The 144,179-nt window shown below is 39.3% G+C and overlaps 1 protein-coding gene across 2 annotated transcripts; it reads left to right on the forward strand.

Moving 5' to 3' along the window:
* The first annotated feature begins 25,257 nt into the window (after positions 1-25,257).
* Positions 25,258-117,909, forward strand: nlgn4xa (neuroligin 4 X-linked a). Of its 2 annotated transcripts, XM_053615218.1 has the most exons (7): positions 25,258-25,842; positions 32,399-33,171; positions 43,756-43,818; positions 51,587-51,739; positions 100,779-100,964; positions 104,487-105,276; positions 116,942-117,909. In XM_053615218.1, the coding sequence occupies exons 2-7, from the start codon at positions 32,706-32,708 to the stop codon at positions 117,813-117,815; spliced, it is 2,532 nt and encodes an 843-aa protein (XP_053471193.1). In that variant the 5' UTR covers positions 25,258-25,842; positions 32,399-32,705; the 3' UTR covers positions 117,816-117,909. The 2 variants fall into 2 exon arrangements, with proteins under 2 accessions (XP_053471193.1, XP_053471192.1); XM_053615217.1 differs by lacking the exon at positions 43,756-43,818.
* The last annotated feature ends 26,270 nt before the right edge of the window (positions 117,910-144,179 follow it).

The following is a 144,179-nucleotide window of genomic DNA, read 5'->3' on the forward strand; positions in this document are numbered from 1 at the left end:
CATTTCCTCTGCTCAACATAACGACCCTTTCCCAATCATCATCAAACCTGAAACACGAAGTAGTATGACACACATTGAACCAACCAGTGCAGCACAGAGATCGGATAACTCCTGCCGAATGATTTGGTGGAAGAGAGTCCCAGACCAATGTTTTCAATTGGACAAAGCTTTCTTTGGAGTGTATCAGGGCTGGGAAACAGGTTTCGTGCTCATGTTACTGATCTGTTGCCAATTAACCTCCAGCTGTTTCTTTTTAGTAACACTTACTTTTCCAGCCTTTTGTTGTCCCCGTCCCAAATTTTTGAGACGTGTTGCGGCCATCACATTCAAAATGACCTCATTTTTTTCTTAAAATGGTACATTTACTCAGTTTAAACTTTTTACTATGTTTTCTATGTTCTATTGTCAATAACATATGAGTTTATGAGATTTGCAAATCATTGCGTTTTTGTTTTTATTTACATTTATTTACATTTTACACAGCGTCCCAACTTTTTTTTTGGAATTGGGATTGTACCAAACTCTTATGGATAACTTGGTGTGTGGAAAAGTCTTTGACTAAAGAAAAAGTCATTGACATTAGAGGCAAGACCGTAGAGCAACAGCTATGTGTTAGGCAAAAGTGGACTGTAATTTTGATGGTAATTTCACAGACTTGTGGCAATTATGAGTTTAGGAGACTCCTTCACCTTGAATAAGTGGTGAAAAGAGTCTAAAGCACTGTGTAAATGGACCTACTTTCCAACTAAAGTACATCACCTCTTTTTGGGAGTCAAGAAACTCAAGAGTTACTTCAGACTGCCCTACAAAAAAAAAAGTGAGCTCTTGTTTTACTTTAATGCTAGACTCCCCTCACAGCCTAAGAAAAATACGATATTAGCCTGGGGTTGTCCTATGACTTATTTAAAATGGCTTAAATTAGTTATAGACTATACAATTTCATTTCTGAAAAAATAACACCTCATTAAAGAATTCTATGGTTGTGATTGAGATTAGCAGTCTCAGAATGCATACTCTATCTGCTCACCAGCAGCCAATTTAGTGCCATTGACAGCTGATGATAAAGTTATGACAATGTCAGAAAATGGTGAGGCATATGAGCAGGAAAAATATCTTTCTTACCGAAAGCTCACATTGAACAATGTTTCTATTTACAGTATGTGACCAATATTAATTATCATACAGGGAGGGACTGCAGAACATACCATGCATTCGCTCACACTAATGCTACTGGCAAGCAAGGAATAACACATAATCCAGAACAATTAGAGTATTTTTTCAGATGAGAAAATAACGCATGGTGCCAAATAAAGCAGTTCAAGTCCCTATATATTATCATTCTCAATCACTTTGGTAAACAACATTGGTAGAAAAAAACCCTCAGATGTAGTAATGACAGCACTGACTCTGACACTTCCTCAACAGCAGTTACATCACTCGAGGTCACAAATGGCCTCAGCTAAAAATGGGTCTGGGTTGGTTCTATCTATCTATCTATCTATCTGTCTATCTGTCTGTATGTATGTCTGTCTATCTATCTATCTATCTATCTATCTATCTATCTATCTATCTACCTGTCTGTCTGTATGTATGTCTGTCTGTCTATCTATCTATCTATCTGTCTGTCTATCTATCTATCTGTCTATCTATCTATCTATCTATCTATCTATCTGTCTGTCTGTCTGTCTATCTATTTACCTGTCTATCTATTTACCTGTCTGTCTATCTATCTATCTATCTATCTATCTATCTATCTGTCTATCTATCTACCTGTCTGTCTGTCTATCTATCTACCTGTCTGTCTGTCTGTATGTCTGTCTGTCTGTCTGTCTGTCTATCTACCTATCTGTCTGTCCGTCTATCTATCTATCTATCTATCTATTTATCTGTCTATCTATCTACCTGTCTGTCTGTATGTCTGTCTGTCTATCTATCTATCTGTCTGTCCGTCTATCTATCTATCTATCTATCTATCTATCTATCTATCTATGTGTCTGTCTGTCTGTCTGTCTGTCTATCTTTCTATCTATCTAATGCTTTTAGTTGGTTCTGTTTCCCAAAATGTACTAAATGCACAAATATGCATGAACCTTAGAGGAAAACAGGAAAATGATGTGCATGATTTGGGCCAGATTTTGATCTTGATGAGGTCACTTCTACACAGGTGGATGTTGAAGTGCCTGAGTGCAAGGGAAAACAAGTGGGGGAAGCAGGATGCTCCAGCAGCTTCTGCCAACTAGCAGGTGGGTAATGAGTCTGTGGGGAAAGTAGGAGCTGCTGGGGGTTTGCAATTGCAGCGTTTGTGATAAAAATTCTAGTGCATAGCGCTGTACGCTGGCTAAACACTACTGATTCTGAAAGAAGCAATATCGCTAACATGTACTGTACTGCTTGAAGCCTTAAGAATGTTTGTCTCAGCACATGGACGGAGAGGTTGTTTTCTCCAACCGAAGCAAAACGGCAACAGTCTGGTATTGACCGTCCTGCCATGGCAGAAGCAATGATTACCACCATCAAAGTGTCTATATACCTGACATTCATTTAGATATAATTAAATAGCACTGGCGGTATGTCCCAATTTCAAGGCTTGACCTCCCACTTGGCTCTGCAATTGCTAGACAATCATTCCCGCCATGCAGCACTCGTAGACGCGTACAGAGAAGAACTTGTATTACCACTGAGTGGAGCCACGTCTGGTACAAAAGAAAGAAAAGAAACTGCCATTATGAGATACATGAATGCTTTGTTGCACTACAAAAAGGAGTAAGAGAGAAAGCCAGCCTCAGTGGCTACAGCTAAGCAATTTGGGAGTGCTGATACCAAATTGATAGCAGAGTCTGGGGGTAGCTTTTGATTAATATCCCTGCTTTTCTCTCTCTCTCTCTCTCTCTCTTAGCTCCTTTTTCCTCCCTTTCTTTCTTTTCATCCCCCACTTTTGTTGGCCTTGTGATGAGAGTCACCACATTGGCCATGACATGAGCAAATGCAACATACAGATGGGCTGCAGGTGATGTATCGATCCAAACCTGAGGACTCATCAAGCCATTTCAAGAAATTGTTCCTTATACTCAGCAGCATGGACATCACTCTGCTTCAACTCCCTCCCTCCCAACATCACACACACACACACACACACACACACACACACACACACACATAGTCTTTACTCCAGTTCCTCCAACTGATGAATATATCCCAGTTCATCATACGGAGGCCACAGAGCTAATCGAACCTTGGCCAGAGATGCCGTTACAGGTTATTTATTCGTACCAAGAATTCCGGTCATTTAGAAGAAGTTATAGATTGAGTTTACATAACTTTGCTTCAACACCATCAACCTGGACCTTTTACTTGTGATAGCTGAACTTCACAATTTCAGGGCAGAGAGAACAGAAAGGGACGTCTGATTGTATATAACGGTAGCAAGAATGAAACAATTAGCAATTGTTTTTGCTAATGAAGGAATACCGTGATGATAATCAACGACTGGATGGCGTGATGCGGCCTGACACAAAGCAAAGTTACTACTCACAGTGAAGTTGAACATTTTCCACCTACAGCAAAGTGTTTTATTCCTCTTATACATCAGCAGTTTGCCAGTGATTTGAGTTATTATTAATTAAAGAATAACACAACATACTTTTAGATACATCTGGACCCAGACCTCTACTGAGAAATCTTAGGGCAAGAGTAGCAAGACAAGTCTTCCCATGATGGTACGAGGAAGTAATCTTGAGTGCAACTAGGACTCAATTCGGGACTCCTCTGCATCGAATAGCAGAGAGTTATTGTATACCTAGCCTGCTCAGTCTACACCTGGCCTTCACTGCAGCACTGAACAAATCCAGAATGATGTTGGAAATGTGAGCGATATAATGCTATTTTGTCCTTGATTGTCTTTTACTCATTAAACCTCCAAGACGAAGAGATCTGCCCAGTACCCGACATCAGACAAATTATTGTCTCAGCTGTCAAAGCTTGCAGAATTTCGAATTTCGACAAACACGATTTCAATGAAAATGTATGTGGGATTATCTCATACAGTGTAGCAAGTAATAATCTGGAAAGACCTTTGTAATATCACAGTCTAAAACTGGATTTAAAGAGAAGCAAATTAGTAAATGAATCACATGTAAATGAATCACACGTAAATGAATCACATGAAAATGTATCACTTGAACATGAATCTCATGAATATGAATCTCATGAAAATGAATCACATGTAAATGAATCATACGTAAATGAATCACATGAAAATGTATCACTTGAATATGAATCTCATGAATATGAATCACATGTAAATGAATCCCATGTAAATGAATCACATGTAAATGAACCATATGAAAATGAATAAATAAAGACAGAAAAAAAAATAGAAAATGTATGTTTAGATGTTCGATGACAGGTTACACATCGCAACGTGTTTTATTCTTCTTATACTCTCAACGATGACCTTTTTAAATGATGTATTAAAGGTTGACGCATTGTACATTTAACCATTTATAGTTGCATGTCATGTTAGTTCTGGTATCACTTTATTTATAGCAGCCACAAACAGATTCCTCACTAGACTCTCCTTGTCTCTCGAAGTTGATGTTAATGTTTTATATGAAAACATATTAGAATAAATACATTGATAGAAACCTGTGATTTGCCTTGCAGCTGGAACTGTTGTCAGAGTCGCTGTTATAGAAAATGAATCAACACCTGCTGAGCAATCAGATTCTATAAATCAGCAGTTCTGTGGTGGAACAAGCTCCGGTGGCTGGTGGTCAGATGGTCGAATCAAAATGTCAGATTTTTTTTTTTTTTTTTTAAATCCTTTATATGTCCTAAAACTATTTATCTTTTAAAAATTACTAGACTTCACCATTCCCGACTAACACCTTGAGAAATTGACTATAAAGTGCAGCTGCATTCTAACGGCCATGTTTGTGACTTCTACCATAAATATTGACTGCTTTCATTCAGCTCATTGATCATCAAGCTTTACACAACATCAATAGTGTGTGTGTGTGTGTGTGTGTGTGTGTGTTATGAGGGTGTTCCCTACATATTGCAGAATGTCCTAGATATTGTCAAACATTAGTACTAATTCTGCTGATTTAACAGCAAATCAAGCTGTTTTCAGGTTATTAAAATATTACTCTCAAATCTAGGCACATTTAATCAAACATATACAGCCAAAGATGAAATTGATGAATGAGAAAATATGGAAATTGTGTACACTCCTTTTACGAAAAGACTCACGTAACTTTGATGGCCTGTATCTTCATGGATGGTTCAGCTTTCTTTATCCTTATGGACTTTAACTATTATATTTGACTCATGTTCCTGTATAATCCCTGCTGAGAAAAAAGAAAGAAAGCCTAATAGAATGTGTAATGGTTTTATTGGGAATTGTATTGGTTTTAATGGAAACAGTAATGTTCCCTGTGGGTCTATACGGGTAATTTGTTGCCTTCTTGTGGTGGCATGTTATGTCTAATGGATACTATTAAGAACCAATAATGGTAATGGTTTTAATGGTTAGCTGATGGTTTGTAATGGTATCTGTAATGGAAACCATTAGAATGTCTGTGATGGTTTCAATTGGGTTTTTTTTTTCAGCGTGGATGGAAGGAATAAAGCAAGGTTTCATTTATGAAGCACAAATAAACTCATTTATGCTCATAGTTTATATACGCTGCATGATGATGATGATGATGATGATGATGATGATCCATTAAGTGACATTCATGCAATTAACAAAGACCAGCATACTCACAGCTTATGAAATTTCACTACTCATATATTTATCTATTCATTGATCTGGTTACCTCTGTGAAATTACAATATATGGTATTTAAAAAAAAAAAAAAAAAAACACCTCTGCAACCACTATTGAAAATACTTTATTACTCTATTTTGCATTCATTTTTTATATAGCACAACAATTTTCATTAGAAATTATATTACCGACAACAACTTGAGTGAAAAGTATAATCTTTTAAATATTTACATGAATTTCAGAGTTTCTTAGTAGTTGGTCCATGCCTTTTTTGGCTTTACTGACAGTGTGCACTCGAGCTGGCATGGCCGCCGCACGTTTGTGCAAAACCTCACGATCCTTACGTTTTAGATCAAATCGATCAGAGTGTCATCTGAACACATGCTTTAACAGAAGCGATTAGACATGAGGAAAAATCTGATCAGTTAACGTGATCAACATAACAAAATAGGGACCTACAGTAGAAATAGTGCAGAATCTTGAATATTAAACATTTACTTTCTTTCAATTAAATATTTACAAATTCTGAAAACCTTCTATTACCTTCTCAAATGTTCAATTGTTGTCTCAGACTTTGGACCCCATTGTATATCTGAATAAAATCAAAAACAGACGTCTGAAAGGGTCGTGCTTAGTTTGCTTTTAGAAAGTTAAACAGGATGCTAAATACCTTATTGACGTCCTCAACGATCTTATTTAATCCTGCTCTTAGCACGAAAATATTTGTCATGAAGGCCCGTAAATGACTGAACTGTCGCTGCTGTAGAAGCGGGCTTTCATAGAGCTTCTGTATCACACGCTACTCCAGATAGATCTGTAATATGCGGCACACATTTGGAGGCGTTTCCCAACTAAATGAAAGCCTTCCCCTTTAACGCCTGGTTAGGAACAGAGAAAATTGGGCTGCCCTGCTTAATTAAACCTGAGATTGCTTCTCTCAAGCTCAGTCAAATCTGATTAGGATATGAGATAATGCTGTTTAGTATAAATTATACTAAAGTAATATTTTACTGAACCAGAAGATGAGATCAGATTTGGACTTCAGGTTACCTTACCTACATCCAAGTCCTTACCTACATACGGTGGACATGTGCCCAGGTGATTCTCATAGCCTATGGCTGTTATCCAGGGTTCATATACTCACATGAAGTTTGGGTAACACTTTCTATCACGTTCACAAATTTTTATAAGTGTAATATATTATAAAATCATGTGAAAAAATAAGGACATTCCATGGAAATCCGTGTCGGCTGTTTTGACATATTTGGACAAACAGTGCCTATTGATGACGTTGATTAGCATGCTCGCTTCACACCTCCAGGGTTGGGGGGTCGATTCCCACCGTGGCCCTGTGTGTGTGGAGTTTGCATGTTCTCCCCGTGCTGCGGGGGTTTCCTCCGGGTACTCCGGTTTCCTCCCCCAGTCCAAAGACATGCATGGTAGGCTGATTGGCATGTCCAAAGTGTCTGTAGTGTATGAATGAGTGTGTATGTGATTGTCCCCTGCGGTGGATTGACACCCTGTCCAGGGTGTACCCCGCCTTGTGCCCCATGCTCCCTGGGATAGGCTCCAGGTTTCCCCGTGACCCTGAAAAGGATAAAGCGGTATAGAAGATGGATGGATGGATGGACGTAAGTACACCATTGGCCTCAGAAGCTAGTATTGCTGTCTTTAGCAGAAATAACTTACATCTACAAGAAGTTTTTACTGGATTAGAAATCAAAAAGGCTTGAAATATTTCATTATATACAGTGAGGGAAAAAAGTATTTGATCCCCTGCTGATTTTGTATGTTTACCCACTGACAAAGAAATGATCAGTCTATAACTTTAATGGTAGATTTATTTGAACAGTGAGAGACAGAATAACAACAAAAAAATCCAGAAAAACGCACATCAAAAATGTTATAAATTGATTTGCATTTTAATGAGGGAAATAAGTATTTGACCCCTCTGCAAAACATGACTTAGTACTTGGTTTAAAAACCCTTGTTGGCAATCACAGAGGTCAGACGTTTCTTGTAGTTGGCCACCAGGTTTGCACACATCTCAGGAGGGATTTTGTCCCACTCCTCTTTGCAGATCTTCTCCAAATCATTAAGGTTTCGAGGCTGACGTTTGGCAACTCGAACCTTCAGCTCTCTCCACAGATTTTCTATGGGATTAAGGTCTGGAGACTGCCTAGGTCACTCCAGGACCTTAATGTGCTTCTTCTTGAGCCACTCCTTTGTTGCCTTGGCCATGTGTTTTGGGTCATTGTCATGCTGGAATATCCATCCATGACCCATTTTCAATGCCCTGTCCGAGGGAAGGAGGTTTTCACCCAAGATTTGACGGTACATGGCCACGTCCATCGTCCCTTTGATGCGGTGAAGTTGTCCTGTCCCCTTAGCAGAAAAAAACCCCCAAAGCATAATGTTTCCACCTCCATGTTTGACGGTGGGGATGGTGTTCCAGGGGTCATAGGCAGCATTCCTCCTCCTCCAAACACGGCGAGTTGAGTTGATGCCAAAGAGCTCCATTTTGGTCTCATCTGACCTCAACGCTTTCACCCAGTTGTCCTCAGAATCATTCAGATGTTCATTGGCAAACTTCAGACGGGCATGTATATGTGCTTTCTTGAGCAGCGGACCTTGCGCGCGCTGCAGGATTTCAGTCCTTCACGGCGTAGTGTGTTACCAATTGTTTTCTTGGTGACTATGGTCCCAGCTGCCTTGAGATCATTGACAAGATCCTCCCGTGTAGTTCTGGGCTGATTCCTCACTGTTCTCATGATCAATGCAACTCCACGAGGTGAGATCTTGCATGGAGCCCCAGGCCGAGGGAGATTGACAGTTCTTTTGTGCTTCTTCCATTTGCGAATAATCGCACCAACTGTTGTCCCCTTCTCACCAAGCTGCTTGGCAATGGTCTTGTAGCTCATTCCAGACTTGTGTAGGTCTACAATCTTGTCCCTGACATCCTTGGAGAGCTCTTTGGTCTTGGCCATGGTGGAGAGTTTGGAATATGACTGATTGATTGCTTCTGTGGACAGGTGTCTTTTATACAGGTAACAAACTGATATTAGGAGCACTCCCTTTAAGAGTGTGCTCCTAATCTCAGCTCGTTACCTGTATAAAAGACACCTGGGAGCCAGAAATCTTTCTGATTGAGAGGGGGTCAAATACTTTTTTCCCTCATTAAAATGCAAATTAATTTATAAAATTTTTGACATGCGTTTTTCTGGATTTTTTTGTTGTTATTCTGTCTCTCACTGTTCAAATACAACTACCATTAAAATTATAGACTGATCATTTCTTTGTCAGTGGGCAAACGTACAAAATCAGCAGGGGATCAAATACTTTTTTCCCTCACTGTATATATATATATATATATATATATATATATATATATATATATATATATATATATATATAGCATGTATGCTCTTAAATTTGACACTCAAGTATTGAATATGAATGTACTAATTCCTAAATTATAAATCTGCTATAAAAAATGTAGAGGGGCCAAATCTTGCAGTTGCAGATAATTCATAATCCATTTGAGGTCATTAGCCCAAAAAGTTTGGGAACCCCTATTATAAGTTTTTATAAGGAATTATTTGTAGCATATCATTAGAGCTTTATGAGGCATTATTAGAGTTTATAAACATGCTCACAAGGAATCATTACCAACTTACAAAGAATTATAAGCACAGTTATAATGATTCAGGAATATGGGCTTTATCAAAGGTTCTTAGTATAATTGTTAGACTTGTTTATGGAAGTGCTATAAAATGTTGAAAATCGGACTATAAAATGCAAGCAAACTATATTACATGCAGCTGTATTTTACAAACTCTTGCAGCTCTTGCCTCGGTAAAACAGAACACAGAGAGACTTGTGAGAGCTGTTGGAGATTGATTCAATTTCATTTCATTTTTATTTTTATACCAAACGCCCGAGGAGTAGAAATGTATTGTTAGAAATGAGAGAATGTTCATTAATTATCGCTTTCGCAACCCACCCACACTTTAGCTTTTACTGCTCTCAGGGGAGCTCATGTTTCTTTTGGTGGAGCTGAGCTCAATGACCTGTCGTTTCAGTCTTACGTGTTTTACAGGAATTATTACTGACCACAAAATAAATAAATAAATAAATAAATAAATAAATAAATAAATGAAAAACACATGTGTACAAAGTTTCATGCTGCTATGTTCTTTCCAATTTTGGTTGTAACTGCTCATTGTCACCAATATGGCAACTGCTTAGGGAAAATCTTTTCTTCAGTTAACCCTCTACCAATGAGAATGTAGCAGAATAGTCAAACCCTTTAAGTGTCACGATCTCCCTCTTTCAGCATTTCTTTCATATCATTTTGCTTTAAGTTCACCTCACATGCTTTAGTTTACATTGCCATGCTGTAGTCCTCTCTCCTCCCCATCCTGACATTAGCGTGTTACCTGACTGTGTTCACCTGTTCTGTGTCTCACTCTGGATTACTTTGGTCTATTTATTCCTTGCTGTTACTTTGTCTCTTTACAAAGTCTTAAAGTCTTGCATTTATTTTAAAGTGTTGTTTTTAAAGTCCAAAGTTTTGTATATCATTGTTCTTCCTGGTTTTGACCCTCACTACGTTTCTCTGTCCTTTGTTTATGGATTATCCTGGTTTACTCTTGCCTGTCAGTGTTTTGACCCGTGCAAACCTTTACACTTGTACTCAGCCTCATCGAACCGTTACTTTGTGTCATTGTGACTGGTTGAGAATGTCTTTTTGTTTTTTTTTGTTGTTTTTTTGTATTTTGCAGTGTTGTTGCTTTATACAATCCAGGCGTGAGTAGAAAGCACAAAAGCGTACAAAAGAATGTGAGCATTTCGTTCATACTGCACGGAACATTGTGAATATTCACATAACAATCTCATGCACGTGGAAAGTAAATCCATGCAGATTACAGCTGAGGAGTCTGGACAGATGTATAATTTTTATGAGAGCCAAACAAATTTGTCTGAGAGGAAAATGAATCGTTTCAGCGCAGTACAGCAGCTACAACAGCGTTCCAGGAAAAAACAAACAATCCTGAAGACGAATAATTCAGTGTCTTCCTGTGTGCTGGAATTCATTCTGTAATGTTTGGACGTCTCCGTGAACAGAAGTGAGCAGTCTGTTCTCAGATGTAATGACAACACACTTGGTGACAGGTGTAACGGCAAATTGTTGACTTCAGCACATCAGTCTACAGAGAAAATCCACCCTGAAACACAAATCAGAGAAAATCCACCCTGAAACGCATATATATATATATATATATATATATATAGTATTTTTTACATTTTTTTGTCCCAAAAGTCTCTATACACAGGGTACTACATTTACCAGCACCACGTCGGGTGTGTCTTCGTCGGTGGATGTTCATGGACGTCCACTTCACGGTATGTCCGCAACACTTCCAGTACTTTTGACTCTGTTAATAAGTTTGGCAACAGTCTTCTGTGTGTGACGTGTTTGCCATGTTTCAGGTTAAAGTTCATCGCGACCTTGAGACAACTTCCCGATCCAGCCATGAGAATGATTTCAACATGTTCTTCTTTGGTCAAAGGTATTCTAAAAGGCCCTCTGACGTCTCTCCGACGTCACATGGTTCCATTACTAGCTTTTCAACAATCTCAAACTAAAGGGATAATGGTCAGGTGTTGATCATTGGGGGTCTTTTTTGCCTCCATCATAGACATTTACACCACACGCTGCTTGCTCAAAGCTACCAGAATTGTGGATGACCCCACACACCCCTCACACAAACTCTTCACCCTCCTGCCGTCTGGAAAAAGGTAACGAAGCATTCGGAACCTCACGGCCAGACTGTGTAACCGCTTCTTCCCCCAAGCCATCAGAGACTGGACCGACACACACACACACACACTCATACTAAACTACTTCCGCAATAACCGCTTTGTCCACATATGGTATAAGCTAATCTGCTGAATACTATGTCATAGTATGTTATCTTTATATTCACAGCATTTTATTTATTTAATTATATCGTTATTGTTATATTTTTGCACAACCTGTTATATCAGACACTTACTGTGCCCATTGTCCCGTTTTAACATTCAACATCGTATTAATAAGAAATCCAACGTAGACATAATGGAGACAGCGAAGGTTCCAGGATGCAACGCAAATATGCGACGCGGTTGCACTGAGTTACAGCAGAGTCTCTGCTTGGCGAGTCAGCGAGCTACGAGATAGTATTAGCAAGAAAGCTTTGGAAGGTGAGCTCTTTGAGCAGAGCGTACAAACGAAGAGGCGAGAGTGCTGAGCAGACTAAAGCGCTGCCGCATCGATCTCTTTCCCACTGCACCACTATCCGCCGGTAGTCGAACAGCATTGTGGGTAATGTAGGAGACGGCTAACCGATGTGAAAACAGACCACCATGTTGATGAAAGGAATTTAATCATTAAAAAAAAAAAAAAAACTTTGCACAAATAAATATTGATATGCAATGAGACTAATGTATGCATTTCAATAGTGTATGCTGAGAACGTAGCCCTATCTCTGATGGCCCCAGTTACGAACTCAAGCGATGCTGAGGTTGAGGCCCTTCTCAGCTTACGCCACTTCCACTTTAGATATTCATGTGAAGGAAAGTACATATACAAATATTTGAAGCACTAAAGATTTAGATACACATGGTCCCATTGCATTGTACTCCTAGTATGCATATATATCTTTTCATGATGAGGATGTTCTCATGATGGAATGGAGATAATCCTATAGACAGTCCCATCATCACCTTATCTGTTTTGGATTCAGGGTGAAAAGACTCATCTAATATCTCACATCCGTGTCTCCTGAAAGCAGTTACTCTGAGATATTGTCACCGCATAATACATTGAAAGCAGTAGTTTATGCGAAACAATGTTTGGTTCGGGATGAATATACCACTGGGTCATTTGCCTACTCAACAAATATAAAAAAGAGTAGAAACACTGGAGGACTATAATAAATCAGTGTTATTTTTCTGCGTCTAAAAAGGGAGGAAATTTTTACGCCGGATCCACTGTGTGAGGCACAGAATGCAAAATCTGCTTCTTTTGTTAGGACGTTCTTAAAAGAAAGGTTCCTCGTGGATGTGCTACGTGTGAGCATCCTTCACGGCGTGCTTTTATGGTAAAAAAAAAAAAAAATCATTAACAGGGTGGCGTAATGCAGAGTTACTGAATTAATGTTTTTATTTATTATTATTATTATTATTATTATTATTATTATTATTGTTGTTGTTGTTGATGATGTCATCAAACTCTAAATATGTCATATGTATTGCAGTGCATCATAAACACTGCATAATATTTCTACTCAACCCCTATTATAGACTCTTGATATGAGAGAAGTCATTACTGCCTCTGAGGCTGAGCACATGAGCTGTTTTACTGCATAATTTGAACAGCGCTAATGTCTGTGTTTAATGTGTGTATTTTCCTACAGTAGACCTGACACCGTGTCATTATTTATACGGCTGCATTTAACCTTGCAAAAAAAAGATGTATTTGTGTGCATGTGCCTGCATATGTGTGTGTGTGTGTGCGTGTGTGTGTGTGTCTCCTGTATGCTTGTGTGAGTGTGTCCGTGTGTGCCAGCAGCTGCATTTACAGGCAGCTCAGCCCTTCGCTGCTCATGTGAATAAAGCTGAAGGATGTTTGCGCTGACAGGAGCTATCCAACGCCATAGAGCCGCGACGGCTTCTCACACGCCTGACCTTTAAAAACATTGGGCAAATAGAAACTCCAACTACACAGGCATCCAATATCTAGCCATCAGCTTCAGTACTACACGAGTTCACGCTTCAAAATGTTACAATGAAACTGACATCGTCTGCATAGATACAATGTAGCCGTTAAGTCGTTATCTCTCTCGATCTTCTTTACCGAGCATGCTCCTCTCGTCGTTTTTATTCGCCGTTCCTGTCCAAGTCGATATGTGATACGCAGAAAATGAGCGTATCAATAAGAGCAATGGTTTCCAACTGAACAAAGAATGAAATCATCACCGTCAGTATGTTGCGTTTTCTATTCGGCACAAGAATGCTAATAATGAATACATTATACCATGGAATAGTGCTTGTATTAAACATGATACGCGTGCACAGTATGAATAATGATTTGTTCATTCATCATCTATTTCACACCGCAGGCCAGGCAAGAAAGCCGAAGTGCAGACGAATACAGTGTTAGACGTCTTAAGACAAAGATGATTAGCGGATTAATACGACCTGGATTATCATCATCAAATAGGAACATATGCTCCTGTCCCAAATGGCTTTGTGATCCAACTTCAAGTGCGCACTTTGTCGAGGTGCAAACATATGGTGGTTTAAAAGCATACATTTTGGACAAGCTTCAAAATTTCGCCACGTTGGATGTTGCCTGTGCGGTACCTTTGGTGAAACAAATAAAGTTAACAGCCATTTTGTCCGATCCTTCATTAACATCTTATACCACATTCCTTATTCCTTCATTCCTTTTATACCAATGATTTGGCTAATTATTTATTTACTAAATAATGACAAATCATGCCTTTTTTTCATGTTGTGGAATGTCCTTAAATGAAGTTAGTTCCTGTTACCAGCTATAAACTCTATTTTCACTGCCTTTTATTGTTAATAAGACCAAATATCGCGGCTTGTCATGCTACCAAGAAACCAAAGGCCCTCAGTCCTGAAGACTTTCCTGTGGTCGAAAACTAAATGTTATAAAGTTACAAAACTCTGACACTGGAGACTCCTTCCAAAAATGATAAGTACGCATCTCCTTACAGAAAACTTCGCCATAGCAACAATAGCGAACTTTAAAAAAAAAGAATCTGTTTAAGTGGAGCGTCCGTCAGACGAGTCCCTGTAATTTGTTATTGTAGAAACGATAAGATATCGGCTTGCAGTCAAAACAGTTGTGAAAACTAATGCTGTAGAAATCCATCCATCCATGCATTTTCCATACCGCTTATCCTACACTGGATCGCGGAGAGCCCGGAGCCTATCCCAGGGATCTCAGGGCATCGCAGGGCTGATAATACTGATAACACTGATATATATCATTGGGTACTTTTACACAGTAGCGCAGTATCAAATGAGGCTTATATAGCTCTAGAGGAAATTAAGTTGCTTTCCATTAACATAAGTTGATGATCAGTGACACGACAATATAAAACTTTGGCTTTGACGTCAACGTCTTGTTGTTCCTGGTCTCAACATACCGCCAGTGATTGGGACAGGCCGTAACTTTCCTTGACCCTTCTTAGCTCATCTCCATCCTCCGGCCTGGATCAGCCACTTTAGCCTTAGCTGCACTGAAAACACAGTGAGACGGCTCCTGAGTGGCAAGTGTCACAAATGATTTAGATCTAAACCAAGTACCTCTTCAACAAGCTGAACCCAGGAACCAACATACGTCACATGGACTGGAGTGTGTGACATGGGGTGACTTTTAGGTGATGAGGTTTGGTGAATGCTCTGATGGTCCAAAATAAAACCAAGAAAGGCACACACTCTGGGGTGTGATCTATAGATGGTTTCACTCACAGCTGCTGCAGTTCAATTCTTTACTCTCATACATTACCAGCAATGTAACCTTGGAATACAATCGATGATGGGAGATTTCTTGTGCAGAGACTTAAATCATAAGCTACTCGAGCTATTGAGAACCTTGTCAGTCTCAACATTAATCTCATGACTTATTAATATTTAATTGTGTCTTGTCTTGCCACTGTACTCTGTCTTACTGCCTCACCCAGGAAGGAGTCATAATTCTTCTTTGACTATTAAAAAACGAAACGCTACTGAGAACTTAAAGGAGATCAGCTGAGTGGGTATAATGCAGAGGTCCTACTTAGCAAAAATATGTCAGTGGACCGAACCTAGTACTTACTGTAGCAGAGCCATTAAACAACTCAAGTTCAGCAACTCAAGTTTTCTAAACATGAACCATCATGGCTTCTGCAGCAGATCCTCTGTTGTGTTTTATCCAATCACATGCATTTTTGTAAATGATTTAGCTGAAGGCAGCTCATCAGACCACCGACGACTGTAGCTACAGGGCTAGAGACATTAGCTCATCAAGGGAAGCATTTTCACAGACTTTCATGTATTTTTTATTTTATTTGCTTTCTCTCTCTCACTCTCTCTCTCTCTCTCTCTCTCTCTCTCTCTCTATCTGATGAGTGACTTGTTTAAAATAAAAGTCAACAATGAAAACAAAATGTTTAAAGATGATTGGATAGAGAAGGATGCAGATGTGTCACGTTTTGAACTAATTCAAATTGGTCTTCAAATCCCAAACAGGATTGGTCTAAACCTGCTGGATTCTTCAATCCATCCATCCATTTTCTATACCGCTTTATCCTTTTCAGGGTCACGGGGAAACCTGGAGCCTATCCCAGGGAGCATCGGGCACAAGGCGGGGTACACCCTGGACAGGGTGCCAATCCATCACAGGGCACAATCGCATACACACTCACACACCCATTCATACACTATGGACACTTTTGGACATGCCAATCAGCCTACCATTCATGTCTTTGGACTGGGGGAGGAAACCGGAGTACCCGGAGGAAACCGCAGCACGGGGAGAACATGCAAACTCCGCACACACAGGGCCACGGTGGGAATCGAACCCCCGACCCTGGAGGTCTGAAGCGAATGTGCTAATCACTAAGCCACCATGCGCCCTGGATTCTTCAAATTGACCTTTAATTGGATGGGGGTTTTTTTTGGTCATTTTTGTCTTGAATGACAGTCCTGAGAATCTACACTTACCAAATGATAGTCGACTAATCATGAGGTGTAGGGATGTACCTGATTCATATGTATTATAAATGAACTATGCTCCCTCATTCATCCTTAGTAACTGCCTGGTCGGGGTTGCAGTGGTTTAAAATAGGTGGCTAGTTTGTTTACATTTTGGAAAATAGCACCAATTTAATTCGTTAGAAAACGTCACAGGCAGGGATAAATAAAAATAACAACCGCTCAAGCTGCACACTGTACACATATACACATCCCTAGATGAGATCAGTGATGAACTTGAGTCATGTAGCTGAGGCTGAGGAATTGTCAGAGCCAGATTTCACAGACTGTGCTGACACTGCTGGTATTTCTACCTTTGGGGTTTTTCTTTATTTTATTTTTAAAATATATTTTCAGTGTTTCCAGGAACATATTAGTAGGACTAACAGATATATTTATATATAGAAAAACCCTCCTGGTTGAAGATTTGTTTAAGGATCGAACAGATGCTCTCCAGCCAACTTTTCTTTACCACCTTCACTCTCACCATCTAAAAATAGGAGTGCTTACATCATAGATGAGATTAGCATAAGGAAATTTATGTTACAGGAGATAGTACTCATATTAGGCTGTAAGGTTTAGATATTTGAGGTTCCATGTAAAGGCTATATTCGTCCATTATTCAGAAACATTATTTTCCATTCCATAGTCTTTAAGTTGTGCTCATATTTTGTGCCATTGTCTCTTACATAGAAATGAAACATTAATTTTAAGCGGAGAAGTCAGTCGTTGAATTGGAAAGGACATTTATGCATGACTTTGACATTCATCCAATATAGATTCTGTTCCCCCTCTTATTGGATTTGAAAACGAGATTTACAAGGCACAGAGGATCATTAGAAGACTTGGGGGGGGCATTTTTCTACCAATAGCATGTAATTAAAACCATAAAGTTATGTTTGGCAGGATTAATATTCTGAAAAATTCTGTCGTAATTTATTAGAGCGCTGGAAAAGTTAATAAGAGATTATTTATTCATGCTCATATAAATATTTAACTTATGTATTAATATTCATTGGCACCAAGCTTCCATATTTATCATGAAAAGTAGATTTATTGTGAGGTCGGGGGTAATTTTGGTAATTTCAGCATTCCCTCACACTGAGAGTCCAACACAAAGCTGAATACAATTTCCATATAGCATAAAAATGTTGCTTTCTGGAGTCCTCATGTTGGCAAGAGAAAATGATTTCCCATAATCCCTTTATTAATGAAGAAAGGTTACAAAACCTAGGTGTTTTTCTTTGAGACACATTCATGAAAGAATGCTTAAAGTGAACAGAATCACAAGCATGAAGGAATTGCAAGGGTTTCAAACACTCTGTTGTCGGGTCTAGCATGAAATTTTCAAGGGCTTCCTCAGTGGGACAAGATGAAAAATTCTTAGGGGGTTCTAGACAGAGGTGGGTAGCAACATGCTACATTTACTTCAGTAGAGTTTTGAAAAAAAAAAAAAGTACTTTTAAGAATAGGTTTAACTGGCCATACTTATACCATTACTCAAATCCATTTTTAATCACAGAAATATACTTTTACTACGCTACATTCGGTGGCGTTCCTCCGTTACTGTTAAATGCTAATGTATGTATCAGTACGTTTACATGGACAACAAATAATCCGATATTAACCCGATTAAGACGATACTCTGATTAAGAAACTAGCATGTAAACAGCGATTTTTTATTACCTTAATCCGATTAAATTCATACTCGAAGTAAACACAAATGGAATTAAGACGTGTGGAGTATTCCTGTTTTAGTCGCATTATCGACGTGTATTACAGACATGTACACACCTTAATCACACTATTAACATCGTGTATGAGTTTTCACCGCATTTTGTGACAGGACACGTACACACACGGCAGTGCTCAACCGTTTTACGGCAAATAAGAGAGCAAGGCTGCATCCGAAACCACGTACTTACATACTGTAGGCCTGTAGTAGGAGAAATACATGTATCTCGGCTACTATATAGACGGTAAGTACACGGTTTGGGACGCAGCCCACGGCTTCAAGCAGTCGTCTATTTGCACGTACAGCATGACAAATAATTAACCGCACTTGAAGCTTTCGTAAAATAAAAAATAAAAACACCCAAAACCATATACGGTACCATAACGAAGACGAACTGTACGTCGATACGTGAAATTCTGGAGGGACGTCGGACGGCGTGGCGCGGTGACGTAATGACGCGTGCTGTTAATCGATCTATGTTCTATAACATGTAAAACAGGAACATGAAAGGAGTATTCTAAAAGTGATTCATGTAAACACCTTAATCACAATATTGTCTTATTCAGAATAAGTTCAGTAATTAGATTATTACATGTAAACGTAGTCAGTGTAGTTTTAATAATTAGTTTATATCACGTATAATGAAGTCGCGAGTCTCACAATATGCTGAAGTGGTCTGAATGTGAACGCATCAACCGCTCACTTTTTCAGCGTACACATACATGCTAACACAAGCATACTAACCCACCCCACACACACACACACACACACACACACACACACCACACACACTCGCTCTCTCTCCACACACACATTCTCTTCTGTTCTGCTCCATAGTCTGTTCTTTTGTTCTCCGTTGTCTTGTTTAAATGCAGATGCTGACAAGTTTGTGTTGTTAACATGTTGTGAAAATAAAGACAGTCAGCTGTTGGGAAAATGTTTTTGGGAAGTGTATGTGTGAGATTTTGTGTTGGAAATGACAGGTTGTGTGTTATTGTATTGGACTGGGATATGCTGCTTCATCTTGAACCCAGGTTTTCTATTATATAAACAGAACAGACTTTCAAGGCGAGGTGAGACTTACAGTTTCTCCATGTAGTCTGAGACTCAGGATTTTCCCTTCATTTTAATCCGATTCGTAGTAGCTAGTAACTTGCTACTCTAGTCGTCTTCTCATTGGATACTTTATTACTCAAGTCATTATTAACATTATTACTTTTACTGTTACTTGAGTAATTATATTTATAAGTAGTTTTAGAAAATTTTAGTACATGTTTTGTCTACACTACCCACCTCTGGTTCTAGTTCTGGCTCCTAACAAATCTAAATGGGTTAACGGAATGAATTGGTAATAAAAACGTTTGAAACGTTTGCTGTAGGTTTCACCATAGTGGGTGCACGGTGGCTTAGTGGTTAGCACGTTCGCCTCACACCTCCAGGGTCGGGGATTCGATTCCCGCCGGGGTCCTGTGTGTGTGGAGTTTGCATGTTCTCCCCGTGCTGCGGGGGTTTCCTCCGGGTACTCCGGTTTCCTCCCCCAGTCCAAAGACATGCATGGTAGGCTGATTGGCGTGTCTAAAGTGTCCGTAGTGTATGAACGGGTGTGTGAGTGTGTATGTGATTGTGCATGGATGGATTGGCACCCTATCCAGAGTGTACCCCGCCTTGTGCCTGATGCTCCCTGGGATAGGCTCCAGGTTCCCCGTGACCCTGAAAAGGAAAAGCAGTATAGAAGATGGATGGATGGATGGATGGTTTCACCATAGTATCATTAAGAGCTTTACAGTGCATGTGTTTTAAACTTTTGTATCCTAAAACTTATATTAGGCCAAATGTGGGCCAAATGTTTACATACAAATACACTCATTAAAATGATCTACAACCGCTACTCATTCTTTGACCTGTCTCTCTAGTGGAACCTTTAAATAGCTCATGTCTAACCCAAGAAGAGTGTTTTAAACCTTTGCTAATGTTTATACATGTATGCCATTTTAAAAACCTTAAATATGTAAGTTTCTTGGATGATAAACATGAATAAATTGCAAAGGTTTAAAGCACTGTTTAAGGGTCTGACATGGAATCCTTGAGACTGAGATTCCCCTAATGTGGTTTGTAGACAATTACATTTATGGTATTTGGCAGGCATTCTTATCAAGATCAACAGATATCTCATTTATACAGCTGAGTGTTAAGAACCTTGCTCAAGGGCCCAACCGTGGCAGCTTGGCATTGCTGGGGTTTGAGCTCATGACCTTCCGATTAGTAATCCCACCTCTTAACCTCTAATCTACCACTACCAGACCTTAAGGGGTTAGGCTCCTGAGTGGTGCAACAGAAAAAAAGTTCACCCTATGGCTCTGGCATCATCAGGTTTGTAACTCGTTACGTCTTGACGATTCCACAGCAATTCGTAGCTGGAAGCCAAGGGAGGAAATTTGTTCGTGGTCTCAGGATGGAAGGAATGACACCTACTCTGTACACTACACTACACGTGTTTGCCTCACCCTCCCTACTCGGTAGCTGTTGTATGACAGAGGACAGCTGGCTGTAAATGACCAAAACATGACGATAAACATGTAATTCCCTACAAACTTTGAAAAGTGTATTATAACTGAATTCGCTTCGATTCGTTTTTAATTGTTTAGCGTTCTTAACAACAGACAACGTTATCAGCAACAACAATTGTAACAGCTTTTCAGATGTAAATTTACATATCTTATGAGCAAGTCGGAGCAACAGTGCCAAGGAAAGAAACTCAGTGAGACGACATGAGGAAGAAACTGTCAGAGTAACCAGACTCAAACAGAAACCCATCCTTTTCTAAGTCAAACCTTTTAACTTTAGCAGTCTTCATTCACCCATTCACACACACCAGCATGCCATTGGGAGCAACTCGGGGTTCAGTGTCTTGACCATGGACCCTTCATCATGTTGAGGCACGTGGGCCGGGGATTGCAATTGGTGGTCAACCTGCTCTACCATCTGAGCCACAGCTGCACCCAATTGTGGGATTATACATCATTACACGTTTACAACCATATACTATAAAGGCAAACAGTACTAAATGTTTTAAATGGATGTTCAGTATGATTGTATTGTGAATAAGAAATCTTGGACAGTGTTTATGATTACAGCAGCAGTTCCTGGGTCTACAGTATGCAGGTGAGATTATCCACTGAAACAAAGGCACAAGTTGTTTTGGGGAAGTGCAAATCTTTAGGGTACCCATATGCAACCATTTTCAGCAGCAAAAAGTGAATTCTTTTCTTCTATTGTAGGGTTCAACATATAACCTTTAACAGTTCCTAGAGGAACAAATTGGGGGGGGGGTCAAGTTTATGTACCTGTAGCTTGATATGTCCATCTGAGTAGTAAATCCGATGACTCGAAACTCAGATAGTCCAATTTACTTCAACACGCGGTTTGAACTTTTGCTGCCCTTTAATGGAACGGTCCTATTCGTTCACCGCAATTCCAAAAGGTCCAGAAGATAAAAAATAGATTGAAGTAGGTTCCTTTGTTTAGTGTTAAAGACTTTTTTGCTTGTGATCAACTTTCTCTGTCACTGCTGCCATCAGAAACCAGTCACTTTACCTGCCAAGCTTCATTGCCCCACCAGGGCCTTTTGAGAATCTGTTCAGTATCTCAAATTACTCTAGTAATGCGTTTTATTTCACATCTAACAGAAAGAATTGGTGAAAACATTAGAAGCTCTTGGGGGAAATTGTGTCGTCCTTGATTTGTTTGTTGTGAATAGATTTCCGAAGAGTCATTATTTATCCATGAGTTGATTTTATCCGGAGAGTTAGTTGTACTCGGTAGATTGGGAAGCTGATATTTCTCAGGTTATACAGTATGTACTGGAAATCAACAGAGAAATCAAACCGCAGTACGGATATGCAGCAATGACATGAAGGCTTTGCGTCATGAAAAGTCTTTTGGTCTTATAAAACCTCACTATGCTGTATACTCATGTGTGGCTGCATGAAAAATGTTCAACGTTACAATTCATTTTGCCAACAGTCACGACCGAGCAAGTTTCTCCGAGGCCGCTAGATAGTAATGCCGAAATCACGGCTGTGTCACTTGTACATAGAAATCGAATCCCTTTGTCTCTTGCTAGCGTGAACCCAGGGCTGTGAGCGATGTGTGTTTCGCGAACTATTCGGAAAATGTGAATCATTTCGTGCATCCATCGACTGACAATCCAGCATGTACAGTGACAGATATACTGGTTCACACAATCCTCACAAATTTCACAAAATGTTTCATACACTATATGAGCAAAAGTATATGGACACCTGAGCATGACACCAATACGTGGTTCTTCCCCAAACTGTTGCCACAAAAGTAGGAAGCACACAATTTTATAGGATGTCTTTATATGCTGTAGCATTACAATTTCCCTTCACTGGAACTAAAAGGCATAAACCTGTTACAGCATGACGACGCCCCTGTGTAGAAAGTGAGCTCCATGAAGACATGGTTCGAGTGAAGAACTCGAGTGCCCTGCACTGACCACCTTCGGGATCAACTGGAACTCCGACTTCACTCCAGGCCTTCTCAACCAGCATCAATACCTGACCTCGCTAACAGTCTTGAGAAAATCCTCATAGCGATGCTCCAAAATCTAGTAGAAAGCCTTCCCAGAAGAGTGGAGGTTATTATAACAGCAAAGGGGGAATGGGATAAATCTGGTATGGGATGTTCGACAAGCACATGTGGGTGTGGTGGTTAGGTTTCCTCAAACTTTTTGCCCACATAGTGCATTTTTCAATCTGAGAGAAGTGTGAAAACAAAGAAGCAATCCAATACACCACTGTGCTCCAGGCGAGGCGATGTGAGAGGCCAGGAACTGCAGGAGAAATTGAGATGGGAAGGAGAGAAAGCGAAAATCCAGGATCTTTGACTTGCTGCAGTGGTCGAGGTGAGGGAACATGATGATGTGGGTCTGCTGTAAGCAATACTTCAGCTCGGTTCCCTTCAAAAGGTGAACAGGGTATTAGAGACTGCAATAAGGAAAATGCTGCGCATTAGCTTACCTGACTACTGTAATCTATCACCATTTCATCCTTTATAAATGTTAAATCTAGAAACAATCATCTTTGTTGGTTTGACCTGCTGGGAGAAGCCTTGATTTTCCAACGAATCCTTGAAAAACATTTGTGTTCTTCCAAGAGTGAAGTGTTCCTTGGTTTGAGTTTTAGGGGACATCTTAAAGGTTCTAGGTGGAACCAAACATCAGAGTGTTTTCCAATCGGGATACTTCCAGTTTCTTAAATTTCTATTGTTCAGTGCTGATAAATGAATACTGTAAATTTACTACTACTAATAAAATACTGTAAATTATATTCAAACTGCTAATCATTTACAGTTATAATTAATCAGTATTTAACATTATATATATATATATATATATATATATATATATATATATATATATATATATATATATATATATATATATATATATATATGCTGAACTGATGCAAACCTCCGGGGGTCATAGAAAATACACCCCACTAGAAACACGCTCCTCCTGTGGTCATTTTTATTGCTGTCAAGAGTTTTAACTCAGAGGAGATGTGTTTAAAAAAATCATCACCGATGCCCTCTTTATAAACTAATCCAATCTGAATAAGGGCTTTTGTTTCATGTAAAGTGTTATCATGCTTTAGGACATTAAGACTGAGCCTTAGCTTTCTTGTCCCGTTTGTACAAAGCAGGTAGGACTTAGAAATAGTGCATAATCCATGCATTTTACATACCACTTATACTACACATGGTCGCAGGGAGCCTGGAGCTTATCCCACGGGGCTCAGGGCACAGGACGGGGGACACCCTCATCGCAGGGGACACTCACACACACTACGGACAATTTAGAGATTCTAATTGGCCTACAATGCATGTCTTTGCGCTGGGGCACAAAGCACAGGGAGAACATGCAAGCTCTGTGCACACAGGGCGGAGGCAAGATTCGAACCCCCAACCCTAGAGATGCAAGGCAAACGGGTTAAGCACTCAGCCATCGTGCCTCTCAAATTATAAAACCTTCTACTTATTTCCAATTTTAAATGGAACCCCCCCCCCCCCCCCCCAGATTTTCAATGTGGTCTCAGACTTCGCATGTAAGACGTCCACTACATGTGAAAAATGTGTGAAGTTCATGTGACTTTTCCTTTATATCTTATTTTGCTTTATTCCATCTAAAGTGCCACTCTTCTTCCATAACTGTACTTTTGCACGTGACTGTTCTCAAGATACAGGCCACGTTAAAAAACAAAAAAACAAAAAAACAAAGTCAGATCAGAACAGTAATTCAGACTCGATCAAGTATGTCTAGCAGTCTGAAGTGCAGAGTCTGTAACACACTACAGCACGTTTCAGTGTCTAATAATGACTGATGACATCCAGTGCACTTCATGATAGTCTTTTTTTTTTTCTTTCTCGAAGCAGTGGAACGCACGAGCAGGGAATGATGGATACACATATAAATGATGGATACATTTTCTTTCTCCCTTACTCCCTCATACACACACCTCATCTCACACAGGTCACCCTTGGCCACTGCTGTATCCTGAATCCATTTCCAAGGCCCTGAGGGTTTAGTGCGCGCGCCTCGGTGCGTGCTTTTTGATCTCTCTCTCTCTCTCTCTCTCTCTCTCTCTCTCTCTCTTTTCCCGCGCTCTCCGACGTCACAGCAACACGTTAAACGTCTTCGTCAGCATCGACCCAAACTTTCGCGTTCCACGTTAATAAAGTGCGCGCCGCGCGCCAATGTTATCCCACTCTCTTGATCATTAAAATAACTTCCGGAAATCAGCAGTGCTCTGATCAGAGACGTGATGCATGTAATGGGAGAGTCAAAGAATGACAAGAACAAATGCATGACCCTTCACCACGACTCATGCATATACATCAGGACTGTGAAAGGAAAAAAAAAAAAAAAAAACAACAACAACAAAAAAAACACATTGGCACGCGCAACATGAACATTTCAGTGCAATCGGAGTCGCGCGCTCTGGGTGAAGTTTAAAAGGATTTCGCAGCTGGTTAACGGTGATGGAGTGAATGCGGCAATCTATTGGCTGTGGGCTTTGTAAATTTCACTCGGCGCAGTCCAATGGCAACTGAGAGAGCGAGAGAGTGAGAGAGAGAGTGTGAGAGAGAGTGTGAGAGAGAGAGAGTGAGAGAGAGAGAGAGGTCCAGCTTTGGTGTCTCTCCCTTTAATCTCTCCGTCTTTCTCTGTAGAGGCAACCTGAATCTCTGCATTTTAACGCTCGAGCGCATTGCATTAATCCATCTGGATCAACCACAGTGTCGCTTATTTTCTTCTTTTCATCGCACTGTTTGGATTGGATGATTTTTCTTTTTTTTTTTTTGTAACCAGGGACCGAAGGATTTTTTTGGGGGGGACTTTGCTTTCTGTTCTCGCGCTCTCGTTTGTTGCATGTTCATGTTTGGTCATATCCCATGAAGTCAGTGCGCAGCTTGGGGAGAGTCCTATGATGCAGATATTGCACAGGTAAGAGACACCACAGTGACTGTGTGTGTGTGTGTGTGTGTGTGTGTGTGTATTTTTGCTCTATACTGTTTTGTTTTGTGCTCGTGCAGATTCGCGTTCTGCCTTTAATATGCACATTGAAAGGAGCTGCGCGCGGACATTTTTGTTTGTTTGTTGTTTTTTTTTTTTTTTGCGGTGAACATTTGCATACCTGTTTTGTAAAGATTGAGGACTGTGACAGCCGTGCATGCTGTAATGACACTCTGTGATGCGGATTTGACTTTTAAATCTATTTCGCAGTCCTATAAGACGAGTTCGTGTGTACTGGAAGTATTTAACCCGCGCCCGCGCGCGCGCGACTGATAATGTGATGCACGGGTTTTGGTTTCATCCAAACTGCATTTTATTCTCTCCAGCAAAAAAAAAAAAGTGCTATATAAATATCTATAAAAGCCACAGGTTTAATTTACCAGCATGACTTACCTGTGGCACTTTTTATTTATTTTTATTTTGTAGTGTGACGTTATAATGTTGTGATATAGCTCAATAGGTTATTGCATGGGGTTACAGGCAGTGGGGTAAACTGAAGATCAGGATGGGGTAATAAAGCCATGAAGCAATGGCATCTTTAATTAAAACTCAATGGAAAACTCCATGCACCGTCTTGCTTATTTGAAAAAACGCAGAAACACGCACGCTTCCGGTTCGAGACAGGAGTGTCTCGAGCGCAACAAAACACAGGTCGCCTCTCTTCTTTAGATGCAGTGTGTCCGGTCGGGTCTGGTCTAACCCTCACCACTTTCTCCACACATACACACACACACACACACACACACACACACACATATTCCCGCACTGAGCCGCAAGGTGGTACTGTGGACATCTGCATAAGCAGCAAGGTGCGAATAGGGCACCCGTCTAGAACCGCGCATGCGCGTTAACCTTGTACGCCTTCCAGCGCTTCTTCCATGTCGTCTGACTCATGATTATGCATAAAGCGTCATTTAAATGACATTCCTCGAAATCTAGGCTAGTGATGTTGCTATGCCATATCACTGAATGGGTGAAACTTAATGACATGACCTCCGACCTCCGACATTTTAGTAATGTGTTATTCTGGTGTGTTGATTAGATTCCATGAGTGACTCCCTGGCTTGTCATTTTGCCCCTAGATAAAGTCTTATCTGCACATAGATGAGAGTCCTTTCTCTCTCTCTCTCTCTCTCTCTCTCTCTCTCTCTCTCTCTCACACACACACACACACACACACACACACACACACACACACATATATATATATATATATATATATATATATATATATGGATCCTAAAAACGGCTCATGCCTGAAGAAATCTATCTTTACAAGCAGGCGATTGAGACCTATTGATTTCCAATCAGATTGGACTACAGCTGTGCAATTTCTTTAAACAACCACACAGGGACCTGTCTCCTAGTGTGTGACTCTTAAATGTAAAGGCAGCCGATCCGATTCTTTCTCACCGCAGCCTTCTGTCTATAAGGGTGGGTTGTTATTTATTTCTGATCCATATCTCAGCAGTTGAAACGTGCTAGTGCGCCATCTCTCTCTCTTTCTCTCTCTCTCTCTCATTCTCTCGGTCTGGATCGCCCTCAACACCACACAACACAACACAGCCGTCACCTTTGAATAAGTCCTCCTCTCTATTCACTTGCATCTCTCTGGGGTCCTTGTCCTCATTCTCTCAGCCGCTAGAAAGATGTGGCTGGAGCTCTGCTCAGGAAGAAAAATATCGAGCTGGCCATGTTGAATAGGTGATAGCGGGTTCGTTTAGAGCAGTGGAACTGTCACTTCTCTTCTTGAAAGTTCACCCAAAGGTCAACGGCAGATTTTTTTACCCTGCTTTGTTTCCTTCTTTCTTCTTCTTCTGGTCCAGCTGGAAAATAGCTTCACCCCTAGCATCTGGTTGTCTCACTTGACACTTGATCGGATCCCTGGCCCTCAGCCTTCTACCAGATCCTTTAGAATAATTAAAATGCAAATGAAAAGCCCAATACCTTCATTGAAATTCGTATGAGTTATCACACACACACACACACACACACAGTGAATTGTACCTTCTAGCTATTCTCACTTAGGCCTTTGGATGTGAGGTTTAAATGAGCGTAAAAGGGTGTCACATCTGAGGCTTCTCTCATATCACAGGCTCGTTTCATTTGAGGATAAATGAGGCACTGAAGCAGGCCTTCAAGGCTGCCAGTGACACTGTCCAGATATCCAGAACCCAGAACGCACACATACACTCATAGCTTTTAGTAGATATCTACAACCCCAATTCCGAAAAAGTCGGGACAGTATGGAAAATGCTAATAAAAACAAAGAGTGAATTGTAAATGTACTTTGACTTGTGTTTAAACAAGAAACGTATAAAGCTGAGGTATTTGATGTTTTATCTAATCAGCTGCATAGATTTTTGAAGATAAATGTTTATTTTGAAATTGATGCATGCAACACGTTCCAAAAAAGTTGGGACAGGAGCAATTTAGGACTAATAGTGATGTGATCAGTTGAAATAAGAAGGTGATGTGAAACAGGTGAGGCAATCATAGTATACAAGGAGTCTCCAAAAAGGCCTAGTCCTTCAAGTGTCGAGGCTCGACAATCTGCCAACAGATGCATCAGCGAATAATAAACGCTTTGAGAACAACATTCCCCAAAGAGAAAGCAGTAGGATTCTGGGCATTTCACCTTCTACAGTGCACAATATAATTAAAAAATTCAAGGAATCTGGTGAAATCTTGATGTGTAAAGGTCGAGGCCGAAAACCACGTCTGAATGCGTGTGATCTCCGATCCCTCAGACGTCACTGTCTTAAAAACCGTCATGAGTCTGTAATGGATATCCCGACATGGGCTCGGGAATACTTTGGTAAACCTTTGGACAAAACATGCACTGCCATCCAGAGCAGGACAACGCCAAACCACATTCTGTCTGGATTACAAGTGTACGGTTGCGTAAGCAGAGAGTGCGGGTGCTAGCATGGCCTGTCTGCAGTCCTGACCTGTCTCCGATTGAGAATATGTGGCGCATTATGAAGCGCAAAATAAGGCAACAAAGTCCCTGTACAGTTGCGCAGCTGAAGAAATGGATAACGGATGAATGGGGGAAAATTCCGCTTGCTAAACTTAACCAACTGGTGTCTTCACTCAGCGTTCAAAAGGTGATGTTCCACAGTGATAAACAGTCGACTGTCCCAACTTTGTTTCGAGTGTGTCAACAATGTGTTTTGAATATAGTACAGGGTAAATTAAATTTGCAAATGACTCTCTTTGGTTGTTTTTTTTGTTTGTTTGTTTTTTTGCGCATTTTCCATACTGTCCCAACTTTTTCGGAATTACATCTGCTGACATTTTTAATTGCTAAGGCTTTTGTAATTTTGCAATTAAACATCAGCTAAGGAGTATCTATTATCATTTTGTTAATTATTTTAATGATCCAACATGAGGGTTTCCATCCAGTTCTTTTATGGAAATTTAAAACACATGAATAAATAAATAAATAAATAAAACCCAAAAGGCCAAAATAAAATATACGAAAAAATGTGTTTTTGCTTGGCTGAGGTGGAATCGATGGCCTAGCTATAAAGAAGAAATGTGTCAAAGGTTTTTTCTTTAATGAAAATAATGGAAGCACAGCTTCAATGGCATTTTTTTTTTCTTTTGCTGACCTTTGCTGATAAATTTGTTTGAAAATTGCACTGTTTGAATGGAAACCCAGCTTTTGTCATGTCTATTATAACATTTGGTTGATGCATAATGTTCAAAAAAAAAAAAAAAAAACCTCTCAAACATTATTAGCCATCTTAGTTTCTCATTTTCTTCTTGAACCAGCTTCTCTAATAATGATAATGAGTGTATATTGGTCATTATAGCACAGTGAAATTCTTTTCTTGCCAGCATACTAGGAAGTTGGGGTCAGAGTGCAGGGTCAGCCATGATGCAGCACCCTTGGAGCAGAGGGGGTTAAGGGCCTTGTTCAAGGGTCCAACAGTGGCAGCCTGGTTGCACCAGGGTTTGAACCCCTGACCTTCCAATTAGTAACCCAGAGCCTTAACCATCAAGCCACCACCTCCGCTACAGCGCAGTAATTAAGATCTATGATCTTCTTCCATGAATTTTTAACTCGCTGTGCCAGACAGGTGCAAATAAACCAGTCTGTACTTGGAATACACCTTCCAATGCTAGTTCAGAGCTTGTTGATTCCTCTATAGATGCTGGATGCCCCTAGACTTGCTGAAAAACGTGGTGTAAATATTTTTATACTGTCCCCACTCCTGTGTCCTTACTGCAATGGAAACAAAATTACAGGCGGAATACTGTGGCCCATCTGCCTGGATAGAAGCAGAGCTTGAGAAGGGTCCTTAAATTTCAACCTATGGTAATATTCATAGTATTCATGAGGACAGAAAGACCGAACGGATACCAGAATAATTATAACAGAGTTTCTGGAACCAGTTTAGACTCTAAATAAGAATATTTAAGACAAAATATACAAAACAGTGGTATCTGGTAAATACATATTGTTTAAAAGTGGTCAAGCTCCATGTAAAACACTGTCATAAATATCTAATCTTTGGAGAATGGAGTAAATATTGTCCAAGCAGATGCTTCCTGTAGTTGTGTGTGTGTGTTTTTTGTTTTTTTTTTACACTCATCAGGTAGCAGTGTCTATGGTTCCTCTAGTAACCATTGGTATTATGTACTATAGTAAAACATTTTGAGATGGTACGTCCCACGACAAGTTTAATTTAATGTGAGGATCTCAGTTAGTGTATTATAGCTGCTTTGCTTTGCTTGAGCACTCAACTTCTCACGAGAACCATTATCCTCCATCTGTTCAGATTGCTCTGCAAGATGCATAACTGCCATTAACTTCGTTCCACACTTTCGCTTTCTTGGAAAATCAGCATGTGCTTTAGACGTGCTGCAGCAGATCATTCTGAATGCACTGATCTGTGGTCACCTTTGTGGTTTCCAATGTTATAACTAAGTCTAGTATTCAGGCATTGGAATCTGGTCTTAGATCAGACATCCAGGTCACCTCAGACCCTCGTTAGGAAAATGGCTTCCTTTTTTGTTTTATTGTAGGACTAAATCTTTAAGGCTGCTGAACAAAAGTCCTGTAACTAAAACAGACAAGCAGCAGTTGTTCCCCAAGAACCTGGTGGTTACTGTAAATATCAGAGAGTTCAAAATTATGTACAAAGTAAAAATACAGAGTTCCTACCAAAAAAATGCGTAAAGGTTGGTAGGTCTGAATCCATTCTGAAAGCTGAAAGATTTTGCATTTTATATACACTATATGGAAAAAAGGTTGGTGACACCTGACCATCACAATCATATGTGGTTTTTCCCCAAACTATTGCCACAACGTGGAAAGCACACAATTGTATAGAATGTCTTTTTATGCTGTAGCATTACAATTTCCCTTCACTGGAACTAAGGGGCCCAAACCTGTTCCAGCATGACAATGCCCCTGTGCACAATGCATGAAGAAATGGTTCGACATGTCTGTATAAGCTCTGTGCAGGCCACTCAATTTCAACATCAACCTTGGCAAACCATGTCTTTATGGACCTCGATTTGTGTACAGGGGGACTGTCATTGATCAAACCTGTTGAACACCTTAAGATGAATTGGATTGTTGATTGCACCCCAGGCCTCCTCATCTGACATTGGTGCCTCTTGGACCTCTTGTGGCTTAATGGACAAATCACCATAGCCATGCTCCAAAATCTAATGAAAAGCCTTCTCAGAAGAGTGGAGGTTATTGTAAGAGTAAAGGGGGATTAAAGCTGGAACGGGATGTTCAGATGTTAAACAAGCTATATATATATATATATATATATATATATATATATATATATATATATATATATATATATATATATATATATAAACATCTCCTGATGAGCTGATCTAGAGTTCAGGCAGTGCCTAAGCAGTGTGGCAAACTAATAGCCTTTCATCATGAAACCAAGATGGAAGCATCCTTAGTAATAAATCTGTAATTAGTGATCTTGATGAACTTGTAATTAAAGTGATGACTAATGGATATTAATGTGAGGATGTTCAAATTACTGCAGAAGTGAAAGAAAGAAAGGAAAAAAAACTTTGGACATCTTAATTTCCCATCCAAATGTTCAACCATAGAGAGTAAATTAGTCACAGTAAGACTTTTCGGAGTAGATGAGTAACCTTTTTGATTGCCCGGTTGTAGTGACTGGGAAACAGATCGATTGTGTTTTATGGTTGCGTTGCAACTATTCCACATCTAACGTGGATATTTGATGCTCAGTTTTCTAGACTGTTTACAAACTGTGGGTATCTGCAATGAGAATCATATTTCAAAATGGTAGATCCCAGTTTCAACTGCGATCATGTGAGCTGACTTGGAACGGCTGTGCTGAGTGTGCATAAGCATTGCAGGCTTACTGTCTGGTTTGACTTGAAGTTTGACTTAAGGTATTTCCACTATGCTGTGTTTGTCAGTGTCAGTAAGCATGAATTTTAATAGATTTTACTGTTTGTCCTGCAGGCAAACCACGGATGGAGTGAAGATGGAGTGAAGAGTGGAAAGTAGTTGCACTGGAAGACTGGAAGCCAAGAAGACAGAGCTACATTTTTTTGTTTCTATCAAGGGGTAGCTGTTTGACAGAATTAAAGCTACCACACCAAACAAGACCCGTTTCCTTGGGATGGGGGGTTCTAGTGTTGGTGATGTGATTGGAGGGTGTCTTGCCTATAAGTTGCCCATCATAGCCTGAGACAGGGGTTTCACCTCATCTGTTCAGGTGGGATTATAGGACCGTAGATATCTTCGTCTCCCCAACCTCAGCTGGACCATGTCACGGCAAGGAGGAACCACATGGATACCTACAACCATGGTCCCGCCATTTACCAATCTACACCGAATCTGTTGGATTGTAGTAGTGGTAGCTTCTTGCTTAGCAGTGGCCCAGGGACAACAGTATCCAGTTGTCACTACAAACTACGGCAAGTTGAGAGGCTTAAAAACATCACTGCCCAATGAGATTTTGGGACCTGTGGAACAGTACTTGGGGATTCCCTACGCTCTGCCGCCCATAGGCGAGAGGAGGTTTCAGCCTCCAGAGCCGCCAATGTCTTGGCCGGGGATCCGAAATGCCACTCAGTTCGCCCCAGTGTGTCCCCAGTTTCTGGAAGATCGCTTTTTACTCAATGATATGTTACCTGTATGGTTCACTGCCAACTTGGATACAGTGGTAACCTACGTGCAGGACCAAAGTGAAGACTGTCTATACCTGAACATCTATGTGCCCACTGAGGATGGTATGTTACTTTTGTTGTTTCAACTATTTGAAGAGGATTTCTTGTTAGATTTATCCTCGCAATTACTTGATTTCTGAAAAATCGCAATTTGGTACACTCCTTTCAAACCATCATGGCAATGAACCCTGCAGAAGTCTCAGAATGTACTGAAAGTTGATATAGTTACCAGAATACTGAAGGGAAAAAAAAATAAGAATCAGACCTCAGAACCCCAGAAAGCATTTGGCTCAATGGCAAGGGAGCTGCTGAGGCTCTCAAAAGAGATCTTAACAGTATTGATTTTCTTCAGCTGTGAAGCTCAAGCAGAGTGAGACCTCATAAACACCAACTATCACAACACAGCTTTTCAAAGGTGGATACATGCTTGGTGCTTATCTGGGTGTGGCCTACGCCACAAAATGATTCTCGTTGGTTTAAATGTAAAAGAAAATGCCGGCGTAAACATTTTCTCCGATTCAGTGTGGTGTTTTTTTAAACTCATTATATTTAGTGCTAAACCTTGACTGGAAACATACAGCGTAGATGTCCGCTGAACTTGCTTAAATAAATAATAATCAGAGATATTAACAAGAGACATGGGATATATGAATGAATAGCACACATTAATACAAGGACAACAGATTCTGCACTCATTTCCACCTTGATGCTGTACTGTTACTGGCATGTTTTGTCAGGGGCTCGATTCTTGAACCATGTGGAAGGCCTGCGTGACTCAGCAGGCATGAAATAATCTCTGCATATCTTCCTGCGAGGGGTCTGCGGCTTACTAACAAAGATGGTGCAGATAGCTGAGTTGTTAGGACTGCTGACTAGCAACTGGAGGGCTGCCACTTTGATTCTGGCTCGGCAAATAAGTATGCACCATATACCAGTGCAGTGGAGCTGCAGGAAATAAAGTTATTGCCGTCACAGTGCTGAATATTATTATGCCCTTTGCAGCCACTGAGGCTTTAAGTGAGGTTCTTAAAATTGCAATAGTGTTACAGTTGCTTCTTTCCAGCAAGAATCAGCTATAACTTTGAAATAATGCGGAAAGTTTGAACACATGTAATTCTAAGAAGTACCGGAGTACTAGAGAGTCTATGTACATCTTGATTCGATGGTAACCTGAAAGGTTCTATACAGTGTTAAAATATATTCAAGTAACTAGTCAAACCCTATTATTATAAATCAACACTTACAATTATATTATTCAGCACGAACAGATAATTTGTTCTAAAGAGATACAGATACAGATATGAATAGGAGGAGCACTATTTGGTTTTATGTTAGAATTCATGCCAGAAGTGTTAACATGGCATCAGGTTGAGACGAGAGCAGGAAGTTTTTCCATTCATGCGGGCGTTTGTGGTCAAACAAAGACCACGTTCATTAACATTTACGGCATTTACTTACTCATCCTTAGTAACTGTCTAGTCAGGGCTGTGGTGGTTCAAATTAATCCACTAGTTTGTTCATATTTTGCGAAGTAGAACCAATTAAATTGATTAGAAATGATTGCAGGCAGGGATAGACAAAAATGTTTTCCGTTGTTGGTGTATTGGTGGGATGGTTTAAAGCCACACCGACTTTGGGTTTAAATCCAAATACAGATACAGACATGGATATTTGGAGCATGAAACAGATATAGATAGTGGCATTGCGTTACGCCGCTAATATTTACTGAATATGTAGAGATATGTTAATTTGTGGGCTCTGGTCTTGTTAAAGGTGCATGATAACTTGTTTAAAGTCTGGTCCTCTTACAGGAAACATGGCAGGCGAGTCTATTTATGCTTTAAAAAAAGACTTAGAGCTAAAAAACTCAGAGGCGGCCCGCCGATCATGCTTTGGTTCACACAATTGCCCTTTTGAAATCTCAAGTAATGTCAAAACATCTTGCTCCTTCTAGATGAAATTAAGCTTTATGCAGATTCAAAATGGCCTGTTGATGCAACATCTGCTTTAAGAAAGAAGCCGGAGTACAGGGCTAGCATGGTAAACCGGGTTCAGCTGCAATTCTTTCCAGAGCCCAATACTTAAACCCTGATTAGTGTGCAATGGGATAAACTGCATGCACAAGTGCCCATACTGTGTGTGATTTACAAAGAATAAATTGGTGAATTATATCACATGCAAACTAGGAGGCGGGGGGAAACAATATGTAAATTCTGTTTTTGTAATTATAGATAAATGGTGTCGGTAGTGATACGGTACAAAAAATTGCTTAATACAATATGAATAAATGAATAAAGTAGTTCAGATATTAGCAAGTTTTATGCTAATATGGTACATAAGAATGCCACCTGCTCTATTTAATTGCTGATGTCATAATTGTGCGAACATATGGACAATATTTTAATATGAAACCAAATTTACTTTGCTAATATTAAGTCATAATTTGACTTCCTGGCTAATTTAATTATCATTAAAACCGTGTGTGAATATCGTGATTTGTAAAACTCATGATAAATGCTGTCCACACACACCCAGCATGAGTCTGACGCAGGTGCAGTTGTTTTCTGAGCATGAAAATGTTACAATTAAAAAATGAATGCGTATGCTCAATTCACCGTGAGCCGAATGAGTCAGACTCGCAGCACAGATCAGCAGGAGTCAGATTTCATTCCTGACAGGAAGAGTGAGGTGAGCAGAATGACAGGAAGAGTGAGGTGAGCTGACTGACAGGAAGAGTGAGGTGAGCAGAATGACAGGAAGAGTGAGGTGAGCAGAATGACAGGAAGAGTGAGGTGAGCTGACTGACAGGAAGAGTGAGGTGAGCTGACTGACAGGAAGAGTGAGGTGAGCAGAATGACAGGAAGAGTGAGGTGAGCTGACTGACAGGAAGAGTGAGGCGAGCAGAATGACAGGAAGAGTGAGGCGAGCAGAATGACAGGAAGAGTGAGGTGAGCAGAATGACAGGAAGAGTGAGGTGAGCTGACTGACAGGAAGAGTGAGGTGAGCTGACTGACAGGAAGAGTGAGGTGAGCAGAATGACAGGAAGAGTGAGGTGAGCTGACTGACAGGAAGAGTGAGGTGAGCAGAATGACAGGAAGAGTGAGGTGAGCAGAATGACAGGAAGAGTGAGGTGAGCAGAATGACAGGAAGAGTGAGGTGAGCAGAATTACAGGAAGAGTGAGGTGAGCTGACTGACAGGAAGAGTGAGGTGAGCAGAATGACAGGAAGAGTGAGGCGAGCAGAATCACAGGAAGAGTGAGGCTAGCTGACTGACAGGAAGAGTGAGGCGAGCAGAATGACAGGAAGAGTGAGGCGAGGTAACTGACAGGAAGAGTGAGGCGAGCAGAATGACAGGAAGAGTGAGGCGAGCAGAATGACAGGAAGAGTGAGGCGAGCTGACTGACAGGAAGAGTGAGGCGAGCAGAATGACAGGAATAGTGAGGTGAGCTGACTGACAGGAAGAGTGAGGCGAGCTGACTGACAGGAAGAGTGAGGTGAGCAGAATGACAGGAAGAGTGAGGTGAGCTGACTGACAGGAAGAGTGAGGTGAGCAGAATGACAGGAAGAGTGAGGTGAGCAGAATGACAGGAAGAGTGAGGTGAGCAGAATGACAGGAAGAGTGAGGTGAGCTGACTGACAGGAAGAGTGAGGTGAGCAGAATGACAGGAAGAGTGAGGTGAGCTGACTGACAGGAAGAGTGAGGCGAGCAGAATGACAGGAAGAGTGAGGCGAGCAGAATCACAGGAAGAGTGAGGCTAGCTGACTGACAGGAAGAGTGAGGCGAGCAGAATGACAGGAAGAGTGAGGCGAGGTAACTGACAGGAAGAGTGAGGCGAGCAGAATGACAGGAAGAGTGAGGCGAGCAGAATGACAGGAAGAGTGAGGCGAGCAGAATGACAGGAAGAGTGAGGCGAGGTAACTGACAGGAAGAGTGAGGCGAGCAGAATGACAGGAAGAGTGAGGCGAGCAGAATGACAGGAAGAGTGAGGCGAGCTGACTGACAGGAAGAGTGAGGTGAGCAGAATGACAGGAAGAGTGGGAGAGCAGAATGACAGGAAGAGTGAGGCAAGCCGAATGACAGGAAGAGTGAGGTGAGCCGACTGACAGGAAGAGTGAGGTGAGCAGACTGACAGGAAAAGTGAAGCGAGCCGACCAACAGGAAGAGTGAAGCGAGCCGACCGATAGGAAGAGTGAGGCAAGCCGACCGATAGGAAGAGTGAGGCGAGCCGACTGACAAGACGATGGTGGAAGATTTGGTTTAATATAAGTGAGTTTGTCATTGTACTGTTTTGTTGTTGTTGTGTTTTTCATCAATAATATGGAACCCACCATCCCCGAATTGCCTCTAATTCGAAACCGAAAGTGAAATGCGCCCGCGCGGCCACACGGGTATTCATAAGCGATTTAAAAGCGAGGGATAAAGAGGGAAAAGCGCCAACGAAGTGCCAAAGCCCCCTTTCGCAGCAGCTTTCTTCTAGCAAGCTCTGCAGTCAGGGTTACCATCTTCTATTAAGTTTCCCTCAGTATTTTTATAAAATCCAAAATATGACCACACTTCGGATTTGGTCCTCTTGGCAGGTTAGAAATTCTCCCGAGTGCTGTCACTACCTTCCGCCATGTTCTCTAACTGAACTAAACAATCGCAGCAAGCCTAGTGACAACCATCTATCACTTTATAGTCAAATCTAAAACCTGTTGAAATGATTTCAGTGTGTGTATCAGTATTTTTGCACATTTTCAGCACATTTTCAGCACAATGCCGTGATAATACTGATAACCGTGATGGTTTTGGTCATGATAATCGTGATATAAAACTTTCATACCGTCACATCGCTATTGCATATTGCCCATTAGGGCAATCAGACGAGACGAGACACAATCGTCTTTAGACCATGTTAGTAGATCAGCATGCACGGTATCAAGTTTGCACAATGTTTTCGTACACCTGTACTGAATCATGGCCTTATTGTCTTGCAGATGGATGATGCTCTCTAGGCTATTTTGCAATTTGCTTGTTCATTTGTGCATCTTCCCTTGTCTACAGTACATTAGAAATGGCACTGAAGAGAAGCGAAGGACCCCTTTACGCAACGAGCAATGTGAATGCAGAGGGACATTTTATTTCATCAGGAATTAATCAGAATGAAAGCCTGAGCGTGGGCGGGGCGTGTTCTGGGTGAGCAGACAATGCCGCAGCGGGCTTCTCTCCACTCTTTAATTGCGAGCATTTGCTGCGTCCGCTCTCCATCGGGCAGTCGTTCAAAACAAGCCATTCACAGAGGCAGAGAGGGAAATAGGAAAAGAGCAGTTCTGATAAATCACTGCTTGTTACCTCCAGCAAGCTCCGACAACCCCTCCCTCCCCCCTTCCCCCCACCCCCCCACCCCACAAAGCGGCATAATAGCCGCTTTGTGTAAATGCTGAAACAGAGCTTGTATGAAGAATCTCCATGGGATGGAAATGCTAGATGTCATGCAACAGTATGTGGTTCCCTATGGAACAGACCCTCAGATAGCTATCTCTATTATGTGTAATTATTACAACCCCCTTACAGTGCAGTGGCCATGTGGTTATCAGTGCCGTGATACTGAAGCCAAACTGCATGTTTTGTCTAGTATTCGCTAATGATGAGCAAAATAGTTTGAAACATTCGATCTGTTAGTGAAGTACTGTTTGAAAAGTGGCTTGAAATGAAATGAAAACATCACCTTCGATCTTACATTAAAATGTGAATCACTGACATGGTAGCGTCACTTGTCAATGACTTTTATTGAGCATTAGACACAGATAGGTTGTTGGCCTGCAGATCCGTACGAAGGCAGGGGTGCCAATATTTTAATCTTCATGAAAATAAAAATAATGCTGAGTGTAGGAGAGGGCATGGCAGTTTGGCAATATTTAATAGTAATCTCTTGCATAGGTTTCACCAGGATGTTACGTTATACCTAGGCTATTTATTTTAGTTTTTAGCATAGTAGAAAATAGTATAGTAATAATAATAATAATAATAATAATAATAATAATAATAATAATAATAAATGCATGATAGTTAATAACATCATAAATGCGTAGGTTTCTTTTTTCAATATCACAATACCCCTATTTATGTGTTCAAGTACACAACTTCGAGCTGTATTTTTTTTTTATACCTCAGCACTATTGAATTCTCACTTCTGATTAATTTTCCGTAACAGCAGCTCTGACAGTAGTTCCAGCTGCAAGGTTTATATTAATGCGCTTGTTCGAATCCATTATCATTTCCATAGTAACAGCTTACAGTGGGACTTGCATGCCAGATACGTCACGTAACCTAATATAATAATAAATAGATTTTAAAAACGTGTTGTTATTTATCAGCGAAAAATGTAGACTCGATATGGTGAAGCCGTCTTAAATAAGATAGTAATTGAACATTTATGGAAGGACTCTCCTGTGTCAGTTTTACATAAAAGAACTTCAGTGCAGAGAACTTTGCTGTTTCTTTTTCGTGTGGGTGGTGTTGTTTTTTTTTGTGTTATTAACTAACAGGAACTTGTATCACTGATGTTCAACAACATAAAATGTAACTATAAAAGGATAAAAAGTATGACTTTTAAATAAATGTAACAAACAATATGTAATCACTGTGGGCGACTGTCGCTCAGGGGGTAGAGCGGGTTGTCCACTAAGCGTAGGGTTGGAGGTTCGATTCCCGGCCCGCGTGACTCCACATGCTTAAGTGTCCTTGGGCGAGACACTGAACCCCAAGTTGCTCCAGATGGCAAGTTAGCATCTTGCATGGCAGCTCTGCTACCATTGGTGTGTGAGTGTGTGAATGAGACACAGTGTAAAGTGCTTTGGAACCGCTAAGGTTAAAAACGCTCTATATAAGTGCAGACCATTTACCATTTTAATCGGTGGCAATTTGCTGTGGTATAAGAGGACTAAAACGAGAGATTAAAAAAAATCAGTCAGTATATAATTAATAGAAAATTATATTTTCTCTGAATCTCTGATTTGTTTGGAGTTCAAATCTTAATCTTAATATAAAGACATTCTAGACACTTGTTGTGCTTCCAACTTTGTGTCAACAGTTTAGGGATGAATCACATATGGGTGTGATGGTCAGGTGTCCGCATACTTTTGGCCATATCATTTATATTTGAATTCTTGGTCAGCAAAGACATGGTTATGGGTTAATTTTGTAGTGAAAGCAGATAGAATGAATTTTCTAGATTGTTTAGAGCCTTACTGAGTTTGATGAGTCAATCCAGTTAGGTGTTAAATATATCCAAGTACGCTTAGATGGACTGGAAACACAGCTGTATCGCCTGAAGCAGGGGAATGTGTTGCAGTGATAAGATGACCGAGGGAAAATAGAAACAGGCCTGCCTCTGACAGCAAACTAGTGGCGTGTGAGCTGTGGCAATGAAATGTCCATGAGCCAGGACAGGAAATGAGGGCAACCATGCATGCACGCAAGCATACAAACACACACACACACACACAGGCTCACACAGTTTGTGTATTTACTTAGCAGTTCCTCTAACTCCTGTGTGTTTTCATGATTGCTATTCATTTAGTGCGAGTACTGCTAATAAATTTTTTCCATTTCCAGTAATCCTCTCTCTCAGACGCCATTGAGGCAGCATTTTAAACTCCTGACCGATGCTTCCCTCTAGCACGCCGTCATGCTGCTTTAATTATCAGCATAAATAAATAGTGACCTCCAATCAATTCGTCCTAGATCAATACATTCGTAGCACAAAGTAAGCTGCACCTCTCTGACGCATATCGACATAACCGATAATGGTGCAGACGTCGTTACTGAGTCATCTCTCTCCCCATCTGATGATGTCACGGTCTGTAGTCACATTCTGGCATGATACGCTAATTTCACTTGTCTCAGAGGTGCCAATAGCGCTGGTCATGTTTTAGACCAAATGCACCCCCGGACGAAGTCTATCAGAAAAGCCATCAGAGTTTAGAGAACATTGAAAGAGACATCAGTAATGTTGTTCTCAGTGACTCATATGCTGTAATCCTCCTACCACATCCTAACAGCAGAGACTGATGGAAAAGCATTATTATAGAGTGACCGCTTCCTCTCTCATTCTTTTGTTCATGCAGATGTTGACTGGGTCAGTGCAAGACTATGATTACGAAATTAATTACAGAATGATTATTTCTGAGCGTCGCAGATGCATGTTGGAGCCGTCCAATTCCTCTGTTTTTGTTCTAGTATTTAAAGGCATTGAAATAATAACCAGTAATAAAATAAAATTCTATAATCAGACACGTGCTTGCGTCATGTAAAAGAAGAAAAGGAAGACAAATATTGTGTCACTTCCTTATGCAAAGTAAATATAATTTCACATGCAAGTTTAATAGTTTCAAATAATTTTTATTTTCCTGCACTGTTGTGTTGAAGACGTCACCATATTTTACAATTGTACACCTTAAAAAAAACAAAAACAACAACAAAAAAAAAACCCCAGTCTATGTGTATTGTCTATTTGTGTAAAGTTTTTTGTGCTTTTTTTTTTTTTGGCGGAAAACCGCTCGAATTGGCGAAATCTCATTTGCACAAAATAGTTTTGCACGGTCTTTCACAGTGATGCTCGTCGGAAAATGAGACCTTTTAGCCGTACTCATGTTCGACGCACATGAATCGAAGAGGGATTTGGGTGAATGCGCGTTGTGATGGCGTCACACGACGCGTCTTGGCCCAAATCTGTGGTCATTTTGAAAAAATTGCAAGCTCCTCTGAATATTGCGGACGTTTGTTTGATTTTGCGTTCATTTCTGCGATCGCGAAATCCTGCTATAGAAATGATAACGTATTAGAATTAGTCCCTTTGCAGCTGGCACCACTGACATGGTGTAATAGAAACACCAATTAGAATCAAGAATTCAGCAATACTGTGACACAGATAATTGTTAAAGTCAAGCCCAAAATCGTAGACCTTTTGCAACCATTGAAACCTCAAATTCCAATAGTTGTTACAGTATACGGATTCCTGATGGTCATAGTGTGTATGGTGGATGTGTAGTCCATACGTAATACCGTTACATCCAGCTATCCTGCTGAGAGCTGAGTACTTCGTCATGTGTACCGTTTTTAAAACCGTATGCGACGGCATTAGTTTAAATATGGCTATCTGCACTCGTTTCAGCTTTTATTATTTCCCTCCCCAAGTTATTGAACAGTAGTCACTCATCTAGGGTAACACTTGTTACTCGCAAATATGGCTGCTAGTTTTAATCGTATACAATGCAATAACCAGCTTACTACATTATGTAATATAGTAATTAGCCTACTTTTTTTTCTGATGTAGATTGACTAAAAGCTATTTAGACTAAAATTGGCTTGTTAATAGACTTGGGTAGCTACTAAAGTCAAACAGTTTCTGAAGAAATAACATGGGCTAACCTAGCCGCTTAGCTGGCTGATGTTAGCGCAGTGCTGAATTTAGGTAGCTTAGTTAATGTTGCAAAATAGTTTAAACTTTAATAGTTTAAATATTTTTACTGTGAGGGCAAAAATACACACCGGTTAAAAAACTAAGAATTGTTAACATGGCTAAAATGAATGCTGTAATTTGGTATTAGCAGGACTATAGGGGGCTGGTTGGGCACTGTTGGGATATTTGAATTTAACATGAACCCTTACTGAGATCTAGGATCTGCCCTTTTTGCTATTAATGTCTTATAGTTTTTGTTTTTGGTATCAGCTGGCAGGCAGATATAATTATTCTGGATAAGGTCATGGACAGAACACAGAGTTTTGCTCAGTTAACCTTTATCTCAGTAAGGGCCTAGCAAAGATGCTAATCAAGTAATTGGCTGCCGTGTTGTTGTCCACATTTGGAATGACTTGATGATCAAAAGATGATTCACTGGTTGAACGTTTGAACGAATATTTATAGCATTACGTTACTGTCCATCTCTAGCTTGTTTTCAAGACTGGAAAAAAAAAAATGTCTTCACATATGAAGGAGATTCTTTTGTTTAAGACCATGATTAATAAAGGTAAGGACTTTAGTGCTTCTGTACTAACCCAAATTTGAAGTCAATGTCTATATTCTCAGAGACTAGTTTTAATAGTAGTATTAATACATATCTCAGTTCAATCTCATTTTATCTCTGTAGCGTATTTAATAGACATTGTTGCAAAGCAGCTTTCGAGAAATCCAGATGTTGATTTACATTGTTAATAGGCAAGCCAGAGAGATTCCCTGAGATGTCATGAGGTAGAAACCTTGAGAGGAAAAGGGAACTCGTGCTCTTCTGGGTGACATCGGAGAATCAGATTATGGATCATTACTCTTCTACGATTGTATACTATAAAGACAAGCAGTACTAGATGTGTTGAAAGGGTGTGAATAAGAGTCTGGGGATGAGCTTTATGATTACACCAGCAGGAACAAATCTACAGTATCCAGGTGAGATTATCCACTGAAGCTTAGGATATCGATGTGGGACCATTCATTTGATTTGTTAGCAGATGCAACCAAAAGGTTAAACAATTTTTGTATTGTATTTTGGGCAATTTTTTTTATTTTTATTTTTTTTTATAAAAACACAACGAAAAAAAAAAACACCAGCTGTTCTTAAAAGTCTGTTCCCCCTTTATCCCCTGTGTTATTTTTCTCCTGTTGTCGACAGTAGGAGCCAACACTTACAATCAACGTGCCGATTTCACCAATAATGAGGGTGGCGAAGACAAAGGTATTTTTTTCCGTCTTTTTCCCCTATTAAAAAATAAACAAATAAATAAATAAATAAAAATAAAAGTCGACTCCATGAAGCCTGATACGCATGCATGAGAACGAAACTTTGTATTTTTTGATTTGGCTTTCCCTGATTTCCCACTACGGAGGTGCGTATATGCATCTTTCAGCTTTTCCTTGTTTTTCTTTTTTTCCGTTTTTGATCCTCTTTCCTTTTTTGGACATACTTAGCACAGAGTCGGAGGACTGTGTAACAGTATGAAACATCTATATATATATATATATATATTTTATATACATTTATATAAAATATAAGGCCAGGTTCGCCTGTGAGAACAAAATGAACAATATAAATTTATATGCTTATATATAGCTTTAGCAGTCTAAAAGACAGTCCCTTCCCCTGGTGCTGCAAAGTAACAAGTTGTTCCACTCAAAAGTCTGCATGCCTCTTCTCTTTACCGCCTCAGAGAAATTCTGTTGTATTGTTTCCCCCTTTCTTTCATTGCTCGTCAAAGCATGAACACTAACCTGTGTGATTTTGACGATTGGAATCTGTTCATTCGTAACTCCTGCCTCAATCCGTGTCCTATAAATGTGTTTTCTGGTTGTAATATTAACAGCTCGCTCCTTTTGCATGGCTCAACTCTTGGACAGTCAGCTTTCAGACAACAGTATTAGATATGGTAGTAGTAGCCAAAATGTACTGTTCTATAGAAAGCTTGTGAGTTCAAGTCTCAGAACTAGCACAGGAGAGCCAACTTTGTATTTTTGAATAAAGCTGGTTCCCTGGGATAAAAAGCCTCCACCAAATGTAAACATTCAGTGGGCACAGTCTAGTTTTTCTATCCAACCCTCTACAATAGAGGCTGTTTGCTAATTATAACCGCCAATATGGTGACTGAAGACGTGGCATACAATCATTTGTGTACATATTTACCTTTGCATATAGGCTGGTTGCTAATGGAGGTCATGATGGTGTATATATTTTGTCTGACTTGTATAATACACATATGAGTAAGCCAAGCGATATGAGGCCTTTGCTGTGTTTGCACACACACACACACACACACAAAAAAAAGCTACTCTTGAACTTCTTCCCAAGGTTATTTTTGTACACAGTTTGTGAGTTATTTTGCAGCAGAACTAATATATTTTGTCTATGGTAGAGGCAAACGAAGGCTACTTGTACTTTGTGAGTGTTTTACTGTATGTCAGTAAACATGCTGAAGCATTTGCTATTCTATATTTATGAAAAATAGAAGAAGTAAGTAAGGAATAAAACATGACAGGGCATGCTGTAACAGGAAAACACTCAACGGGTAATGAAACGGGAGCAAGGAGTAGCACACTTCCTGAACTCTCTCGGACTCATACTTTTCTTTTTTAGTTTTAAAGGGATAGAAACTAAAGATATATATATATATATATATATATATATATATATATATATATATATATATATATATATATTTTAAAATAGGGAGGAAATGAGTCTTTTTTTTGGTGAGCGTTCACCACACAAATGACGTCTTTCGCTGAAGATAATAAGACTGATGACGTGGTTCACAGGTACCGTTTTTTTATAGTCACGTAACACGCGAAATTGCCATGTCACCTGACCACGGCAGTGATTTCACGCAGACTTCAGATACCGGTCACTCGTGAGGTCACTTCCCACAGTGTGAAGCTCACGCAATGTTGAGTTCCCTTTGAAAGCGAACTACGATTGCTTTTTATTAAGCCAAAGTGATATTTAAAATGCTGCGTTCGATTTGGTACGTTATAAATATCTTTATTTTATGCCTACAACATTCGAAAAACCTCCTGGTTTGAATAGTATCATATATGTACAGTATATATAGCATGTTGTATATCCCAGAATTACATATCAGATCATATGCAAGGATGACAAAACCAGTTATTGTGCTAGGCTGGAAAATATACCGACACTTTTAAAGGATAATCACAGCAAGAGAAACGTTTTAACCTGCTAATCTTGCTAATGAAAATCAGCCAGTCAGGCAATTTACCGCACTGTAGAGTAGATTCATTTATTAACCAGAGCCACATCCCCGACAGAACCAAATGTCTGGGTGAACCCTGGTTTTCAAAATGAATTTAAACCCCAGCAGTTTGCAGGATGGCATAATTCATGTTCTCTGACTACATGTGCATCTGCAGTGGCACTGAATTACTCTGGTTCCCTCAAGGCTCTAGCTTTGCCATATAGAACTCCAATACTGGAGTTAATTAATTAATGCACTCGAGTTCCTTCTAGGTTTAGTTATGAAAGAGTACCTAAAAGCCTTCATTTTTTAATTCGCTTTGTTTCTTTTTTTTTCCCCATCATTTTATCCCTGTATCGCCTTTGAGAACGTTATGCCGCAAAGAAGACCTTGTTTGAAAATTAATGGCTACGAGAGGGCTCATTTGAGAATTAACGAACGAAAGGAACCTGCCTGGAAGTGGCGTCTTAATTGGTTTACATGCAGATTGAACGGGAGGCCTGAAGTGTTCGCTTAATGGCTTTATTACAAAGTGACATCAAACTCTAAAACTCAAAGATAGAGGCCCGGTGAGATGATATCAAAAGTAGTGCCAGCTTTTGTCCATAGGCTATGCTTGACTTGTTTGATGATGAGATAGTGAAATCCAACTGGCAATCATTTATTTATGATGGCTAAAATTGCTGTAACCGCTAAAGACCTATGAAGGGAATTACATCTTAGAAAATGTCATATTAGTGTTACAACTGTTGCATTTCCTCAGTATGGCAGTTACTGCTGAACAGGTGGACTGGAAAGCTAGCTATTGCACAACTGGAACATCAGCAACCTCTGCATGGCCACTAACAGCCATTTCCATCCGTCCTCTACTAACACTTTGTGAAATGCTAAAATGGATGGAAAATTCAGATGACCCTACTCTGTCTCTCTCCCTCGCTCTGTCCTGTTCTGGCCATATAAAGATGAGTAATGTGTGTGGCGCCATACAGCCCATGGGGGAATATATTATCCCCCTCAGGCTGTCCTGGCAATGATGAATGTCCATGGCGCAAGCACTGCAGAGTCACCCCCCTGCTCACTCCTTCATTATGACTCCTCTTTCTTGCCTTCTCTCTCACATAATGCCATCAGAGCGAGTATGGGAACTGATGACAGCGGGACACAGCGAGCTTCTTCAACCATACCTTCGAATCTTCCACCCTAGAGGATGCCTGTTTGCGTTATGTGAAAGTCCTTGGTTTAAAAAAAAAAATGTTGCTTGTTGTCTTCACCATCCACCATCTTGCAGTGGAGACACACTATATGGCCAAAAGTATGTGGACACCTGACCATCAAACCCATACATACCTGTTGAACATCCAGTTCCAGATTTAGTCCAGATTTTGCTGTTATAATAACCTCCACTCATCTGGGAAGGCTTTCCACTCTTCTGGGAAGGTTTTTTTGGAGCGTGGCTGTGGGGATTTGAGTTCACTCAGCCGCCAGAGCTGTAGTGAGGTTGGGCACTGATGTTGGGTGAGGAGGCCAGGGGTGTAGTCGGCGTTCCAGTTCATACCAAAGGTGGTCAGTGGGGTGGAATTCAGGGCTCTGTGCAGGACACTCGAGTTCTTCCGCTCCAACCTTGGCAAAGCTTTTCTTTGTGCACAGCGATATTGTCACGCTGGAACATGTTTGGGCCTCTTAATGTTATAGCATACAAAGGAATTCTAGCGACTTCCAACTTTGTGGCAACAGTTTTGGAGAAGGCTCGAATCTGGGTATGATGCTCAGGTGTCCACATACATTTGGCCATATAATGTATTCACTGCATCCTCACAAGGGATGGAAATTGTAGGCCAGTGCACTAATAGTCAGCCGAAACCGCATCCACTTCTGGGATCTGAGAAGCTTATCCAAAATAGTACTTTGACAACTTTATGGATGCACTCCATACTCTTAATGAGTTTCAAAGGTTCAAAGCCCTGTGGCATGTTTAAATTCCTAGTAGTTAATAAAGTGCTGACTGAATTATCACTCAAATAATAAAACAGGAGAGACTTGGTGTAATCATCGATGCGCCACTTTTGCTCTTCTCATAACAAAGGTTAAGGATTTGGGTAAAAGGATTCTTCCATCAACATAATAAAACACTCTCCTTTACCGATCCCTGAACAACATCTTCACTAAAGGAGACAGAGCCATTATCTCGGTTGAATAAGAGAGTGTGTTGCGACGCTGAAAGTTGTACACTAGCGCAGAGCTGCAAAATAGATGCCCTCGCATTAGCGTGCCCGCCTGGCTCCTGCTCAGATCCTGACCAAGATTAATCACCTGTTAACATGGGTTGTTTTGTAGTCCCTCTTTCTCTCTCTAACTCACTTCCTTTCTTGCATCCTTTACCTCTATTTTCTTTCTTCCTAACTCATAAGTTCCTCCTGCTATTTGTCACCCTTCCTCCTTTTTTCTTTCTGTGCCATCTTCTCTCTGGCTCATGTTTTGTGGATTGCTCCGAAGCACTCCACTTGCCCAGAGGCAATCTCTGCACAGAATAAAGGAATAAAGTGTGTGTATGTGTGTATTAATCACTCAGGAATAGAAAAATCATCTAGAACCGAATGTTGTGAATGAATTCTGATTTTGCAGGGTCATAGATAAAGCCCTAAAGTGTAAGGGTGCGCAATATGGCAAAACAAAATCTTCAATATTATATTAGATGTTTGAAATATATTAGATGTAATGCGCGGCAGGCTGGGAAACCTCGTAAGATTTGCTCACTTTGGCTGAATTCTGTCAAACAAGAAAAATATTCTACCTATAACATTCTCTCCTAGGTTATATTTTTGAAGTAAAGGAGCCATTTTAATAAACACAGTGGTAAAAAACAAAACAAAAACAGTCAGATTATTTAAACCTGTCTTTCTAAGTGTGATTTCCTCACACGGTGAATGTCACGGATTGATCAAGTTATTGAAGAACTATGTGCAGTAGAAAAATAAATTAAAAAAAAAAACAATCAATTCAGTTAGTAATCACATAGCAGCTGTCAAAATGCCTGAGATGCTCCTGCATCACAATCGGAATAAAATCTTTAAATGCAATTTTCTCCCTTTAACATGGAGGGAGATTTTTTAACACCTAATTATCTCTTTGAGGAACAATGCCAGCAATTATGGAAATGTCACTTAAACACTTTAAAAAAAACAACAGCATATATATATATATATATATATATATATATATATATATATATATATATATATATATATATATGTCTCTGTCCTAGTATAAATTGAACTAACAAGTTGCCAGAACTTACAGAATTCCTTAGTTTTTTTGTTGTTTTTTTTTATGGTCAGTTTTGGCATTAAATCTATATCAAACTACCTTCTGATTCTTTTGGCAAAGATACATGATATGGTAACACCTTTAAACTAGCAAAATCTAGCGTGTTTTTAATCTACACATTTAGCTGTCTAGATTGATAAGCTAGGTTAATATTATTGTGCATTGAGCAACAGACTGTTAACAAAACAGTACCCATCATAACTGTATAAATTGTGTATGAAAGATTATACAAATCCTGCACATAAGTGCTAGTGTATGAACGCATGTTTGATTTATCTAGCAAGCTCAGTGGGGGATATTTCATCTGGCTAATAAATTGCGCTAACATGTTTAAACTACATGGCTAGCTAGCTAGCGAGATGGACATGCTAGGTTAGTACTGTTGCTCTTAGAGTGCATTTACCTACAACCTGTTAGCAAAACAACAGCCATCATAATTGCACAAGTTACAGACATGCTTTATTTATGAAGCAAACTCATCGGGGACTATTTTATCTGGTTAGCTACATATCTAGGTGATAATGTGACAGTATTGCAAGAAATGCAACAGCAATCATATAGCAGCTAATAGCTAGTAGCTGTCGAATTATTTCGGTTCTGTTAGATTGAATTGATTTCACACATTGGAAATGATGTACATTTTTATTATAGTGATATGTGTGCTCATTTTAATGAACGTTAGTTTCAAATATATCGTCAAATGACCTCCTTTGCTAGGATTAATGTACTCCCATTAATGTATCCCCTGCTAGACTACATGTACATGTTAGCAAAACCCAGAATGACTAGCAGGCTAACTGCTACTGGTTAGTTCATAGTAATGTTACAAACACAAAAAGTGCATGCTGAGGGCAGGAGCAATAACAACACACACTCTCAGACCCACAAGCTACACGTCGCTATAAGCTAGCCACGGTCATAACCCTCTCCTGATGGCATTTGCTCTCATTCGATCTGACATTTAGCACAGGCCTGAGGAGGCCTTATAGTGGGTGCATACATAAGCCTCAATAATCAGGAGAAGGCTCCACAGGCACATAGCCTGTTCATCATCTGACAAACATATTTCATCATCTAGTTCTATCCCTGACACCTGCTTCCCATGGATTTTCTTCTGTTGTTGGAGTTTTTAGTTTCTCATAATGCACAGCTGTAGGCATTCATTTGGAGAGCAGCTGATAATGATCTGTGAAGCTTGCTGGCTATTTGTGGAATGATACCTGTGCCTAGTATTCCGCCAACCCATTCATTTATAATCAGCTGCTTCTTCAAGTTTGCTAATCAGCCGCTATAATCAGGGCAGGAGAGAGTCGCAAACGGTCGACTCATCTGAACAAACTATAACTATGACCTTTTGGTGCTATTGCTGATTGGTTCAGAGGAGCTCTGTCTCAACTAATGGTGGAATCAAAACACTAATGAGATGTTGCTATTTGAGGTAAAGCTCTCTTGTTTCATTAGTCCATTGGTATCAAACTACAGAGAATGAGAAATGGAACAAAAATACTATTGGTTGACTCCACGGGTAATCGTTAAAATACCTCAGAAACGTCATACCAGTAAATGTCATACACATGTACCCCTATGAAATATATGGAATATTCCACACGTCACCTGTTCAACATGAAGGTGCAAATTTTTCCAAACCATCAGCAAAGAAACCTCGTAAAAATATGAGATTGTTGCCTGAGATGGTTTTGAATGGCATGTTTTCTTAGATTCAGTGTATTTTGTTGTTTTTTTTTTTTTAAAGTTTAATATTTAATTTAAGGGCTACATGACATCGCAATCATGGTATCACCCAATTATGTTAAGGATCTCAGCCAAACCAGAATACACCCACTCAAAAATTAGACATAGATAGAGATAGACAGTTGCCATCATGCACTGTGTACTGTTCAGTATTAAGCCGTTTCATGATTTTTAATAAAGAATAATTAGATAACGATGGCTTATTCTGTATCCAGTAGGTAAAATTCAATTTGAACAGCCTTTAAACTCCTAATTTCCACTTGGACTTCTTGGAGTTGTAACTTTTGAGTGCTATGATATCACAAATTACAGCCATTTAGTTGGATAATTAAAAATGTTTTGCTCTTTCCTGTTTTTTTTTTTTCTAACCAAGCTACTGGTAATTTTATAATCCACACAGAAGCATAACCAGCGCTGGCTTACTGTGAACATCAAGTCGTTCTGACCTTAAATAGTCCAAGTTGTGTAAATGCTCTGACATGGGACGTAGAAAGATTCAAGTTGGAGAACACCACGTTCTTAGTTATCATGACCTCAACGTTACACTCTGCCGATTGGATTACACTCATGGATTATTAACCACCACTCATAACCATGACTGACCCCAGACGTGGCCCAGAAAGTCTTTCTCTTTAATGTCCCAAGCACTTGTATTCATAGTTTGTTTTTTGGCTTTTCCAGACATCCACGATGAGAACGGTCTTAGGCCCGTCATGGTATACATTCATGGCGGATCTTACATGGAAGGCACAGGGAACATGATCGATGGCAGCATCCTGGCCAGCTATGGAAACGTCATCGTGGTTACGCTTAACTACAGACTGGGAGTGTTGGGTAAGTCTGGCTGTTTGGTTGTATTGGGTATGATTTAGCTTCTAGACTAACACTCATTCTGCTGGTTTAACAACAGGTCACTCTTCTCAAGAACTGCTATTACTAGCTTTTGTAGAAGTAAGTCAGAGTGAAGGTGCTTGACTGCTTCACTCAACAGCCAATAGTGTTCAAGATAAACCACACCCTTGCTAAAGCTAAACAAACTTAACAGCAGCATAGTGAACTAGCTGAATATGGAAGACAGTGAACTGACCACAACATGGCGAGAGCCGTTTTTCAACAGTGGAGGATTTCTCACCACCACTTTCACTGACTCCTGTCCACTGTCACAAAGACGATTTTCGGTGTGTTTTTGGAGCTAATTGTGTAGATGTTGATCGTCAGAAACACTAATGGGTAACTGAGAGCCACAGGGTCTTCACTGGGTGCCATTTAATTGGACAATTGTAAGACTGGCACATATCAAAAAATTGTAGTGTTGTGTTTTTTTGGTTGTTTTTTTTCCCCCAGAAGTGCTAAACTATAAAAGTATAATGAGAATATCTTGAAAACTATTTCTACAAGACGTCCACCGATCCTTAAAAAGTTTTAAAATAAGGCCTTAATTAGCATTGTCATAAATTTACATTTCAGAGGTCTTAAAAATGCAACCGAACCGGCACTGTAAAGAAGATTTTGATTTTATTTTGGCTCGTTGCTGTTTGAAATGATAATGAGTCTTTATTGATCACATATGCACAGTGAAATTCTTTTCTTCGCATACCCCAGCATGTTAAGAAGTCAGAGCGCAAGGTCAGCCATGATACAGCGCCCCCTGGAGCAAAGAGGGTTAAAAGCCTTGCTCAAGGGCCCAACAGTAGCAGCTTGGCAGTGCTTGGGCTTGAACCCCCGACCTTCCGATCAGTAATCCAGAGCCTTAACCACCAACCACCACTGCCTCAATGGTAAACCCTTGTGAGTGTGTTGCACTCAGAGTGTGTGCGGCTCATCAGTGTTTTAGAGCGGCTTGGTTCACAGTAAACGCCGCTCCACACAAACTGTGCTGTGAGTTTGAGTCGCTTATAACGTGCGTTTAGACACGACACACACCAGATTCACTTTGGTTTTACGTTAGCGTAATCTCAAACATTTTTGTGGGTAGAGGTTTACAACATTTCACCTGATTGGTAATGAAGTGAATTAAAAAAAAAAAACCTGTTGCCAACTAAACGGGGGTCTTCCTTTATTATTATTATTATTATTATTATTATTATTATTATTATTATTATTATTATTATTATTATTATTATTATTATTATTCAGTGCTATATTAATATTACAAGATAGCTATTTTTGACAGATATTTTCTTCTTCACGAACATGTAAGTACATTTATAACATTACTTGTTACATTTCCCTGGCATTAAATAAATAAATAAATAAATAAATAAATTAGTAAACACTGCTGCGAGGGGTTTTTTAATTCAGCTGCTGAGGGAGTGATGGTAAATTTGACATCTTTTTCTCTTCTTCCTGCCGTAATTCAGCCGTAACACTCTAGGAAACTCATGGGAAGGCAATGCAACATTTTTTTTTTCTCTCACTTTTGGAGCAGATGGTAATACAAAAAGGATATTTGCTGTGGACTCACATATACCTCTGTAGAAGTTTACCTTGCTATATGTTTACTTAAACCCAGAAATGGATGTATATGCATGAACACAATCCATTATAGCTGATGTATAGTGTAGCATGATTGAAGTGATTTTAAGTGCAGGTCTTAACATTTTTTTTTTTTGGAAATGACTTGAATATGGTATTAAAAAGTATTAAATTTGAAGTGCTGATACCTGCAGAGACCCTGTTCTAGATACAGTTATACTATCATATTGGTGTAGCTTTGAAACACAGTTTGTGATTTCAGGTGCACTTTAAGTCTTAGCGTAGCTTATTGTATGTGAGATGTTTTACACTTGCGAGCCTATTGCATTCTAAATATACTGCATATTAAAGTTCCGTGATTATAGACATTTAGTTTATTAGATATACAACTGATAAATTGTTCAACTTTTTTTAAAGGGTCATACATGGTTCATTTGTGTTCTGTTTTGTCTGATATTGGAAGGAAAGTAAAGGGAAAATATGCGTGTTCCATGAACAATTCTCACATTGAGTAGATAGAGGGGAAATATTAAAATAGCAGCACATATATATATATTTTTTTCCGCTTCTGTCATGCTTCGAAGGAGCTGCTCTGCTTACCATTTGTTATCGGCTTGAGCTGTCGGCAGAGCTCCCTATATTTAGTTGCGCTGGAGCCAAGGGGAAAGGTGTTCTGGAAAAAGTGTGCACTGCAGGGAAATGGAGGAGGGGGAGAGAGCTGAAGTCCTTGTTAACAGCGTACATCTTCTGACTTCCTGACAACACCAAGTGTTGGAGTAGATCAAGGCCATGTCTCAAATACACATCATCCTCACTCTTCTCCAAAGGCCTATCAGGGATTTTAGGAAATGTTTGGCTTTGTGGTTTTTTGTGGGGTTTTTTTCCGATGTGTGTCATTTTAGTGTGGAGAAACTACACCTCTCTAAAGATGAACTGGATAATGTATATCCCCAAATTTGATCTTCATTCAGTGTAATTCAGTTCAGCTCATCACAGAATGATTAGGTCGCACTACATAGGGTTAGGTTTGGGCTAGGGTTACTATTGTGCTAGTGTTAGGGTTGGGCTAGGGTTACTATAATGCGAGTGTTAGGGTTGGGCTAGGGTAACTATAATGCGAGTGTTAGGGTTTGGCTAGGGTTACTATAATGCGAGTGTTAGGGTTGGGCTAGGGTTACTATAATGCGAGTGTTAGGGTTTGGCTAGGGTTACTATTGTGCTAGTGTTAGGGTTGGGCTAGGGTTACTATAATGCGAGTGTTAGGGTTGGGCTAGGGTTAATATATTGCGAGTGTTAGGGTTGGGCTAGGGTAACTATAATGCGAGTGTTAGGGTTGGGCTAGGGTTACTATAATGCGAGTGTTAGGGTTTGGCTAGGGTTACTATAATGCGAGTGTTAGGGTTGGGCTAGGGTTACTATAATGCGAGTGTTAGGGTTTGGCTAGGGTTACTATAATGCGAGTGTTAGGGTTGGGCTAGGGTTACTATAATGCGAGTGTTAGGGTTTGGCTAGGGTAACTATAATGCGAGTGTTAGGGTTGGGCTAGGGTTACTATAATGCGAGTGTTAGGGTTTGGCTAGGGTTACTATAATGCGAGTGTTAGGGTTGGGCTAGGGTTACTATAATGCGAGTGTTAGGGTTTGGCTAGGGTAACTATAATGCGAGTGTTAGGGTTGGGCTAGGGTTACTATAATGCGAGTGTTAGGGTTGGGCTAGGGTAACTATAATGCGAGTGTTAGGGTTTGGCTAGGGTTACTATAATGCGAGTGTTAGGGTTGGGCTAGGGTTACTATAATGCGAGTGTTAGGGTTGGGCTAGGGTTACTATAATGCGAGTGTTAGGGTTGGGCTAGGGTAACTATAATGCGAGTGTTAGGGTTGGGCTAGGGTTACTATAATGCGAGTGTTAGGGTTGGGCTAGGGTTACTATAATGCGAGTGTTAGGGTTGGGCTAGGGTTACTATAATGCGAGTGTTAGGGTTGGGCTAGGGTTACTATAATGCGAGTGTTAGGGTTTGGCTAGGGTAACTATAATGCGAGTGTTAGGGTTGGGCTAGGGTTACTATAATGCGAGTGTTAGGGTTTGGCTAGGGTTACTATAATGCGAGTGTTAGGGTTTGGCTAGGGTTACTATAATGCGAGTGTTAGGGTTGGGCTAGGGTTACTATAATGCGAGTGTTAGGGTTTGGCTAGGGTAACTATAATGCGAGTGTTAGGGTTGGGCTAGGGTTACTATAATGCGAGTGTTAGGGTTGGGCTAGGGTAACTATAATGCGAGTGTTAGGGTTTGGCTAGGGTTACTATAATGCGAGTGTTAGGGTTGGGCTAGGGTTACTATAATGCGAGTGTTAGGGTTGGGCTAGGGTTACTATAATGCGAGTGTTAGGGTTGGGCTAGGGTTACTATAATGCGAGTGTTAGGGTTGGGCTAGGGTTACTATAATGCGAGTGTTAGGGTTTGGCTAGGGTAACTATAATGCGAGTGTTAGGGTTGGGCTAGGGTTACTATAATGCGAGTGTTAGGGTTGGGCTAGGGTAACTATAATGCGAGTGTTAGGGTTGGGCTAGGGTTACTATAATGCGAGTGTTAGGGTTTGGCTAGGGTTACTATAATGCGAGTGTTAGGGTTGGGCTAGGGTTACTATAATGCGAGTGTTAGGGTTGGGCTAGGGTTACTATAATGCGAGTGTTAGGGTTGGGCTAGGGTAACTATAATGCGAGTGTTAGGGTTGGGCTAGGGTTACTATAATGCGAGTGTTAGGGTTGGGCTAGGGTTACTATAATGCGAGTGTTAGGGTTGGGCTAGGGTAACTATAATGCGAGTGTTAGGGTTGGGCTAGGGTTACTATAATGCGAGTGTTAGGGTTGGGCTAGGGTTACTATAATGCGAGTGTTAGGGTTGGGCTAGGGTAACTATAATGCGAGTGTTAGGGTTGGGCTAGGGTTACTATAATGCGAGTGTTAGGGTTGGGCTAGGGTAACTATAATGCGAGTGTTAGGGTTGGGCTAGGGTTACTATAATGCGAGTGTTAGGGTTTGGCTAGGGTTACTATAATGCGAGTGTTAGGGTTTGGCTAGGGTTACTATAATGCGAGTGTTAGGGTTTGGCTAGGGTAACTATAATGCGAGTGTTAGGGTTGGGCTAGGGTAACTATAATGCGAGTGTTAGGGTTGGGCTAGGGTTACTATAATGCGAGTGTTAGGGTTGGGCTAGGGTAACTATAATGCGAGTGTTAGGGTTGGGCTAGGGTTACTATAATGCGAGTGTTAGGGTTGGGCTAGGGTTACTATAATGCGAGTGTTAGGGTTGGGCTAGGGTTACTATAATGCGAGTGTTAGGGTTGGGCTAGGGTTACTATAATGCGAGTGTTAGGGTTTGGCTAGGGTTACTATAATGCGAGTGTTAGGGTTGGGCTAGGGTTACTATAATGCGAGTGTTAGGGTTGGGCTAAGGTTACTATAATGCGAGTGTTAGGGTTGGGCTAGGGTTACTATAATGCGAGTGTTAGGGTTGGGCTAGGGTTACTATAATGCGAGTGTTAGGGTTGGGCTAGGGTTACTATAATGCGAGTGTTAGGGTTGGGCTAGGGTTACTATAATGCGAGTGTTAGGGTTGGGCTAGGGTAACTATAATGCGAGTGTTAGGGTTGGGCTAGGGTTACTATAATGCGAGTGTTAGGGTTGGGCTAGGGTTACTATAATGCGAGTGTTAGGGTTGGGCTAGGGTTACTATAATGCGAGTGTTAGGGTTGGGCTAGGGTTACTATAATGCGAGTGTTAGGGTTGGGCTAGGGTTACTATAATGCGAGTGTTAGGGTTGGGCTAGGGTTACTATAATGCGAGTGTTAGGGTTGGGCTAGGGTTACTATAATGCGAGTGTTAGGGTTGGGCTAGGGTTGTTACTGTATTAACGATGACAGATTAGATTGAGAGAGACCTGCGATTTGCTTCAAAACACTTCACAAGTTATTAAACTTGGCTCTGCTGCTTTACATTCACATGCATCGTGTCACAGCAGCAAGGTCAAAGCTCTCGCCAATTCCCACCATCCTTCATAAGTCACTACTAGCCAAATGCTGCAAAGTTATACAGCTTTGCCCTCCAAAATGCTTTATTTTTCAATTTTTGCGAGGCTTCAGAAGTTTGCATAAGCCTTCTATTAATGTGTGGAAATCACTAGACCATCTAGTGCCTATGAGAATATTCACCTAATTCATCTTGATTATTTTTCTTGTGATGTCATGCTCATGGTGAGAAGAGGACATGAAGAGATAGATTTTTTTCTAGATTGTTCTACAGATGGGTGACCAATTAAACAGGGAAACTGGTGGTTCTCTAATAGGGGGGTTTTGCTGTCGTGGGTTGACTTCTTCTACTTGATCTATCCTACGATCCTATGATGAAACATTTTTGGTCACCCCATGATGTGGTCATTTTCGGGATGGCCACGCCCCCTATCCAATCGCTGAATGGTTTGACAAGGATGACAGTGATGTATTCGATGGCCTTCACAGTAACTAGATCTCAATCATATTAAACACCTGTAGGAGTGACGTGTTAGACAGCACTCTTTATTACCAACCTCAACTCAGGGAATATCTTTTACAAGAACGTTGTTCTTCGCTCCAGTAAACTTCCAGCGAATCAATGCCAAGGTGCATTGAAGCTGTTCTGGTGGCGCAACACCTTACTAACTCAATTTATAGTAATAGTACTGGAGGTTAAATCCCAGGATAGTGGTTAAACTGGTTAAACTGAGTTAAGTGGTTAAACTGAGCCATTTTGTGTGCGATGAGAGCCTGCTGTCCTTCTTCAGTCCTGTACTGGCAATGAGAACCCATTTTACATTTTGAAGGTGAATCCTTAGCACTGCGAAAGAATTTGGGTGACAGGACATGTTGTGCGTGCATATGTGTGTGTGTGTGTGTGGAGGGGACCCTGTATACAATCTGCTGTGTGTTTGGCCAAGGTCCAGATGTACCAGTGAGATGTACATAAGGCTTCAGCTGTTTCTAAACCCTGAACATTTTAATTATTCTGTCCTCACACACTTACACACTTATGTCTAGGAAGCATCAGGTACAGACCAGCGTCACATTTTCCACCAATGGAATTATTAAACTGTATAATATGGGCACATTGTGATTGTATAGATTTAGATAAATGGGAGCTGGTGGCTGTAATATTTCAAATATAACAGGGCATCCGTGTTTTTGTTCGAGTATTTTGTGTGTGTGTGTGTGTGTGTGTGTGTGTGTGTGTGTTCTCGTTCTCGTTGCTTTCTATAAGACAACACCATCTGTGCAGCAGAGTGTTTAGGACTGAGATGTGTCACTAGCACATGTGTGTGTGTGTATCTCACTCTCTCTCTCTCTCTCTCTCTCTCGCTCTCTTTCACCACGTACTTCAGTGTACTACAGTGCAGAAAGATGAAAACTGCTAGTTACAACCGGTCATTTAATGTTCTTTTTTTGTTTTTTTTAATTATTATTTTATTTTACATATACGCCAAGCTCCTGAGGCATCTTCGGCTCTGATTTCGCCATTTATCACTCTTCTTTAAGTGCTGCTTTACTGTGTTCCTCTTCTTAAACAAACAATATTCTATGTAAAAATATGTGTAAAAAAGCACTGCAGCTTGTTTTTATTATTTATCATTTAAAAAAAAAAAAAAAAAAAACCTAAACACAAATACTATAGAAAGCACATTCCATTGCAACATTATAGGTCTATAGCAAACTTTATTGTATTACGAAGACTGAAACTATTACACAGTAATTAGGCAACAATAATGTTTATTTTTAATTTTTTTTTTTTAAGAATGTCATACGTTTTATATATATTACTAGAAAAAACTAAATTCATTCATTAAATTATTCGAATAATCTGAAAATCTTAATGCAGAATTGTAATATAGTATTGATAAGAAGGAAAAGAGGAGCAAACCGTTGTTGTTTTGCAAACCGAATCTTATTTAATGGCAGTTAAGCGCAGGTAGATGTAGAATTGTTTTGATTTGTCGTTTGGTGTGTCTTTTGTAATTCATTTGCATAAAATGCACTTATAGGAAGTAAGCATTGCCTGTAGGGCGCTAGTGTGCATGAAGCGTAAGATCCACTACTCTTACTCCTTCGCCACTGCTGAGTCTAGAAGTGTGTCATTGGGTCTGTTGGGCTTCTGATTCCCCCGAGAGGAAAAGGTTGAGTAGAGAAGGACAGACAGAGCTCAGGGGATTTTAGTCCTGTCAGATGGAGAGAGAAAGAGAGAGAGAGGTGAGAATGAGATGGGATTTTAGTATCATTCAGTGCGTGGCCAAGTGATTGGCACCTGGCACCTTTCTTCTCCTCTTGTCGCTCTTTTTTAAGTTAGTGTCAAACAGTGTGTGCAGGTGGTGTGGGTGTGATGAGCTAGAAGGCAGAGTGGTAGTTTCATGGTTGCTTTAATGACCCTGCTGTCTCTCAAAAATGAGAGTGAGGGGTGATGTGAGACAGGACGATCTGAAACAGAGCACGAGAAGGAGGAGGACAGAAGTAGCGAGGGCAGGAGATGAAAAAAAGAAAGAAAGAAGGGTGACAACCAGAGGTAGAGCAGCAGAGATGAGAAAGTGGTAGATAAGGAGGAGTGAATGGGTTTTCATTCACAGGAAAAATATAGAAGACAGGTGATGAGTGTTGATATGAAAGGAGATGTTTGGGACAAAGTCAGAACGAGTAAAGAAACAGAAAGTAAAATGACGAAATCTCAGATATTTAGACTGTTAATTTTATGCTGTACAGGTATAGATAATTAATTTGCGGGGGGGGGGGGGGAACAAGAATTAATTACCTCTTGAACCGTGCTTAAGTTTCTACAACAGTTCGGGCACTGGAAAATGAGAAGAAGGAATAAAATGCTAGAAAAATTAGTATGATTATGGGCTATAATTCCCCTGAGACTGCACATTTTAGCACATTTTGTCACATGGCATACAGTTAAAATTCTGACCAGATTTAAACGTTTTCATGGACTATTGAATTGGTCATATGTTGTTTTTATAGAATCCTTGGAAATGAATGAAACACTTGGGGGTGTGCTGTTATAGGAAAAGAATCAACAATGGGGTGGTGTAACGTGCCCGAAATGAAGCAAAGTTAGTGTTACTACCTTGAAGTTGATCATTTTCTTTATTTCCTTATCATTCTTATACGTTATACTATGCACTTATCGTTTATGTTGTGGGACATCCTCAAAATGTCTTACTTCCTGTTGTCACTTATGTTGTAGCAGCTATAAACCGTCATTCTCCCACTTTCTCTTGTGCTCTTTTTCTGCTGTGACAGATTTGGCTACTAATGATGGTGAAAATTGCGACTTGTGTACTAAAATCCAACTAGCATTCACCTTGAAAACATGTGAGCTTGTGTACTAGCATTACCAGGCAGATATCTAGCAGGCTAGCTAACGTAACCAACACATCTGATGAATGAAATAGTCGAATTTCAAAATGAGGCTCATACTGAATTCCCTCTGATGGCTGGCTACCTGTGGAACAATTTGAGCTAGTTTTTTAGCAGTGATGTCGGTGTTAGCAACGAACAAAATTTCATGTGGCATGGGTGGAGAATGTGTAGAAATGTTTCTAGGCCAATTGTAATTGTGTTTTGAGCATTAAAAAGGTATTTCCGAGTTTATAACGACACGTTAATGAGTATGATAACCTTTGTTTTAAACATAACCAGCATATATACTCTTATTTCTACTCTACCATTTGGAGGAATGTTTTGTGTAAATTGTGTATTATAATGTTTGCTGAGTTACTGAAGGATAAAAGGGGCAATTCTGTAAAAACCAGCTATTTACATGACCAAATAAAGTGATCCCTGCACTGCATGCTGCAGTTGTGAGCAGACACTGTGCTATTTCGTTCTACAGTTATCATGTCATATATATATATTTTTTTTATCCCCTTCTAGCATTCCACTCCTAATTTAGTGACTAGCTCTAAGGAGAGTTCATGGCTCTTGGAAAGCAGGTCAGCATATTTTAGTTTCAAACCCCACATGGCAACCGAGCAAGCTGCACTTCCTCTAGGCTCCTACAGGTTCGTCCGTGGTGTGGGGAAAAGCGAATTCCCCGCACAGATAAAAAACAAAGCTGAAAAAAAGCCTTCATTAACAAGACAAATGGAGCATCGTCTTCTCTCTCAGTGCTTTTGACAACACGTGCCTCTCTTGTGATTTCAGTAATAAAGCAAATCAACAAAGCCCCAGCCTCTAAAAGCTCTGCCGCAGCAAAAGGGTCTGACAACACTGGCAACCTGAATGATCATCAATCAAATTCTGATTTTGTAAATGCATTTCAATCGGTGTTCTGTTTATTTTGTAGCCACACTGTGAATTAATACTTAGTAGCCGGTGGTATCAGAGTCTGGTGTTTATAATATAATAAATGCAAAACTTCACGTGGGCGAACGCTCGAGCGAATAGCACAGTTTGTCATTTGATTTGAACAGCGTGCTTACATGTTTTTGTAAGATGCAGTTTTTTGTATTGTGAAGCATTAGACATGACATAGAAATGTACATAATGTAGACATAACAAGAACAAGATGAGCCACACTTTCTAGTTCAAGATGCTTATTTGATCAGTGATGCTAGCAAGAGACTGTGGGGTTTTTAATGTATTTGTGATCAGCCTAATTTCAAATGTAAGCTTGTCTACCCTATGGTTTGCCATCAAAATATATCACTTAATACCCTTTTTTTTTTTTTTTTTTGACATTTATAGACCCAGTTAAATGGTAAAAATGCTTTAAACGGTTTAGTTGGCTTGGAGAACAAGAGACAGGTGATAACAATAAGGAAACAAACCGATATACAGAATTCGTGACTATAAATCATGTCAACATGGACCTAAAGTGTTCTGTTAATGGACATTTCAGGAACAAAAAATCTCTATGGTTTCAATAAATAAGCAGGATGGTATATGTTATATATAGATTATGTAACAAGTCACCATATCCACAATTATATATATATATATATTATGTAATGAAATGATAATGTATTAGGACAAGTTTATTATTGTAACCCTGTGATTTGTCTTCTACCCAGAAGCACTGTTAGAGCTGTTATTCTAGAAAATTAGTCAACACCAGAAGATGACCAATCGGAAATGAGAATTCAACTCTGGTAAAACAGAGCATTTTGACTAACGTTATTATGCATTTTAAACAAAAGACAAACAATGAAATGAATTCAAAATGGTCTGCTACATTTATGTTCATACATTATGTTCTCGGGCCTCGACACACTATTTGTTGTGGATGGACTTTTCTGAAGAAAAAAGATATAGTTTCCAGAACTGTAAGTCAATAATAAAACCACAGGCATTTGGCTGTCGCTGTTGGTCGATGCAGAGACTGAGCTTTTTTTTTTTTTTTTTTTTTTTTTCTGTAAAAAATATCAGCAAAGCTGCTGCATGACAGCTTTCCACATTTGAATCCTGAACACAAGGGCACTCAGAGGTCTAGCTCAGCCACCATCATAATATCTGCTGCATGTCCACTGCGTGATGTGTATTATGCTGCTGTTCTAGTTATTTCCGTTTTTGAACAGCGAGGCCTTGATCAGGATGGTGGACGTAATTGCGCAGTGCATTAAAGAGTGCGATTACGAGCCGGTCCGGAAAACAGTTTATCTCTCTACATTGAAAGAGGATGGAATAAACAGGAATAATGAGGCAGAACAGAACAAGGCACTGTAAACACGTTAGTAGGATTACTGACACAAGCAATTCGAGGATGAGGCTAAGATAAGTGGCGATCATAATGACTGGTCATGGCTGTGGGTCTTACACAATTGCTGGGATCTGTGAAGCCACTATTTATCCATTTCCTCTTGTCAAATGATTCTACTGTATACATTTTGTAACAAGGACTTTAATTTTTGTATATTCCATCATGTGTGCCATTTTGTGCTCAGGTCTATAGGCTCACAAGAAGGCCTGCATTGGTCAGGAGATAAATGCTTTCATTGTGCTTTTGTGTTACGCAAGAGGAGTAAAGAAAAAAACAATGCGAGTTGGGAAATCGGTCTACAGCTTCCTCTATTTACAAGCTTAGATCTGGTTTGAATCGAAAACTGAAAACAGTTTTAAAAAATTACTGTAAAAAATGCACAAAACAGTTAATGTACACTCCCTGGTTCACACATGTGTGTGTGTGTGTGTGTGTGTGTGGTGTTGGAGAGAGAACTCCACAACCCACCACTAAGTAGTTAAGGAGATCTTCACAAAAGCACTTCTACACACAAAACTGCCATACAATACCCCCATGATACAAATTAGTTCCTGCTATCTCTTACGTTATAGCAGCTATAAACAGGTGGCAAAGGTCGTTCTTATTTCTTCCTTTCTTATTTCTTGTTTTCGGGTTAATAAGACACAAAATTCAGCTTCTTATAATAATAAAAAATATGGTTGTTGGTAAACTGTTGCCATATGGCAACAATGTGCAATGGTGGAAAGTATCAAATAGTCAAGAATAACCCAAAATATATGAGATTACATTTCAAATTACAGCATTTTCCAGACTATAAATTGCAGATTTAGATTTTTTTCCACCTAGTAAGCATGTAAACATTCTTCTAGAAAGAAATTACAGTTGTAAAAAAGTATGTGGATGGATTTACTCACTCAAAAACAAAAGCATACAAATATTAGCTCCAAAAATGTTTTGGGTGAAGTATAATTGAATTCTTTCTCTTGATTTTGTAAAATGATCTCTCTCGAAGGTGCAATTGTGAAATGTCTGAAGTTTCAACAGTAAATGAAAATATATACTATTAGTGAAGTCTAGAGGCTTGTTTGCTATGTAGGCCGGTTTTAACCCTCTACTGCATGAATTATTGCATTTACATAAAAAAAATATGGATTTTTATTACTTGAATTAATTAATTAGTCAAACATTTGTAGGGGTGGGTAGTTGGTAAATTGTTGCCTTATGGCAACAGTGTGCAATCTTGGAAAGTATCATATATAGCACAAAATGTAAGAGTACAATTCCAATTACTGTATTTTCTATACTATACGTTTTTTTTGCCACCTAATAAGCACGTAAAAATGATCTCTTACAGATGTAAAAAGTATTTTGACGGATTTACTCACTCAAAATAAATACAAAAAAATAGACACAAACACTTTTTGATTCATTCTCTTGAACCATAAAATTTAGAAAATAAGGTTCAATTGCAAAATGTCAACATTTTTCTTACTTTGAATGTGAAATGGGAAAATAATGAATGGGAAAATAGTAGTTTTGTATTAATGCCTATCAAAAACCTTTAGATAAATAAATATGTACATTTTTTTATTGACTTTGGTGCATTAAAAAATGAGCTCTCTATTTGTACGTTTTAATTGTTTGTGGATGCATACTGTGATGTATAACTGGGCTTATATTTTTTGATTCAGTGACACTTTATTAGCGACTAGAAAATGACCAGACGTCTATTAGTATTGTAGTGTTAGCTTTTAATGTACAACGTGAAATAAAAGTCCATGAAGATGTGTGATGATTTAACATAGATCCTTTCAAATCAGTGAAATAACTATCATAAATAATTGTTTAGCATAAAATGCATTTTAGCATCATTGAAAAAATTAAGTTCCACTGACAGAAGATCAAACTGTAAGTGTTGCTATTTTTACCCAAAGGGCTTAAATGATCAGCACTACCTGGTTCCTAGTAGTTTAACGCTAATCTAGCAGTCTAACGCTCCTTTAACAATTATTCAGTTTTAGCAGATTTAGCTTTAACCTCCAAAACCAAAATTTTACACTGCTCCACATCTCCTTTCATTACATTTTTTTTAACAAATACCTCTCAGACATCTCTCTTCATTTGCTTTTGAAGGAACACCAGAGTGTATAAAGTAGCTTATCTCTCAGCAGGATAGCTAGCAAGCTTCGAATACAGTTCCTCACATCAAAGGGACCTTCTTTATCCGGCCCACACACTTTGGCTTCTGACAGCGGATATTAAACGCTATCGGCGAGTTCTCACATTTGCGGACATGTAGGAAAAGGTGAGGGACATGGATTCACAGTGATTCAGCTTTCTCCACATGTCATGTACTGAGGTGGGTGTGTTGATGAGGGCAGAGTGACGTTAATCCTAAAGGTTTTTTTTTCTTTTTTTTTCTGGTTTGTCCTTCTGGGGGAATCTGTAACCTCTGTAAGTCCTACATTATTTATTATTCGCTTATTCAGTTTAATTATTTCTTATTCATGATATTTATTTAAATATTCCTATACATTATTAAGTAAGAGAGGAGTGTAAGTTTGCTCCAACTGAAGTTTCCTGGAATCTAGAATTATTAACCACCCAAGTAAACTTTGAATATATATGTATATTGAATGTATATACATTTTTAAGAGCTTTTGAGTATTTAAATAAGGATATACATGCTTTATAGTACTACTACTACTACTACTACTACTACTAATAATAATAATAATAATAAAATATGAAGAAGAAGAAGAAGAAAAGGTAGAATAACAATAGGGTGCTTATGCACCGTTGATGACCCCCCCCCCCATAATAATAATAATAATAATAACAACAACTAAAATAGTAATAAAAACAGGTAATAGTAATAATAACAATAATAATAATAATAATAAGAAGAAGAAGAAGAAGAATTATTAAATGGACACAATTTGGATGAGGAGTAGCCAAAATGGCAGTTAGATGTAAGCATTTTTAGCATGTTATTGTAACTTTTAATCAGTGGGTGGCTCTGTCACAAAATTTGTTGCATAGTCTCAGGTCATGGTCCTGAAAAAGCCAACCAAGTTTTGTGTCAGTTCGCAAAGTCATCGCTGAGATCACAGCCTCACTTCCTGTTTGGTGGCTTCACTGTCAGAGCCGTTGTCCCATTACAGGCAAACCATTTGGAGTATCAAAATTCCTTTGATATCTTTCCTGAGAGTTACCCTGAAGATGATGTGTGGCAAATTTGGTGATGATTGGACAGCATTTGTAGGTGGAATAGCGAAAAAAGTTTTTGACAGAATCTAAGATGGCGGAAAATCTAATTAGGTGGAAATTGACATCGTAGAGTGCGTCGAACTCGTCTTGACCCAGGGACTCCAGGAAAACACGGTTAAAAAATTTTTACCATTGTAAAAAATTGGATTGTGAGAATAAGCAGAACATGCCAATGCTTTGAAGGATGTAATGTTATTTAATTGCGAATCTGTTTTTAGAGGATTTAAACCGAACATGGTGAACAAATTATATTATAGAATTCAGGCAATTTTACTGGGGTTATCTCATACAGTGTAGCAAGTAATAATCTGGAAAGACCTTTGTAATATCACAGTCTAAAACTGGATTTAAAGAGAAGCAAATTAGTAAATGAATCACATGTAAATGAATCATACGTAAATGAATCACATGAAAATGTATCACTTGACTGAATCTCATGAAAATGAATCACGTGTAAATGAATCACAGGTAAATGAATCATACGTAAATGAATCACATGTAAATGAATCACATGTAAATGAACCATATGAAAATGAATAAATAAATTAAAGACAATTTTTTTTTTTTTACCATAAACATACTTCCATATTAGGCCCAAATTTGACCTGATGGTGGAGCTAGAGCATTGGCAGCACTTGGCCTAAATTTGGTCGAAATGTTCCGTGGACCCTCCCCAATCAGTGTGCCAAATTTTACAACATTTTTACCAGATGGTTCTATGTGCTACCATAGACAACTTAGCCAGAAGAAGAAGAAGCAGCAGAAGAAGAAAAGGTAGAATAACAGTAGGGTGCCTATGCACCTCCGGTAGATAGACGGTAAATAGACTGAACTGAAATGAATTAACACTGAACTTTTGGCAGAAGCTACAGGTGTGTGTGTGTGTGTGTGTGTGTGTGTGTGTGTGTGTGTGTGTGTGTGTGTGTGTGCGTGTGTGTGTGCTAACATGACAGAGTTCCATATTCAGGGTTTCTATCAAAATGAAAGCACAATGTTCAGCTCCTTAATAAATCAGTATACACCACTAATTGTTATGCTAGTCACCTAGTATTCTCTTATGACACTGGCCTTTTCTAGATTATGTTAAAAAGAGACAGTCGTGGAACAGGAAGAGCAATCACACCGGCTTGTCAAACTCATGCTTTTAATCAAATTAAAAGAAAAATACAGGCTAAAATATTCATGTTTTGCTAGCTTTAGTATGTAAATACTTGCTATCTGTTAATCAGTGTTCGTTCTGCTTCTATGAACAAAATGTGAATTAGTTTGGATTTGCTACAAAAAAAAAAAATTTAATCCTATTTTGAAGAAACAAACTATTTTTTAACAAAATATTATGCCAGAATGCTAATACCTAGCATTCTACCACCATTCGAATCACAGTGCATGTAGCTAATTCAAAGACACACTAATATCAACTGTGACAATACGAGGAACAAAAAAGTGTCACTTGATGATACAGAGGACCTATGAGATAAAACACGTGTAAAAAAGAGTGATGGCTTCTTCTCCAGACACGATACCTCAATAGCAGAATAATTATATTTTGGCCCTCGGTAATTACCATTTTGCTCCTGTGTCCTTCATTTCAAATTACGCTGTTTTGATACAGCGCTCTGATTAAAATTCATTTAAAAATGGGCTTTAAATATGCTGTTAACATACGTATGAAAGGAAGTTAATGGCTTGACACTAATTACAGGATGATCCCTGCCGAGGACGATTTTAATTATATGAGCTCGAATCCGATTAGAGCTGTCTCTACGACTTACGCTTTAGGAAGTTGAGATACGTGCGTATGTATACACAACAGACCAGAAGTTTGAAAGCTACGCTGACTTTGTGACACTTAACTAGAGAAATGTAGACCGGAAAAAAAGGGTTTGATTATACTATTAGCGATAGTGTACAACTAACTCGTTCTGAAGTTGCATGAATTCTGCATTTATCAAAATTGGACATATCAGAGTGTTTTTTGTGGTTATTTATTAGTGTTTTTGGCTAGTGGGACATGCTTTTCTCACTAAGGAGCAGTATACAGTGCTTTGTAAACTTTTCCGCATTATGGCGTATTATGACCTGAAATTACAATGGATTTCTTTTGGATTTTATGAGCTACACAAAATTGTCCGTTATGTCAAATTGGACAATTTAGTTAGTTCTAAACCTACATCCAAATTTCTATAATGCCAAATGTTTGTGGACAGTTGAGTATCACCTGACCGCCCATATGTGGTTCTTCCAGAAACTCTTGGCACAAAGTTAGAAGCACATGATTGTATAGAATGTCTTTAAATGCTGTAGAATAACAATTTCCCTTCACTGGAACTGAGAGGCCCAAACCTGTTTCAGCATGACAGTGCCCCTGTGCACAATTTGAGCTTCATGAAGATATTGTTTGCCAAGGATGGTATAGAAGAACTCGACAGTCTTGCACAGAGCCCTGACCTCAACCCCACTGAACACCTTCGGGATGAACTGGAACGTTGCCTCGACATCAGGACGTGACTTCACTAATGCTCTTGTGGCTGAATGAACACAAATTCCTACAGCCGCACTCTAAAATCTAGTGGAAAGCCTTCCCGGAAGAGTGGAGCTTATTATAACAACAAATGGGGAATGAATCTGGAATGGGATGTTCAATAAGCACATGTGGATGTAATGATCATGTGTCCACATACTTTTGCACATATAGTGTATATTGTTAAAAGTGCTTTTCAGATCGAATCGAATTGAATTAAACACACCTCCTTTTGCCATAAAACAATGTTGTGACTAATAGCTTTCAAAAGTCACATAATTAGTCATGAAGTGTGACAGGAGTTCCACCAGTTTTGCCAAGAAGAATGCAAAAAATGACCTGATACTGTATGCAAAGCTGATATTGACTCGCAGCCTATGCAGATTCCATTTGTAAATTTGGAAAACGATACCCATTTTTCATTTAGTTTGGCATTAAGGAATATTTTATGTGGAGAGCTGATAATCAGAGTCCATTTTAATTCCAGGTTTTATCACTACCAAAAAAAACCTAATGGGGGGAAAACTTATGTTTGGCACTGCATACTGTGCATATATATATATATATATGATCTAGATCAGTTTCCCAAAAGCATACGCTGCTCACTCTGCCGTAGTAATCGCTAATCATGTTAAGCGGGTTGGATTTGTAGCGCATGAGCATTTGGGATAAAAAAAGAGGTCTCTGCCCGAGGACATGGAATAGGAGCCAGTTACTGAAAACCTTGCAGATAGTTTCAAAGCAAAGGGATGAACCATAATGTTGGGTACACCAATAGAGGAATGTGCAGGTTAGAACCAACTCGAATTGAATAAAAAAAAAAAAAAGTTCTATGTAATCAGTCTCTTGTGCCGTGGCTAATGTAATGATTCACAAAGTGGGTTCCTTGAAGCATAGCCAAGGGGTCTGGCATTTTTAATCTCTGTTACATAGCTGGAAATCACAAACTTCCAGAATAATAATTTAAAAAAAAAAAACAAGTAGGCCTTCTTGCAATGTGTTCTGTTTGGGGAAAATTCATGAAGAAAGCTTTATGCCTTCAACAGATCGCCAAGCCGAATAAACTGAATCTTTGAATCATTGGATTATGTTGATTGAGGTTGTCCGTGGAATTTCTGATTACAGTTAAAAGGGGCTAATGTGCAAAGAGTTTGAGAGCCCTTGATGCAAGGAAGAAAACACTTGGGTGGTGTGGTGTTATAGGAAAATAACCAACAGCGTGGCGTGATGCAGTGGAGATAATGTAATCACCCTGTTGTTGATTATATTATATATATTTTCAGTAATCACGTTCCACAGCAGTTTGCTCATCTGTCCTGTGTCGGAACTGGAGACTCCTTCCGAAAATGCTAAATCAATTTCTCCTCCCAGAAATCTTCATCATCGTTGATTACACACACTTTTTAAAATCTGGTTATATGACGTGTCTGCAATACAAGTCCCTGTGTAATGCATTGTTGTTATCATAGCAACATTACCGTTCTGGAGTGAGTGCATTACTGGTATAGAATTATATATATATATAAAAATGAATCAACACCTTCTGACCAATCAGAATTCAAAAGTGCTGTGTTATAAGTAATGGGTAGCTAATGTGATATTTCACAAGCTGAGGCCTAGCTCAATAAATTCTCCTTTCTAATTCCATTTCCAGAGAATATAACAATTCCCCCCCCCCCCCCCCCCCACACACACACATTAACCGGCGTTTCTATTTCTGGCCCAGGGTGTTGATTCTCAACTGACTGGCTAATGTCATACCTCAGATACAAGACCTCGGGCCCAGTCTGTGATTTCGTTCAATAAAACCAGCATTCAAATCCCATTCTCTGAGAAAATTACAGTGTAATTTCATTTAACCCTATTCTGCCTGTGCTGCTTTTTTTCTGACCCATATTCTATGTCGTGTGGTGAATTTCTTAAACAAAGAATATCAAGCCCTGGATTCTGCATATTTTTTTCCCCACACTTGCTCCGATACACTCGATAGGAACGGAACAACAGAAGAACGGGGAATAAGGTGTTGAATAATGCACTCTCGATTTCCTTTATAGTGTACTGGGAGACAAATAAAGTGTACAGAGTTAATAAAGCGACAGAATCAAGAGACAATGCATCAAACAGAATAGAAAATTACACAACCCTATGTTTCTTCTTGTAGCTTTGAGTCATTATGACCTTTGCGATTTTGAAAGATACGGCAGACGTTGATTTGCTTGAATCCCTCAGGGTGCTCTCTTCCCAGAGAGCAAATCTGAATACAGAGTAGCGTAGTCCAGGGATGAGAGACTATGACTGTTCTGCATGAGGGTGGTTATAATGGCAGCAAAAAGCTTTGAACGTCGGAGAGAGGAGAGAGAAAAAAAAAAAACGTAAATGAACGTGCATACAGTAGCATAGCCTTCAGAGCAGAGCTGTTCGTCAGAGTGTATACTGTAGCTTTGCTCCGTGGTGCTGGATAGCTCTTGACTTCGGGGCTTGTAATAAAGGTTTAATGATGTGCAGCTATTTGAGGAGCGCTTTAGTCTTTATGAACCATCCATAATGGTGACCTAAAAAAGAAAAAAAAAAAGTAATGACATTTATTTTTTAATCGAAATGCATGAACTGAGATGACACAGAGGACGAATGTCCTGCACAAAGATTACCGTAACGCAGATCATTTATGTTGCGATCTGGGAAAACCCATTGGCTGGGTTGCACCAATAATTTTTTAGGGGGTTTGGCAATAGTGAAATACCCGATTTGACGGTGCAGTGCAGTATCGGCGAGCATTTTTATTAAAAATGACTCACGAGCGAACTATAGACCCTGACGAGCGAAGACGACGGAAGCGTGCTCGTCTCAGCGCCCGGTGCTTGCTGAATTGAACTGCTGCATGCTCATGAATAACTGTATAAGCACAGTTCACAGCACCTTGCATTCATTTTTAATGAACATGCTCACTGATACTTCTATATACACTCAGGTCTCATATACTGTAGTGTTTAAAAGCCATTACATGTGGTATCAGGTCACTTGTGTTGTAGATGCTCTTGATATTTTCACACAGCACAGTTTGCAGCTTACTTGGTATTAATTATTAATCATTCAAATACATCCAAACACTCATTTCCTCTCTTCTGTTAATTAGCATAAAATGCTAATCACCAGGGTAAATGAACCTGGTAGCAGAACAATATGGGTATCGTTGTCGATGCGTCTTTATGTATAGCCGTACCTGTGCTTGTGCCTGCAGAGATCATGTTAGGTAAGTAAATAATAAAAACAGTCTGTTTACATAAAGATGTTTTAACTGCTAGCTTGCGTGGATAAGTGTGCTTTCTTCACGCGGTGAATGCCATGCTTTGTTCCCGTTGTTGGTTGTTGATCAAGCTTCAGCTGTAAACCGTACAAACACCAGCTGTCAAATGATCCACAATGCGCACACTGTAGAAGTTTAAAAGTCGTAATGTTGGAATACTAATTAAAAGAAACGGGAACTTAAGCCAACCGAACAAAATGCACTGAATGAATCAGCGATTATTCCCGTACGGATGTGAGAGCGAATAGTGAACAGTCAAGTCAAGAGTGATGATAAGGCTCTTGTTGGTCAGATTTACCTCAGGAGATAAGACAGGCGTACTGATCTGGGTGATGCTTATGAACGTGATTAACATTTTCAATCTTAAACTGTCATATTTGTTGTTGTTTTTTTGTTTTTTTACTATACTTTATGCATTTAATTAAATGCAAAGGACCTTTACGGGGTTATTTTTTATTTTGTTGTAATTATGTCTACCGTAGGTGTCTGTGGCATTGATTGTTGCACAAAACCAGGACAATCAACCATGGCAGCGATGTCTGCTGTGTATAATTGTGGCGGTATTTAATTAGCACATTCTTACACCGAGAACCGTGTAATCTGTGATTGTATTCTCACAGGGTTAACGCGACAAAACAAAGAAAGGAACAATATGGGTTTGATTAACTGCTCGCGTTTCATTTTTAGCCATTTATACTTTTCAATCGGTGATGGCTCAAATTCTGAGATGTTCTCTGTTTGTTCATATTGCGTGCTCCGTGGCCTTGTTTGTCTCATTCGGAAAGTGCTGAAGGTCCAGGCCTCCCTAAACAACTACACTTGCTGTTGACAAAGAGGATTAGCTTGTGTTTTGACATGGTTATTATTTGCTTAGTATTGATCCGCCCTTAATGTGTTGCACTCCGCTCTCCTGCACGGACTGAATAAATAGTCTCAAAGGCATGGCAAGGAGTCTCACTCCCCCGAAAAGCAGTGGGCGATTTTTAAAACAAACTCAATCAAGGTCCAGCCTGCTTTTACACCGAGTCATTATTAACAGTCGGCTTGAAAAAAGTCACAGATTCGAAATGCTGTCAACCAGAAATGAATATCCTATTTAAAATTCAGCCACAAGCAACATCGTGTCCTGTTTACTTATGTAAGGACAACGTAGAGTGCAGGATTTCCTTAAGTACAATAAGTATAAATAACGATGGAACTTCGCAGACTTTTTATATATGGTGTTTACATCCGGTGTGTATCTATATTCACTGCAACTCTAGCGTGTATCTGATTACCAAGGACAAGAATTTTGGCATTTCCCCTGTACTAAGAGACTGCTTTTTTGAAACAGAAGTAGGAATGCATTCATACATACATTTTATGCTAACGATGAGTATTAACCAAAGTATTAATTACTCAGGGATGATTTATGCCTCAGTTTAAATAGAGGCCATGAAAAGTGCTTCTTCACACACTTAGGATACTAGGCTCGCTCTTTATAACGTTAGCTGGTTCAGGGGTTCACAAACTTTTCCAGGGCAAGGCCCCGCAAATGGCGTTAACGTTTGACCGAGGCCCCGCTTTTGCAAGATGTCTTTAAAACACATTAAAAATACAGACTTCTGAATATATCCCCCTTTTGTATTAATAATTACATCTTACATCTTTACATTACATTACATTAGGAATTGATTGTGTGTGCGTGTGGTTTTCCGAGAGTGAGAATTTATTTATCACACCAAATTGTTGAGGCCCCCCGGGCGCCCTCTCTCGGCCCCCACTTTGAAAACCACTGAGCTAGTTGATTTTAAATGAAGTGAATTAGCTAGCTATATTAGCTACTTTGTACAGTAAATAAGTACTTGCGTTTCCCCCCCCCCTTTTTAGTCAAGAATAATATACTAGGTGAAAATAAGAGCTGTACTTTTTAATCACCTAGCATGAACTGTAGACATTTTCCTCATGTCATATCTCAGCCCAGCCATGACTCGGTTTCCCGAGAAGCAACACCTACTTCAAACATGGCCGCTGAGGACTACATTTCCCACACACGCATGCGCTCACCTTCCCCGGAGTTCTGATCACACACACCTGCAGCCAATCACTTCGCCCTCTCACTACAACTTAAAAGAGACTTTGGATGCATACAAACCTTGCGAAGTAAATGTTCAGCTGACTAGTTTCTCTGTCGTTATCCAAGCCTTCTACCATGTTTATTGCAAAGTGACGTTGACCATTGTTTACGTTCCCGACCTCGATTTCTGCCTTGCCCCGTTTTGTTTTGTTCGCGTGATCGCCTGACCCTTGCCTGTTTCTCGACTACGAACTTTGTTTACTCCTCTGGATTATACTGCCTGAATCTGCCGCCCGCATCTGCTTCCGTATTCCCCACGGTACGTGACACCTCACCTAGTCCAACATGTCCTGCTACTGATGAACTCATGTTTACGATGTTTTATCGGGTTACTTGTGTTGTATAGGAGATGCTGTAGTTCCTCCTTTTGATATTTTGCTTTGATTGTCCACATTGATTGTGAAATACGCCCATATTGCTGTTATTTTGTATTTTAGGTACATTATGCTCACATCAGATAATATGACGCGGTCTTATCTTTACAAGTTCAAGCAAATGGGTATGGTATCCAACTGATACCTGATACCAGTGTCAGTGTCGATGCCTTTACCTTCATTCTTTCGGTAATTGTTCAAACTTCGCACATACAATAAATAATTCGAAACTACACCGGTTACGTTCTAACGGTGAGACAGGCGTGAAATTGTTTTTGTCTAAATTTCCAACAGAAGTGATAAACTATCATTTCTAGTTGCTATGGTAACACAACTACAAACTCCTTCATCTTAAAAAAGTAGTCCTATCTCTGACAGGATGCTAATTTGAAGCGTAATTGACAAATTTGACTGACAGCACAGAAATATGTTTCCCATATACTGTGAGTTTATTGACACAGGTCAACATCATCCCGGAGACTTCCATTATAAGAAAATATTATAATAACGTGGTAAACAGTGGTTTTTTGTCATGAGAACACATGAGAACATGGCACGTCTGGGTCGAAGACACGTTACAAATAACTTGATCGGTTCCTTTAAAAACTCACCGATCGTAATATACTACTGTTGAGTGACTACTTCACCTTGTCACTGTAGGAATCATCACATTAATGCGTCTAAAGATCTTACTCCATTTCCTATATGAATCATCTGCCCTATGATTACACTGAAATATCATGTAGACTTTCAATGCAGTCTGTATCCCAAAGGATTTTCTCCCACATTGGATGACTAATGTATTGTGTTTTTTAAAATAAGGGCTAGGTTGGATTGTCTATGCCCCTGAGGTTTCTCTGAAGCTTAAGGTGACGATACGCTGGGCTGAAATGAGGATATCAGATGCAGAATTCCATCAGTCACTTAGACAGGCGTCCTTTCCACATGCTCTTCACCTTGGCTTGCCGAGTGAGGGATGGCAGCCTCCGAGCTCTTGTGATTGTGGTTTTTCTGAGGGTAACTTACCAGCAGATCTCTGACTGATGGATATTCTCACTCTGGCAGACATATGATCACACCATGACCTTAGCCTAGAATGAGCCTTGAGCAGAGCTGAAAGTTTGAATCTAACCTCTTTATGTTCATATGGAAATGATTGCAAAGGTAAATTTGGCCTTAAAAGTAAATATATATGTATTATAATATAGCTCATGGTAGGGCTGGGCGGTACAGCTAAAAAATTGATCACAATTTAATGTTTCATATCATTCGGAGTCGATAATTATTGATAAATGTTCATCTTTTTCATAAAAAAAAGGTAGAAAAAAAGGTTTGAATTTAACAACTGTTTATTTATTTATTTATTATTATTTACCCACTTTATTAAGACACACAACAAAGCATTTTAGTTTTAACAGTCAAAAACAAAATAGAATTTAAACAAATATCTTCTCTTATATCTTAGATGAAGATTAAATAAATTATTAAATATATTAAATATATGAAGTATTAAAGAAAGTCTTAGTTAACTCTTAGAACATAGTAAATAAAATGGTACAAAATGTGTGCAATGTAAAAGGCAAACTTTAAGGGAGATCAACATCGCATTATAGCGCAGAATGGAACTCCTGGTGCTCTGGTTTGTGCTCAGCCTGTTGACATAGTTAGCCTAGCCTCGTATAAAACTCCCACTTTAACACTTTCTTCTGGATAACACTGTGCTGAGGTCTGTGTCTAACGAGTCGAGCTCCTGCTCTGAGGACACTCATTGACTACGTTTTCGTGGACAGCAGTAATGTAATTATGGACCTTATTCTGAATAAGACAATATTGTGATTAAGGTGTTTACATGAGTCGCTTTTAGAATACTCCTTTCATGTTCCCGTTTTACGTGTCATAGGTCATAGATCGATTAACGACACACGTCATTACGTCCCCGCGCCACGCCGTCCGACGTCCCTCCAGAATTTCACGTATCGACATACATTTCATCTTCGTTATGGGACCGTGTACAGTTTTGGGTGTTTTTATTTTTAATTTTTACGAAAGCTTCAAGTGTGGTTCATTATTTGTCGTGCTGTACGTGCAAATAAACGACTGCTTGAAGCCGTGGGCTGCGTCCCAAACCGCGTACTTACCGTCTATATAGTAGCTGAGATACATATATTTCTCCTACTATATAGCAGGTAAGGACGCGGTTTGGGACGCAGCCATGCTCTCTTGTTTGCCGTCAAACGGTTGAGCGCTGCCGTGTGTGTACGTGTCCTCTCGCAAAATGCGGTGAAAACTCCCACACGACGTTAATAGTGTGATTAAGGTGTGTACATGTCTGTAATACACCTCGATAATGCGACTAAAACAGGAACACTCCACACGTCTTAATTCCATTTGTGTTTACTTCGAGTATGACTTTAATCAGATTAAGGTAATTAAAATCGCTGTTTACATGCTAGTTTCTTAATCAGGGTATCGTCTTAATCGGGTTAATATCGGATTATTGTTGTCCATGTAAACGTACTGACTGTCCTCCCCAGAGCCGACATTTTAACAGAAAACACAAAAAGCGGAAAAACGTCACATTTGTTCCTTGCCACACGCAAGTCACACGCACTGTACATGTGCGGAGCATTGCACATTGCGCATGCGCACTACCAGTCTCTCGCAGCTTGTGTTTCCGTACTTGGCCGGGACTGTTTTTTTTTTTTTTTTGAAAAGCTCACACACAACGGTGTTCTGATGTTAGTCAGACGAAAAGAAACCTGACATGTCCTTTTTCCACAATCTCCTCGGCAGGCACGGCACTCATTTTCACGTGTGTTCTGATGTCACGTGGCGATGATGCAACCGAACCCCACAGATACTTGTTATTGGCTGTTTGCTTGTCACTCATAGCACACTCCTTTATCAAGACATATGGTAGGCTGTTTATGATCCAGGGATGGCGCACGATTGAGGGTTGTTCATGCAACCAAACTTCATATATGTTTACATTTTATCGAGCGTTATACTGAACATTGTTTCTATCGTTACAGATAAAGGTGTACCATCGAAAAATACCGATACCGTTTTATCGCCCAGCCCTAGCTCATGGTCAAATTCATATTGCGATATTGACGTAGGCGTAGCAGGGTAGGAAAACCAGATTACTTGAATAGGTGAATGTTGGCAAACAGCCAAAAATGACTAAAAATAATCCATTTTCTTTAGCCAAAATAGCATATTCATCATAAAAATGAAGAAAGGTGTTTATTTACTTTTCAATCTTGACTAGATTATCTTCCTGCCAAGATCACGTTGTGTAAGGATCCTGTTTAACAAATGCAGCAGTAAATGAGTGTGACTTTCTCACACAGTGAGTGTCATGCTTTGATCAAGTTGGTGTATCGCTAAATACCATATCGAAGTCTAATCAATTCATTTTGTAATCAGATACCAGATGATTTCCGTCATGGTCCAGCGCCACATTGTTGTTGAAATCTTTAAAAGCTATTTTCTTCTTTCTTTTTTCACTTTTGGAAAATGCTATACCTTCTGCTATGATTTCTGGTTGAGACACACACATATTTTAGTTCAGGATATTATAGGAATTTAAAAAAAAAAAAATTTATTCTAGGCTACCATGAATATTTGACCAATATTGAACCAGTTGTCGAATTTATGTTCATTTTTCCACTTTGCACAGAACTATCTGTAATGATTTATTCTGCTAGTAGTATTTCAACATTAAACTGTGCTTCTCTTCAGTTATACTTAGATATGCTAGTATATCACAAATAAACTGCAAGTGTACTTGAAAGTGTAATTCTTTTACAACACTTTTTTTTTCCTTAAGGAAAGGGATCTAATTTGGGCTAAATTTGAAGCTAACATTTATAGCTTGTCCTTGGTGAAGGTGATCTAATCTTATGAGAGTTCTCTCGCCATACGACTGTTCAATAAAATGTAGAAGAGAGAACTGTTGCTCTGATGGCTTCGGTTAATGGCTTCTACACACTACACGACTTTCAAAGAGGTCGGGTTGTGGTACCGTTCATATTACACAACTGTCCGTCTTGTCATGGACGTCGTAGGGTTTTCAAATTACACCTTCGACACATTACAAAACATCCCACTACTGACGAATCCCAGACGACTCTGCCTGGACTCCAAGTTACGTTTCATAACAGAGTACGCGCAAGAAGTGATACGAGAATTACACGAGATCACGCGTGAGTAGACGTTCTCGTGCTTGTCCGGGCAGGGTTGTCCACTAATCAGGGATAAATCCCTGGTTTTAACCTCCTCAACTGAAAGAAACAATGTGTATGCTTTTAAACACCTTTACATCATATATTTTATTGGTTACAATATGAAAAAGTACCTCCTGAAAAATCTCTGTCGAAGAGAACTGGCAATTTCTCTCCAGCTCTTCTCTTTCTCCACCCGGTTATGGTACAGTTCAGAGGAAAGAGCAAACAGGCACTGCTGCTCCTGCCAGTGTTCCACTAATTTTTCTTCCGTTTCATCTGTCCAATGAGACTTTCTTGATACCGCAGCCATGCTAGTTGATGGTCTGTTGCAGGTACATCAGGACTCCTCCCACTGAAACTTCCCTGGTCATGTCTCATTGGCTGTTGGTCAACACTGCAGTTATATTCAGTCTAAACACATTTCACATTACACGATTTGCAATCGCAGACCAGATATTTAACATGCGAGATATCTCACCGACATCTGCGACGCATCAGAGCTTCTCTCAGATCGCATTTTTGATAAGCCATACTTTGCGCTCGTCGCTCATGGGAACGAGCTCTGCTTTGCCCATGATTTCGGGCTTTTGATGGCGATCTCGACAAAACTGTCGGCGAGTGAGAATTGGGCTTAAGCTTGGCATTAGCCGCTGTTTTGTAGCTACCATATTATTTGATCAACAATGATTTTTGTGTTTATAGATTGCCAAAAGCTAAACCAACAAAACTTGACAGGCAGCACAGGTTTACTGCTAACTAGCTACTGTATGTTCATCTCACTCTTTGACACAATGTTTATGTTTTTTTCACCTAGACTTGCCAAACCTCACTGACTAGTTAGTTGTTGTTTTTTTTTCCTGTCACTTAGCAGCTACTTGCGTACATAAGATACGATAAGTATTTTGCAGAGGGTCTTTTCGTGATTGTTGCAGCCAGAAATGCTTGATTTTGCCGGGTTTTTTTTGTTTGTTTGCTTGTTTTTAATCTGCGATGCAATTTGCAGAGTTTGTTGTGCTTTTTTTTGTGGAAAACTACTTGAATTGGCGACATTGCAATTGCACGTTCATAGTGATGTTTGTTGGTAAATGAGACCTTTTAGCTGTACTCGTGGTCAGTGCACGTGAATCAACGAGAGCTTTGGCTGAATGCGCGTTGTGATGATCTCACATGACACGTCTTGGCCCAAATCTGCGGAAAATCTGCAGTAATTTTGAAAAATGGCAAGCTCCTGTGAATATTGCCGGAGGTTCCTTCATTTTGCGTTAATTTCTGCGATCGCAAAATCCTGGAGGGACAGATAAAAGCAGGTAGGATTCTCCTGAGACATGTGAAGCCACCACATGTTTTCTTCATAGGTCAGCTAACAAACTTTATGAGCGAACAAGAGCTATCGTAATTGGTTAGTGTCCTTCTGATTGACAGGGCAAAGTGTAACACCATCTTTTATACCCAAAAAGTCAGGACAGTTACATTCTTTTGGAATCTTTAGTATTGTTAGGATTCGTACACGCCATTTCCTATTGACATGGTGAGTCCTTTACTGTTGTACAATTTTAGAGTGGTTTTATCTAAATTCGAAAAGCTGGTGTTCATTTTTGAGTAACCAGTGACAACATAAATGATGACATACAGTATCTCGTGTTAAATGAATGTATCCTATAAACAGCAAAAGTCATGCACTGCGTTATTGATAGAGCCCTCTAGCACTGCAGAAATGGCAGTCCCTGCTAGTAAAATGGCCATCAGATAAAGCAGACAGGCTAATACGGCCCGTGTCAGGCTGCTTTGTGGAGAGGGGTTGGGCCGCATAGAAAGGACAGTGGAACAACATATCCGTCAGATGGCATGGGCACGTGGCTTGGCTGCCCTGTGGATCACGACCTGGGAGTCCCTGATGGATCTGATTGCTGTGCTTTGGGAGGACAGATGGTGTGTGTTGAGGTGCACATGAATATGTGTGTGTATGGATGCTGAACAAGGAAATTTAATATTTTGTGACCCAACTATGCTTGACCCTGGCTTGAACTTTTCAATCTATCCATCATTTTGCCTACTTTGCCTATAATATTGTAGTTGCTAGTCTATTAGTTATTTGTAGTTTTCTGCAAGGAGACATCAACTGAACATTTCCCTGTGTAGAAGTCAGCACTTACTGTAGTGTCAACAAAAAACATGTTCATCTACGGGAAAGTCTTCAAGACAGACGACTTTAATTAATAATAAACTAATGAACTGTAATCCTTAGCAAATTGATGCGGCAACGTATCACAGCACGTTGTTATGAATAATCTTCAGCATGTGCTGTCATGTTTTATTCCTTTTTTAGAAGACTGATAACAGACCACATATAGGCTCGACGCTTATAAAAATGTGTTTTCAGTCCACCAAAAACCATTACTGGATCTGCCAGCGGCTCTCAGCCTCCATCACTGTCTCACATCCCTGTACCTGACCTGAGCGAGCTGTCATGAAACACACACACATCCTTATCCCAGGCCTAACACGAACACACTCCTATCACATACCTGAATGAACTGTCATTGCAGCCATCCAGCCTGAGGCCCGTCGAGCGATCACAGCAGACTATCACCCACACTCACAATCGTGTCCTGTCTCCTGAACGACCTGCCAATGCACTCACACACTTCAGCCATACATTATAGGCCTCCAGCGGAGCAGAGAAGTGGCGCTGGTGCATCTACAGTCTGTCACCAAGAGGCCGTTCATCAGTCACATACTCCTCACTATTGATTCTCGTCCTGGAGCTGAGTGAAGAGGACACCTGTCACACGGAAGAGTGAGTGAGGTGAAAAGTTGTGATGGGGGGAAAAAAAAATCAATACTTAAATGCATGCATGGACATCATTAAAATCGGATGTATACTTTAGCGACATACACGGATAGATTTTTTTTTACTGAAAAAATGCAAAGTACTAAATATTTCTGATCAAATGTACAGGTTTGGGCTGTCAAAGTTGTGCTGGTAGATCACAAACAGTAGATCTTTTTGTCTTTTTTTTTTTTTTTTTTTAATAAAATTATTACATTACATTTCAGTTTTAATGTTTTTTTTTTTTTAATTTTATTTTATATAGTTTTTGTATTTGGTGATATTTTGCTCCATTTCTTATATTGTATACATAAAACATTTACATTTCTTATACTAAAAATCTGCCGTTAAAATGCTCTCCAACAGCAACGTGTCCTGAATGTCTCCCTGTCCACCATTTATGCTCACTAAGCAGGTTATAACATCAAAGTATTGCATCACCTACAGTATACACTGATCAACCATAATATTAAAACCACCTGCCTAATATTGTGTCGGTCCATCTTGTGCAGCCAGACAGCTCTGACCCGTCCAGGTGTGAACTCCACAAGACCTCTGAAGGTGTGCTCTGGTATCTGGCACCAAGAGGTTAGCAGTAGATCCTTTAAGTCATATAAGTTGTTGCATGAATCAGACTTGTTTTATCCAGAATATTCCACAGATGCTCGATCGGATTGACATCTGGGGAATTTGGAGGCCGAGTCAACACCTTGAACTCTTTGTCATGTTCCTCAAACTGTTTCTGAACAATTTTTGCAGTGTAGAAGGGAGCATTATCCTTCGGAAAGAGGCCACTGCTATTAGAAAATACCATTGACATGAAGAACTGGTACCCTGTCCAGGGTGTACCCCGCCTTGTGCCCGATGCTCCCTGGGATAGGCTCCAGGTTTCCCCGTGACCCTGAAGAGGATAAGCGGTATAGAAGATGGATGGATAGATGGATGAATTGACATGAAGGGGTGTACTTAGTCTGCAACAATGTTTAGGTAGGTGGTACGTGTCAAAGTAATATCCACAGGAATGGCAGGACCCAAGGTTTCCCAGCAGAACATTTCCCAGAGCATCACACTGCCTCCGCCGACTTGCCTACTTAACTTAATGCATCCTGGTGCTATCTCTTCACCAGGTGCGCGACGCACACGCACCCGGCCTTCCACGTGATGTAAAAGAAATGTGATTCATCAGACCAGGCCACCTTCTTCCATTGCTCCATGGTCCAGTTCGGTGGACAGGGGGTCAGCATGGGTACGCTCCGGTCCGCATCTACGCAGCAAGCTGATACCTTTCTGTCATAGCCAGCATTAACTTTTAAACGCACATCGATGAGCCATGGGTGCCCATGACCCTGTCTCCGGTTCACTGGTTGTCCTTCCTTGGACCACTTTTTGGAGGTACTATCCACTGCATACCAGGGACACCACACAAGATCTGCTGTTTTGGAGATGCCCTGACCCAGACATCTAGCCATCACAATTTGTCACTCAGACAAAGAGTCACTCAGATTCGTACGCGTGCCCATTTTTCCTGCTTCCAACACATCAACTTTGAACGGTACCACTATAACGAGACAATCAATGGTATTCTCTTCAACTGTCAATGGTTTTAATGTTATGGCTGATTGGTATATGCTCAGTATAACACTATTTGAGATTCAGCCAAGAAAAAGTGTGACTACTGGAAATTGATTACTACCTACATGTAATGTCACTTTCAATGCACATACTGTGTTTGTTTTGAGAAGTGGTAAAAGTGCCGAATTATTATTATTATTATTATTATTATTATTATTATTATTATTTTACTCAAGTACACAAAAGAAAAATACGTCTGCCTGAAATCACACGCTGATTTTTGGTAACTGATGATAAATTAGAGCCTCATTCAACAGGAATCTGAGTGATGTAGGAAAACATTAGCAACAACGCTAACTGACAACAGCGTTATTCTTAATCTCTCCAGTGTTAGCTAGCACGATGATAACTCTGACAGTGCAAACTAGCTGAAGGCCAGTAGCTAGCTTTCATCATTCTTACTAATAACATCTTCATTTCTAAACTCTAAAATGTTAGATAGCATAACTCTGGCAATTCGAATAAACCAAATGTTAATAGCTAGCTGTCACCGTGCTAACTAACAACAGCTTTATTCAGTCTCTCTGAAATGAAAACTAGCATGTTAACTCTGAGGATTTAAAAGAGCCGAATAATTAATAGCTAGCTGTCATCTTGCTAACTAACAACAGCTTTATTCCATGTGTCCGAAATGTTAGCTAGCATCATGATGATGACTCTGCTAATTACCGAGCTGTCACTTTGCTAACAAACAGCAGGTTTATTTCTAATCTCTCAAAGGTTAACAAGCATGTTTAAACCTCTGAGGATACAAACGAGCTGAATGCTAATATCTAGCTGTAACTATACAAACTACCTTAATATATACATGTGTAAAGGAACATGGATTTTAATTTTAATTGTAATTTTTTTCCTTTGAATACGTAAATATCGTGAAAATTCAGCGTTATTCGATGCCAGAATTTTTCTTTTGACAGCGCTAATGGAAATACATTAAGCCTAGTGCTTTTGGTGATGGATGAAAACAAAAAAAAAAGATGATGTTCTAAAAGCAAAATATCATCATACTGGAAAAAAATGCATAATGTAGGCTTCAGAAATGAAAAATAACGAAATAATGTTTGCATTGTGCATGCTGAATCGAAATAGCATCAAATTGTGAGCCGCTGAGAGAGAAAGAGAGAACGAGGTAAGATTGAAAAGCCATCTTTTTTTTTAGGAATCTCATTAAAGACACTTCATTTTATAAGCAGGCTGCATTACTTGACTAATCCAAACGAAACTGCATACACTGCGTACATTCATCACTGAGGGAGTAAACCTGATCTGTGCTGTAATTTAGCGCCCCTAGAATCTCATCAGTTTCTGGAGAGGATGGGGTTTATGCGCCTTCATTTTCACGTTTGTTGTTTGCAGCACTTCAGACTTTTCAGGCTTGAAATGGGGCTTCAGAAAGATGCGAAAGGTCGGTATTTACACATAGACGGATGCTGTGTGTGTTGGGGGCAAGTGTGTGTAAACATGTAACAGGCGGGCAGAGTCGAGTCCGTGGCTGCTGCAGTTTTCCTCTTCAGCGCAGGGCTTCTTTGTCAGAACGCATGTTGTGATCCGTCGCTTCCCCAGAGAGACACAGAGAGAGGCAGAGAGAGAGAGAGAGAGAGAGCGCACGTGTGTCACATGCTGAGCATTAGCTTCAGAGTGAGTTGACGATGGGCCAGTGTCAGAGCAACACACCTGCCTGGGGCCACACTCTACATACACACATACACACACATGCAAAAAAGAGAGTCCTCACAAACTGTTAGCACATTGCCTGCTTCTGCTGTGGTGCACTATATTTAAAAAAAAAAACAAAAAAAAACATTTTTATTCTTTGATAGGTCATATATGACGTATAATACATCATATACGATTGTGACTGTCCATTCTTGTTCAGTAACCTCTATACTATAAGTCATATTTATTTTTCAGGTCATATCCTCTTTTTGCAATAGTTAACGTCTTTAAGTTAAGGCAAGGAGGAATGTAATTTATTTCCTAATATCTAATGTTGCGCATTATTATACTATTATGATAGCTTTATTGTGGTACAGACTGCAACAAAATACAATGACATTCTTCATAATTACTTATAGAGAATATGTCACCAATGTGTTATTAATGTTATTAAGGGCTACATTATGTACTTGTATCTCACAGAAGGGGAAATGTTAGTGCTTTCATTAGGGGGAAAAAAAAATCACAAGGAGGCAACATTGTGATCGGAGGTAATTATAGAGAGTCATGTATATAAATCTGTGATTTATTTACTTATTTCATTTTAATATATTTCTACATGCACGTCTAAATGTCATGTACGAATCCCAAATCGCTTTGTATTCACTACTGCATCATGGCGTTGTAAATCCTACCTAGTGTAGTGCATTAGGAATTCAGCCATGAAGGAAGAGATTCCAAGATTCACTTGAATTTAAGAGCGCATTTAGGACAATTTTTTATCGGAAGAATTTATGAACATGAACATAAAAAAAAAATTCTAAAGGAATAAATTCAGGGGCCTTTTCTTACATAAAGCCACAAGGTTCGCATTTAGGCAAAAAAAAAAAGTCTGATATGTGGGAATAGGAATAAAACATGACAAAGTGTGTGAATTTTTTTTCTACAACATCTTACTATATGTAATCGAATAAAAAAACTTCGTCGTATGAACATAATGAAAGTAATGAAGAACATTTACACATGCTTTCATATGTTTATGTGGAGTTTCCACTATACAAAGCCCTTGTATAAAGTAGTAGAACAAGTGCATTATTGTGCACTAACATACAGCTAAAGGGACGGCTTTACGTCTAAGTCAGGGGTGTCCACTCTTATCCGGAAAGGGCCGGTGTGGATGCAGGTTTTCATTCCAACCAAGCAGAAGCCAAACCCGAGTCTATTGAAAGTCAAGATCAAGGTGTGGCCTCTGCTTGGTTGGAATGAAAACCTGCACCCACATCGGCCCTTTCCGGATAAGATTGGACAACCCTGGTCTAAAGCCTAAGGCAACAGATACGTTTGTCGGGTTTTGTCAGATCAGTGTGTCGGCATCTGTTGGTGTTGGTCTGCATTTGTTTTCACTGTCTGAACAAGTTCAATCGGTGTTTGTCGGGCGTGGAATGTCTGAGCAGTGCGGTATGACTTTCCAACAAACTGTGACGTAATCTGACCTGGGCACGAACCGTTGCCATGACGATGAGGCAAGCATCCCTGAAAACTCCATAGAAACAAAAACCTGTGCGCTAGGTGCTAGGCATGCTAAATCGTTCTTGTGGGTAAAATGGCAGATTTCTGGACGAATCAGGAAGAAGAGCATAAATTATGTATCGATGTGTTATTTAAATAATTTTTATTTTATTTTGACCCCTGGTGAGGATCACATACTCTTGTGTTTTGGTTTTAATTGGCATCATCCGCTAAACGTATGACATTTTTCATGTAAGAAGCGAAATCTCAACTAATGTTTATAACTTACATTTGCGTTAAAATATTTTTCATACAGTATGCATGAGCTAATAATGGTCTTAGCTTACCACATAGCCTAGCTTACGATGTTTTTCTTGGAGTTGTTGAAACTCCTTGGGGACAAACCAGGCAAAATTTTGACAGCTTGACAACTGTCCTCTGCGTAAATGTAACTAAGCGTCCTGTCTCTCACGTCACAACAGCCAGGGCTTCACTCACAACCCTTTTCGTCTCACTCTTTCACTTTTTACGACACGTAAAGTAACATTTTTATCGTGGTAAAAGGATCATCCATTTTTAAACCAGTCTGACTGTCTGTCGAAAAGTTTGTTGCTGTCTCTTGGGGAAATGTGAAAATGAGTTGTTTTTCCCAACATTCTAAATCCAGCAGCCAACTTTTAAATGTTGGTGATTGTCGGAGTTGGTCGGCGTCTGTCAGTGAACTGGGCTTAACTGTTACAAAGCACTGACGCTGGAGACTCCTTCCAGTAATACTAAATAAACACTTCCTCATAGAAGAGTATATCAACAATTCTACATGCTTGTATCCCGTTTACGTGAAATGTCCACCGTACAAGTCCCTGTGAATGAGAAGTTAGCATAACTATAACATTATAAAACAATTTGATTCGCCATGTGGTCGTGACTACTGTCGTAGGTGCTAGTATAGAATTACAATCGAAGCAACACCTTCGACCAATCATAAAGAAAAGTGCAACAGTGCTGTGGTATAAGATATCTTCAATAATAAACTACATAACGTGCCAAAACATGTCAAATGAATGTGAACCTTCAAATGGTTCGTGAAGGTTTACTAAATGGATGCAATCAGTCGACATTCTCACAGAGGGCATTCATGTTAACTGGGGCGTGACATGGTGAGAGTGGTGTTTTAAGCTAGGAAAAAAAAAAAATGGGCTCATCTGGTTTGAGAGAATCAGGTACAACAGGGAGCATGCCACACACTCACACCACTGCACACACTGCCTCGGAGAAGGGTTGCCACAAATACAGTCATGTGAAAACAATCAGAAAGAGATTGCACAAATTTGACCTGCATGGGAGGCGTGCCAGGAAAAAACCTTTGCAAGACTACAGTTTGCCAATGAATATATAGGCAAAGACCAGGCCTTTTGGAATAATGTGCTCTGGACAGATGAATCAAAGATAGAGTTGTTTGGCCACAGTAACAGCAGATATGTTTGGCGCTGACCAAAGACAGCGTTTCAAGAGAAGCACCTCATACCACCTGTGAAGCACGGTGGTGGAAATGTTATGGTTTGGGGTTGCTTTGCTGCTTCAGGGACTTCACTGATTGAACTATGAACTCTGCATCATATCAAAGTGCTTGAAGATAATGTGAAGCCATTTATCCAAAAGTTGAACCGAAAGTGAACCTTTCAACAGGATATTGACCCTAAGCACACTAACAAATCCACCAAGGAACGGCTCAAAAAGAAGAAATGGAGCGTTATGGAATGGCCTAGTCAAAGCCTGGATTTGAATCCCATAGAAATGTTGTGGGGGGATTTAAAACAGGCAGTACATGCAAGAAAACCCTCAAATATCTTGCAGCTGAAAGAATACTGCATGGAAGAGTGGTCGGAAATTCCAGCAAGCCGATGTCAGAGACTGGTACACAATTATGCAAAACATCTACAAGAAGTTATTTCTGCTAAAAGGGGGCAATACTAGCTTCTGAGGCCAAGGGTGTACTTACTTTTTCTTACCGCAGAATAACACCGCATCTATTGATATTTCTATTTGTTGAATTAATGATTGAAAAAGCTCATTTTCCTTGTAGTTCTGTTCAAGTATATCGACTTCATTAATAGGCACTGTTTCAAAGATGATCAAAGGTTTGCTTGTCCAAATATGTCCAAAAAAAAAAAAAACCCAACAATTTCCATGGGGTGTACTTACTTTTTCACACGACTGTAGATATAGTGCAGACAGAAAGAATGAGCCACCGAGACAGAAACAAAAACTGTATCAAAATGTAGTGTGGTCCAGAAAAAGACATCATCGATCAAACTATGTCTCTCTGACAGAAGCAGGAAGTGGAACAGGGAAAGGGGTCCATTTATTACGGGGACTGCATTTTGCTGATAGATGGGAATATTTTCTCCTTTTACAGTATCATAGTCCTGCAGCTCCTCCATTTAGGCAATGCTGGTTGGAGCGAGTCCATCTACCTGAGCTACGTATTTCAGAATTTACTCCTTTAGTTACACGGAGCACAGCTATAACACAGAACCTCGAGTAACGTCAGAAACATCTTTGGAAATTAATTCATAAATTCATGAGAGTTATTACCCCTCACCCCTACCCCTTATCTTCCTTACTGTGACAGCGGGCAGAAGAGGAAATGTACGTACTCCCCGCGCTTGTTCATCGACTCACATACTAAGAGTTATGTACTCTAGTCCTGCAGTGCAGTGCAGGGTACTTACTCATATTTTATGTATTTTTTTTTAAAGGTCTGTAAGACATTGCTAGGAAACTGGAACTTCTTGCAGCGTGAGATTCTAATTACCTCGGCAGAATTTAACGAACATACGTTATTAGATCACACGGGTCATATATCGCATCCAAGCATGTGTAGCCAGTTGCACATTTCACAGTTCAGCTGTGAGCTGGTGAATTCCCTGAGCTGAGACGACACAGATTCTATCGCTACGCTGTGTGTTTTTCTCCACTCACAGTTGACGGTAGTGAGAGCTGATTGTGCATAGGGGATCACAGTCATGCTGAAATGACAGAAAGCAATACGACTCTGTTTAGTAGATAAAACAAATTGTTTCAAAATGGCGCCCCATGTGGGGAGGGAATCGGCATCTGCCGACTGTCACGGTTTGTGCCTCTGCTTCTCTGTTGATCTGAATGTAGTTTGATCGATGCATATCTCTCTATCGTACTCCTATGTACGTTATAACTTCCCACATCAGGTTTCAGAATTAACGTCCTGAAATAAAAGCCCAATATTGAGCAACAGGCTTGTACAGAACAATGGCAATGCATTTTTTTCTGTTGGAACTGGGGTGCGGTGGGTCGCACCAACCGAGTTACACAGCATCTTAAATGTCGTTTTTGTCATTCTGAAACGTCTGTCATCGAAACGATCTGGTATAATTACCAGGTTACCTCATGTTACCAGGTAACATGAGGTTTGTGATAGCCTTTTCATCTGCGCGCTCATTTATTATATTGGAAAAAAGCCCCACAGTGGCTTCCGCGGTCGCAACAACGTCCAGTTGTATTAATACCTTGCACCAGTTTCAACAGAAGTGATGATTTTCTTCTCTTGGACACGTGGGATGCTTTATTCGCAAACGTTTTACGCGATATTACAACTTTTTGCATGTTTTAAATGTGCAACTTGGATAGAAACATAGCTACTTATAACAGTTTCGCATGTTCTGTATTTGTATGTGCGGGTTTCCTCTGGGTCCTCTGTTTTTCTCCCACCTACCAAAAACATGCTGGTAGGTCAACAGGCTGTGCTAAATTGTCCTTTGGTGTCATTCAGTACGTTTACATGGACAACAATAATCCAACATTAACCCGATTAAGACGGTACTCTGATTACGAAACTAGCATGTAAACAGCGATTATTTATTACCTTAATCTGATTAAGGTCATACTCGAAGTAAACACAAATGGAATTAAGACGTGTGGAGTATTCCTGTTTTAGTCGCATTATCGACGTGCGTTACAGACACGTACACACCTTAATCACACTATTAACGTCGTGTGGGAGTTTTCACCGCATTTTGCGGCAGGACACGTACCCACACGGCAGCGCTCAACCGTTTTACGGTAAACAAGAGAGCACGGCTGCGTCTGAAACCGCGTACTTACATACTGTAGGCCTGTAGTAGGAGAAATACATGTATCTCAGCTACTATATAGACGGTAAGTACGCGGTTTGGGACGCAGCCCACGGCTTCAAGCAGTCGTCTATTTGCACGTACAGCACGACAAATAATTAACTGCACTTGAAGGGTTCGTAAAAATTTTAAATCAAAACACCCAAAACTGTATACGGTCCCATAACGAAGACCAACTGTATGTCGATACGTGAAATTCTGGAGGGACGTCGGACGGCGTGGCGCGGTGACGTAATGACGTGTGCCGTTAATCGATCTATGTTCTATAACATGTAAAACAGGTACATGAAAGGAGTATTCTAAAAGCGACTCATGTAAACACCTTAATCACAATATTGTCTTATTCAGAATAAGGTCAATAATTAGATTACTGCTGTCCGTGTAAACGTAGTCAATGTTATTATTATTATTGTTGTTCTTGTTCTTGTTGTTGTTTTTGTTGTTGTTTTTGTTGTTGAATTCTGCTTTGGATTAATGTTTGTAGTATCTTCTTTGTATTTGTCACTCACTGAGCTTCTTCCAAATGTCTATTACTTATTTGTGGTCAGTTGGTGCAAGTCTGGCAGCACTTCTATCACAGTCAGCTCCTTTAGAGCTCTGTGCTTGTATGTGTCCTTTGGATAAAAGCATCTGTCAAATGAATAAATGTAAACTAATTGGAGAGAGTGTTCCCCAGCACGACACGTGTTTTCACTGTGCAAACAGCAGATGGCAAATCACTAAATATACATTAAACAGAAACTTCAGTTAGAATAAGAACAATAATGTTTGTATTTATCAGAACTGGAAAAAAAAAATAAGAGAACAGGAAGTTGGCATTTGTTTGGACCACTGGCTCGAAATCTGTCTCATCGCAAAGTGTGTAATAGTATTTAACCCCTTGTTTTTAAAGCTCTACTTGTAAATGCGTAAGAGACTCTCTAGTCGCTTTGTTTAGGCAAAGAACTGTAGGGAATGAAGCAAGCTTTATTTCACATTTCTAATAATGACACCTTTTGCACGGGTGACAATTTTGAGGCCGTGGCCTTAACGCATTCACATTTCACCAGTGATTTTGCAGATGCACTTTGACAGCTCTTCTTGTTTGGTTTCCCATTCAGCTGTCAATCAGATGGTATTACGCTATGTAACCTCAAGCGTCCTGACATGAATCAGCCACAAAATGTGGTCTTGTCTTGTGGTTTGTTGGTTAATGGTTCTGCCCGTATGCCGGCAGACATTAAATAATTGAAACGTGCCTGTCAGTTTACGAGTGAGCCATAGATGCACCTCACTTCGACACTCTTAGAAAAAAAGAGTTCCTCAAGCATTATTTAATGGTTAAGGCTTCTTGGTTGATATACGGGTTCTACTTGGATCCTTTTCTAAAAGGGATACTGTCTGATGTAGGATTCTACATACTATATTTAAGGGTTTTGGCAGGGAGAACTTATACTCAAGAACTGAAGAACTAAAGAAAGAGTTTTTCCTGTCTTTTTTTTTTTTTAACACGATCTATCAGTTGAAAAGCAAGTTTTCAGTGGTTCTTCAAATAGTTAAGGATTCCTTGCTTCCCTAATAGGTCCTGCTTTGAACCCTACAGAACCCTATGAACACTCTGCTGTTATTGTGTTCTACACTGAATGGATTACGGTCCCCTCCGAAACTATTGGAACGGCACGGCCAGTTCATGTTTTTGTGCTAGACACCAAAGACATTTGGGATTGAGATTAAAAGATGGATTTCACAAGAGAGTTTAGGAGTCCTGGTATTTACATCTAAATTTAAAACATAGAACCTTTTGTATCAGACCACCCAATTTGTAGGTGAGCAAAAGCAAAGGAACAGATCATTCTTGAAGGAAATTAAAGTAAATAACACTTAATATTTGGTTGGTTGCTTGCATGCAATAACTGCCTCAAGCCTGTGACTCCTTGACATCACCAAATTGTTGGGTTCTTCTTTTGTGATGCTTTTCCAGGCTTTTACCGCAGCCTCTTTCAGTTGATCTTTGGGGAGGGGACTGGAAGTCTAAGCTCTTTTCATATTCATCTTTTGATCTCAAACCCAAATATCTTCAGTCGACAGCAAAAACAAATTAATTGGCCTTGCCGTTCCAATAGTTTCAGAGTTGACTGTATATTATATGATTTATCCCAGAAGGTCAATCTGAAAACCCATTGAAGGATTGAGATATAAACTTTTGTTTTTGTTATACTCTGATCCTGATTGGTCAGAAGCTCTGACAGTATAAATCCCAGGTTTACTGTATATTAATGCGTCCTTTCTAATATGTTATTGTTTCTATGGTAACAGCTTAGCCTTACTGTACATGATGGATGGTTCACATAAACAGAATTTTTAAAATGTGTAACTGTTGATATGATAAAGTTTCCTGTAAGGAGATGTTTATTTAGCATTTTTGGAAGGAGCCTCCAGTGTCAGAATTTTGTAACATTACAGGTAAATCTGTAACTTTTAAGCTTTCCGACATGGGAAAGTTTTCAGGACAGAGCACGTTTTACATCACCCTGTTGTTGATAATTTTCCTGTAACAGAACACCTTCAAGTGTTTTATTTCTTATAGATATATAATGGTATTGGGCGCACGGTCGCTTAGTGGTTAGCACGTTCGCCTCAAACCTCCAAGAGACGCATGGTAGGCGGATTGGCGTTTCCAAAGTGTCCGTAGTGTATGAATGGGTGTGTGAGTGTGTATGTGATTGTGCCCTGCGATGGATTGGCACCCTGTCCAGGATGTACCCCGCCTTTTGCCCGATGCTCCTTGGGAGAGGCTCCAGGTTTCCCCGTGACCCTGAGAAGGATAAGCGGTATAGAAGATGGATGGATGGATATAATGGTATTTTACATACAAATTGATCCCATTCAAACTACTAAATGTACATTTAATACGTTAAATGTGGTGGCTTGGCGGTTAAAGCTCTGGGTTACTGATTGGGAGGTCGGGGGTTTGAGCCCCAGTCCTGCCAAGCTGCCACTGTTGGGCCCTTGGGCAAGGCCCTTAACCCTCTCTGCTCCAGGGTATCATGGCTGACCTTGCGCTCTTACCCCAACTTCCTGACACGCTGGCGTATGCAAAGAAAATAATTTCCCTGTGCTCTAATGTATACGTGATCAATAAAGACGTGTTATCATTATCATTTAATACCCAGAGAATAAACCTTATTTACATAAAATAACTCTGCAACAATCTGTTCAGAATAAATATGTGCAACACTTTCTGTACCACATTATCTTGCCATAATTATGGATTTAAAAAATAAGCTATCTGTGTGCAAATCTTTTGCCTGTCATGGTTCTTCGACAGTATATATCAGACTGAATAGTGTAATAGTCTGCACATAAATCCAAATACTGGCACTGCACAGCGTGTGTCTAGCTAAGGTTGGTTTGTTCAGACTTGGCAAAGAGGATAAATGAGCTTTGACTGCGTTGTTGTGCTAACCCTTCCTGGCTCCCCTCTCATCATCCACTTAGATTGAGGATTTCACTGCAGCCTAAGTGTGGATTGTTACAGATGTTTGATGGTACATGTGCTCAACACAGGAACTGCAATGCGTCAGGCTTTGTCTTTTCCCTTCGAAAAGACAAAGCGTCGATGCTATCAGTATTCAGCAGTATCGTGTGGCATGCCCGGTAAAAAATATAGAATTTTAAATAGGCGATGCAATGGAGTGAATAATAAATGTATGCGCTTGATACTGGTATGGTGAACAGAGACGCTGAAGAAGTTTAAACATCACAACACGTAATGCTTAGCAGCTGGGCTGATTTCGGTGGCACAAAAAGACTTCCTGTGTGTGTGTGTGCGAGTGACCTGACCCCGCTCAGCTAATCCGCAATGTTCCCCTCACATCACTCCCTTTGATAATTAACATTTCAAAAGGATTATCTTGCTGACAGCGAGGACAATTAGGCACTATTAACATCAGTCTGTCAGGATGCTGGCTTTCTTTGTTGTATTTTTTTTTTTTATTCCTGATCATGGTTTTTTTCCATCTTCTTTTTAAAAAGATATTCAGTGTCACAGATAAAAAAAAAATAAAAAAAAGAGTCATGTATTCATCCATTCATCTGAAGTAAGTGCAGTGGATCTGGAGCCTATCCAAGGCCGGAATACACCCTGGATGGGATGCAGGTTCATTCGTACACATTCACGCACTCATTCACACACTCGTTTATACCTAGCGACAATTTAGAGTAGCCAATCCACCATATTCTCGCAAGGTTGCCATTATTTTTCAAATGGATGGATGGGTATCCTTGACTGAAATCTAAACGTGAAGGAAAACATGTTTTGGAATCATTGTGACACCATACGGTATATTACATACGAAGAGTAGGCGAGTACATTGATGTATATCATAATACATCATTTTGCTGAGGTTTTGCTAACAAATCACAACAAGCACTTTTACAAACAGAACAAGGAAATGGACGTGGGAAAGTTTTCAGGACAGAGGACATCTAACATGATGTATAAGCTGCATTTTTCAACAAGAACCGGTGACGGAAAGACTGTTTATAGCTGGTATAAGACAAGCGATGACAGGAAATAACATGTTTCGCGGGCATTCGAAAGCATGAAACACAACTTTAAACTGATAAAAAATACAACGTGACAATCTTTAACAAATAAAAATGCTTAGCATTGACAAATTGCTGTGGTATAAGACTAATAAAACACTCCAGGATGTGCTGTTATTTGAAAATAACCTATTTCAGTGTGGTAACAGTAAACGCATCCTACATCCCAGCATGCCCCCAAGTTCTTTTCCTCCCTTATATCTTGGCTGATTTGCCTTTTTTTTCCTTCTCAAAAATGGTCTAAATACTTCATCCTCTTTATAATATCATATATGACTATGAAGGCGCACGGGATTAAATCATCCGAAGAGTAAGGCCATATGTGTGCAGCTGTTTTCTGCAGGACATTGGCCTGTTTATTTAAATCCTCGGCAGAATGTTGTTGGTATAAAAGTGATCCCAAGCAGTAATCAAGGATTAAAGCAAGCATTATAGTTCTGCATAATAAGACTTAGGACAACAAGGAGATTTTCTTACTGTACATTAGATTGTAGATTTTAATATGTTTGGGATGATTGTGTGTATGCTTTGGAGGAAAATATTGGCAGACCTGGATTTCTAATTATTTATTTATTTATTTATTTTCCACGAGGTGGGGAAAAAAAAAAAAAAAAAAAAAAAGCCCAAACAAAAAAACAACAACAATGAGCTACCTCATAGTCTGGACATGTGAATAATATGATATTGTTGTCACATCCAGAGAGTAATCAGTACTTGTCAGATATTCCTTCAGCTCCTTTTAAAGTTGGAGTAGGTCTCTTGGCAGCCTCCCTGGTAAGTTTTTGTCTTGTCTTGTCTTTTTTGTAAATTTTGGAAGGACTTCCTGTTCTTGGTGATGTCACTATGGTGCCACGTTTTTGGGTACAGTCAAAGAAAACCCCTGACATTTAAACAGGGGGTGTGTAGACTTTATAGATCCACTATATATAATACCCTTACCATGGCATTTAACCATGCTTCTTTGAACTGAAAGATGTTATTGGATCAAAATCAAGTTTATAAGCTCAAATGACTTTATCAAGCTGATAAAACAATGTGAAGGGATGTTATTAAGCAGGTGAAATATGAGGGTCAATGCGGTTTACACAGCGGACTGTTTTAAATGAATGATCGAGAAAAACATCTAGTGCCTAATGTAATTAAATCTGTGACTGTAAAGCAAAGGAAAGCTCGGGGGAAGGAAGATGTATGGATTGTGTAACAAATCAATCCCTCTCTCCAGCTCATATCCAGCTGTGCTTAATGATCATTCTTGTGCATAAATAATGTTGTTAAACATGCTGCATGATTAATATTCTTTTTAACTGGTAACTGGCCAGAACTTTTAATGCTCAGCTTCCAGCATTATCGCTCATATCAGCACATTCTGGAGGATCGATACTTTTCTAGGCAGCGGCAATAGTACGACGAAGGAGTACGCTGGATGAGAAGGATGTTTAAGGAAGATCTCAGGCACACACACTATCCTACACAGAGACAGAATCGCTACAGTTAAGCATTCTTCCAAAAATGTCCTGCATTTGTATTCCAGGGACATTTTTTTGGTGTATTGTTAATTTCCTTGTTCGTATTTTTTTTCTTTTTAATTTTCCTATTTATGTTCACCAAGTGAAAAGGAAAAAAAAAAAAAAAAAACACGAAGCAAGTCATAAACATCCTCCATGTAGTTCTTTTTGCATAATTGTGTCGTTCACACTTTGTTGATGATTGTAATGGGCTCGTGCTCGCATTCAATCCACTCTCAGACAGCAATCACATCAAGTGTTTGAAGGGAAGAGTCTGAAGGACAGCTGTATGTCCAGTGTCACTCAAATTGTTGATCTGTCTCGGGTGTTTTATATAGAGCTGCTTATAATGCTGTCGGAAGCTTCTGCCAGCTTCATTTTTTAATACAGACAGAGATTAGCAAGAGCCAGTGAGATGGGGGCAGAGAGCCGATGAAGGCCTAGCCTTAATCCCCACACCGGAGACTGCATTAATGCTTAGTAATATCTCTAACCTGGAACTGCAGAATGCTCCGGAATACCTGAGTGAGCTGTAAACAACTTTGTGCGGAGGAGTCCAGCCTGGATTCTAGTCACTCTTCAAGAGAAAAATAATTGTATACAATCTGCACAACTATTAAAAACACACAGCTAATGTTCAATTCAAATTATATCACCCATAAACCCTCAACTGAAAAAGTGGAAGGAAACCGAATGGCAATTGTTTTGGGGGTGGAAATAATTTTGCCTCTTTTTTAAAAAAAAAAAAAAAAAGGAAACAATTTAATGATAGTATTTTATCTCCAAAAAAATGTAGCACAATTATTGGTACCCCTAAATATAGCCATTCTTTCATTTTCATTCCGCTATTCATGGTGGGGTTTGTGGTGGTAATAGGCTAAGCAGGTCAGTCAGCCCAAACCACTTTAACTGTCTCTGAAAAAAGCTATTGTTGTATGTATTTATTTATTTATTTATTTATTATTTTAAAATAGTTCTCAGGCTATAGAAACACTAGGTTGATCACTTATATAACTCATGGGTCATCCATCACCATGGGGAAAACCAAAAACCATACCAAGTAAAATTTGCCAAGAGGAGGACCCAGCATGCTGTCTGAATTTGAATACTAGGAGCTTGAAATGGTCCAAGACCCTTCTGTATATGTTGTCCGACCTTATTAAAGATTACAGAACGAAACTCTGTGCTGTTACATGCTTCACTCATTAATAAATGTATGGGTGCCAATAAACCGGTGTTTTGCACCAAATACTGTACCACAGAAATTCAAAAAGAGTTTGTGCCCTGTCTAATGTGAGTATAATGTGAGTATAAGTTTTACTAAGTAGAGTTATTGACTTTGGAGAAGTGTCCGTGTTATGAGGTCTCCATTAAGAAGTAAACACGTTTTGGCAATTGTATCCACACCAAGGCCCTGGCCTATCCGTTTCGGGGGGCTAGAGTTGCCAATGTTGTAATCCCTCTAGCCCCATGTCAGCATGACCAACTAAATCTGTCCTCTGCTTGCACGTACTCCTTATCCTATTTACCCTGAAATGTTCTGGTCTATAACTGCACCCTCCGGAGGGGAATGAGGCCAAGTCTGGCCAAGAGAATGGAGCAGACACCCTGGAGGCTGCCGTGAGGCAATGCTAATGGGTTTAAACCACTTGGCTAATCTGTCAACAAGTCGCAATTTTTTGCCCATCGAGTATCCTGTATTTGGGGTTGGTGAGCAAGCTTCAAGCTGTTTAGTGCATTGGGGTGTATTTGATATATTTGAATGAATGGTATTTGCCACTGTTTTCTTGTTCCTTCTTGAGAAATAAGAGGCAGCCATACAAAGGGGACTCATCCAAGGGCTTTCAGGTTTAGTGGTGGAAAAAATTCCTTGCATTTAAATTCAATTAATGGATTTATTCCAGCTCACCACATCACAAAACCCAGATACATGTATGTTCGTAGCTCGAGTGCCACTTTTAATGTAAAACATATTACAAGTCCAAGTCTATTAAGTAGCATGGATGATTTAGTACTCCGTAGACACTGCAAAAGCAATGACATAGGGTCCTGACAGTGGACTGAAAAAGATCCTGCCACACTGAGAGTGCATTATAATTATAATTGAGTGGTATAATTGAGCATTTTTTTTTTCCCCTTCACAGCAAGGATCTCACAAAGGTCGCTGCCAAGCTGTCACTTTTTCCCCCATATCGTTTGAATGACTTATTTTAAACACGGCAATAAATAGGACACTTTCGCATTCACATTCCAAAAGAGCAGCCAAAAATGATGGAAATTAAAATGAAAGTAACCCCAACCTTTCGCAAATACATGGCCAAATAACCCCATAAAAGTGCACCCTGGATGAGTCTCTGTGCGTCCAAAATGCACGTCTGCACATCTTTTTGATCCTTTTGTCAAGATGATGGGCGCTTGTGATAAAGCGGAAATACAAATTGGGATTGTTAGGGCAGCCATTAGTGCCCTCTACACAGAGCAGCTCCTTTAGGAGCATGTTTTAGGGTTATGTTTTAGACATTTGCTGCTTTAATGGGCAAAAAGGTAAGGAGGCTATTGTGATAGAATTAGTATGACGAAAATAACATGACATGGCATCCAGAAATTCTTATCTCAGGCCATATGCCAAACAGAAGCAACGCAGAGCTGTGTAGAAAGAAAATCCCAACTAATGTTCTCCTCTGGCGAGATTAAAGTTAGGTTTTTTATTTGCCAGCTGCAGAGGATATAATATATTTGAATGTATTTTAATAAGCTAACAAACATCCATCAAGAAACTTATGTAATTAAACACTGGATGCTATATTTTAAGACACCCAATATCCATCCATCCATTTTCTGTACTGCTTATCCTACACAGGGTCATGGGAAGCCTGGAGCCTATCCCAGGAGACTCGAGGCACACGGCAGGGTGCCAAGCCATCACAGGGCACATTCACATACCCATTCACACACTACGGGCAATTTGGAAATGCCAGTCAGCCCACAAAGCATGTGTCGTATCTAAAACGACTAGGTTGCTGAATTTCCTCTAGTTAGTCAATACAATAATCCTCAATTTACTGATCAAAATGATGCCACGAACAAGATAGATGAGAGAAGCAAAAATCCAGATTACTGTTCAAAAAACAACATGAGATCCCCTCGTGAGACGTCCCAAAAGTGATCTGAATCTAAGCACAGATTCAATGCCCTATTTATACAGTGTTATCTTTGGGTTACGCCCAATTATCTCATTCTATTAGAATTCCAATATGCTTTCTTAACCATCTATTTGGACTGGGGGAGGAAACAAGAGTACCACGGGGAGAACTCCACACACACAGAATAGAGGTGGGAATCAAACCCCTAATACTGGAGGTGTGAGGTAGATCACAAAGCCACTGTCCCCCCCGACACTCAATATTAACTTGTTTTATTATTATTAAGCGCCAACGGCTGCACACATAAATCTAGTGCCACAAAACTTCACCGTTAATGAATACATGTGTGGCAGTGAGGGTGTGGTCAGGTCGTGGCTAGGAATGGTAGGCGTTGCGAGATGGAGTGAGTAATGTGTGACTGGCTACACCTATGTGCTTAAGAATGAAGTGTATTTATATTCTGTTTGTGCTTCAGTGAGCGTCTTTAACCTATGAGAGAAAAGCTAAAGTTTTTTTTTATTATTTATTGTATGAAACAATAGACAGTAAAAATACTCATAAATATATATATTTTTTTAAAATTAAAGGTTGCATCGCTGTCTCCAAAACCTGCCTCCTGCTTTTACACATTAATCAATGTTGCAACTCCTCCCACTCGCTGCTATTACAGGCTAGATGCTATATGTTCCACTACTTTGGTTTTTAAAACTTATCCAACAATGCTCAATCCTGTAAGACGAAGAACCTGAAAGATTCTTCTTCATTATCGTTCTGTTGTTCTATTCTATGCCAACAGGATTTCTAAGCACAGGGGATCAGGCTGCCAAAGGGAATTACGGCCTGTTGGACCAGATTCAAGCGTTGCGGTGGATCAAAGACAACATCCAGGCCTTCAAAGGAGATCCAAAAAGGGTGACTATATTTGGATCAGGAGCTGGAGCGTCATGTGTTAGCTTGCTGACCCTGTCCCATTATTCGGAGGGTATGTAGCATTAAACTACTATTTATTTCAAGAGACATCTTTGTGTTTGTTGTCAGTGAGTTACTTGCTTGTCAAATGTCTATGGCAGGGGTTTTCAAAGTGAGACCCCCCTGGGGTCTTTAAAGCATGGTGATTATAGTGATTAAAGGTGATTATATTTATCATTGGGTTCTTATAGTTAGACCGGTTGCTTGAATTGAATAGGTTTTATCCAAACCTTAATAACTCAAAAACAAGTAGGCCTATGAATAATGTCAACTTGATACTAATGTGTTCTGTCAGTGGGGCTCTAGGGCCACAATAAATAACCAGAATATGATTTTATACATTTAAATAATGAGCATAATAATTGAACAGGATTTTGTTTTGTCCTAAAGCGCTTGAGGTTCATGGGAATATTTTTTTTTTTACACTTAAAGGGGTCTCTGGTTGCAAAATAGGGTTAGAGTTTGAAGAATCTCCATTCATTTTAAAAACAAGGTAATGCCCTGTCAAGTAAGATCATGAACATCGGTCTAAACTGACTGTCAAGTTTGTCCATTAAAATATCATGGCCAATAGTGTCGAACGTAACAATCTGTGCCAATCCAAGGTTTCCTTTACATTTACGGCAGTTAATCGACTCTAGAGCTACTTACAGAAGTGCATTGTAGTCACTATCAAAAGAAAAATATCCTCATGCAATTCATTATGTCAGGGTGTGAAAATACCATCAAGCTAATACCCAATTAGGGGAGATTACTACAGCAAAAAAAAAAAAAGAAAAAGAAAAGAAAACACACAAGTCAAGGGATTTTTTTTCCTATTACAGAACCCTAATTGCTGAGCTCGCAATCTCCAAAGTATGGAATTAATGAGTGACCACTGCCCAAACCTTCAGCCTTACTAATCTAATATTCACACTTGTTTTAGCAATCATAATGGACGAATAATACAACACCACAAACTGAATATTCTCCCTCAAGAATAAATAATGCTATTCTGGAGTGCCCTTGGAATACCCTTGTTTTATTTAGATGCTAAAAAATAGCATTCTGAAGCTGTTTATCCACTTGGGCTTTTGATAGCACTTTTCAGACATTGAATACTGCCCACTCTTGAAAGCACTCTGGAAAGTTTTTTTTTTTTTTTTTTTTTTTTTAATTATTTTTATCCCATTAGAATCTATTTGAATGCAATAGCTAAAAAGCAACCCACTGATGCTCAACATCAGCCTACAAAGCTTACCTTCCGGTGGTAAAAACAGCCCAGATCGAAGTGAAATCTCATAATGGATCAAATGACCTCTGGCAACAGCTTCTCTTCTTCCCCAGAACCTGCAATTCAATCTGGACTGAGGATGTGACACACTGGATTAAAATAATGCGGACGAGACGCACGGTACTCTCATGCGTTCGTGTCGGAAAAGGGTCAGCTTTGATTTATGAATGTATCTTGAATTATATCATGCATACTGTGAATAGCACTTACTAGCACATTACGTCTACTCTAGCTGCTGGCGTTAGAGATCTTTGAGAGATATGTATTATCTTATGGTTGAATCATTTGAAACCTGTCACATGTTTTCAATATAGTGGGGTCACACCAAGCAGCCCTTAGAAACCCTATGAATAAAATAATAAGCTGCAACTAATTGTCAGACAGGCATGGCTGTACTTTTGCCCGTTACTGAAAGATGCGAACGAATACGAACGCATCGTTTGGAATAAACGGATACAAATAAAGATAGGAATTTTTTGAACAAAAAAGCTTGGCGAGAAGTTTCACATAGCATGTGGTTGAGACTAGAGTGTTTACAGGAGGCTTTTAATATCATGTACAGAATGAAGCTCGTGGGACAAACAAGGACCACATTCATTCACATGCATTTACAGCATGCATTCATTCACTCGTTATTATTAACTGCCTGATCAGTGTTGTGGTGTTTTAAATTAAGCTACTAGTTTGTTTATATTTCGCGATACAGAACCGACTCGATTTATTACAGATAGTGTATCTCGGGCAGGTACAAACAAAAAATAACAACTGCATGATTTTAAAAAACCCATCTCTAGTTGAGATCAATTGTGAACTTAGCTTAGTGATGTAGCCGAGGTTGAGAAACTCTCACAGGCAGAATTTGCATACCATGCTGACAATTATGGCATTTCTTCCTCTGGGTTTATTCCAGTGTTTTCCATAGTTTCCAGGGGCAAAGTGGTAGTGTTAAAAAAAAAAAAAAAAAAAAAGGAAAAAAAAAAAGATTTAAACCACACCCACTTGGGCATAAAAATCAAAATACATGTACAGATATTTGGAGCACTAAACAGATACAGATAGTTGCTCTGTGTTACACCCCTAGTGAATATGTAGCTTTCATCTACATTGTTGAGAATATGGAGTGGCTTGAGGGCTTTTTTTTTCTTTTCTTCTGTGTCACTGAATCATCAGCTCCAAGCCCCTATCTTTTTCTAGGACAAAATCTGCAACATGAATCTACTGCCACGCATGGCTGATTTGACAGAGGTTGAATACAAAGGTTTATGTGGTTTTTGTCAGCATTCACATCAGACGCTTGGTATCCACAAGGCTAAATGAAATGAGGGAAAATGAAAGCCGTTATGAAGATGGTAACTCTGTGCTCAATCGCTCCTCATATTGCCCTGATTGAATCACTAGACTAAGATGATATAAATAGAAAGTATGGGGAAAACATCATGTAGACACACACACACACACACACACACACACACAGAGAGAGAGAGAGAGAGAGAGAGAGAGAGAGAGAGAGAGAGAGAGAGAAACAGTTCCCGGTGTGCTGTAGCCTATTTACAAAGTGGTAATGTTCATGATAGCAACATGAAACATTCTCATACATTTCAAACTAGTTCCACTGTGTGCTTGCTTTGGGATGCATAATGAAGTAAGCGCTATGAGATTTTCAGTTGACATATCTGGGAGAGAGAGAGAGAAAGAGAAAGAAAAAAAAGAAGCCCCAGAAGAAAATCTTTCAAGAAAAATAACATTATGAAGGTCTTGCAAGAAATTCCATAGAGGTCTGAATCCAGAGGAAATGAAGCCCAGGTTATTGGACAATGGAGAATACTAATAAAATAGGAATATTTGAGTCGGTATTCCAACACACTGGATTTGAAATGAAACGGCAAGAATAAAGTACTAAAGAGTTCAAGTGAAGAATATCAGCTTTAATTAGAGATCTCTATTGGCGGAGCCTTATGGGAATCCTCTCTCATCTCATCAGTGGATGTTGTTTTTAGTCAGGTACAAATATCTTTAAATGAAGAATTTCTGCCCCGTTCTTTGTTTCAAATCCACCTTGCCGGAGTAATAACCTGAAATGCCAAAAGTGGTTACTGTAATTGGAAATTGGTAACCTCCCATGCCTTTTTCCCTTTGTCCTGGTTTATTCTCTGCACATTACCATTGAGTTTCAGCATTGATCGGAAAAGTTACACTAGTGCTTCAGCTTTTAGCAAAGTGGTCTGAGTGCACTAATGGCTGCTTATTTCTTCCCGTTTGTAGATCTGTTTCAGAAAGCCATCATCCAAAGTGGCACGGCTCTATCCAGCTGGGCCGTCAATTACCAGCCGGCCAAGTACACGCGCATGCTTGCCGAAAAAGTAGGCTGCAACATGCTGGATACCATTGAACTGGTGGAATGTTTGCAGAATAAGAACTACAAGGAGTTGATCGAGCAATATATCACCCAGGCCAAGTACCACATTGCATTTGGGCCTGTTATAGACGGTGACGTCATCCCAGATGACCCTCAGATCCTCATGGAGCAGGGTGAGTTCCTGAACTATGACATCATGTTGGGCGTCAACCAGGGCGAAGGTTTCAAGTTTGTGGATGGGATCGTAGATAGTGAGGATGGCGTGTCGGCCAATGACTTTGACTTTGCAGTGTCGGATTTTGTGGACCACCTGTACGGATATCCGGAGGGGAAGGATACGCTCCGAGAGACTATCAAGTTCATGTACACCGATTGGGCTGATAAGGAGAATCCAGAGAACAGGCGCAAGACTTTGGTCGCATTGTTTACAGATCACCAGTGGGTGGCGCCTGCTGTAGCTACGGCCGATCTTCATGCGCAGTACGGATCGCCGACGTACTTCTACGCTTTCTATCACCATTGCCAGAGCGAGATGAAGCCAAGCTGGGCAGACTCGGCGCATGGAGACGAGGTGCCTTACGTGTTTGGTATCCCTATGATCGGCCCGACCGATCTGTTCAATTGCAACTTCTCCAAGAACGACGTCATGCTCAGCGCAGTGGTGATGACGTACTGGACGAATTTTGCTAAGACGGGGTAAGTGAAGTATCTTCTTAAGCTTATGCTGCCCTTTTTCCCAGCTGATGCCAGTATCAGTTTAATACCTTACCAAAGAAAGTGGAAATCCTGCACTTAAATCCTGCACTTAAATGTCCCAGTGCTTGGAAATGTCATTGATGCACTCAAGAAGTTAGAGTGTAGGACAATGATGCCAATATGTGCTCAGAGTTAGAGCTAATTGTATTTCACCAGTGAGTGTTTTATTTAATAGAAAGGCAGAGGAAAGGTTACTAAGGTGTCTTTGATCCCATAGTCACAGCACTTACTGCTTGAATCAGAAAGACAGTACAATCCAGTCCATTTAGTGGTGTTAATCAAGTTGTCAGACAGATATGTTTAGAATGATTTTTATAGCATTAAATATCCTTTCCAAGAACTTCATTCAAGCCAAAAACAATTAGCATTTGGATAAAAAAAGTAGCATATAGCTAAAGCAGTGGAACATCACTTCTTTGTCAGATTCTCACTTACACCAGACAGATTCAGTACCGTTTTTTTTTTTTTTTTTCCCGTTGATTTAATTTCAGAGCACATTACCTTGTCACACGGGCCATCCGTTTCAAGATAAATGTCTCGGCTCCCAAACTATTTCCCAACTTCTGCGTTTAGATGTACCAAACTTTTATTTCCAGTGAAAGAACTAGAGAACCAATCCTAAGTATTTTGAAGCATGTCAGCCTTGTGTTTCAGAGCACATTTTGAGAAAACAAGGTTCCATCTATCACTCTAAAGGGTTCCTAGTCTTGTTCGTCGTTAAAAGTTCTGTGTAGAATCCTGTAATAGAAAGTTTTCTTTTCAGGAGAGGTTGAAATGAAAAAGCGAGAACCATCCAAACATCCTAAGAACCAACAGTTAAGAGTGCTGATCTTCCTCCTACTGCTCTACTAAAGCAGAAGACATAATGTCATAGAATCTTTCACTTACACACACGTTGTTGCTAAGGTCGCTAAGTTAGTTAGCTGACACTACTGAGGCCTTGTTGAAATGTAAACTGATATTTTTGAAAGCGTAGCTTCTCCCCTGCATCATGGCCTCCTGGGCACACGAAAAGAGCATTTTTGCTCAAAGCTACATTTTCAAAAATATCTATCCTGTTAATGAAAGCCTTACTGTTAGCTAGAGCGCTAGCTAATTAGTTAGGTAACTTGGCTAACTGCTTTTTTTGTGTTAGGTTTAAAAATCTAGTTGTGGAACAACTGAATATATTTGAGGGTTGTTGTTGTTGTTGTTGTTGTTGTTGTTTTGTTTTAGGGGTTTCTTTCCCTTAAACATTTTCCCAAGTCACAGCAAGGCTTTGTAAGATGTAAGACTTATACGTTGAATGCTGTGCTTTGGGTTTTTTCACTACTCTACTACACAGTAGGCAAAAAGCAGTACACCAGAGGGGTACAGTAGTCGAGAAATACCCGGACGGCATACTGCTTAAGGCGAGATTTTGCAGTACGCAACCGATGGACACTACGCGAGTCAAAAATTCCCATAATGCAACAGGACTGGTACGAACGAGCTCAGAAAGAAAGACAGCACCGGCTCTTTTGAAGTATTAAACCTTGGTTAAACAGGACTTGTTTAACATTACCTGAATAAATCGTTAATTTGTTGAAGGTTTAAACAAGAAAACAGCTGTCACAGCGTTTGAAACCTTTTTTATGATCTCTATCATGCCTTAGCCGGCCAAGCTAACAGTAACGAATTTACCCCAGCCTGTTAACCCCGCCCACTTTGCATTACTAATTCAGTTACCTGTCCCATTAATGTGCTTGATTTAATCTGGTGGTCCCTTTAAGATTTTTGTGTTTATGATGAGTCACATGACAATGCCAACATGGCGGATATAGTATGTCCGGGATTGTAGTCATACAACACACACGCACTGATTAGTACGTACCGCATGGAATTCACTACGTACTGTACTGTCACATACTAAAGATTGACTATTTTGTTTAAGCAGTCTTTCACCAGGTCTAATTGCTTTGAGACTGTTCTTGTAGAGATATTAACTAACTCCTAGTAAATTATGGGTGGATTATGTTTGAATTAGTGTTAAAAGCAGCTACATAATGTGTACCTGAGAAATGAGCACAACTGACGAAAGTCCTTGACGTTCATTGACTACCAAACTCAAGATCTTTTCCAGAGATCGCACTTCCATTAATGTTAATACTGTTAACGATTTATATTCCTACACTTGTTTTTGTTTTTTTTGTTTTTTTAGAAAATATCACAGGTACTGGCAGTTTTTTTTTTTTCTTTTTTTTAACGTTCAACTCTACTACTGTCTTTCTTCTTGTAGGTTTTCAAAGTTTGTAGATCCATTTTTGCTGGCAATATATACAGGGTGTTTATATTATATGTGTGTGTGTGTATATATATATATATATATATATATATATATATATATATATATATATATATATATATATATATAATATCTATACTCAGACTCGGGAAGGTTCAGTTAAAAATGTGTACAGTTACATTTACAAATGATTTCATAAACATTGTAATCAGTTATCATTAACGCAATCCAAGTATCTTGATATGAAAGCAATACAATCTGATTTTTTTTTTTTTTTGGATTACTTCAAGGTCCCATATGTAAATAAAGTTAAGAGAAAGCCTGCCTATACTGTACATATCATAAAAAATATCATGGAGTATTGTACTGTACAATATGTTTGCCATCGTCATGGTTTTATATTGTTATTGTGAGAAATTGTTTGAAATACCTTTTAGGTTTAATCACACACCCACAGGAACTATATACTGTATGTGATATTAGTTTAAAAGAAGTATTAAAAGCAGATAAAAGCCCTCAAGAGGTTTAGTCAGAGGTTTAGTGCTACACTCACATTTACTCGACTCACCCTACACTGCATTAACCTACATTATATAAAGCTGGTATGAAAACATATTACTGAAGCCACAGTAAATTTCACTGGAGCGGAATTAAATCTGTCTGTTATATTCCTGAAATATATTTACACAAAGCTGTAAATAATGTGTCTTCTATATTACATAAAAAAGCAATGCACAGTAATTCAAGTATGATACATTTTAACGTCGGGATTATTGCCATTAAGGAAATATACATCTTTTTCAGCTAGAATGAACCGTGACGGTGCTGGATGTTGCCTCAAGACACATTAAATGCAGAAGATGTTGGGTTTTTTTTTGTCCTCGTATGAAAACGCGAATCATCACACTGAATGCTGAATGGTATATGCCTCAGGCTAAAATAAAAGAGAAAGAGGAAGATAGGGCCGAGTTGCTTTTGCAAGGTTATTTATATCCATCCGTGAACTTTCTATTTTTGTTTCGTACATACCGAGACACTTGAAGATATTTTCGATGAAGAAGGACAGCCTGTTCAAATGGTATACAGTACGTGATTTGACTCTTTCAATATTAGTCACTTTAACAGAAAATTGCATTTGTTTATTTAGATAATGTGGGCTTAGTGGTTAGCACGTTCGCCTCACACCTCCAGGGTCGGGGGTTTGATTCCCACCATGGCCCTGTGTGTGTAGAGTTTGCATGTGCTCCACGTGCTGTCGGGCTTTCGTCCTGGTTCTCCGGTTTCCTCCGGAAGTCCAAAGACATGCATGTCCAAAGTGTCCATAGTGTATGAATGTGTATGTGATTGTGCCCTGTGATGGATTGGCACCCCATCCAGGGTGTACCCTGCCTTGTGCGCGATGCTCCCTGGGATAGGCTCCAGGTTCCCCACGACCCTATAGGATAAGCAGTATAGAAAATGGATGGATGGATGGATGGATGGATGGATTATTCAGATAATGTTAGGCAGAATACAACCCATGCCTATAATTCATACACTTTTTTTGTTGTTGTTCAAGCCCCATGACATACAGAGTAATAACAGGCTTATAATAATGCACAAAATATGTAGACATTTCTTGTACAACTACGCTAATACATCATCTGCTACCTGTTAGCCAACGTCTCAGTTGGAGATGTTGGAGGCATTTACACACAGACGTGCAAATATCACAATTTCATAAATATAAACGATCAGAAGCCATTGCATGATTCAATCCTATTAAAGATTTTCCAATTGTTATTTCTAAACAGTTTTCCTTTATATAAGGAATAAAACATGACAGCGCATGCTGTTATAGAACAATAATCAGTGGCAAGGTGGCACAGCATGAAGCAGACTTACTGTTACTACCCTGAAGTTGATTCTTTTCCTATAACACAACATCCTGAAGTGTTTTCTTATTATACCACAGAAATTTGCCAGTGATTCCAATTTACTCTATGATTTATCAAAGAACGATGTATCCATTTAGAGTTACATTTAATGTTGTAGCTATTGATATAGTGTCATCTTGATGACTTTCCTAGGTTGGAAAAGTTACAGCTTTACATCTGACTGGTACAAAGCACTGACACTGGAGACTCCTTCCAAATTCTGTACTTAATAAACGGACAAACAGATAATCTTTGTAGGTGGAGCGACCTCCAAGTTCCTATGTAAGATGTTACTATAGAAACAATAACGTATAAGAACATTTCTATTAACCTGTGGTTTGTCTTGCAGCTGGAATTAATATCAGAGCTGCTGTTATAAAAACAGATTTTCTGACCAATCAGATTCAAGAATTTAACAGTGCCACATGCGATACAAAGCACTTTAACACTGTAGTATTGCTTTTCATTTGAGAGTCATTTGGGACAAATATAAAACATTTTCATATTGTAATGTACGCCACATATTTCTGTAACACTAATGCACTCCATGACTGTTCTCTGGTGCCCCTGCTACAGCCCGTTTTGATGAAAACCCCAGATTGGAGCTGAAATAGTGCTCACTGCTCATTATGTGTGAGCGATGTAGAAGCGCCCTGACCCGTGACGCCCTGACATTTATCAAGCATGTTAGAAATGATCCGAACAAAATTATGTAGTGTGTGCGATGTACAAGCCTGGCTACGGAGGTCAGTGATGAGCAACAGCCAATGAATGAAGCAGAAAAACTACTACGACGCCATACTCCATATATACTGTATATATTTGAACGTTTCACTATTATCTTATTATGTGTAGTGTTTCAATCTGTATGTACATTATTACATACTGTAAGCGGTTTCTTTCAGCTCTTAACAAATCAAAAGAAATCCTCCGGCTGGGTATGAAATCCCTTTTATTTAGACAAGCCTATAATATTATAAGGAGCAAAACATGCTGGAGGTTTTGCGTTTTATGTCTTTTCGTCTATGCCTTGGTCCCTCACCCAAAGAGTTAACCTGCTACACTTAAGAAGCTAGAAAAACAATATATAAAAAATATACCAAACCTTAATAAGAGCAATGCAAAGATTTCTTTTTTTATCCAATAGGTGTGTTGCTTCTAATCTTATCTATAAAGAATGATACATCAGCGATGCCAGTAGTATAATATCCATAGAGGAACCACAATATGTCAACAAGGAATTATTTGTAACAGGTCGCTGGTCATAAGTAACATTAATAGTACACCAAAGAAGCCCTTAACGTCCCAGGTGAGCGAAATTTCCAGTCCAGAAGTGTTCTGAACAATGATTTAAACCATGTTCCTTGACTAATAGCGTACAATAATGAACACAAACACTCGCACAGCTTCCTGAACTTTGCCTGAACCCAGCAGACACCTGGGTTTGGGGATTAGACACCTCTTTTTCTTTGTCACTTCTTTGTCTGTGAAGCTCATTTATACTTCATTTTGTAATGTGTGTACATATGGATTAACAAGACATTGTCATTCTTCTCGTTCCCTTTCCCTGTTTCATAGCTCATCCCTCTAAGATAGTGTGGAAAGGAAGCAAGAAAAGGAAATGAGGATAGGAGCAAGATCAAATGTATTTAGCAAATGAGATGTTGTTGCTCACTTTATGTTTCCCAGATGTATTAACTGTGGACCAGATCAGTTAACAGTAATTACACAGTGAGTTCCATCCATCAGTTTTTGTACCGCTTATCCGACACAGGGTTGCAGGGAGCCTGGAGCCTATCTCAGGGAACTCGGGGCACAAGGCGGGGGACACTCGGGACAGGGTGCCAACCCATTTCAGGGCACAATCACACACCCGTTCACACATTATGGACAATTTGGAAATGACAATCAGCCTACAACCCATGTCTTAGTACTGGGGGAGGAAACCCCAAAGCACGAGGAGAACATGCAGACTTCGTACACAAAGGGCAGAGGCGAGATTCGAACCTCGGAAGTGCGAGACAAACGTGCTGACCACTAAGCCCCAACTCCCCCCCCCCAATTATCCTTAAACAAAATATGTACATTACATGCTTTTAGACTAGCAAAATTCAGCTGACCTCTCCTTTCAAAATAGTGCCCATTACTTACTTAATTTAATTTTATTACGAAATCAGTTAAAATTTTGGGAAACACCCACAGAATGCCATGTTGTCACATACGTCTTACAGTCTATAATCCCATGATCCTCAGCCGGCAATCTCATCACATGACCTCCAGTCATGCCCTTAGCGCCATTCACGGTCACATGATTTCTAATGACACTCACCTGTTTGCGATTCCCTTTAAATAACCCGGCCTCTCGGTGTGTCTGTGCAAAGTGATATGGCCATTTTGGAATTCTACAAGTCTTATAGGGTGCGAATCTTTCATAATGCGTGGAGATTATGACATTATTGAGTGCTTGCTTATTAAATATCTTACACTACAAAAAGATGCAGGTGAATGGAATAGCATTCCATTTGGTACACAATATGGATAAAAGTTTATGGATCCCTACCTGACCATCACCTGACTGTGTGTCCACAGGTGTCCACAAACTTATGGCCATACAGTGTTGTCTATGTAGTCTTGGCCATATTGTATTATATTATATGATATATTACTTAATAATGCAGAATAAATTTCAGCTGCAGTTCAGCTCTCAGCCCATTTCAGTAAAACATAAATCCCACAGTCAAACAAGAGATAAAAACCGATTCAGTGTTTTTATCTTTCTGTTTGGATAACAGTCACAAACACACAGCTATTGAATCCCCGATGGTTGAGATTAGGGCTCTGAGTCTGAGCATGACAGACCATTACTTTGATAGTTAGCATGAAGAAGGTCTAGGTAAAACAAAGCCAGAATATCTACAGACCTCACGATTCAATTTTTATTCTGATTCAAGGTCATGACAGCCTGCGTTATTTTTTCTCCTTCCTGCCTTGAATTCATATTACATCACAGTACAGCTCAATCCTCGATTCTGATTGGTCAGAAGGTGTTCATTCTCATTTCTTTTTTTTTTTCTTTTTTTTTTTTGACATAGCAGTTCTGACAGTAGTCAAAACACAAGTTTGTATTAATATGCTCATTCTAATTTCTTACTGTTACTATAGTAACAACCTACACAGGGAACTGTATGGTGAATGCTGCACATTTTAAAAAAAAAAAAAAATGTGTGTAGTGAATCGTGAATTTTTTCTATGAGGAAATGTTTATTTAACGTTGTTTGAAAGGAGTCTCCAGTGTCAGTTGTTTGTAACAGTCAGAGGTAAAACCCACAGAGAAAACAGTTTCAAAAACAGACTTCTGGTCTAGAATGGGCCACCATGCATCCGGGGAGTGGAGCTTCGTGAACATGTGCAAGAATCATTTAAATGTTGAACCTATCTAAGCATTAGAGATCTAATCATGAAATGAAAAAGACTAATCATACCTAATGCACATTTAAATTTGAGATTTTTATGTTTATAAAAATAATATTATACACTTTTTTTTTTATTTAAAAAAAAAAATGTATAGAATGCTGCAGGAATTAAGTATTTTTGTAGGCCTACCCGGAAGTTAGCATCACCCTGGTTCCTTCGACAAAAAGCCAATCGGATTTTTAGATTGGCTTTTAGATTAGTGCAGAAAATAAGCTCTGGGACCAGCAATTCTTACTTGATTCTTACAAGTTTCGTTCATCAAGATAATCTTGACAAATGAACACAACTTTTATTAATTTTGCACCAGAATATTGAATACAAGCACCAGTTTACAACAGTGGCACCACCACTACGCTAACAATAGATTTTACAGCACTACAATTTGAAAAAAAAAAAAAAAAAACACTACAATTGGAAAATACTATAAATCTACTACAAGTTGGAAAGTTTGAGTTGAAATTGTTTGCAAGAGTATGAGTATAAACTCAATAAGGCCACAGGATGAGTTTTCCTGTTCGGCGTGATGACGTTTAGTGTTCCCGACACCCTTTGTGGTCGCATTTGTTAGCAGCCGCCTTTTTCAAGACAGGTAAAATCTTAAAAAAAAAAAAAAATGAGTGGTGTATTACTGACAGGGCGCACGGTGGCTTAGTGGTTATCACGTTCGCCTCACACCTCCAGGGTCGGGGGTTCGATTCCCACCGTGGCCCTGTGTGTGTGGAGTTTGCATGTTCTCCCCGTGCTGCGGGGGTTAGGGTAGAGGGTTAGGGTTAGGTAGTTAGGGTAGCCTAGACATGCATGGTAGGCTGATTGGCGTGTCCAAAGTGTCCATAGTGTATGAATGGGTGTGTGAGTGTGTACGTGATTGTCCCCTGCGATGGACTGGCACCCTCTCCAGGGTGTACCCCGCCTTGTGCCTCATGCTCCCTGGTATAGGCTCCAGGTTCCCCGTGACCCTGAAAAGGATAAGCGGTATAGAAGATGGATGGATGGATGGTATTACTGATATATTTTATGTCATAGAATAAAATGTGAAAATATCTTGAGCTTGTGTTAACCACATTTCACCAAAAACCCATTGACTTCAGGATGATGGAACGAGAACTGCTAAAATAGTAAATAGAAAACTGCTTTGAATAGTAAATGTGCTAAATTGCAACTCGAATATAACTATTAATGGAATTTGATAGCCCAAACCTAAAATGGCGATTTTTCATCGGAAATGTTTTGTACGTTAAGTTTATGTTTTTTTTTTTTTAAAAACAAACATCTAATATCAAAGTTCTGTGCATCAATTCAGAATCTTTCAAATGTTTTAAGAACCTAAGATTATCTAAGGTCTAAGAATCATTTTTTTCCCCTCTATGACAATGTGTTCTTTAAAAGGCTTTAGTAATTAAAGGACATGTTTAGGCATTTATTTATTGCGCACTTCATACTAGTATTCATTTATACGTCCATTAATTTCATTTCTTTCTTGTGGTTAATTATACATGAATTCATTTGTTTCCTTTTTTGCCACATTTGCATCATTTTTCATCAGCCAGTTTATTATTTCAGGGTACCCTTCTGCCATCTTTTTCGTGTGTGTGTGTGTTCATGCACCTATTCTGAATGCAGCTCCATATATTTCCTCTCCATCTTCGGTGTCTATTTAAAGGTCTAGTTCTCTCTTTCTTTGTCTCTTCTCCATTTCTTCTCTCTCCTCCAATATAATGAAATCGCAACCTACAGTATCACTGCAGAGCCACTAGCAATTTCATAGACTACACACACACACACACACACACACACACACCTAAGAACATTGAGGTAAATTACTATTGCAAAGCTAGTTCATCATGCTGCTAATGACGTTATATTGCAAATGAGTTTGTCAGGTGAATCACTTACTTGTGTAGTAGGGCAGTGGTACATGGATAGTCTGCATTCTAGCAGAGATTTACTGCTTTTGTGCACAGATAAAATTCCCGTCGCGTCCTAGTGAGTTACTCCCAATATATTTCTGGGAATGCAAAACGGCTGGTAACTCATGAGCGATACCTCTATACTGCTAATGAATATGCAGTATAAATCAGCAGACTTAAAGAAAAAGAAAAAGAAAAAGAAACAGGTCGTCTACCATATTTTGTGGCGTCGCTTCAGACTACCCCGTCCACCAATATCTCTCTACTCAAAAAAGAAAGAAAAGAAAGAAACAAAATATTTGTTGGTGTGTTTTTGTTTTGTTTTTTTGCCGTATTCTGGTTTCCTGGAAAAAAAAAAAAATCTTTTTTTGAGAGCGAAAAAAAAAAGAAAAGAAATCGAAGAATGAGGATGTGTTTTACGGGAAGCGCGTTATTCGGGGGGTTTTTTTATGTTTTTTTTTTTTCTTTCCATTTTTAAACCCTCTAGATTCAGCCAACTTGTGCCAAAATCACTGAATATCCCTTTAACAGTTCCGAAAGAAATCAATTCTGCTCATTTACAAAATGCCTTGGCAGCCATACAAACCTAAAAGTGGAGCACAAAATTGTTCACTAAGCAAAAAAAAAAAAAAAAAAACAGGAGAACAGGAGTCTGCAAATCTCCCAAGATTTTTATTTTATTTATTTATATATTTTTAAATCGCAACGGTACCCTGAAGGTGATGTGATGCTCTCATTGTTGAGGTTAATCATAGAATTGTATTCTCTAAGGTAGAAAATTTAGTCAAAGAAATTGATCTTTAGATATTTTTTTTTTCTCTAACTTGATTGTGTTTCCGTCTAAGTGTGTTTCTCTTTTTTGTACTGGAAATAGAAAGTCGCGTGCTTCTAATAGGAACGGATATTATGTTAACCGCTATGAGACCGGAAAAAAAAAAAAAAAAAAACCTTCATTGATGTGGCATAACCGAATCCAGTATTAATTTCCCACTGTGATTAAAAATCTCTAAAAATTAAAAATTTCTCTGGCACACGAGCTTGTATTTGGCATTGTAATATGAAGAAGTAATGAAAAGAAATATTAAGAAGATATTTGAAAGCTTTGTTTATCCGGTTTTGGTTTTTCACTCTATTTGCTCTTTGTATTCGAATATGTTTTTAATTGTGTTAATTGTTCTAAAGCACTTTTTTTTTTTTTTTTTGCAGAACAACAACATAAATTACCTGTTGTTGTTTTTTTTTAAATTTTATTTCAATTATATTTTTTGTTTTTCTATATATTGCTTTATATAGCTGAGCACAACTTAAAAGTTTCAAATATTTCAAAACTTGTGATATATTGTAATGTTCTGAGGTAAGGCAGAGGAGTGGAGGTTGAAGTTGTTGTGGTTTTTTTTCCCTTCTTGGTTCATTAGGCATTTTTAGACTTATTTGAATATTTTGGTAGGATTACGTAGGAAACTGTAATGACTGTGTAAAAAGTTTTATTGACTGACGTGCCTGCCTTAATGGTCAAATCAAACTCCTGAGTGCATAATCTATGTAGGAGTGAAGCCATTATGTAAAAAAAAAAAAAAAAACAACCCTTTATAATGCTAATGCACTGAGAGAAAAGTGAAAGTGGTTTAGGACAGTATATCTTTATTTAGAAACCTTTTACACCTCTCTGGCTTATTTGCCTGGCCTCTGAATAAAATGTACAATTGCTAAAGTGGTTGTCTCGAAAAATAAATCCCCCGACCATCACCACCACCCGCCCCAGACCCGATGTCCTTTTAACTAGGGCTGTGAAAGGTGCGCCATAGTGGTTGCTAAATCCTTGAGGGTAGTTACAAAATGTCCTCTGGAAATAATTATGAAGTCAAGAAAGGTTGAAGTACATGCAAGTTCAATGGCATGTAAATTGCTCTTGTTCTATTAACATTGAATTTGATCAATCAGTTCACACTAACAATGAATGATAAGTGATATACAAACATAGTATTACTAATCTCCTGAAGTTACTTCTCAAGACTTATGTGCTTTTTACTTTTTCTTTTGAATAGAGATCCAAATCAACCAGTACCACAGGACACCAAGTTCATACACACAAAACCCAATCGTTTTGAAGAAGTGGCCTGGTCCAAGTACAACCCCAAAGATCAGCTGTACCTTCACATCGGCCTGAAGCCGAGAGTTCGAGACCACTACCGTGCCACCAAGGTGGCCTTCTGGCTTGAACTTGTGCCTCACCTTCACAACATCAACGAACTGTTTCAGTACGTCTCGACCACCACTAAGATCCCGCCGCAGGACACGACACCCTTCCCTTATACCAAACGACTAGGTAAAACCTGGCCGTCCACAACACGCCATCCTGGAATACCTCCTTCAAATACCAAGCAAACCACAGACCAGCGCAAAGGCAATGATCTTGTTGAGGACTCTGCTGTGATGATCGAGACCAAGCGTGACTACTCGACAGAACTAAGTGTGACCATTGCAGTGGGCGCGTCACTGCTCTTCCTGAACATCCTGGCCTTCGCCGCACTCTACTACAAGAAAGACAAGCGACGTCACGAGTCTGGTCGTCGTGGTACCAGCCCGCAACGCAATGCCAACTCCAACGCTAACGATGTCTCACGGATGCAGAGTGACGAACTCGCGTCATTGCAGATGAAGCAGCAGCAACAACAACTGGAGCAACAGCTTGAAAATGAGCACCGGCATGAATGTGAGGCGCTGAGGCTTGCATGCCCACCTGATTACGCACTTACGCTCCGCCGATCTCCTGACGATGTTCCGCTCATGACACCCAGCACCATCACCATGATTCCCAGCTCGCTCGGTGCCATGCAGCCCTTGCACAATTTCAACGCCTTTGTTGGGACTCAGAACAGCACCAACCTCCCCCACGCTCACTCCACCACCAGGGTATAGCTGCACGCTTTTGGAATACCTTCAGACTACCACCTCCTCTCTGTACTATTCTTAGGAAGTCAGGGTTGGTTTACTCCTGGCATTGAGCTTAAGACTGAAGTCATGGATGAAAAAGTTGCTCCACCTGGAGATTGATTCTCAGTGGATAAGATTATTTTGCTACACCTTCTTAAAGAATATACGAGTCCGATATCTGATCTGTTTGTGGGGGAATATAGCGAATGTTACTAAACTTCACACTGTACTCAGAGCCAAGTGGAGTGGGAATATTTTACCAAAAGTAATTCTGGACTCTTTTGGACTAGTTTTCTTGCACAGGGGACACTTAGAAGCTAATGATAGAAGGCATCAAGGATGTGTTAACACTTGGTACTGTTTATCCTATATCGAACAGTGCAAGAACACTGTATTTTGAACAAATCTACTTTTCCGACACATGATGGACAAAGGGACAGAATTCTAAAATCCCCCAGCCTGAAATGTATTTATGACAAATTTGTAAAGATGAGAATTATGTAAATAGCTGTGCGTTACAAAAGCCAATACTAAAGAAAATTACAAATGCTTTTATTGTTGTTTTTGGTTTCAGAATATAACTATTAACAAGCTTGTGCTTTTTGTTGAAGTGACTGTATATATACCGATCATAATCATAATCATTGTTTTACTTTCTCGAAAAAAAGGTTTGGGTTCACATTTCAGATGCAATAGTAAAAAACTAATAAAAACAGTAATACTTATTTCCACACACATAACCATAAGTTTGCTTTAGTGGTCCTTCAGCTTTCTGTCCAGCAAACGTAGTTTGTTCAAAACCAGCTTCATGCATTGACCTTAAACATGGAGGAAAACACTCTACAATGGTGTTGATGCAAATTGGATATTAATGGCGAGTTAAGATTTTGGAGTTTGTCTTTCACATGGTAGGGACGATGAGTCACCTGGAATCACAGCACTGGCCAATGGGATTGGTTTTATTTTAATGAATGACATAATGGGCGGACATTGAAAATATTGGCGCTGTTGCTCAAGTATGATCTGATGATAAGTTTCTCACGGCCAGTTAGGTTCCATATAGCTCTAACTAAGAGGAATAGTGCTTTGATTCCAGGTGCCATTGCAAAACAGCTGAAAACAACATCGTGTGTCCCCAACAGCTGTAGGTCATTCACACCATCTGCTTCATTCTGTATTTTTATTTCCATAACGTTTTTGTTACATGCATCACTGCCTGAATTGAAGATGTGGCCCTGCAATGTACTGTCAAGAATTTAAAAAAACGGTCAAAAGAAATAGCCCAGGCAGTGGATTTTACTATATTAGTTGGATATGTTTGTAAAGACGTATATGTTAGATATTTCTACTTGTCATATGCTAGCAATATGTATTGTGCCAGGCTTGTGATATTTTTGGGTTACAACGCAAGTGAATGAATGTAAATAAAAAAAAATAAACTATAAATGATATTTAAAAAAAAAAAAAAAAATCATTAACCCTAATATTTTAGTTCTGCATCCTATAAGAGAGCTTGGAAGCGCAAGAAAAGATTAAAAAAAAATCTAATAAAATGTAAAAAAAAAAGCAAATTGAAATTTATAAAGTTACCTTTGTATATTGAATCTTAAGATATTCATCATAGGCCCTTCAACTGTCAATAATTCAAGGGTGCAGTGTAGGATTCTACATAATAGTTTGTCTTATATTGTTTGCGGTTTTTGCCTTAAGTGATAGATGATATTTCTGGCTGGACACCTATATAATTTTTTTCTGCAACGTTTCTAATAAAAATCAATATTTTCTAACATGCTGTCTGCCTGTCGAATTTCACTGTTGGGACTAAAGTGTAAAATCCACGAAATGAACATCATTTGTTTTCATATATAAAATCTAATATAATCACATTGCTGGAATTGTTTTTTTTTTTTTTTTTTGGCTTGTAATGCCTATACTTGTGCCTTGGTAAGTGATTATGGGATGCTCACGATCCTAAGTGGGAACTGCTAAATATATTTAGTTTAGTACTGTTTAAAGCTTTGTCAGCATCTGAGAGACTTATTATTGGAGTAACTTACTGGTGCAGGCCAATTTAGAGAAACGAGTGCAGAGCTGCCAACATGGCTAATAAGAAAACTCCTAGCAGGCAAAGAGAGAGAAAAAATACCCTAACGTATATGTCGATGGAGATGGTTTCAGCATAAATGATAAGCAGCACATTCAACCTTGCGCTTTTACCAACCAGAGACCACAGCCCTGCCCTCTTGTTTTCTTTTGGCTCCCAAGACTGAGGCACAAAGCAAAAGTAGCCTCTATCTGCACCAAATATCTGCATACTTTCCCCTTCAGTGAATCAGCTTTATCATTGGGCAAATTTGATTACCTTTTAATCTGACTGCTGGTTTAGCCGAGAAAGCAGAAAACGTCGTTTTCAGGTTAAAAATCGCAAATGCTACAGCCAAGCCTTAAATGTTGGCACCTTTTGTGAGTGCCTGGGGCCATCTATGTTAGCAGTGAAACCGGATTTTTACAGTTAAAGGAGCATATGAATAAATGCAGGATTATAAATATTCAAACATCTCACCAGTGACAGCTGCATGCTTTACAGCGTATTCCCAACACTCTGCTCCCCTGAGTATCGACACCTGTTTCTTATTCATTCACTTGTTAATGAATGCATAAATACTTCATGGTTTGCAATGTTAGTGTGCCTAACTTACCTGTATTCGAGGGTGTTGGTCGGCCATGGTGGCTTGGCGGTTTGTGTTTTTGCTGGACCGTAATCACCAATTTCCTCCATGTGAGCAAACACACTCCTTACATTGGAGAGAAGGTTCCCGTCATGCTAAGATCAATCCTACCTCTCCGTCCAGTCTTCCGTCTGCTCCTGAACATGATCATGAGTGAACCAGTACAGAGGCTAAGTCTGGAGACCCTTTGGTATCTTCAAAGCTTAGACAGGTTGACTAGAGCGAGCATGTCTCGTTTCTGTCTGAATCCCAGTACACATATCTGTTTATCTTATTTTCTTACTAAACTTCACAGTGAACTCTGAGTCAAATGGAAGGGGAATACTGCAATATTTACCAAAAGAAATTCTGAACTCTTTTGGATGATTTTCCTTGCACAGGGGACACTATAGAAGGCACATATAAGGCATCAAGGATCTGTCAAAGCTTTGTACTGTTCATCCTATATACTATGTCTTCAAAGCTTCTGCAGAGACCAGCAGGATGACGACCGGTAAGTATGCCTCATTTCTGTCTGAATGGTGGTACACGCTTCTGTTATTCTTAGAAGCAAAGACTAATGTTTGCAATGAGTGAGGAGTAATTTACTTCAAATTCAACTTACCGGTTCAGTAAAAATAAAATGATTTACCAAATGAATGGCAATAATCACAACCTGTACTTTTCTTGTCCACCGAGACTAAACCGCAGACAAACACTGCTCACAAAGGCTCAGAGTCAGGGTGTTGCTCCTAGCTACAGGTTCATCTGCCCTCACTATGTGAATTAAGCGTGAGAAATGTAAATGATAGTGAATTACTAACATGTAATCCGACATAAAATGGATTACATGAGAGAGGCGTGGTAATATACGTACATGTGTAGCTGCCCGAACTCCCTGACAAGCTTCCCATTCCCTAGGCATCTCCTCTGGTAATGGGACAGCTAATGCAACAGAGCCCTGCTTAGACCTATCACTGGAGCGACAAACCTGAAGGTATCAAGAGGATGTTTAGTTTGAATAAAACACCATACCAGCAGTTGCTAACAGACATGTGGAAGTTAAACGTATCTGATGCTGTTTCCCATTATAGTGCAACATCTGCAGTGAGGACTAAGTCTTGTCAGTTGTCCTGGACATCAGCCCATCATCAGCATAGAAATATCTCTCAATGAATTGGTGCATATATGAGCATATCACTTTTACATGCTTTGGCAGCTTGTCTGATTCCGTAGATGGGTAGGACTATTACCAAAGACATGAACCTTCATGTTCCTATGGAACATTTGCCAAATATCATTAGCTGCTCGTTTCCTAAAGCAGATCAGAACTCACGGCAGCTATTATCAAGATCTGGGCATATGAACAGCACACTTGAGCTTGAGGGAAAGACCACACTAATCTACTCAGGCCTTTGAGGGTGGTAGACTCCAAAATTGACAGGTACCTATACTCCTCATTCTCGTCCAGTAACAAAGAAAAAGAAGACTTTATTTGTCACATATACATTACAGCATAGTGGAATTGTTTATTTTTTCATATCTCAGCTTGTTAGGAAGCTGGGGTCAGAGTGCAGGGTCAGGCCATGATACTGCAGCCCAGGAACAGATAGGGTTAAGGGCCTGTCTCAAGGGTCTAACAGTAGCAGCTTGGTAGTGCTGTGGCTTGAAATCCTGACCTTCTGATCACCCAGCTAATTGGTCTTGTCCCTAAACCCTTCATCGCCCATAGTCATTAAAAAGACTGTTTTTTCCATAGATGGAGCCAGTTTGTTGTTATCCACTGTCTGGTTGAATACTGTATTCTCCCCACCATGCACACTGTCTCTCGCAAAAGAAGAAAGCTGCTACATGCTTTAAGGGGGGATATTGTCTACCAATCTGTGACACATTGATTTGTAATGCGCTTATACTTGGTGCATGCACCTTCAAGCCATATCTCACCCATCAGGACCCTGCCCAAATTCAGTCTCCAGTGCAAAGGGAATAATCATTTGCTTTCTAACTTCATGTACTCGAGTGATCTCTGTCCCTAATAGGAGAACAGAGAGCACCACTACAGTGACTAGCTTGGAAGGTGGTCCATAACTGTTTTATCTTCCACTTCACTGGTCATGAAACAAACAATATCAGGGTCTGTTTGTAAGGTTAATTACATGCTTCACTGGTGGCTAATTTGCTGTTTTAAATAGTGCGAACAGTAATGTTTATGTGTAGACTCAAATCAATTGGGAAACAGCAAGGGGCCCAACGTTCACACAGCATGATGTCCAATAATAATGGGGTCATATACTCTCTTCTTCTATCCATCAGGAGGCACTGCTTGTTGCATTCATTTAAGAGTAGAGAGTCTTATATTTAAACATGAACATGTGGATGTGTATGGACCAGTCTCTAAATCCATCCATTTTCCCTAACGCTTATCCTACACAGGGTCACAGGGGAGCCTGGAGTCTATCCCAGGGAAGTCTAGGCACAAGGCAGGGGACACCCTAGATGGGATGCCAACCCATTGCAGAGCACAATGGCACACCCTTTCACTCAGTATATACAGTTTAGTGATGCCAATCAGCTGACAACGCATGTCTTTGGACTGAGGGAGGAAACTGGAGTACCTCGGAAGGAAGCCCCGGAAGCACGGGGAGAACATGCAAACTCCACACACACAGTGCAGAGGCAGGGATTAAACCCCAACCCTGGAGGTGTGAGGCATACGTGCTATCTCCTAAGCCACTGTGCCTAAATATTAAGCAAATCTTCAGTTCACGCACACACACACACACACACACACACACACACCAAGTAATTTATACATTTAACACATCATTCAAATGATTAAAACTTGCTTTGAACTTTCCGCATGATGTTTGCTCACCCAGAGGTTCTGGCAATAAAAGCTATTAATTGCAAGATTAATTAAAAGATACAAATGAGTTCTGTTGTATTGTATTGTATGTATTATGCTGATCAGCTTTGCTGCTGTGCATCCACAAGCATGTTCCCACGTTGCCAATTTTTTTCATTGCCAAACAACTTCCTCTTCATTTAGCATTCGCATGTCTAAATATGCATCAGATAAAAAAATAATAATAAACAAAGTGGACTGGATTAAGGAAAATCAATTGTAAAAATGTGAAACGTGAATGGGAAACATGTTTCCCGTTAGGCTGACATCTTTATTTATATGATGTGCATTGAGTTACAAACGGGACCATGAAAATAGAAGACAATAAAACAAGGAATCAGACGTTAGAAACACAAGAACCAAGTCCTAAATTCACAGTATCAGACTAATGATAGCTCATGAGTTGTTAGATGATTCATGCTTCATGGATTTCTAGTCACCTGGTCTTCCTGTGTTTAGTGTGTACAGTATAGTTTCTAGTTGTGTAGGTTCTTTGAACACTGCCTGCCTGTGTTTGAATGGCTTATAATCACCTGGATCATAAAATGGTCAATAAACTCTTGGATGAACCGAAATAATACAAATTTGTATTCTAAATGTGTAACACAATGCCACTACCTCTATCCCTACCTGTTTAACGCCTCAAATATCCATATCTGCATCTGGATTTGGATTTTAAACCTTAAGTTAGTGTTGTTTTTGTTTTTAGCCTAGATGTAGAAATGCCTGACAGTTCCTCAACCTCAGTAACATCACACAAGTTCTAGTTGGTCTCAACTAGAGATATGCCTTCGACTGCAGTTATTATTTCTGTTTGTGCCTACCCAGGAGATTTTCCTCACATTTAGTCGGTTCTACTTCCCAAAATATAAACAAACATGTAGCCTAATATACCCACTACAACAAAGACCAGGCACTTCCTGAACATGAACGAATGGCTGCTGCAAATGCATTATGTTCCTGTTAACGTCATTTTTATCTGCCTCATATCTGATCGCGTGCTTGAATACTGTACCTCGTACCTGTTCATTACAAATAACATCATTACATATATATTCGGTTGCATCTCTATTATAGTCATACCCAAAGGTTAGAACACAGTTTATAAAACTCAAACAAACAAACAAAAAAATCTGTTATATTTGACTAGAATTTAGAGAAACGAGAGCAGAGCTGCCAACATGGCCAATAAGAAAACTTAGCCATGTAAGTTTCTTATTAGCAACTAATAAGAAAATTGGTGATTACGGTCCAGCAAAAACACAAACCGCCAAGCCACCATGGCCGACCAACACCCTCGAATACAGGTAAGTTAGGCACACTGACATTGCAAACCATTAAGTGTTTATGCATTCATTAACAAGTAAATGAATAAGAAACAGGTGTCGATACTCAGGGGAGCAGAGTGTTGGGAATACGCTGTAAACAAAAAAATATCTGCTATATTTGACTACATAGGGTATATAAATAAAACAAAAAAACTGGATCGAACATGCAGGGAATTAGACATTTTCATTATAAGCACTGGGTATCAATGATAATATACATAGATGCTGATTTCTTTAACTGGATTGACATATTTATTTATTTATTTATTTTTAATAAAAACCTCAACAAAAAAATAAAAAAATTAAAAAACACCGTGCCTGTATCTGCAGCTCTGAGATTTTTCATTTCAAAGCACGTACACCCCAGAACTCTGAAGTGACAACTCCTGGAAGTGCAGGCGCAGTGACAAAGATTTTATTAAAATGGAGCGAGTCCAAGAAATCTATATTTTGGCTGAACCTTTGGTTACTGAGTGACACTATATGACATATAAAACCGTGAAGAGGCTGGCTATTACACATTTTATGACTTTTTATTTTATTTATGGAAAAAAAAAGAGAAAAATATTGGCACTATACACTCTGAAATCATACACTAATGACTAGCGGTCACATATTGCCCAACTTGAAAAAACATGTGGAGGTGAATAAACTGGCTGTAATTCCTGACAGCATGATGTATTTTTATTTTATTTTATTTTATTTAAAATACACTTCACGTCATATAAACCTAAATCTTTACACTTTCTTCTCTGAGAACAAAATTCAGTGGATACATTTCTTAGTGGCTTTAAAAACTTGTCCAGTGTTAACTGTCCTTTGATATAAGGCTTGACTCCAAATGCCAAAGTGCATCATCCAGTGTAGTGACCTACAAAAAATGCTGAAAAAAGAAGTCGACTGAAGAAAAGAGCTTAGAGGCATGTGCTCTGTTTTCTCAGAGAAGAAAAGCCTGCATGATTTCTTCTTTACTGCCTCAGCACAGAAGCTGTGGGTAGAATTTAGGGAATAAAAAATGGTTGTGCAAGCTGTTATAGGAAAATAATCCGCGATCAAGTCTCAAAGTACTTTATTCCTCTTACACCACAGCTCATTTTTATATATATTTGTGATAAAGTGATAATCGCCTGCACTACAATTTCTTTTAGGGACCCGAGCAAAGACCTGTTGCTTGCCTTCATATTGTGCAAAAGTCCCTTAAATATGTGCTAAACATCCCTGAATCGCTGACTGAAATGGCTGGTTTAACAGGTGCTGAGTAAACACTCTTTCAGAATTGAGCAATACTGAAATTGACAGGATGGAGAAGCAAATCTCATTTGCAGTTAGGCAGGGCAGAGCTAGCCTGTTTATCTTATGATGCACTGATGCATGCATTGAGGGCAAACACACACACGTTTGCACAGTCAGAGACATGGGACTAAGTGAATGTGAGAGTCTGTCGTCTTGTTTACCTCATTGACTTCTCAACTAAGAGTTGATCAACTTTGGCAATCCAGCCACTGGACCACTAAAAACGGTAAATTACTTTTCTAAATTGTTTTAGTGAAAGCCACTTGCTGCGTATGCGTGTACTTGCCTAACAGGGTGCAATAAAATATCATGACCCGGTTTCACCTTAGTCAGGTCTATTGATTTGACTTCAAATGATGCCAGCCAATTAGCTTTTGGATGAAGCCCAAAATGGCAGGAGTCATAGTCAAAAAAACCCCCCCAAAAAACGTTATTAGTTATTAACACCAAGGTGAGATCAATAAACATTTTTACTGCGTCTGCCCTTGAAAAGTCGCATGAACCTCCACGATCACGTGTGAAATTTCAGGGCTTGACGTTTTTCAAATTGTGATCACAAAAATGTGCGATCAGCTATAAAATATACACGAGTTTTTCATACGGATCAGCAGTCTTCAGTGTTTGAAAAGCTTTGAACAGTTTTCTAAATACCCAAAAGAGCACACGATTAAAAAATAATAATAATAATAATAATAATAATTATTATATATATATATATATATATATATATATATATATATATATATATATATATATATATATATATATATATATGTGTTGTTTTTTTTTCATTCAACCATCTCAGTGTGTTGACTTGTTCATATTCAGGCTCTAGGCTTGATCCCTCCTAATTGGCACGGTATTGTGAAGAGTTGACAGGAGGACGAGGCGGAAGTGTGTGTAATGAAGTGCTGTGAGCAGCCATGAATACTCATGACTTGACTGGAAGTTAATTAACCCAGTTTTAGTATTCCATCACTCTTCCGGCTGCCTGGACTGTCATTCATGCATGGACTTCTCTAAACAACCATTACCCAGCCGTATCGATCCTTCCATGACAAGCTGGCCTAAAAAGCAGGAATTGGGAAAAGATACACGGATAAGGCTGTTGAATTTCTCTTGAATTCTTTCAATTCTGATGTGAGGTGTTGATTAATTTTCTAAATCAGCAGCTCTGACACTAGCGCCAACTGTCATTCAAATCACCGCTTTATATTAATGTGCTCGTTCTATTATAGTAACACCTCATTCACAAGGACTTGTATGGAGGACGGTCCACATAATCTAATTCAAATAATAAACGATTAGGAGACATTTATTTATTATAAATTGATAATTGAGTCTCCAGTGTCTGTGCTTTGCAACACAAGACATAATCTTTCCACCCCAAGAAAGTCTTTGCATTCCAGTTGCTCGGTGTCGTGACAAACTGCATTTTTTTTTGTTTGTTTGTTTTTTTGTCTTATGAATATCAAGGCAGGGAAGCAAAGAGAAAAAAAAGAGTGATGAGGGAACAGCTGTTAAATGCAATGGATAGAAATGGATAAGAAATGACACAATGTACAATGTGTCACTCTTACGCGTCTCAAAAAGTGTCATTGTTGGCAAATTGCTGTGGTATGGAAGGAAATAAACACTCCAGGACATGCTGTTATTGGAAAATGATCAACTTCATAGTGGTAACATTAACTCAGCTTTGCACCGTTGATTATTTTCCAATAACAGCATGTCTCAAAGTGGTTTTTTTTGTTGTTTAAATGTTAATTTTACTGACAAATGTTATTGTTCTTTTACAATATTGTACAAGGTAAGGGAACAACTGTTCATACCATACATGTTAACATTATCTAATTTGTCTAGAGGATGTAGTACAACATTGAGCATAACTCTAAATAGATATTTGTTTATAACTCTAACTCTAAATAGATTTTGTACTATATATATATATATATATATATATATATATATATATATATATATATATATATATATATAGTTTGCAAATTGCTATGATATGTAATAGGAATAAAATACTTCAGGACATACTGAGAAAGAATTAACTTCAGGGTGTTAACAGTAACTCCACTTCGTGTCACACATCACTCCATCTTACATTTACATTTATTCATTTAGCAGACGCTTTTATCCAAAGCGACTTACAAATGAGGAAATCTTATCACTGATTATTTTCTTATAACAGCCTGCACTGTCTGTTTTGTTCCTTACGTAATAGAATGACATTTAAGACTTCTCAGTGTTGGGATAACAGTGTGTTTACTTGTTTGTGAGTCTCTCTCTGACTCACTCTCTCTTCATTCTCCCACCCACACCAAACATGAATTAAGATTCAGGTAAATACCTCCACATCCATGCCAGTTGATTGCCTTCGCTCCCTCTGTGGCAGGACCCTAATAGGTGAATATGAAATCTTCTGAGCCAATATATATGCTGAACAGTTAAGTGAAGAGGAACGTTCATCGGAGTCACCGTGCCTCAGTAATGAATATCGCCTGAAGAGATTCTTTTCTTCTTCATCCCCACCAACTTTTCTTTTCCCTTTTCCATCCTACTGATAGAAAAGTTGTAGCATCTTGCCATTGTATAAATATTTAGCTAATCTCTTTGGAGTGCTGGTAAAGAAAACAATGGAGGACAGAAATGTTGTTTTTGTGTTGTGTGCGAAAGGTAATAAACGGGAGCCCTATAGTCCAATAATCATTAGCTAAAATGACTTTGGCGGAGAAGAGCTCCAGTACTCGTAAGCCATCAATAAGGGCAAGATGAACATGAGGCACCAATGATGCATTCATCCAGGTGAGATACATTATGCAAATTGATACCACACCGCTCTTGAATTCTCAATTCTGATTGGTCAGAAGTTTTAGATTCATTTTCTCTGAGAGTAGTCATGGCTATAATTCAAATCACAGGTTTATATTAAAGCACTTATTCTGATATGTTATTTTTCTTAATTATTGTATGGGTTATCGTATATAATCAATTATATGGTGAAGTTTTCTGTAAGGAGATGTTTATTTAACATGTATGGAAGGAGTCTCTAGTTTCAGTGCTTTGAAATGGTCAGTAAAATTTCCACCATGGGAAAGTCTTCAGGATTTATATACTGCATACATATACAGGTCCGTCTCAAAAAATTTGAATATCGGGGAAAAGTAATTTTTTTTCCCCCGTAATTTAATTCAAAAAGTGGAACTTTCATATATTCTATATTCATTACACATAAAATGAAATATTTCAAGCCTTTTTCTGTTTTAATCTCGATGATTACGGCGTACAGCTCATGGAACTCAAAAAATCCAGTATCTTAAAATATTAGAATAAAGAATTTATAATGCAGAAATGCCAACCTGAGAAGAGCTATAATCAGCTAATTAAGTCAAAACACCTGCAACGGTTTCCTGAGCCTTTAATCTTTCAGTCTGGTTCAGTACACACACCCACAATCATGGGGAAGATGAAAGTGAATTTTGCATTTTATTTGGAAATCAAGGTCCCAGAGTCTGGAGGAAGAGTAACAAGTGGATCTGTAGTGTATGAATTTTTTTGAGTAACTTACCCAACACTGGTCCCAGACAGGTGGTTGAACTCCGATAGTGATTTGGGAGGAGGTTGCAGTTTCAAATTGACCTCACAGCAATGATCAGTGTATTGACCTGAATTAACATTAACATAGACTTAACCTACATGAATTACATTTTGGCTCTTGACACACAAACTAAACAAATCTATTGGGACGTACTGACTGGGATAACATGCAAGACAGATTAAAAGTCGTAATAGAATACTGCTTGTGTTTATTTGGCAGATTTCAATGAATACACTTAGCTAACCATTTTTTTTTTGTATAAAAGCCAACCTATTCACCAAGTCAATAAGCTAGCTACAATTATACGTAAGCTAATAAACGAATTTGGACATAATGAGGACTTCAATAAAAGTAAGACTACAGCATATATCAACACTGATGACACGATAGATCCCTAAATTAGTGAAATAACTACATTATCAATGTGTTTTGCATTTTAAACAACATATCCCTGGGTTTACAACCTAACCTTATCTTCAACACTCGAGCAGTGGTGCCTGAGGACCCCACCATGCAGATTGCCATGACGACTATTATACTCTGGGGTATGAAATTCTTAGAAGCCTCTTTATTGTGCTTCCCTATCCTGTAAATATACTACTGATATAACCGTAATTGTGTCTCACTTTTATGAAATGTTCACAAACTGCAGTTATTTCTGTATGGTGTTGCCTCACATGCAAATTGCCTCTCATAATACACCTGCCTGACTGGACTATTATCCTAATGGACTAGGTAGAACTGGTTGAATGGTCCACCACCAGATTGGCCATAAAAATAGAGGGCAGTTGCAAAATGTAAACGCTACCAGAGAGGACGAATCAGGATGCGTATTTGAAACAGTTCAGCTGCGGCCAATTTCTAAAGTGGGTAATGTCCATTAATGGTAGTTGTTAATAGGAAACAAGGATGTGCATTATACAATGAATTAAAAAAAAAAATACACATTCATGTGATCTGGATACAGCTATGGGTTGCATAAAGCCTTGATAAGTGATGCTCATACAATCTCAGAAACACTGGACTGTACTTTAAATAATGTAGCGTTTATCTGTAGCATTTGTGGTTTTTGATCCCTTGCTAAGACAATACAGGAGACACCTGAAGACTGAAAGAAGACACCCGAAAGCAGTCAGACCAAATGTGACAGTTAGCAATGTTGGCAACAGTGTTGAATAAGGCTCAATCACTATTTTCAGAACAATTTCTATTTACCTTTCCATGTACTCTGTGACGAGCAGTGCATTTTCCATCCTCGAACTCACAGTAGATGTGCAAAAGTCAGATTTTACATAACATTATACTGTGGTTAATCAGTCGTAAGATCAATTTTTCTAACCTTATTAACATCAGTGTTGCAATTTTTTTTAAAAACCATTATCTTCTGGAGCCTTATATTAGATTGTGCACATGGGCCAGTGTGAACTTTGTAAAATATGTATGAATATCCAAGATGTTTATGCAATATCAACTCATTGCAAAGTGCTGTCAGACTATTTGCATGACTGTATGTCATTAGAATATCCATGCATCGATTTGAAACGTTCCTTTCATCGAAGCAGTGTTTAGTTCACTACTTTTCAATTTTCAAACAGAATTTTATTTTGTATAGAAATAACAATATGACATTATCCACAATTCTGTAAAACTGGTTCGTGATAGAGACGGAAATCTCTAATGAAGAAGCCAGAGGAATCCTGGGTTAAACGCAGGACAGTCTTTATGATTACAGCAGCAGTTCTTAGGTACAAATCTAGTACCCAGGTGAGATTACCCACAATAAATATGCTCGTTTACCCAATTTTAAGTAGTTTTCATTTTAGTTGCAGGAGTGGGATATAGCATGAGAATACTCACCCTCAAAGATGTTAATGTAACTCGAAATATATGATTTGAAGCCCTACTCTTTCTTACTGTTGGGTGTAACAGCTGACTGCCTCACAATATGATTAATGCCATTCACGGTAATTTGGGGAAGCTCTCGTAAACAGCGAGTGTAATATGTCATACACTCCTATGCCATCTTTACACAGTTACTGTATCGCCAATAGCGAAAACGGCTTCCGGCACGGCACTGGATGTAACTGAGCTGGTTTAGACAGAAAGCCCCTGGTCAGGCAGGGAGACATTCATTAATTTCTTGTTTTATTAATTTTATGTCGTTATATATTTTTTTTTTAATCTTTCTTTTTATGTTACACATGACCCGGACTCGACTGTAATCTGTAATCCGAGTCCAAAATGTCAGAGTCCATGTCATGTTCGAGTACATATTTACCTGAGTGCGTGACAAAGTCCGAGTTCGTTCATAATTGGACTCGAGTCCAAGTCCAGGATCGAGTACCCTAACTCTACTGTCTGCTGTTAAAGAAAATGAATCAACACCTTCTGACCAATCATAATCGAGAATTTAACAGTGCTGGGAAGTGGCACAAATGTGTATCGCAGGTTTTTGACGGTGCCTTCGATATTATATTATTAGATTATTATATAAGTTGGAAGCAGTATAAAAAGCAACACAGTGCATGATTACATTTTTTGTGCTGTCCTTTGTATCTGTATAGTGAAGCGCCAACATAACATAAGTCCTAACATAACATACATACATATGAATGTATTTGACTGTTGGACTATTGGGTACTTGTCTAATATTTGTGAAATTTGAACCACTGCATTGTCAGACCATACTGAACAAAACATATTTCTCAGATTTTTGATATTCAATGTGATTCGTCCATAATTCATTAACACAGTTGATTGCAAGTTTGCAAAATAGGCCATATCTCAGCAATCAACTGACCTAATGCAATGTAATTTAATACATCTCATCCCAATGGTTTCTTGTCTTCCTTTGTCACTAAGACAGGGGTGGGCAATCTTATCCGGAAAGGGCCGGTGTGGGTGCAGGTGTTCATTCCAATCAAGCAGGAGGCACACCTGATTCCACCTGTTTAATCAGTTGATATTGGCTTTCAATAGTAAGGTGTCTTTGGCTTGGTTGCAATGAAAACCTGCACCCACACCAGCCCTTTCCGGATAAGATTGCCCACCCCCGCACTAAGAGGTGGTACCAGAAAGTGCTTGGCCCCTTAATCGCTGCTTGCAGCTATATATTTTTTTAATGTCATTCAATTTCTTATGTGCATATATTTGGTGTTTGAAATTCTTTTGACCTGCAAAAAAGTAATTGTTTACTACACAGTTTCCCCCCAAAGCATGTCAACAATTAGGTTTTATTTGACACCCTTACTTGAAATGATAATCCTTGGACTCCTAGAGAAACCTAGTATGATATATGGTGTATGGATCTGTTGAGCATTTGTCTAGCTTTAAATTTTGAAGTGTTGCACACAATGGGGTATGAATGTTCAGAGCATTTCACAAGGGTAATGTGCCTAGACGTGCATTCCATTTCAAGGAGTGGATTTTAGGTTGAGCTACAGCACCATTAGTTTCTGATGCACTGCTGTTTTTACCATTTCATGCTGTCGAGGCAAGGCTTAGTTCACCATGATTAAAGACGCAGCTCTGGGAACCCATCTTGGTTTGTAAAGAGACACTGCACATGGAGTCACTGGGGTAATTCTAGAAATAAAGTTGGCCCAGAGCCATTCCTGAAAGGCAGCTGGAACATGAACAGGTCTTTCACTGGGAAAAAGATCTAGCTACAAATCAACCTGGATGCGATATTTCCAAAAGACATTTCCTTTTGTTCAGGGAAAGAAAAAATCTTTCATCTTTCTTATTGTGAGTGTTTACTGTCTACATTACCTCTGGAAACGCTGGAGCTGCAGCTTAGATGAGGTTTTCACACCCACGTATATGTTTCCTGATATTAAAGTGATGCAACGCTCAATTTCCTTCTGGATAGGCAATGTCAGAAGTATGGCATTCACATAACTCTCTCTCACTTTCTTTGTCACAACCTTTTTTTTTTTTTTTAAAAACAAAAACAAACAAACAAAAAAAAAAAAACATGATTCTTTTAAACACAAACTGTCCCTTCGGCATTTCCAGAGTGTCTGATGTAATCTGAAGTCTGAAGGTAGCAAACAGGAAAGAGGGTGTTTGATGAATGACAATGCCCAAACAATGACATAAAGAAGCAGCAGTTTATCAAACAATTCAAAATTCACTGTGCATCCAAGACAAGGGACCTCAAACAGACATCACCCTGCAGCAAATTATGTGACTGTTATTTATAAAGATGGAATAATGTTTTCCTGAAGCACAGTGCAAGAACAGGCCTAATCTCGGAACACAATAGCTCCTAGAACATCACTGAAAGAATTTCTCTCTCGAAGAATAAACAAAGTCTGGAGATTGGAGACTACATCAGAAAAAAAAAAAACCTGAAGTGTCAGCTCAGGCGCCATCTCTAAAAACGCAAACCCATTTTAGCATTGTGGGCCGTATTCAAAATCTGTGACTTAAGTCCAAAAGGTATATGTCACGTAATGTAGGCGCAGGACAGAAGCGAGTGCAGGTATAGCAGTTTATTCACACAATAAGAAGTACAAAGGGTCAGGCAGAAATCAAATCCAAGGCAGGCTAGGGTCAAACGATCAGGCAAACAGGCTAAACTAGGCAGATCAGAGAATCGAGGTCAACAGGGTAAACAAAGTCTATATCCAGAAAAGCAAACACAAGATAAGGCTTAGAAATACAACTGAGCATAATACTTTGCAAACTCAGTCGCTTATACAGCGTGGAGAGAGTGTGAGATTAGCAACAGGTGAGTGTGATTAGAATTCCAGAGAAGGTGAACATGTGTGTCTGTGTGTTCTGGGAATTGCAGTCCATGGCGGCCATGTTTGTAGTCCGCAGTGCAGGGCTGGGAATTTAAATGGTCTGCACTTTTATCGCACTTTTATCCAAAGCGCTTTACACTGGTTCTCATTCACCCATTCACACACACACACCGATGGTAGCAGAGCAAGGCACTAACTTGCCATCGGGAGCAACTTGGGATTCAGTGTCTTGCCCAAGGACACTTCGGTATGTGGAGTCACGTGGGCCGGGAATCGAACCGCCAATCCTACGATTAGCGGACCAAACGCTCTACCACCTGAACCACGGCCACCCGTGTAGATACTGATTTGCTGTGATATGACAGTATATCAATATGTATGCCTTGAAATTTATGTATTTTCAAAGTTTGTGTTATGCAGCTGCCTACGTTGACTTTCATTCGGATTCTATGAAATTACCTGTGTGTAGTTTGCACCTCCAATATTACCATATGTTCTGGAGTAAAACTGTCCAAGGCTAGTTTTCACTAGTATCTAGACTACTACCTTTAAACACAAGTACTTTCCTTGAGCCCCAAAATAATCCATGGGTAGAAAATGCAGACTGAAGAAGGAAATAGTTTTTCTTTGTTGCCAGATGTGTGCACGGCGGCTTAGTGGTTAGCACGTTCGCCTTGCACCTCCAGGGTCGGGGGGTCGATTCCCACCGTGGCCACCATGTTCTCCCTGTCCAGGTTCCCCGTGACCCTGAAAAGGATAAGCGGTATAGAAGATGGATGGATGGATGTTGCCAGATGTAATACAGTGTAACAAAAAAACCCCCAAAAATAAACAAATTAAAATACATAAAAATGAAAAAGACTTACTATGATGATACATGATTGAGAAGATGGCAAGCACTGAAGTCATCAAACATCTAACAGGAGTCTAAATATAATTATCAAATTAATCACTACAAACAATTTATGAATTCCATTCTCATTAGTCGGGAGCTTTTAAAATAGCACTTGATCCAGCACATCTATTTATTTGGCATTTTATTTCATTAAATTGTGCTCCAATAGATTATTGTGCACACAACTCCATGTTGCCATGAGATACAAAATCAAGCTCATGAAATCATAGTGTGTGTGTGTGTGTGTGTGTGTGTGTGTGTGTGTGTGTGTGAAGGATGTAGGCTATTTTATCACACTTTCAATTCCTACTGAGTTGTCAAATTAATAAGATAATGCCAAGTTAATCTGATGCACCTTCATAAAAAGAAAACATGACCAAGCATTAATCTGCTCACTTTAAATTTACTCATTATTTTATCCATTTAAAACAATCTCTGATTAATCTGCCGTCTGCTCTGATACCCTACATGCATGGATTCTAAAGGCATGATTACTATTACATAATTTAATTAATAGTGTAATATTTGCGTATTGTGGCTCTCACACACAAAAAAACAAGAAAATGGGCTTATGTCCAGAGGCCAAATTGTACGTGACAGGAAAATGCTTCTGAATAGTGCTTAAAGTATCCATGAAATCAAAGTGGATGTTTTGTAGCTTTTAGTATGAATATGTTAGCCTTAAGGTCATCTATAAGCTAGTGTGCTCCAAAACATCGACAAAAATGTGCATTTAGAAGATATATGCATTCAACAATTTTGATGACATCATTCTGCTCATCAGATTTTCTGTCCAATCAACTGCCCTCTAGAATCTGAAGCGTCCCGCCCCAAACATTATAAAAATCACCTTGCTTAAGTTGCCATTGTTTAATCATATCATAAACCTTATCAGCAAGCACGGGTCGTAAACGTGTCTTTGGCTGAGCGTTTTATTCAGTTTTCCAAATGTAAGTTGGTTATGACGGAAATGGCTTTAATTCGTTCACTTTATTGCTCCACGTCCATGGTAGTAACTGTGAGGTAAGCTAAACGCTATTGGCTATTTCAAAGGGGGCGGAGCCAATCGATATGTCCTGCCCTGACTTCCTGTTCAGTGGAAATTCCATCAACACAAAGAATAACGCTACACGTTTCAAGGTACTCCAAAGGGACTTTAAGTGTAGAATTATATCTGAGGTCTGAATACAAATGTGCACAATTTCCAGTATTAAATCCTCGCTATGGACGTGTAACTCAACTCTGAATACGTGTCAAGGGCTACATGGAGAATCTACATCGTTTCTCTACCACTTGTCAAATATGGAGTCTTCATTCGGAGCAAGATCCACACAATCTAATTCCCTCTTAATGGCTAGCTGTGCTCACAACACCACTGCTCACAGGAGAGCGCTGCGGTACAAGAATCAGCACACCCATCCACAGTGGCAATCCTGACCTTATTAGATTAAGCACAGCGTGGTTAATTCACCAATTAATGCTGATCTGGGAGCAGCTACCCTTCACCAAACAAAGCCCCAAGCAACACCGGTGCTTCTGCAAAACTGATCTCAAAGCAGAGCTGTACAGGCTCAGTGTCCTGACTCTAGGTTAAACGCTTCCTGTGTTCATGTGCCAGTAGTGACCCAGTTGTCCTAGTGAGCGCCTGAAACAGTAATACGGCCTAAGCTCTTAGCAGCTGGTTAGGCAGCTGTGTCTCTTTAATGCGCTCGTTTCTCTAAGCGTTTTACTTCCCCCAGCTATCCAATTACTGGCACATTTGACTAATGTCAGTCAATTATGAGAACATGAGCAACCAATGCCAGGCAAAAGATAAAGGTAGGTCGAAATGTTTCTTTCTTTCTTTTTTTTTTCTTCTCTGCTCCATGTTTGAAAGACAATAGGAGATAATGATATAACTTCAACTTACATGAAATCAGATGTACAAAGCAGATGTATTGCTTATGCAATGTCTGACAGATGTACAGTGTTTAGGCATCATTACATGAATGGATGATTGTGCTGCTGGGAAGAGAGGCAATGCTTTAATAAACTTCATACCATAACATTGTTGAATGCTTGATTCTGATTGGTCAGAATCTTTTGCTCCACATAAACAGATTTTATGGAAGGAGTCTCCATTTTCAGAGAAGGAAAAGCTGTAAGTTTAAAGATTTCCGACACAAGAAAGTTGTCAGGACGGAGGAGTTTGCACTTTGCTGTTTCTCCATAACATAGCAAGCTGCATTTTTTTCTATCAACAATTGTTTATAGCTGTGAAAGCAGGAACTTGTTTAATGTTAAATGCAATCATTAAAAGAAGTATGACGTGTCATTCTTGAATTCTTGTTTTCTTTTAATCAGCTTCAGGTTGGTGACACTAAGTCATGCATCTCTTTACCTCCGTTTTGATTATTTCCCTATAAGAGCATGTCCTATCAAGCTTTACTCCTTATATAATGCAGTATTTGTATGATTAGTACAGTGTGTAGATGATATGTGAAATGAAGGTTGGGTCCATAGGTTCTTTATAACCATGGTTCTCCATGAAACATAACCAGGGGGTCTGTGATTTTCAGGTTTTTATTTTATTTTATTTTATAGTGGTGGAAAGCATTATCAATGTTATTTCCTGTAAATAATGTCAACTAGAATCTAATGACAACTGTATTCATTTTAATAATTTACATACAAACCCCTTTGTGGATTATTTTCCTATAACAGCACATCCCCCCCCCCCAAGTCCATTTAAAGTGCACATTTCTATGGGGTGCACTCAACGTCAATCCCAAGTAATGCAGCTAGACAATATGATAATAATAGCGTTAAATTACTGCTTCATTTTTAAAACGAAGTATATGATGTCAAACCCATGAATCTATGCTATTGGGATTTAATTGCCATGAATCTAAGTGTGGTAAACCAACATTATAATACAGCAATTGAAGCTCTGTAATGGACTGGCATCCCATCCAGGGTGTATCCATGCCTCACACCCAGTATTCCTGGAAAAGGCTCCGGATCCACTGCGGCCTTGACCGGGACCACCAAGTGAGTAAGAGAGAGTAAGAGCAATGGAAGCTATTAAGTCAGTGTTGTTTTTGAGTTTTGGAACAGATGGGAAAATTTTTTCAATTCTCTCCAATAGGATTTCAGTTCATTGATAACATGTCCTTTCAGCTAAACGAGACACCAGAGGCAAGTTTCTATTGCGCATTTTTAGCCCTGGCAGTCAAAGACGCATTTTGGCTTTCTCAGTTGGATGTGCAAGCTGACAGCCTCAAGTTCTCCCCATGTTAAATGATCAACATATGTCTTTGCCGTATCTTGCAGAGTGAGTAGATCGTTTCAGTAACTGTGATGAGCACAAATGAGCAAGTGCTTTCTAAATATAACCAGGGTTCGTGGCAAGGGTCTGTGTTATCACGTATCAGCTACTTATAATGCCATCATAATCCATCCTCATCACAGCAGTTTCACGCCAATTCACACCTCCAGACTTCAATAACTGTCAAGGATTAGACAAGTGACAAAATGTCACAAGCGTGAAACGACCTCAGTGGTTTTATTGCTAAGGAAACAATGAGCACCACAATTCAATTCAACTTAATTCAATTCCATTGAACTTAATTCAACTAGCTTTGCTGGCATGGCTGTATACAGGAAAATCTAACCTAAGCATTGAGAATAGAGTAAGAATAACCGTGAAAAGGTAATATACCAATAATAACAAAGTTTTTGACAAAATCCAAGATGGCAGAAAATAGGTGGAAACAGACATCATAGGGTGCGGTGAACTCGTCTCAAACCAGAGAAACCTGGCTTTTACATTCTGGACACACTGTTCAAAAGTTATGAACATAATCATAGTAATAGTAATAATACAACTATAATGACATAATGATAATAATACTTCCAAATTTGATCCAATGGAGGAACTAGTACATTCTCAGCACTTGGCTCCTTAGCTCCTCCCCAATCAGTGTGGTTTACCAGACGGTTCTATGGGCTGCGATAGACAACCTAGCCAGAAAGAAGAAGAAGAAGAGAAGTATAAGGTAGAATAACAATAGGGTGCCTAAGCACCTTCCGTGCTTGGTCCCCTAAATAGTCCACGGCCACCAAGATCTTGTTTTGAAGCAAATAAAAAAATGTTTCAAATTAAATCTAACTCCAAACAAACGGAAACTGTAACATCATATTGTGAGTGTGTAGGCTAGATATCACTCATTCTATGGTTTGTTTTTTATGTTATACAGTCAGAATGCCAAATAAATTGTCTAAATATGGAAAAGACTGAGATATGGAAATATCTCTATCTATTCCATATATGGAAAGTATAGAGAGGTTTATGGAAAGTATAACAGCTGTAACAGGTGATGATACAAAGATTGCAGATAATGCAACTCAGGACTGCGTGCGCACCACGGTGACCTTTTTCCCATGCAAATGAAGAAACACAAGAAAAATGCAGCTCCCTTTTCCAAAGACAAATTTTTAGGGGGCTGGTTTCTGGCTATTTTGTGCAGGTTTTGAGATGTATTTGGGCTGAAACCTGGCAAACCTGCTTACAGAGGAGCGGGAAAATGTCTCCAGGTCCAGTCACCTTAAGTCTTTACTATAACACAATTTACAGACAGAGATGACTGAAAATGCTTGTAGATATATTTTTCACGTCCTTCTGAACAGAAATCATCAGCTGCTGATATTAATTATGCTAATATTGCTTACACTTATTTAAAAGAAAGCTGTTCAAAAGGAAGCCGTTTCAAAGCACCAATTTGTCTTCAGCATGTTATGCTTTTAGTGTATTTTATACTCGCCATTATCATTTAGTGCGATCATTTGCAACATGCTGCGGCACAGATTATCAACCACTATAACGTGTCTCTTACCTTTTCTTTTAATAAACTTCTTGATTAAAGGCACACGCAAATTTGATGATATTAAGAGTCCCAAGTCCTAAAGAAGTTAGGAAAATGAACCATAAAGCAACTGACACTGCAATTAGCTGTAATTAGCTGCTAATACAGAGCTCAGAGCTAACATCGACAGGGCTGCTTTGTAGGATGAAAGGGCAGCAAGTGATTATGTTTTTGCTATATCACTTTCTACCATGGGGGATGAAACTGCAAGCGATGATTTATGGGGAATCTCAGGAATAACATAAGCCAAACAAGGCAACGTTTTCAGTGGCCCGGCAGATGAACTGAAATTGGGTTACTCACAAAATGCAAAGGGGTCTGTCTCAGGCTTACAAACTCAATCAGTCATGCGATCCCTGGAGGTCATTTTAATAACGCCCCATGACAGGGAATTCTTGCCAAACAAAATACAATCTCTTCGCTCTTCTTTTGGAAAAGCGATTTTTTTTTTTTTTTTTTTTAAATCTGGCTGGTCAGTAATCTCTGGAATGAGACAGGGAAGAGAAAACAAGGGGTGGTTTTACATGTATTTTGTAACAGATCAGTGAACTCTTTTGGCGTGCCACTATAAATTCAATCCAGGTTTAGTAGTCTAGAACAGTGGTTCTCAAACTGGGGGGCCACCAGTTAGTGCTAGGGGGGCCGCATACAAATTCTAAGTTGGGATGGTGAACCTTTGAACTATGATGTACATTTAAATGAGAAATATTAATACATGAACTCAATTATACACAGCACACTAAGACACACATGGAGACAGCCGTTGAGATACTAGTGTACAGTACTGTTAGCCACAGGGTGATAAAACCTAAGACTGTTTAAAATGTATACGTTTATAGATAGAGGACGTAGACTCTTAGATGAGAAAGTTAATACAGAATAGCCTAGCGTGAAAAAAATGAAATTGTGAAAATTTGACAACTCTAGTGGGCCACAAAGGGATGAACCCTACACAAGGGGGGCCTCATGCTGAAAAAGTATGCGAACCACTGGTCTAGAAGCAAATGTGGGGCCTGAAAGTATGGACTTTCATAAAGACCTTGTCATGCAACATCAAATCAAAAGTAAAGCTCGTTTAACACCGACATTATTTTATTAATTCGAAAATTAAAACTGTTTAAAAAAGATTGTATCCCACCCACACATTACGGCTTCATGACCACAATTTGGGCGGCTGTGGATCAGGAGGTAGAGCGGGTTGTGCACTAATCGTAGGGTTGGCGGTTCGATTCCCGGCCCACGTGACTCCACGTGCCGAAGTGTCCTTGGACAAGACACTGAACCCCAAATTGCTCCCGATGGCAAGTTAACGTCTTGCATGGCAGCTCTGCTACCATTGGTGTGTGAGTGTGTGTGTGAATGGGTGAATGAGACACAGTGTAAAGCACTTTGGATAAAAGCGCTATATAAGTGCGCCATTTACCATTTAGTACAGTATCTTAAGACTTCATTAAGTTGTGTGCACAAGTAACTGTCCAAGCATCATTAAAAAAAAGTAAATAAATAATGCATAGTAATAGGCTGTGCTGGATCAAGTGCTATTTTATATGCTGCTGATTAATCAAGGTGGAAGCCATGATGTTAAATTAATCCAAATGAATGTGACGATTACAACTAGGTCTATTTTTACACAGAAATACACATATTGCCCATATATTACATTTGTATGTTTATTCCAACATTTGCAATCTTCTCATCCATATGTCATCAAATTAGTCTTTTTAAGATTAATTTTTAAATTCTCTTGCTCTTATGTTGAATCTGTTTCTTCAGTTCCGTCCAGGGTGTATGCTTCTTTGTGCCCGATATTCCCTGGGATAGGCTCCAGGTTCCCCGTGACCCTGAAGGATAAGCGATATAGAAAATGGATGGATGGATGTTTCTTCAGTCTGTATTTTCTATCCCCTGTTTTTTTTTTCTAGCTTAAAGGCACTTAGTTATGTTTAAAGGTGGTAGTGTTAAATACGCTGTTGAAAAATCTCATCTCAGACACTTATACGAAAGAAAGAACCGGCAACCTTCTAGGCGAGATCCACATACATGTCCTTTGAACAATCTGAAGTGGGAGCCCAGGAAATCAAGGTAAGTGTTAAGCAGCTGTGCCTGTCTCTGAACCTTCCCAAAGTTATATATTGACCAAAATTTTGGATTATGTCGCCAACGCTGTCTGCATAAATGTTCCCAAATTAACAGCTATTTCAATGGGGACACTTCCAAATTAAATCCATCTAGGCACCTACCATGAATTTGACATGCCAGTGAGCAATTTCTGATTACAACTTAACAACTCCCCCCATCATGCTAAGTCCAAAACACTCAGAGATGGTAATTCATGCAATCAGTGCGGCAGCCATCATGTCCATTTGCAAGCACTTGAGAGAGCATCTCGTCGCATCTCTGGGACAACAACGTCTGCTTTTCATAGTTTGTTGTGCTCAAGTACACTTCTCCTGCATGGATGTTGATAGAAGCTGCTCTCCATCACCGGCTTCAATTTGCGGGATCAGAAATCGGCAATTATGAGCTGGCCTTCCTCACGGGGACTCACTGATTATCACTGCGCCTGATCAGAGAAAAGCCTTAGGCTATGTATTTGGAACAATCCATCTCTGCTTACCGAAGCAGCTGACTTGTTTATTAGCTCGGTGCAATTCCTACCGTTTTTCAGAGAAACAGTAGGATTTTTCCTGCTCTAAATATAAAATATACGTGTACATACAGGACCACGTAAGCTATAATAAAACCTCTGTGCATGTCAGATGGTACGATTGCTATCTTTTTCCTGCTTCTATTAAGGGATTGCTTTTACATAATGGCATTAATGCTAAGGCTAGCAAGTTTGCAAGTGAGCACTCATGCACACACAGCGCCTGAAAGCTCTGCTCTATATATTTTACTGCTTTTACATGATGGGAGTGGGGAGGGGAGTGAACAGTGAAAGGAAAAGGAATAGTAATGTATTGCTCAGGGTGGAAATGCTTCAGAAATCCCAACAGGCAGGATGACGTTTTCACACAATGCAAAAATCACCTCACTTTGACAAAGTGGCAGGGTGAGCGCTGAATAAAGCAATTTGCCGGCTGTCAATGTGTTACATTTTAAGAATTGAAGTAAAGAAATAAAGATAGAAACAAAATGTAAATGCACCTGTTCATGTGATTTTTTTTTAATTAGATACAGTATCTAGTTAGCCTAGTAGCTATGAGCAATAGAGTTCACAAAAGTAGCATATTTGAAAGGATTGAGGTAAAGCTGCTACTTTGAATTTTCCAACATCTTCCAACATTATATATATATATATATATATATATATATATATATATATATATATATATATATATATATATATTTAATTTTATCTTTAAGAATGAAGACAAATCTAAGAAAGACTGTTAATGTTGAGAAATTGCTGTGCTATAAGAGGAATAAAACACGTCAGGACGTGCCATTCTTAGAAAATAATGACGTTTTGCACGATAACACTAGCTCCATGCAGTTCATCATCCCATCCTGTCTTTAACGCAAGCATTCACTTGCACAAATACCTCACACCAACTGAGAGTGAGGAATGGACCACATTTGGACCCCCTTCTGGACGTTAGGCTGTGTGGTGTATATTGGAGTTCAGAGGCTGGTTCTCTATCTAACAATAAACCGAGGAATCCTGCCTAGAATTTCAAACTTTTGTTGTGGATTGAATTAAGAAGAGTGTAACCAACACTCTACAGCAAAATTGTGGATGTTACTTGTCTTTTGTGGAGGTTTTTGGCTCTATTCAGTTGAAGTTGGGCCTAGTAGGCCTTGATGACCAAACTATGCCAGCAGAAACATGTTTTTCTTTTTCTTTTCTTTTTTTTTTGTGGCAAGAATGGCATTAAGATGCATGCTAGAATACATGGCTGCTTGAGGAAGCAATCAGGAGCTGTTAAGAGCTTAAGCAGGAATAGGCCCGTCCATC

Source organism: Ictalurus furcatus, chromosome 26 (genome assembly GCF_023375685.1).
Source record: "Ictalurus furcatus strain D&B chromosome 26, Billie_1.0, whole genome shotgun sequence".
In the NCBI taxonomy this organism is placed as follows: domain Eukaryota; kingdom Metazoa; phylum Chordata; class Actinopteri; order Siluriformes; family Ictaluridae; genus Ictalurus; species Ictalurus furcatus.

What these genes read in the sequence shown, in the direction of transcription:
- nlgn4xa (XM_053615218.1), top strand. Translation starts at nt 32,706, where the DNA reads ATGTCACGGCAAGGAGGAACCACATGGATACCTACAACCATGGTCCCG. An exon ending in CCTGTCCCATTATTCGGAGG is followed by an intron (nt 100,965 to 104,486) that starts GTATGTAGCATT and finishes TCCCGTTTGTAG; the next exon opens with ATCTGTTTCAGAAAGCCATC. An exon ending in ACGAATTTTGCTAAGACGGG is followed by an intron (nt 105,277 to 116,941) that starts GTAAGTGAAGTA and finishes TCTTTTGAATAG; the next exon opens with AGATCCAAATCAACCAGTAC.